This window comes from Homo sapiens, chromosome 1 (genome assembly GCF_000001405.40).
Source record: "Homo sapiens chromosome 1, GRCh38.p14 Primary Assembly".
Lineage (NCBI taxonomy): Eukaryota > Metazoa > Chordata > Mammalia > Primates > Hominidae > Homo > Homo sapiens.
This window is the reverse complement of record NC_000001.11, coordinates 196644035-196749655: the sequence shown is the minus strand read 5'-3', so window position 1 is coordinate 196749655 and position 105621 is coordinate 196644035. Positions and strand designations below refer to the sequence as shown.

At 35.0% G+C, this 105621-nt stretch overlaps 1 protein-coding gene across 2 annotated transcripts, besides 3 other annotated features; it reads right to left on the bottom strand.

Moving 5' to 3' along the window:
- On the bottom strand, window positions 2152-97613 carry CFH (complement factor H). 2 transcript variants are annotated; one of them, NM_000186.4, is made up of 22 exons: window positions 97481-97613; window positions 76493-76678; window positions 75694-75799; window positions 73591-73667; window positions 71989-72180; window positions 69863-70033; window positions 64419-64592; window positions 60042-60236; window positions 59417-59593; window positions 35739-35921; window positions 33887-34063; window positions 24359-24535; window positions 23004-23186; window positions 22716-22895; window positions 21134-21310; window positions 12650-12832; window positions 11996-12181; window positions 8864-9037; window positions 7605-7781; window positions 6028-6204; window positions 3657-3839; window positions 2152-2545 (listed from the first exon to the last, which is right to left on the bottom strand). In NM_000186.4, exons 1-22 carry the CDS (start codon window positions 97536-97538, stop codon window positions 2343-2345), a joined length of 3696 nt encoding a protein of 1231 aa, NP_000177.2. In that variant the 5' UTR covers window positions 97539-97613; the 3' UTR covers window positions 2152-2342. The 2 variants fall into 2 exon arrangements, with proteins under 2 accessions (NP_000177.2, NP_001014975.1); NM_001014975.3 differs by lacking the exons at window positions 2152-2545; window positions 3657-3839; window positions 6028-6204; ... (8 more) ...; window positions 33887-34063; window positions 35739-35921 and adding an exon at window positions 48090-48338.
- Window positions 10690-10890: a silencer, noted in NCBI's record as "peak638 fragment used in MPRA reporter construct". NCBI's record gives its function as "represses an SCP1 promoter by STARR-seq MPRAs in K562 erythroleukemia cells {active_cell/tissue: K562}" and the evidence as "EXISTENCE:reporter gene assay evidence [ECO:0000049][PMID:32103011]".
- Window positions 26007-26056: an enhancer, noted in NCBI's record as "active region_2274". NCBI's record gives its function as "activates an Ori minimal core promoter by ATAC-STARR-seq in GM12878 lymphoblastoid cells {active_cell/tissue: GM12878}" and the evidence as "EXISTENCE:reporter gene assay evidence [ECO:0000049][PMID:35858748]".
- Window positions 63810-64010: a silencer, noted in NCBI's record as "peak637 fragment used in MPRA reporter construct". NCBI's record gives its function as "represses an SCP1 promoter by STARR-seq MPRAs in K562 erythroleukemia cells {active_cell/tissue: K562}" and the evidence as "EXISTENCE:reporter gene assay evidence [ECO:0000049][PMID:32103011]".

Here is a 105621-nt window from a genome sequence, read left to right as displayed (position 1 = left end):
TGAATTTCCTAACATTTCTTCTGCTATTGTTTTCTAGTTTCATATGACAATGTTAAAAAAATTTATGTAATTTCAATCTTTTTAAAATTTTTTAAGACTTGTTTTGTGGCCCCACATATGATCTATATTGGAGATTATACCTTGTGTGCTTGAGAAGAATGTTTATTCTACTGTTGTCAAATGGAATGTTCTATATAGGTCTGATAGGTCCATTTGGTCTAATATAGAGTTCAAGTCCAATGTTTTTATTGATTTCTGTATAGACTGTCTATCCATTGTTGAATGTGGGTTATTGAAGTCCCCTACTATTACTGCATTTTTGTCTATTTCTTCCTTTAGATGTATTAATGCTTGCTTTATAAGTTTCATTGCTCCCATGTTGAGTGCATACATATTTGCAATAGTTATAATCTATTTGTGAATTGACTCCTTTGTATAATGACCTTCCTTGTTTCTTTTTACAGATTTGACTTAAAATTCAATTTTAGTTAATGTTAGTATAGCCCCCCTGCTTTCTTTTGGTTTCCATTTACATGGAACATATTTGTTTATCCCTATGCTGTGCTATGGTGTGCATAGTAGTACCCTTTCAAAATATGTGTGTTACGTCCTCATCACTATGGTGATAGTATCAGGAAGTAAGGACTTTTTAGGTGATTAGGTCATGAGGATTCCACCCTAATACATTGGATTAGTCTTTTTACAAAGAAGAGTCATGGAACTCCCTTGCCCCTTCCACATTGTAAGGACATAGTAGGAAGGCACCATAGTGGGAAGGCACCAAAACAGGGAGCAAGCCCTTACAAGACATCAAATCAGTTGGTATCTTAAGCTGGAAAATCTCAGCCTCTAAAACTGTATGAAATAAATTTCTATTTTTTATAAACTAGCCAGTTTATGGTAATTTCTTATAGTGGCTCAAATGTACTAAAACAATTTAGGAATAAACGTATATTCCCAAATGTTAACATTACTATCAACATAAGTTGCTAATTATAACAAATGTCCTTTAGATTTTTGAAATCTGGCTTTCCTCAACTCAAGCAATTTATCTAAATCAGGATCACTAACAAGGAGACAGCCTGAGTATATAAGCCACCTGATTTTATACAGTAAGAAGTAATAAGGTATCATTAAATAATATTTGTGTTGTATTATTGATATCTTTATTTTTCACATAATGGCTTCACCTCCTTTATGAGTTTAAAATGTTCCTAATCAAAAATGATTTTACCTAACTAGTGCTGATTAAAAAGAATGAATATAAAAATTACATTTCAGAACCTTACTATTGAAATTTCCAAAACTCTTCTACTCCAAAAATACTTAAGAGGCTATTTGATGTTAAGATCATTACTGATGAAATCTTTATCATTCTCAACATGCACCGCCTTGCTTGTTAGACATCATTATTTTAAAATAAATTGTGCTTTTGTTTCCAAAGTGATATATGTTAAAGGTAGAAAAATCAGAGGATACCGATATATACAAAAGAATTAAACCCTAACTTTTACCCCTAGTATCTCTAAATACACACACACACACACGCACACACTCACATACATATACATGTATACACACACACACACACACACACACACATTTATCTATAGTTTTGAATTTCCTGGCAATGTTTTTTCTATAAACATTAAATCAGGGCAAAAGTATCATGTTTCTATGTTTGCAAGTGAGTGCATGCAAGTGAGCATGTTATAACTGATACTGTGTTTTTATTTTTTGTATGTTTATGTTGTAATATTTATATACCCTATTACGTTTTAACTCCTCTTTATGATTAGTTTGCATTATCACGTGTGCTAGATTGACATCTTGTAGAAGTATCTACATTTCATCAGTTTTGGTGCATTTATGTATTGATATCACTTTTGGTGCATTTATGTATTGATAAATAGTAATTACTTATATCTCATTACCAACATGAGTTAAGACTTGACTTGGTTTTTACATCTTTGTAAAGTGATATAATTTTGAAATCAGAGACAATGATATGCTTTCCATTTTCTGTAAAACAGTGAGCCTCAGAAGCTGTGGAGAAAGCTTTGGGAGATTTAAGAGTGATGAACAGAAATAAAGTCTGAAAAATTGCGTCTAATTTCTTGCCACAAACATTTTATGAACTGGACACAACCGTTAGTTTTCCAGGATTTAATATGGTGCTTTTAAGAAGAGAGCCACCGGTCTCAGCTTATAATTACATTTTCACAAATTAATCCAAAATTTTACGTATGAATAAAAAGGAGTAAAACAATACATAAAAAATGAAATTGAGAACTGATTTAATACTAAAGTTCTGAATAAAGGTGTGCACTTTATGATTGATTCTATCTTTTTGCACAAGTTGGATACTCCAGTTTCCCATCCCAACATGTTGTTCGCAATGTGTGAGAACGTGATGAAAGACGATATCCCCGTTTACACACAAATTCAACTGATTCACCTGTTCTCGAATAAAGCTTCTGTTTGGCTGTCCACCTTAATGCTATGTTATAATTTTCCATAATTTCTCGGGATATTACACACGGATCTGAAAATAAAAAACAGTAAACATAAAACATTAAGTAGTATGCAAATCTTCATAGACTTTCAGGTTTTCAAGTAGAATGTTATATGATGGTTCAGGAATTATTTCTCAAAACACTATCCAAACCAACTATGTAGAAACATCATATTGATTTGAATAAACTTAGAATGGTAATCGATGTGAAAATGAGGTTCGATGTTTAATGTATGAGAATTAGGGGTGTATTATCAATGATTCATTACATCAGTTGTCATTTTAGGATCCCTGCGTTTTAGAACTTATCATTGCTGCTTTTGATTAAGATATTGGTCAAAGAGTACAAACTTTCAGCTATAATATGAATAAGAACTTGGAATCAAACATAGAGATCTAGTGATATTTAGAGCTAATAATATTGTATTGTTTATTTGAAAATTGGTAAGAAAGCAGATTTTAAGTGTCCTCACCACAAACACACACACACATACTCACACACCCACCTACACCCAATGCTAAGCATAGGTGATGAAGAATGTGCTAATTAATTTGTGGTAATCTTTGTAGCATAAATATATCAAAACAACATATTGTCAAACATCAAAATATATTTTTATTTGTCAACTAAATGCTTTAAAATAAAATATAAATATAAAGAGAAAAATTACTTTTTTTGTTGTTTTTATTGAGACGGAGTCTCGCTTTGTCACCCAGGCTGGAGTGCAGTGGCGCGAACTCGGCTCACTGCAACCTCCGCCTCCCGGGTTCCCGCCATTTTCCTGCCTCAGACTCCCGACTAGCTGGGACTACAGGTGCCCGTCACCATGCCGGTTATTATTATTATTTTGTATTTTTAGTAGAGACGGGGTTTCACCGTGTTAGCCAGGATGGTCCTCAATCTCCTGACCTCGTGATCTGCCCGCCTCAGCCTCCCAAAGTGCTGGGATTACAGGTGTGAGCCACCGCACCCAGCCCTAAAGAGAAAAATTTCTAAACTTTACTTTCTGACAGAAATATTTGGTAGGCAAGCATTCAGCAGAATGGTTGTTCAATAATCTGTGAGTATTTTGTTACAAACAGTGAAATATCAGACTCATCACAGAGATTTTTCCAGCCACGTGAATATTAAAGTACTTACGTAAGCATTTTGGTGGTTCTGACCATTGTCCATTTCTACATGTTATTCGCTTGTTACCCTCAAGTTGATACAAGTTCTGGCATTGGTACTCAACTGATGAAGCTGGAGCATATACTGACAACGGGAATGAAGTAATGTCCCCATTGTCAATAGGTGGAGGGGGCCCACATTTTCCTGTAGAATCTAAAAAACATCATTTCATCACTTGATTTGTTGTGAGAGCAAATCAAAATACAAGTTCAAATAAGGCAAACGCAAACACAGCACTGTATATAATATCAACAGTTTTGTGATTTCTGGTGAAAGAAATGAGTCCTGGAAGAAATTTTAACCCTTTAAACTGAAAGTAATATATTTAAGTTCTTTTCTCCGTACTGAAAGAACACATAAAACATTAACAAATATTGCTGCTTATGGTAGACCAGGATTAAGAAATGTCTTTCCGAATGAATACATGCTAAACATAGAAAACTATGACAAAGGAAGTTTCTTATTTCATATTCGAAAAATCCCATAGGAATTATAAAATGGAAAAGTATGACAAAAATTTTTTAAAAACACTGAATATACTTAATAATACATGGGGAGCTGACAGACAAATAAATCCATGAACTTGAACATACAGCAATATAAATTACCCACTCTGAAAATAAACTGAAAACAAAAAACTGAACTGAGACATTCAGAAAAATACAACAACAAATAATGCCGATGCAGAAAAAGAAGAGAAAGGATATTGGGCTGGAAAAATGAATAAATAAAATGATGCCTGAAAACTTCCCATTTTGACCATAAGGTATAAACTTATATTTAAGAAGCTGAGTGAACTCCAAAGAGGATAAAAACATTGGAATTTATACCAATATACATTAAAATAAAACTACTTTAAAAAAAGAAAAAAATACCTTGAAAGCAACTAGACAAAAACTATGCTTTTCCTCGAGGGGATCAACAATTCAAATGATGCTGAGTTTTTCATCTATAACCATGTGGCACGGTTTTCAAGTGTTCAAAGAACTGTCAACTCCAAATTTGATATCCAGTGACACGATCTTTTACAAGTAAGGGGATCAATACAGACATTCTCAGAGAAAGGGATACCAAGGGAATTTGTCTCCAGTAGACCTATGCCTAAAGATTAACTAAAGGAATTCTTCAAATTAAAATAAAACAGATAAAAGAAAGAGCTTGAGACTTTAGGATCCTGAAAAAATAGAAAAATAGAATGGATAAACAGAGGAGTCAATATAACAGGATATCTTTTTCCTCATAAGTTTTTTCAATTATGTTCGATATTTGAAGCAAGTGAGTTTAATATGGAGCTCAATGTATGCAGAGAAAATACTAGTGGCATTTATACTTACAACGTGGAGAGTGTAAATGGATCTACATGAAAGTAAGGTTTCCATATTCCAGTTGTAGATTTAAATGTCAGTGCCAGTAGACAGTAATATATTATTACATATATAGTATTAGCTAGAGCAACAACTTTTTAAAAGGAGGAGAAAAGCTATACAAAGAGATAGAATGGAAAACAATACATATGAATCGAAATTAATCTCCTTAATAATTTCCCTACAGGGAATGGAGGAATAGGGAAATAGGACTGAAACCCAGAGGAAACAGGCAGAAACAAATAAACGACAGAGATTTAAGTCCTATATATCAATAATTATTTTAAGTGTAAATGGTCCAAGTGCACCAGTTAACAGGCCATGAAAGGATGAATGGATATGTAAACATGACCCAACTATATGCTGTCTACAAAAACTCACTTCAATAATAAACATAGGTAGAGTCTAAGTAAAATAGTGAAAAAAAAAATACAGAAAAACATTAATTTTAAAACATAAAGGTGAGTAAGATACAATTTCCTTTTTTGGTTTCCCTTATTTCATCTCTTTATATTAGAATGACCCAGGACTATGTGCTCGGACTTCTTTTTATAAATACAGTCAGTCACACACCTTTAAATATAATCCATATACTGAAGATGCCCACATTTATATCACAGTCTATGATCTCTCTTCAACTGCCTATTCCATATCTTAGAATGCACATCACTTATGGCTGTCAAATGCACATAATGTATCTTTTATTACACGTATTCCTGAGAAGGAACTAAGTGTTGTAATGCTTAAAAAGTATTGTTTTTCAGGTTCCAACTCTCAATTTGGTCGAATCTTTCTGGAAAATAATATACCCTATTACTTGTGTTCTGTTCACAGGAAGAATTGAATTTTAAGCACCATCAGTCATTTTATTTGCATTTGAAAAATCTATTAATAAAAATGACTTCATTTTGTTTAAATCAACATATTTTAACCCTGCTATACTCCCCCAAAATGTTAAAAGAAATATAATACTCTACCTTTGCATTGAGGTGGTTCCGTCCAGTTTCCATTTAAACACATCACTTCTTCATCCCCAAACATTTCATAAGGGCTCCTACATTGATAACGTACTCTCTCACCAGATGGATATTTACTCATCTGTCTCGACACTATATAAGCATTTTGTACTGTGGGCGGATTCACACAGGAGGTGTCTGAATAGAAAAAAAAGAAGTGGTTCCACCTAGTGTTCATTTTGAGTAGCAAATCAACTGATAACAGTTACAAATATATTTCAAGACGAATTTAAAATAAGTAGACAATCTCATCAAATATTTTGTTGATTTTAATAAATTTAAATGTAATATTGAGGAAAAGACATGAAACTATTTTTTGTAAGGTACAAGCGTTGATGTTTTAAATTTCTTCTTCATCCTTCGCTAGAACACTGATAGACCTTTATTTTTCCCTTCTGGAAGCCAGTGTAAACGAAAGTTTTCCTGGATATCTCTCTTTGAGTTTGAGTAAACAAATATTACCAGTTCTATTTATTTAACATTAATTTATAAAATGCAAAAAGTCAGCATAAATAGATTATGTGATACCAGATTTTTGTTTGCAATCATCCTGCTTATACATTTTAGCCTCTTAAAAATAAACTCAAATAGGCATTTTCTTAGCGAATAAGCAAAGAATTAAAAACACATTTTGAAAATTACCCAAGTTAAAAGGAGGAAGAATGGTTAATCAAAGGATCCAAATTGGAGATGTGGAAAAATTTTTTTAAAAAGCCTATAATAATAAAAATAACCTCAGATAATTTAATTGCCAATGATTAAGGATATTATGCTGAACAATGCAAAATTCATCAGAGAGTTTCATATCCATGTGTAGTGAATAGACTATAGCAATGCTTCTCACTCGGAAGTGTAAATAGAATTCCCTGGAGGTGTTGGTAAAACAGTTTCAGGGTTTTACTTTGAGACTTTTGATTCTGGATGTCTAGAATGAGCTTACGGAATTTTATTTTCATTTCAAACAATCTCCAAGAAGATGATGATGCTACCGGTTTAGCGACCACACTTTGAGAACTATTGAGCTAAGATTAATCATCAAATACTCAGTTCCATCTTTTTATTTTTAGGCATACGACTACTTTGTCCTGCCGTAAAAACTTAATTTATGTCCATTTTAATGATGTTAGAGACAATTCTATATTTTATTCCCAAAACACTCTATATAAATAAATTGTACTTATATATTTATTTATTTCAGGTTTATTTATTTTTTTGAGACGGAATCTCACTCTGTCACCCTGGGTGGAGTGCAGTGGCACGATCTTGGCCCACTTCAATCTTCATCTCCCTGGTTCAAGCGATTCTCCTGCCTCAGTCTCCCAAGTAGCTGGGACTTCAGATGCATGTCACCATGCCCCACTATTTTTTTGTATTTTTAGTAGAGACGGGTTTTCACCATGTTGGCCAGGCTGGTCTCGAACTCCTGACCTCAAGTGATCCGCCCACCTCGGCCTCCCAAAGTGCTGGGATTACAGGCGCCAGCCACTGGGCTGGGCCCACACATTATATAAATAAATTTTGAAAATTCACCAAAGTACCTCTGCATGTTGGCCTTCCTGTCCATCTGCTATTAATGCATGTTACATTACTGGCTCCATCCATTTTGTAATATGTTGCACAAGTGTAAGTCACTTGCTCACCCGCCTTATACACATCCTTCTTCTCTCCCATGGGTATGGCATTTTCAAAGCTAGGTAAACTGAGACAATCTGTTTCTGAAATAGGAAAAATATGTATTTGTTCCGCAAATCTTTAAAAATAGGTTACATACAATACATGTAATGGATTCTAAAATAGCGATATATAGAATCAATGAATACTGTACAACATTTTTCTTATAACTTGAGAAAATATATTAGCCATTTTGTCTTAATTACATTAAATTCTTCTAAATCTATTAAAAATACAAGATAGAAATGATATTAGAAGACTGAAGAAATATTGGTAGCCGTAGCAATTGAGATTACACATTTTTTTGTTCACATTATTTTTGTCCATACTTGCCACCTGATATGGTTAGGCTTTGTGTCCTCACCCAAATCTCATCTTGAATAATAATCTCCAGGTGTTGAGAGAGAGACCTGGTGGGAAGTGATTGGATCATGGTGGCAGTTTCCCACATGCTGTTCTCACGATGGTGAGTGAGTTCTCACAAGATATGATGATTTAATAACTGTTTAGAAGTTCCTCCTTCACTCACTCCTCTCTCTCCTGCCACCTTGTGAAGAAGGTGCCTGCTTCCCCTTCAGCGGTAATGGTAAGTTTCATGACACCTCCTCAGTCATGAGGAACTGTGATCAATTAAAATTTTTTCTTTTATAAATTACCCAGTCTCAGGAAGGTCTTTACAGCAGTGTGAAAACGGAATAATACACCACCTATATTGTGTGTGCATTTCCAAATTTTTTGCTTCTATCAAATGTGAAATACTTATAATGATTTTTTAAAATATTTCAGAAAATGTACTTATAGGCAGATTGTTGATAAACTGACAGAAGATTGAATAATGTGGAGATTGATGAGTAGAGGCAGCTGTGCCCTAAGAACAGAGATGAGAAGTCTGAGAATATACATCAGAGGATGCTTAAAGTTCACACAAGATGATGTGAAAATGAACTAATTTGGCTTATAATGTCAAATGTTTTAATTACTACAGCTATAATTTCCCACAGCAGTCCAGAATATTCAAGAAAACCTTATGAATTTCTAGAGTCCCTGTTTACTTTCTTATTGGTACCACTTACACTTTGAATGAAGAATATTTATCATACATATAATAAAATTCAATGCACCATACTTATGCATGATGGAGGGTGAGACCATTTTTCTCCTAAGCATTTTGCAATTGCAGGCCCATCAATTCCAAAACCTTCAAAACATTTGTACGTAACTTCTTCTCCATACTGATAACTGTCTGACATGTGAGCTACAACACCATGAGAAATCTCAGGTGGAGATTTACAAGGAAGGCCTAAAAAAAAAAGAATGAATTCAGGTTTCACTAACTCATAAATTTAATTTTATATGCCTGTTTTAATATTAAGTAGTTTTATTTGAAAATAAACAATACAGGAGCTACTATGACATCACAGAGAAGTAACACAAATGTTTCCTAAAACTAGCCTTCTGGTGTCTGTCTGTCTATCGGACTGTCACCAACTGAAGAAGGACTTGAAACTAAAAATAGCAATACATTTCAGAAAGAGATCATCTATGCCTGGTAAACAATGCCTCTGTAAACTTACTAGTGATAATAAGATACACATTGAGAGTTAACGATTCCAGGTAAAACATAATATATTGTAGGAAATAAGAAGGGGCATTGTGGGAAGAATGTAAAAGAAGTTTTAAAACATAGTGGCAAAGCAAACATGACAACTTGCAGAACAGGTTTAGCTGTGTCCCCACCCAAATCTCATCGTGAATTGCAATTGCCATAATCCTCACGTGTTGTGGATGGGACCTGGTGGGAGAAAATTGAATCATGAGGGCGATTTTTCCTCTGCTGCTGTTCTCATGATACTGCGTGAGTTCTCCTGAGATCTGATGGTTTTATAAGGAGCTTTTCTGTCTTTGCTTTGCACTTCTCCTTCCTGTCATCATGTGAAGAAGGACATGTTTGCTTACCCTTCCACCAGGGTTGTAAGTTTCCTGAGGCCTCCCAGCCATGTGGAATTGTGAGTCAATTACACCTCTTTCCTTTATAAATTATGCAGTCTTGGGTAGTTCTTTATAGCAGCATGATAACAGACTAATACAGTAAATTGGTACTGCAGAGAGTAGGGTGCTGCTGTAAAGATAACCAAAAATGTGGAAGCAGCTTTGGAACTGGATAACAGGCAGGGGTTAGAACCATTTGGAGGGGTCAGAAGAAGACAGGAGAATGTTAAAATGTTTGGAACTTCCTAGGGAGTTGGACGGCTCAGAAGACAAGATGTGGGAAAGTTTGGCACTTCCTAGAGGCTTGTTGAATGGCTTTGACCAAAATACTCACAGTGATATGGACAATGAAGTCCAGGATGGGGTGGTCACAGATGAAGATGAGGTGAGGAACTTGTTTGAAACTGGAGTAAAGGTCACTCCTGCTATGCAAAGAGACTGGTGGCATATTGCCCTGCCTTAGAGATCTGTGGAACTTTGAACTTGAGAGAGATGATTTAGGGTATCTGGCAGAATAAACTTCTAAGTGGCAAAGAGCTCAAGAGGAAGCAGAGCATAAAAGTTTGGAAAATGTGCAGCTTGTAAATGCAATAGAAAATAAAACTTCATTTTTCTGGGGAGAAATTCAAGCCTGCTGCAGAAATTTGCAAAAATAATAAGGAGCCAAAGTTAATCACCAAGACAATGGGGAATATATCTCCGGGGCATGTCAGAGGCCTTCATGACACCCCCACCCATCACAGGCCCAGAAGCCCAGGAGGGAAAAATGGTTTGATGGACCTGGATCAGGTCCCTGCTGCTCTATGCAGCCTCAGGACTGTATCCCAGCTGCTTCAGCTCCAGCTGTGGCTAAAAGGGGCCAACAAACAGCTTGGTCCATTGCCTCAAAGGGTGAAACCCCAAGCCTTGGTGGATTACATGTAGTCTTGGGCCTGTGGGTGCACACAAGTCAAGAATTGAGGTTTGGGAACCTACAACTAGGTTGCAGAGGATATATGAAAATACCTGGATGTCCAGGCAGAAGTTTGCTGCAGGGGGGAGCCCACATGGAGAACCTCTGCTAGGCCATTGAGGAAAGGAAATGTGGGGTCAGAGCCCTCACATAGAGTCCCCACTGAGGCACTGCCTTGTGGAGCTGTGAGAACAGGACCACAATCATTGAAGCCCCAGAATGGTAGATCCATCAATAGCTTGCACTATGTTCCTGGAAAAGCCACAGACACTCAATGCCAGCCCATGAAAGCAACCAGGAGGGGGACAAAGCCACATCTGCACAAGGCTGTGGGAGCCCATCTCTTGCATCAGCATGACCTGAATGTGAGACATGGAGTCAAAGGAGATAATCTTGGAAATTTAAGGTTTAATGACTGCCCTATTAAATTTCAGACTTCCATCAAGCATATAGCCACTTTGTTTCAGCCATTTCCTCCCTTTTGGAATGGAAGCATTTACCCAATCCCTGTACCCCCATTGTGTCTAGGAAATAACCAACTTGCTTTTGATTTTACAGGCTCATAAGCAGAGAGGACTTGCCTTGTCTCAGATGAGACTTTGGATATGAACTTTTGAGTTAATGCTGGAATAAGTTAAGATTTGGAGGACTGTTGGGAAGGCATGATTGTGTTTTGAATTGTGAGGACATAGACTTGGGATAGGCCATGGTGGAATGATAGGATTTGACTGTATCTCCAACCAAATAACAATTTGAATTGTACTTCCCATAATCTCCATGTTTTGTGGGAGGGACTCAGTAGGAAGTAGTTGAATAATGGGGGCAGTTATCCCCATGCTTCTGTTCTCAGGATAGTGAGTGTGTTTTCATGAGATCTAATGGTTTTATAAGGGCCTTTTCCCTTTGGTCAGAACTTCTCCTTCCTGTCTTCATGCGTTTGCTTCTCCCTCCACCATGATTGTAAGTTTCCTAAGACCTCCTCAGCCATGCAGAACAGTGAGCCAATTAAACCTTTTTTTGTATGTATAAATTATCCAGTATTGGGCAGTTCTTTATGGCAGCATGAGAATAATACAGATAGGTTTAATTTCACTAGATATTATTTTTTAATGCCAGAATACAAAGTGACTCTATCATGAACAAATAAAATTAACATAAATAGAATAGATTCAATCATGCAAAAAGTATTTTAATGGTATAATATATAAATTATTTTATATATGCAGTAATCTCAATTATTCCCCTCACTTTGATAACAAGAGATTATTTTTATGAATTCTACTATAAACAGAAATTGAGTATTCATATTGGCCTAACCTTCACACTGAGGTGGAGAACTCCATTTTCCCATGTAGCATGTTGTTTCATTTTCTTCAGATATCCTGAAACCACCCTCACAAGTATAACTCAATTTAGTCCCATGTGCATAACTTTCTTGTGAAGACCTGGATGAATTAATGGTTCCGTGTTCTATCTGAGGTGGTTGTGAACATGGAATTTTTTCTAAATGAAGAATGAAAATCAAAGGGTTAAAAACAAATAAAATACTTAAATTGAAATATAAAACTAAATACTATTTCGGATTTTAAAGTGAGTATAATTTGAACAAATAAAATTATTTAAAAACAAAAACATATTAGAAACTCGCAAAGATATATTCCTCCACCATATCTATGTTACCATCCTCTTGTTCAATAATCATCTTCATTCATGTCTTGTTCATCACAAGGATTAAAATATGCATGAATGGAAATGTTATCTGACATTTACATAATATTCCAAAGATTTTGGCTGTATTTTGTTCAAAAAACTGAAAGAGTGGTGATTGATTAATGTGCCTAGGTCCTAATTTATTTTGTCAGGATAAAGTAATAGACACAGAGAAAGAACTTCTCTCTTGTTTACACGAAGCACAAGAGAATATTAACCTCATTTGAAAGAATTATGTAAAACAAATTATACACTACTGACCAACACAGAGTGGTATTGACTGCCATCTTCCATCTTTGCATGTAATTTCTTCTCCTTCCTGAATTAGATAATTTTCTTGGCAAAGAACAGATACTTTTTCTCCATCCCGATAATTCAGTGTGGTTGTCATATTGTGAGAATTGGGAATCTGAGGTGGAGGTGGGCATAATTGTATTTGTGCCACTAAAAAATATTAAAAATATAATTAATGTTATAATAAAAAATAAAAAATAAAAATATTAAAATTAGAATTTTTGATGAAAAATAATTTATATGATTAAAATAGAATAAATAGAAAGATCAATAACTGTTTCATAAATTATCACATATTAATTATGATGTTTTTGTATGCAAATATTATACTTTTCAGCTGTGTAACAGTTACATTAAACAATAGAACTTTTGGCTTGTATTCTCATAGACTTTCTTGTAGTTTTTTCATATATTCTTTGTTTAATAAATTTGCATAATTTATGTAATATTGATTTTAATTATTTTGAGCCTTTAGAATGTTTTAATGGAATTACACACTCTTAATTACATGCATTAAATAAAAATTGATATCTATAATCAAATGTATCAGGATTGGATTAAAACACTCACAAATTTTCTGCCAATGGAATCTGATTAGCCAGAAGTAGAATTATATGTAGTTAATAATCAATTTGGTACTGACACTTGACCAATATAAGCATTAAATATAATCACTAGTGATTTATAGTGTGCTATTTAAAACTTGAAACTCCCCTAGAGCTTTTATTTACTAGCTTACCTGTACTGTTTAGGGATATTTAAATGGATGTTATGCACCCAGTTTAATGCATTGCACAGCCTGGCTTTAGTTGTATAATCACATATAAAGACACCTTTGTAAACTCACAGCTAAGCTCCTGTTAAACTGCGATACATCAGAAATATCTCATTTTTTCATAATATGAAAATGAAGCATGTCCTGTTTGACTGACGGGGGAGTTTAGAAGCATCTGGGAGCATTCTATAATCCCTTGATTTTCCTTTCTCCTATCATAGTGTATGCTCTACTTCACCTAAAGCTTTATGTAATCGTACTATAGGAAATCATGGCAATGATTTTAAGTGTCTGACATTTTGTTATCAATTCAGGGAGACGTTTGGATGAACAAAACTTCATTAAAGGTTATTGATAATGTCGAGTTTTCTTTTTTCGCTTATGATAAAGTATTTCATATTTATCAAAAGTATTTTGCTTATTTCTGTTTTTCAATATTTTGACATGTTTTTAACATTCTCATCAATTTATTTTTCTTAAGATTAATGGTCAACTATTTATGCTTGAATGATTCTTTCCTTCTATTTTTGTTGGGTGTACATTCCTGTCTACCTTCTAGATTGTAGTACCTGTTGCTTTTATTTTTTTATTTGTTTTTTCTGATGCATGTTATAATGCTAAATACATCTCTGTTTCAGCTGTATCCCATTGATTTTAATGTGTACCACAATCATTATTATTTAATTTAAAGTATTTGCTGATAGTAAACAATTAAGAAAGAGATTATTTAACATTTTGTGACATGGCAAATAAATTTGAAGAACATTGTGACCCAGTATAGCCTAATTCTACATTTAGTGTGTATGCATATTTTTATTTGTAAATAGAACCGTTAGCAAGGTAGACTATGTGCTGAGCAATTAAAAAACTGAGTGTTTCAAAATATTGAAATTTTCCCAGTATTCTTTCACAAGAGAATTAAATTAGAAACCAGCAAAAATCACTTATCTAGAAAAAAACAAATATTTTGAAATTAAACAATAAACTTCCATATAATTAATCATCAACAGACAAACCACAAGACAAATGAGAAAATATTTCAAATCAAATAAAAATGAACTCTCTCTCTCTGTCTCCCGACACATAGAACATACACACACACACGTGTGTAACATTCTGGGACACAGCTAAAGCAGTGCTTAAAAGAATAGAGCTTTAAAGTTTTATATTTTCAAAGTATGATAGTTTATGACCATGTTTTCATTTTTCACCCTAAGATTGAGAAAAGTGAAATTAAAACTGAAGTCATCAGAAGGAAGAAAACAGTAAAATCAGTGAAGAAGAGAAAACGGACAAAGAAACACAGAGAAGGGAGAAAATTAGCAAAGCTAAAATCAGTAAAACATAATAAAACTAAAAAATACAGAGCAAATGGAGAAAATTTAAAGGCATTACAATTGGTTTTTGAAAATATTAATAAAATTGAGGACAAAGTAAAAACAATGATCAAGATTTAAAAAATGATCAATATTGAGGATGAAAGAGGGCAGTGACATCAGCACGATGCCAGTATAGGAAGCCACCACTCTCCCTTCCCCCCACAGGCACACTGATTCAATGACGATACTGGAAACAATTCCCTTTATGAGAAATCAAGAAACCAGTTCAAAGCCTCCTGCAACCCCCTAAAGTAAACAGAGACCAATATATTTTGACTGCTTCTCCCTCAGAGAGGAAAGATAAGAGTGAACTAAGCATCTATCATCCTAGCTTTTGGGGGAGCATCCTAAAGTACAGGTTTCTCTCTTGCTTGTGTAGGAGCACTTAACGATACCTGCAATACTCTAGTTTCCTGGGGGTAAAATAAAGAGCTAGGCAGGGAGTGATGTCAGCAAAATGGCAGAAGTGGAAGCTCCTGACTCTTCTTCCACCCAAGAATGTCCTAAAAAAACATCTATTCATAAATGAACTCCTCCTGAAAGAAAATGAAAGACCAGTAAAGGGACTCCTACTTAACAGGCAACAAAGACAACATTCACATTGAACAAGTAAGAAAAGTTGCAACACAATGGAGCATGGACCCCAGCCTTGTTCACTGCACCACACAATTAGAAAAGGAATCTCAAAAACCCAGTTTCTCCTTGTGGAGAAGTTTTTGGATCTCACATAAAGCATCCTGTGTTTTGGCCTTTAATTCACTAATTTTGGAAGCAGAGGAGATTAAACACATGAGAGTCTCTCTAGATCACAGGAAAAATGGTGGTATGATACAAGTGCTGAAGAGCTTCCAGAAACTTCATTCCTTAATAGCAGTTCAGAGAAGGGGCTGAAAAAACAGTCCCCTGTTTCTCCCGAGAAGTTTTATGATATATTCTTCCTGTGGCTACTTAGAGGTCTGAATTCTAAAAAACTTGCAGTCTGGATTCTAATGAACTTGCATCAGGCACTTCTCTAGCCGGTTCCCGTGGCTCACCCCAGTGATACATCCAGGTACATTAATCACTCTTAGAACAAGTTTGTCCACACAAACTTGAGTGCCCTAACTTTTACAACTTTCATTCAGGGACTGTATTCTAAAGCTCTTAGTTCTGGGAGTAGAGGGCACAAAATATATCCAGAGTCTATCTAGACCACTGAAAAAAGAAATGGCGTTTTATATGGGTGTGTAAGCACTTCCAGGAGCTTCATTGCCCAAGAGCAGTGCAGAGAAAAGGTTTTTAAAATGCAGCTCCCCTGTTTATCCTCAAAAAGGTTTGTGTCATCCATCAAGTGCTACAACCTTTACAGTTACCTCCAAAAGGACTCCTCTTAAAACTCTTAACTGTCACAGCAGATATTAGAAAAATACCAGTCTCCATAGATCGTAAAGCAAATAGATGGTCTTAAAATGCTATGTAAAAACTCCAGGCGCTATGCCAAATTGGAGCAGTGCAGAAAAGGAAAGAGAAAGTTCAATTTCCATTTCTCTGTCGAAAGGGCTTAGGGCACATACTTCCACTGGCTACTTAATGAACTGGCCTCTATCGAGCTTGCACAGGGTATCTAATGACGCAAACAAAAAATAATCTTCCCGCAGCCAAAGCCAAAGTTTGGCACTTCATGAGTCTCGCCCCAATGATAAATTCAGATTTATCCATTCTTCCTGGACCAAGTTTAGCCATGCATTCAAAGGTCATCACTTCTATAGCTCCAACTCAAGAGATCGTCTCCTTAACAAACTCACACTGGGAGATGATAGAGATCTGCATTCCTGAAAGGCCCTACATCACAGAATACAAAAAGCTGGTAATACAATGGACTCATTTCAAGCAGATACCTCTTCAGGATCAGAGCATGCAGCCTGAATATTAGTACAGGTATTAGCCACAGATTCTTTACTTGGTGTAATACAGAGAGAGAGTGGGAGATAAACACGCACATTCACTTTCACTATGAAAATAGAAGTAAGTAAATACACAGCCAAGTCTTCAATATTTTCAGCTACATCTAGACCTCCTGGCTCCTAACTTGTTGGTCCCAGGTCCTGAAAAGATGTGGCACATTCTAACCTCCAGGGGGCCACAAAAAATAAGAGACAGCAGTCCGCACAAAGACTTGAGAGGCACATGAAAATCTCTGGCTGGAAAAATTAGTGAGGTCTTTCTCCTATATGAAGCCAGTCTGATAAGACTGAGAAAGGCCATTGTCTTATCTATTGCATAGAAACACTGTGAGTTAAAGAAAATAAAGAAACAAGATATCATAACTCCAAACAAAAGAACAAGATGAGTCTCCAGAAATTGACCTGAGGGAAGTGGATATAGGTGTTTTACTCAAGAAAGAATTCAAAATAATGGTCATAAAGATACTCACTGAGACCAAGAGAGCAATGCAAAAACAAATTAACTACTTCAACAAAGAGGTAGAAAGTATTTTTAAAATACCAAACAAAAATCACAAATTTGAGAATACTATAACTGAACGGAAAAGTTTTAAAGAGGTATTCATCAGCAGACTAGATGAAGGAGAAGAAGGAATTAGTGAACTTGAAGTCAAATTACTGAAAATCACCAAATCTGAGAACCAAAATAAACACATAAATAAATAAAAGTGAAGATAGCTTAAGATCCAGATGGAATACTACCATGTGGAATAACGTATGCATTATCACCATGTTAAAAACAGAAAGAAACACAACGATACAGAAAATATATTCAAAAAAATAATGACAGAAAACTTTCAACAACTGGGAAAGAAATAGAAACCCACACCCAGAAATCTCAAAGGAAATCAAATAAGTTTAATGAAAGATAGTCACTTTAAGACATAACACAATCAAATTATCAAAAGTTATAGACCAAGTATTGAAAAAAGCCAATGAAAAGTGAATGGTTACATAAAATGGAATTTCCACAAGACTATCAGTGGATTACTCAACAGAAACCTTGCAGGCCATAAGGAAGTGGAATGATATACTCAAAATTCTGAAAGAAAACAACTGCCAAGGAATAATTCTAGATTCCACTATTCTGTCTTAAAAACAAAGGAGTGATAAAGGCTTTCTGAGATTGAAAAAAAGCTGAGAGAGCATAAGGACACTTTCCTGCCTTACAAGAAATGTTAAAGGGAGTTCTTGAAGGTGAAAGAAGAGGATGCTAATTAGTAACATGAAGATGTTAAAGTATAAAACTTACTAGTAAAAGTAAGCACAATATGAAATTCAAACACTCTAATACTGTAATAGTGATGGGTAAATACAGCTAGCATAAAGGTTAAAAGGCAAAAGTGGTAAGAACAGCTGAAGCTACAAACTTTGTTAAGAGATACGAATTATTGAAAGATGCAAAGCATGTGATCAAATAGAAAACATGGGAGGAGCAGAGTAAAATTTAGATATTTTATATGTAATCAAAATTCAGTTCCTATCAGCTTAAAATACCTGTTATAAGATATGTTATGCAAGCCTAAGGATAACTACAACTTCAAATAGCCTTTTATAAGGTATGCTATGCAAGCCTAAGGATAGCCAAAAGCAAAACATCTAATAGATACACAAAAGATTAAAAGAAAAAATCCTAAGCATATGGCTACAGAAAGTCATCAAACCATGAATAAAGCAAGCAAGAAAGAAACAAAGAATTTTAAAAACAACCAGAACACAATTAACAAATTACCACTATAAATCCTTACCTATCTAAAATTACTTTAAATGGAAATGGAATATATTCTATAATCAAAAGGCATAGAATGACTAAATAAATCAAAAATTAATATCCAATTATAAACTGCTTACAATTGACTTACTTCACTGTAACGTAAATTCACAGATTGCAGTGAAGGCATGGAAAAAAACCTATAAAAATAAAAACTAAAAGAGAACAGGGGTAGTTATACTCATTTCAGACAAAATAGACAAGGGAAAAATTGTATAAAGGTACAAAGAAAGTTATTATATAATGATAGTGGGGTCAATTTGTCAAGATAATACAACTATTATAAACCTATATATGCACCCAACATCAAAGCAACTAAATATATAAAGGAAACATTTAGGAATCTGAATGGAGATGTGGACTGCAACACAGTAATAGTAGGGGATATCAATATTTTACTTTCAACGTTGAGACAGATCATCCAGACAGAATATCAATAAGGAAACATTAAACTTAAACAATAATTTATACCAAATAGATTGGACAGACATATAAAGAACATTCCACATAACAAAAAAACACATATTCTTCTCAAATGCGCACAGAATATTCCCCAGAATATGTTATATGTTAGGCCACAAAACAAGTCTTATCAAATTCAAGAAGACTGAAATCATATCAAGTCACTTTTCTGACAACAAAGGTATGAAATGAGAAATCAATAATAGGAGGAACTATGGAAAATTTTAAATTAGGTGAAAATTAGACAATATGCTCTGAAACAATCATAGGGTCAAACCATTTTAAATAAATTTAAAAATATTTTCAGTAAAGGAGAATGGAAACAAAACGTAGCAAAACTTATGGGATGCAGCAAAAGTAGTTCTAAGATGGATGTTTTTAGGAATAATTGCCTATATCAAGAAAGTGGAAAGAACTCAAATAAACAGTCTAGTAGTACACCTCAAAGAAGCAGAAAAACATGAACAAACTAGTCAATTCCAAAATTAGTAGAAGGATGGAAATCATAAAGATCAGAGTAAAAGTAAGTAAAATAGAGCCCCCAAAGCAGTACAAAATATCAATGAAAATAGTTTTTTTTTAGATAATCAAAAATTGACAAAGCTTTAACCAGAATAACTAAAAAAGAGAGATACGGCTTAAAGAAACACAAGATCGGAGATGAAAAGGGTGATATTACAACTGATATCAAAAAAATACAAAGTATAATGAGAGACCGTTATTAGCAATTATATGCCAACAAATTGGATAACCTAGAAGAAATGGATAAATTTCTAGACACACAGCCTACGACGATTAATTCAGAGGAAATAGAAAATCTGAACAGAGTAATCATGAGGCAACAGATTAAGTCAGTAATAAAATGTTTCCCATCAAAGAAAATCCAAGACCTGATGGCTTCATTGCTGAATTATAACAACATTTTAGAAAGGACTAATACCAATTCTTCTAAAACGACTCCAAAAATTTGATGAGGAGATCATTTTTCTAACTCATTCTAGTGGCCCAACATTACTCTGGAACCAAAACCAGACAAGGACACAACGCAAAAAGAAAACTACAGGCAAAATCCCCTGATGAACATAGGTACAAAACCCCTCAACACTATACTAGGAAAACAAATCCTACAGCACATTAAAAAGATCATTCACTATGATCAAATGGGTTTAATCCAAGAAATGTAAAGGTCGTTTAACATAGGCAAATTAGTAAAGGTGATGCATCCCATTAACAGAAAGGACGATAACTATACGATCATTTTAATAAATCTATATAGAATGGCTAAAACTATAAAACTTCAAGAAAAAACTGTAGAACATGTACACTTCACTGCATATATATATTATTTGCTTCTTTAAGGACTCTAAACATATTGAAATGTTGATAGCAGATTAGTTTTTGTATTGGTTGTCAATGCTTTCTGTATATCCTAGACTGGCAGACATTGGTAAAAATATTGAAGTTAGTGAGGCAAGGAAACCCACAATTGGATAGCAAAATACAGATATAAAATATGAGAAGACTGGAATAAAACCTACACTATTCAAGTGAAACTGTATGTGTCAATATGACTAACTTTTCAAGATAGATGAACAATAAATTAATAGATAAATAGATGATTAGGTAGATGAACAGGTAGATGAATAGACAGAGAGATAGATTAAATAAATGAATCAACAGAAATAGATATAGATACATACATACATGCATACAGACATATACAAACAGATACATAGTAGTTATTGGCATAGACAGAGGTATAGGCACAGGAACATTTGTTGACAAGAAAAGGAATGAGAAGCACTGGTCCTCCAACAGTAATGATGACATGTAGTGCCTGGTTTATGTGTGTGTGTGTGTGTGTGTGTGTGCGTGTGTGTGTGTGTGTGTTTATACTAAAGGTAACTAATTCACAGGGCACAGTTAATATTAGGAACAGTGTTTTCATTAGTTTCTAGTTTACCTGCCTTATTCAGTAGCATTTGTAATAATAAATAGCTAAAGTTTTTAAAAGACACACATACCTATTACTTTTCCAAATGAGAAATAGAATACATTTCTGAAAACAAAATAAGAGCTTACTTGAGCAGTTCACTTCTGGATCCCATCTTCCATTTATGCAGACTGTGTGTATCCATCCTTCTTTTCCTCTACATCTGTACCTTATGTTAGAATTATGATCGAATTCCTTCTTGTTTTTTAAATGTTCCTCAAGTATAATTAAATTTGATGATTTGCACTTCTTAAGTTTATCTATTGCTATAAAATAAATATATTTTTATGAAAATTCAAATGATAGGAATCAAACCAACTATTACATAAAAATAGTTATAAAGTAAATAGTATTAGCATGGTAAAATTATGACTTAATCATTATAAATTTCACCAACCAAGTTATTCCTGATCACATTGCATCAAAATGCTATTATGTCAAAATATAAGCCCTGTATTCTGTCGCTGAAATGTTAGAGATACCTATCAGAAGACATTTTATTCTTTGGGAAATACAAAATATCATTGGATATTTCATTGGATAAATAAGTATGATTGGACATTAGGACTCTTAGAATTCAGGACCCAGGAAAACTTTAGGAAAAATCTCAGTTTAGAGAAAAGTGAATGAGGGTCCCCAAGATCCTCCCGGTTAGTCATCAAAGAGGCAAAATGATTTTAAAGATTGTACATCTCAAGTCACACTGTAAGTGAATCACCTTGCCTTCTTGCTGATCAAGACATGAGATTTACAGTGTGAAGTCCGTCAATGAGATTTACGTCCTGACTCAGTCCCTGACTACCTCATGCCACTCAGCTATACCACTGATGTAGAGGGCCTGTGGCCCACCAACCCTGCAGCACATTCACTTATTTTGGCTGATATGGAACAAACTGAAAAATTATCACTTTTGGAAGCTTTAAGAGAGAAAAGAATCCTATGGGAGAGTAGTAAGTAGGTATTTTGTCAACTTTGTTTCTTTGCTTCTCAGTGCCTAAAAAGGAATACCATACAATAACAATAATATTTATATTTTATATAAAACTGTTATAATTTCTCAGTAATTAGTACTCATATTTAATCATATGATAATTTTTTAATATTTTTGTTTTTTAAAGAAAGAGTCTTACTCTGTTGCCCAGGCTGGAATGCACAATAGAGCTCACTGCAATCTCGAATTCCTGGCCTTAAGCAATCATTCCTCCTCAGCCTCCCAAGTAGCTGGATTACAGGCATGCACCACCACACCTTAACTAATTACAAAATTTTTTTTATAGAGATGGGCTTTTGCTATATTGCCCACACTAGTGTCTACCTCCTGGCCTCAAGCAATCTTCTTGCCTTGGCCTCCTGAAGTGTTGAGGTTATAGGCGTGAGCAACCACCCTGGCCTCACATGACAATTTTTGTAAGTAAAATGTTGCTTCACACTTTTAAATATAAACAATACTGTTATCAGACGCAGAAAGATTCATAAAATTATATTACTAGCTTTATTTTTTCTTTCTAGACACATATTGAATTATAAGCAATATGCAAAAGATTGGTCTCATATTGAAGACTGGAAATGTTGAGGCATATCTGTAAATTTCAAAAATATAGTTGCAATTATTGTTGTTACAATAAAAATATTAAACTTTGTTAAATGTTGATTTAAGAAGGGTATTCTCACCCACACACTGGGGAAGTTGGGTCCATACTCCATGAATACACGTAATTGATCTGTGTCCAATCATTGTAAATGATTCTGAGCAATTGAATTCCACTGAATCTCCATAGTAATAAGGAGGGGAAGAAAGCTGGGCCCAGCCATGTTCAAGTTCAGGTATATCTCCACAGGTACTCTCCTCCACTATGTAAATTTTACAAAAAAAGTTTATTGTGAAAACATGATGTATGTGTTTTAGATACAAAATACAAAAGTTTTGACAAGTTTAAATATTAATATTTTATACATTACCAATACACACTGGTAAAGTTGTCCACTCTCCATCAACACATTGAATTTTATTAGGTCCCTTCATTAGAAATCTAGGATTGCAATAATATTCCACCACTTCACTGTGTCCATATTCTTCTTTCGTTTTTTCCTTAACATTCCCATTGAGGAGTTCAGGAGGTGGACCACATGATTGTACTTGCTCTATAGTAGAAATACTATGTAAATAATGGTTAAATTGTCTGTTTTACAATATAAAAATTCAGTAAAATGGAAAGATTTTCTTCTTTTATTCATGTATTCTTCATTATGTAACTTATTATAGCATCCTAAACAATCAAGAATGGTGTTCATATTGTATTACTTATACTAAATTGTCATATTGAAGGTATATTAAAATGTTAAAATATGCTCAGACTTCTAGATATCTTAAAGATGCAAGAAAACCAATTAGCAAATGTGGTTATGAAAATCATGTTAATTTTTACATTTCATGGAAACATTTTATCATAACATTTTGGAAAAATATCATAACTGAGGCAAGCATTTGATCAACATAAAGTTTGACTAATCAATACAAGCAACTGAATTGAATATAAGCTGCTTAAATATTGTTTAGACACACCCGGTGAAACTTAAGTTGCAGCCCACACTATATAAAATGTCCAGAATGGATGTTGACATTTCAAGCAAAATGAAAATTAACAAAGAAATCCCTCCATTGTCAGCCACTAGTATGGTTTAAATGTTTGTCACCTCCAACCCCATGTTGAAACTTCATCCCCAGTGTTTCAGGTGGGGTCTAATGGGAGATGTTTGGATCATGGGTATGGATCTCTCATGAACAGATGAATGCCCCCTCTCAGGGTGAGTTCTCACTCTATTAGCTCCTGGAAGAGCTGGTTCTTAAAAAGAGCCTGTCACTGCCCTGCTCTCTCTCTTGCTTCCTCTCTCATCATGTGTTCTCTGGACACAGTGGCTCCTCTTCCCTTTCTACCAGCATTCTGTGGCTCTCACTGAATGCAGATGCCCGATCTTGAATTTTATAGTCATGAGTATAGTGAGCCAAATAAAACATTTTTACAAATCATCCAGACTCAGTTATTCCTTTATAGAAACATAAACCTAAAGTAGACTAAGACCGACAACACCTGTGTGTCTGGGAATACTTCCAGCACATCGTTCAAGAAACAGTGGAGATTAACTTAAGTGACTGAATCTCAGGTATTCAGTACTCAATACATGTCCTTCACAGGCAAATATTTGACTTAATTCATTAGATTACAGGCAATGGGAGCCCAAACAAAATTAATAAGAAAAAAGTTGGTATTCAAAGTTCTAATTCTTATTTCAGCAATTGTAAGATAAGCATTCACCTTTACATATTGGGAGGTCAGGAGACAATCCAAAGTGGTAGCACTGAACGGAATTAGGTCCAACTATTGTAAATCCTGGTTTGCAGGAGAATTTCAACACCTCTCCAACTTTATACTGGTCTTTCTTGCGATCAGGAACTAAGTGTACATCTATTTTAGGAAGTTCGCATTCTCTTTCTTGAAAAAGGTAAAATAATTTCATGAGAATATATAATTAATCATTGCCAAAGTTAATTTTACATATGCCACAATAAAGTGAGGTTGATATTGGGTCATACAGAGGGGCATCAGATAAATCCTTTTCCCTGTAAAGAATGCTACATATTATGTTTTATATGCTGTCTAAATTGAAATGGAACTTTATTATAAATGTTATGGTATTGAAATATATCTGTTCTAAAAATTAATTTGTAAATTCAACTTATTTACAATGAATCTAGTTTTAATCACTGACATTAATGAAATTTAATATTACTTTTTTTACTCAAAACATGAAATTACTCTCTCATATTAAAAAAGAAAAGTGCATATAGACCAGAATTGGGGCTTTTTGAAAACAAGATGACTGACTAAGGAGTTTGGACACAAGTTCTCCTCAGAAAGAAGAACCAAAGTTACAGGTAAATGATCATAACTTGAAAAATATTTAAGAGAGGGTGCAGGAGCGTCATAGAGAAACCATGGAGAGAAGCCAAAGCATGGAAAAAGACAGAAGCAAGAGCCTGACAAAGGTTGACTAGGACCCTGTGGGACCTCATAGAAAGTGTAGGTAGGAGTCTTCTGGGCTCCCTGCAGCTCACCGTGTGGATCCAAGCCATCAGAGAGCTCTTCTGTCTTCGTGAACACACACACTGGTGTGAGTGGAGATTTGGGAACTTCTTGAGGGCATTACACCAAACTACTAGTTGAATAGGGTCATCTGCCTTCCCCTTGGGCCTGAGCTGCAGTGGTAGGTTTCATGCCTGCAGTGCACTCATGTGGGGACTGTTTCCTACCCAGGAACCTCAGCCCTCTGTCCCCATAACACCAGAGCCGCACAAATATTCCCTGTCACCTGCTTGGATGTGGCAGTCACCCATAGCTGGCTGGACCCAAAGGAGTTACAGCATTCCCAATAGTTTAACCACCAGGGAGGCTATTCCTAATGGAAAGTGCAACAAAGGAACACCCCTTGTGGCAAAGAAGACTGTAGCATTCACTTTCCTGTGTGCAAGAGCAACCTGCTTGTGGGCTGAAAATGACTACGCCACTTCCAGCAGACACGCAGACGCGGTGTTTGGCTCTGCAAGGGAGGAGTATAGATCCATCCCAGGAGCCCAATGGTCCCAGCGCTTGGGCACGGATGTAGAGAGGGGAACATGTCCCGTGGATCCAATTCTGTGTTCATAGCTGTGGTCACTCGCAAAGGAGACTGGTGTAGACACACCAGAGGACGGACATTGTAGGGGTATTAGGGGGTGGCTACAACTCCACTGGTCATGTGCCCAATGAAGCCAGGCTTGCAAGAAAGACAAGCTACGGGTATCTCCCCAGGGTCTTCCCCTGACACCCCTGTCAGGGCTGGTGCTTGTGCTCATCCTTGGAGCATCCAAGGGTGAGCTTAGTGGTACAGATCTATCCCGCTTTGTCCCCAGCTCCTCAGACCACTGTACCTTTCACAGATCAGTCCATTCCTTGGGGCAACAGAGAGTCTCCCATAAACAGTGACAAGCATAGGCTCATCTGCCTCTGCTGCAGCTGGCTCTTACCTGTCCGTGCCACCTACTGTCCTGAATGTTGAACTGCACAGCCCAGTGCAAAATGCTGACACTAGGGCATGATGCAGAACAAGGTTAGTTTTCTGCGTAGTCCTCCATACCAGCCCTTCAGGAGGCAGTAAGCCTCGTCATACACCCAGTACATAACTACTACAACCAGCAATTAAGAAAGCCATCATACAAAAGTTATCTCTAACCAAGGTACTCAAACAGAGTCTTTACCACTGAAAGAACCCAGAACCTAAACCAAATAGCCCTATACAACATACATCGTAGTCATATTCTCAAAGGGAAAAAAAAAATCCTGTCTGTTGGAAACTGGACTTAAAAATAAGAAGGGATAGTTCATCTGGATGAGAAGAAACCACTGAAACATTTCTGGAAGTATGATTTAAAACAGCGTATTACAACACTCGCAAAGGATCACACTAACTCTTCAGCAATAAGTCCTAACCAAAATAAAATCTTTGAAATACCAAAGAATTTAAAATATTTATTTTAAAGTAGCTAAATGGAGTCCAAGAGAAAGTTGAAAAGCAACACAAAGAAATTAGAAAAAAAACTCAGGATATGAATGAAAAATGTACTAAAAATATTTTTTAAAAAACAAATAGAACTTATGGAAATTAAAAATTCATTGAAGAATTACAAAATATAGTTGAAAGATTTAATTACAGATTACATCAAGCAGAAAAACTTGCTCTCAGAGCTTGAAGACAGGTCTTTCCAATTAACCCTGTCAGACAAAAATAAAGAGCAAATAACATTTTTTAATGAGCAAAGGTTTTGAGAAAAATGACGTTCTAAAAAATGAGAAAACTTAAGAGTTATAGATATTCTTGAGGGAGAAGAAAAAGCTAAAAAAACCTTTTTGAGGAAAATTTATCTCCTCTTGCCCTCTTGCTAGAGACATAGAAATCCTTATACAAGAGGCTCAGATAACACCAGGAAGATGCATTGCGAGATGAACTTCTACAAACATATAGTCATCAGGCTATCTAAAGTCAATGTGAACGGGAAAAATTATAAAATCAGCAAGAGAAAAGCATCTAATCAACTATAACGGAAATCTCGTAAGACTAACAGTGGACTTCTCAGCAGAAACTGTACAAGCCAGAAGATATTGGTGTCCTATTTTCAGGGTTCTTAAAGAAAGATTAGTTCATATTTATTGAAAAAACATATATTAGAGATATATTTTGTATTTTGCTAAACTAAACTTCATAAATGAAGAATATATAAAGTCTTTCCCAAACAAGCTAATACTAAGGAAGTTCATCACCACTAGAAATCCACTTTAGGAATTCACCCCACAAGAAATGATCCAGGGAGTCCTGAACATGGAAATAGATGGTCAATACTCACTATCATAAAGACATGCAAAAGTACAAAACTCACAGGTCTTATTAAAAAATTACACAGTTGGGACTACAAACCAGCTAGGTAACAACTAACATAATGACAAGAACAAAACCTCACATGACAATATTAACTTTTAACATAAATAGATTAAATGTTCCACTTAAAAGATATAGATTTGTGGACCAAATTTGGAAAACAGAAACCAACCACATGCTGCTCAAAAGAAACCCACCTAACTTAGAGAAACCTATACAAACTCATGGTAAAGGTATGGAGACAGATATTTTGAACAACAGAAACAAAAAGCATTTGGTATAGTTATATTTATATATAAAAAAAGATTTCAAATCAACAAGAAAAAAAAGACAAGAAGTTCATTACACAATGATAAAGGAAGCAAGAAGATATAACAATTCTAAATATATATGCACTCAAAACCTCAGCACTCAGATTCATAAATGAAATGCTACTAGAGCTAAGTAGAAAGATAAACAGCAATATAATGAGGGCAAGCAACCTCCACACCCCCAATGACTATACTAGACAGATTGCAGGGACAAAAAAATAAACAAAGAAACCTCATACTTAAATTGGACTGTAGAACAAATGGACCTAACAGACATTTTAACGACATTCCACCCAACAACCTCAGAATATATGTTTTTCTCACCTGTGCATGGAACATTCTCCAAAATAGACCATATGCTAGGCTACAGCTACAAAGCAAGTTCCCAAAATTTTAAAGGTTAGAAATAATATCAAGTATCTTATCAGAACTTGGTGAAATATAACTATAAATCAATATCATAAAGAATTTTCAAAACTATCCATATACATGAAAATTAAATGACCTGCTTCTGGGTGATTGTGAATTAAACTAAAAATTTTCTTCACAGCAAAGGAAATAATAAACAGAGTAAACAGACAACCTCAGAATGGAAGAAAATATTTGCAAACTATGAATCTGAAAAAGGGCTAATATCCAGAATCTGCAAAGAACTGAAACAACACAACAAGAAAAAAAAATAATAATCCCATGAAAAAGTGGACAAAGGATATGAAGAGATATTTTGCAAAAGAAGACATGAAAATGACCAAGAAATATGAAATAAAAACTCAATATCAGTAATCATCAGAGAAATGCGAATTAAAAAAATGAGTTATCATCTTACATTAGACACAGTGGCCACTGTCAAATAGTCAAAAAATAATAAATGTTGGTGACAGTGAGGAGAAAGAAGAATGCTTATACGCTGTTGGTGGGAATGTAAATTAGTACAACCTCTATGGAAAACAGAATGGACATTTCCCAAAGAACTAAAAACAGAACTACCATTTCACCCAGCAATCCCACTACTGTGTATCTACCCAAAGGAAATCAATTATCATATCAAAATGATACCCAGACTCATATGTTTATAGCCTCACTACTCACAGTAGCAATAATATGGAATCAAACTAATTGTCCACCAACAGATGATTGGATAAAGAATATGTGGTATAGATATATGCCATAGAATACTACTCAGCCAAAACAAAAAATAAAAAGAAAAAAAAAGAATAAAATCATGCCTTCAGAAGCAACATGTATAAAACTAAAGGCCATTATTTTAGGTAAAATAATTCAGATTCAGAAAGTAAAATCCCACATATTGTCACTTATAAGTGAGAGCTAAATAATGCGTACATATGGACAGAGAGTGCTGAGTAACAGACATTGGAGACTCAGAAATGTGGCAGGATAGCAGGAGGGTGAGGAATAAGAAATTACCTAATGGGTGCAATGTTCAGTATTTGGGTGATGAATACACTAAAAGTACAGACTTCACCACTATGCAATATATCCATGCAACAAAACTGCATTTGGACCATCTAAACATATAAAACATAGAAATTAAAATTTTAAAAATAAAAGAACACATCATAAAACACCATGGAAATATCTTAAGAAGTTAAATTTATAATAGAACTGGGGAGGATCCCGAGAATAATGATGGTATAATATCTGTCATTGCAGAGTCAATGATAACTTTATTTAACTGAAACTAAACAACCTCAAATGATTTCTGGTCTCATCATGTTTATAATTCTTGATGACTGACATATACATCACAAAAAGGTAAATTCTCATCAAAGATTTATTAGTGAAGATATATGCACTAAGAAATTAATTAAAATTGGTATTTTTGTTTAATGTAATCAAGGAAAAAGAACCCAAAATAGCATTTCTAATATATTTTAAGTTAAAAAAAATATAAAAAACACATAATTAATATATTACAAATAAAGAAAACAAACCAAGATAAATTTTCAAGTTCACATGGAAAGGCAAATTCTAGGTATCCTGAATATTTATGTTAACATATAACAATTTTTGTTATATGTACTATTTATATCAATGTTTAATAAATTTGATAATTATTCTGATTCAGATAAGAAATGTGTAAAATTATCTCTTACATGTTTATAATTTTTAAAAATCAGCAACATTACTAAATATTATCCAAAATATTATTTTTCTTATTCAGAATCCTCCTTTCTTGCTAACTTAGAAAAGTACAAGCTAGAATTCATAAATTAGAATCATACTAAAAAGAAAATTAATTACATCATAACCTCAATTATTAAAATACAATTACAAAATTAGATTTAAAACTATTCTTAAAAGTAATGTCACAAAATAATAACTACAAAAATTTGCTTTTGTGTTTGTTTTAATGAGTTTTGCAGATTATTTGAGAAAATCACACTTGAATGAGAATCACTGGGATTTCTCTCCTAAAAGTCTATACCAATCTTCTACATAGCAATTCTTTTTTTTGTATGTGTGTTTGTTCACGTATTTTGTGCTAATTTTATATAAATTCTGTCTGTTGTAATATTGTGAAAAGCATTATCTTAAAAAGGAAAGTTAAGATCTTGATTATTGGGTATTATTCAAATGCTGTATTTATATAGAGGTAATAACTTACAAAACGTGATTTAGAGAAGAATGTGAATGGACACTCCATGAATTAGAAATATTTTTCTTCATCTAAAACTCAAAACCCTAAGTCCTAGTACTAGATATGTGAAATGTTAATATGAATTTTTAACTCTGAGATACATACTCCTTATTTAGCTTAAGTGCTCCATAATAACAATTCTGTGGAAACCTTTCCACAAAGAAGAGACCTCCTAGGACACTTGAAATATACTCAGATGTCTGTCAATCCACATGCAGTTTTCTGTTACATGGCTGAGAGAAGAATATTTGAAAAGAATACTAAGCTGGTATTTCTTCGTTTAATGTTTGGAGGCCTGTACTATACTAGCAAATTCCTAGTTATGTGTTCAAATGATCCTAAGTCTTTGTACAATTTGCAATAGAAAGACATTTTCTACATCAGCTTCTACTGCTATGTCCGCCACTCCAACTTTCTCTCCTTTAGGTTTTCATTTCATGTCTGGTGATTGGAAAGACTACTGAAGCAATATATTCACAATTTTGTGTTCTTTTTTGAAGAAGACCCCTCAAAATTGTAAAAGCTTCTGGCTTCATAAAACCTAAATTTACCTATCATCACAGAAAAGAAATTTATGAGTCTCTTAAATTAAGCCTCCCCCTCTCAATTAGAGCAAAACTCAACCTCTTTATGATCCATGCCTACTCTTCCAATGTTATCAAATGTCTCTCTCCTCCACTAAATCCAGGATTCAGATTTTATGATCTTTGAATTTTATTAAAAAGGTCAAGTTCTTCGCTGCCTCAGCTGTTGCACATACCCTTCTCACTATAACAAATGGCTTTCAACCATTCTTTGCATCGATGACTTCCTATGTAAAACAGATCTCCAGTTCCTTCCCTCCTATTTTCTATCTCAATTATTGGATTTTCTATTTCTCTGTACACAGTGATACATAAAATATATTTTAAATATTTTTATTACTTGGATATTTGGCTTATCTCTTTTTAGTTTTCCACTGTCTTATATTAGAATAAAATCTCTGGATAAGTAGACCTGTGCTTGTGTTTTCACCATTTTCTCCTGTCCTATGATAGGTGTTTACAACAGCAGGAATGAGTCAAATTTAACTGGACCTTTGACACTGCCTTTCATCTACAATGTACTCATTCTCTTTCTCAGCTGTGACTATTTCAAAACTTTTCTATTCTACCTAGTACTCTTCCTCCTCCTTCGCCCACACACTATTCAATCTCAGATGACCATGTCTCATACTTCAAAACAGAATCCATCAGCTTCTACCATTTTCCAACGTTACTGCTCATTTTCCTTCCCATCTCCTGTCACAAAGTTGTAAGCAGTCCTGTTGCCACCTGTCACAAGGTTGTAAGCAGTCCTGTTGCCACCAAAGCACAATACCTCCACAGTAGCTGTGAGTCCTTTCCCCTCGCATTTTCTCAGGGCAACTATGTAAGTCATGTGTTCAGCCTTTGCAGCTCCCCTTTTGCTGTATCTGCTCTGGTGTCTTCCATCTTTTTTCTTTTAATTATCCCTTCAGTGCACAACTTTCCTCAAGCAATATTCTGATCTTCCTATTAGATTCAAAGCCAGAATCTTGAAAGAGTTATGTCTACAGTCTGTATTGAATGTCTAGCTCATTATTTTTATTGGCAGATTCTATGTAGGGTCTGTCTCTTCTACTCTATTAAAATCCATTTTTGTTACACTTGTCATTGGCCTGTACCTTACCTAATCCATCACAATTTCTGAACAGAATATAATAACTAAATTAGAAATATTTATCACTTTGATAATGATATTAAGGTAATTAAATTACAACTTCTTTGACTTTATTATATAAGGCACTATGGCAATAAATATTTATAAATATTTTAGTCTGCTAACTAACACAATCCTTTGAAATATTAGAACTGTTTGTAAATATGTGACATTTTACCAACAAGAAAGAGTCAACAAAGCTTCAAATAGACTTGCTGTGTTGGCCAAAGATACATGCCCAGCAAGCAGTGGAATTAGAATTCAGACAGGATGACTTATTAAGCAATCTGTTACACTACCTTTTCATTAATAATTTCCTTATTTTTATGTCTATGGCAACATTCTAGATTTTTTCTCCTGTTTCTCTGGGTCCTCCTTTTTTCCCCATTTTCTTTACTATCTATTGCTCTTCTGTCTTATATATAAATGTGGTAATGTTTCAGGGCTTCATCTTGAGCTCTTTGCTCTTTTCATTCTGTATTCTTATCCAATTTAGCGTCATCATTTATATGATGATATTCCGAAATGCATATCTCCTCTCTAGATGCATATCCAACTCCACACTTCACATATCCAGTTTTGATTTTCCATTGGCGACTCAATCATAATGTGTCCAAGTCAAAAGTTGCAAAGCCCTCTCAAAATGCATTCTATCCAGTCAGTACCATTTTACAAAATGGTTATTGCCATTTACCTACATACTTGTGAGAAAACAATTGAAAACAAACATGTGAGTCCCTTAATCTCACTCTTTTTCACACCCAACATTTAGTAACATCACCTGTACTTTTCATCACCTAAATGTTTTCCAAATCAGCCTTCTGCTCTGCACCTCCCCTATCATCACTCTCTCTCAGTCCCCACACTTTCTCACCCTACCTGGACTCATGGTGTCGCCTCTTGCCTACAAAAAGTACAGCATCCAGGAAAACAATCCAACAAAACTAGAAATCAAATTATACCATTCCTTTTCTTAAAACTCTTTTATGGGTTTTCATTAGTCATAAAATGAATCCAAATGATATGATGCCTTGAGCTGATCTGGATAATTGTTTCCTTGCCTCCCATCTAGCCTCAGCAGGATAGACTCTGCTTTACCACCTTGAAATATATTGTTTTGTTTTTACAGCTTTGCACATATTTTTCTTTGCCTTGGAACACTCTGCATATACTTGTTTTCCCACAGAGCCAATCCTTCTTCTAACCCTGAAAAATAGATGGCTGATTGAGAAACGTAAATGAGATTCATGTAATGGTCTTCAGAACTTTTCAAATTTAGAAAATAAAGAACTACACTCAGAAAGTACAGAAATTAACACACAAGATAGAAGATGTAAAGTAGAAATTAAAAAAACAAATTAGCTGAGGAAGTTGTAACCAACTATAATTTTGGTAATAAGTGCTAGGTTCTAAATAATTTGAAAGCTTTTATTTAGGGTAACAAAAGCAATTATATTATAATCACAAATCTGGAAGGTAGGTGGCCCATAGGAAGTATTAATTTAATGCACTACTTTAGAGATATTTTCAAAACTCCCTTCTTTTCCCAGTTTATGTCAAATCAGGAGATATCTTGATTTTAATCAACATTCCTTAACAATTCCTCTATATAATTCAAATTTTTAAAATTGGAAAACAGATTTATTTTCATTTTGAAAATGAATTTCTGAAAAACCAGTACTTACCATAACATATGGGTAAATCAGACCAACCATTGTAACCACACACTATGGAACCAGTGGTGCTTCCAGTATTGCTTTCATAACCATCATGGCATTCATAGTCCAATGTGTCATTCAGCTTAAACCATGTGAAGTCATTTTTAGTTCTGGCATTCATAAATACTGGGATATCACAAGATTCTAGTGCATAAAAAATTTAGAATGTCATTTCTAATGTCATCTAATAAACAATCTGAGTATTTCCCATTCTAAGAAGAAAAAGCTTTATTGATTAGATCTACTAATAAATAGGTACCGTACAAAAATAATCTATGACTGGTGAGAATTTGTTGTCGTAAAATAGTTGTCAAAAGTGAAAGTATATCTTTCTACACAACATTTTTTTTCATTGCTTAAGCCCCAAAATATATTTTAAAAACATTTTTCTTAATTCATTTATACTAAAGCATTTATGACAATGCTAGTAATAAAACAGGCCATTACAGGTATACATTATTTTTTAAAGAAAATCATAACAGAATTTTGTAAATTAAGAGTCCAAACTAATTCGTAGTTGAGACATATGTAAAAAGGAGAAAAAGACTGAAAATATAAATTCCTATGTTATACAAGACATTTTCTCTTTAATAATAAGAAAATCTTAAAAGAATAATTAATAAAAATTTAGTATAAAATTAGCTTTTTTATGAGGACTAACATTTTTTGTAAACTAGACCTCATATTAAGCACAGACATTAAAAAATGAAAACAGTATACATGAATACCTTATTCACTTCACTTAACATGAGTATATTAAATATTACTTCAAATATATTACTGAGAGGCAGGAGGATCATTTGAGATTAAGAGTTCGAGACCAGCCTGGCTAACATGGCAAAACCCTGTCTCTATTAAAAATACGAAAATTAGGCAGGCATGATGGAGGGTGCCTGTAATCCCAGCTATTCAGGAGGCTGAGGTAGGAGAATTGCTTGAAAACGGAAAATGGAGGTTGCAGTGAGCCAAGATCATGCCACTGCACTCCAGCCTGGCCGACGACAGAGCAAGACTCCATCTCTCTCTCTCTCTCTCTCTCTCTCTCTCTCTCTCTCTCTCTCTCTCTCTATATATATATATATATATATATATATATATATACATATATACGTATACACACACACACACACACACACACATATTACTGAGTGGTTTTGCAAAAAATAAGACAAATTGAACCAATTGTTCCCAGAAAATTTTCATAAATATCTAGATAGTGTGGTAGGGAAATCTTCATAAATATCTAGATAGTGTGGTAGGGAAATCATACAACAGAGCAGAAATTGGTACCATCTAGGAATATTTTGTCTCTCTACTACCTAAATATTTATGAAAAATTTCTAAGAGGGAAGATATTCAGTATTAGACATATCCTACAGTGTCAAATCTACAAATTATAGAGTTTAAATTATTTTGATGTTATGCACTAGGCATCCATATCTTCAATAAAAACATTGCTTTTGTATCTAGGAGTAAAGAATTTGATGTAAAAGTCTAATCTTATAAAACAGATATATATTAACAGTCATAAAGGTCTCAGCTAAAGCAAAATCAGTTTAAACCAGAATACACATAAAGCTCCCTAACTTGTTTCTGTAACACAGAATGCTTTAGAGTAGGAAAAGCCTGAATGGAAAGACAGACTAATATCTGAGTAATTAATGTGAAAAGGAAAAAAAATTGATGTCTGCTTTGTTCCTGCAGGTTTTTTTTTCTTATCTTTTCAAATGAAATTATATCAGCCCCCACAAAAAGACTAAAGTTAGTAAACTTTTGTGTATCATCTGGATAATCAATACAAACATAATAAATTACTTACTAATGCACGTGGGTTGAGCTGACCATCCATCTTTCCCACATGTAATTGATCCTGATGTTTCACCATCTGCTGTTACATATCCTAGTTTGCATTGATATTTCGCTTTTTCTTTTAAGGCATATGTATACTGAGATTCAGAAATAAACCCATTCTCAATATCTATACTTGATTTGGAACATGTTTCTAAAAGGGAAGAGAATAAGAAAAAGACAAGCATATGATCAATAACATTTTATAAGAATTTAAGTAATATGTAAATATAAAAAATAATGAGTCATTTGTAACTGAAAACCTGGATAACCATAAGCATTCAAATACTTAAGTCAAGGAAAATAAGCTCAGAGTTGCCAAAGACATTACATCAAGACTCTTCATCACTTTTTAAAACAAGGCTCTATTTAAGACACTTACAATTATTTCTAAGAAATTATTGGAAATCTGTTTGTCTAATGGATTTGGAATTCTACAGCATGTCAGAACTCAATAGACAATGAGTATTATTTCTTAGGACTTTTTAATCTTGCCTATTGTAGATCTTCTGGCAATTCCAAATCTCATTTAGCCAATTGGAGTATCTGAGATCCTGTGATGATCTTAGAAAATCTGCCAAAATAATTTTCATAGCCTTTGGCTCCAAGAATTTGAAATGTCATTCTTATTGTGTGCTTCAAAGTAAATGGACATGTGGAGTTCAAAGAAGACGAGGAACAGTAACAGATTTATTTATCTTGAAAGGCCAAAATGATGATTCCTCAAATTATGTAGAACTTAACTTGAAAGAGTGGAAGTTACTGTTTCTGTTAACTGATGATAGAAATTACTGTCGGTTACATGCACATGTATGTTTATTGCGGCATTATTCACAATAGCAAAGACTTGGAACCAACCCAAATGTTCAACAATGATAGACTGGATTAAGAAAATGTGGCACATATACACCATGGAATACTATGCAGCCATAAAAAATGAGGAGTTCATGTCCTTTGTAGGGACATGGATGAAATTGGAAATCATCATTCTCAGTAAACTATCGCAAGGACAAAAAACCAAACACCACATGTTCTCACTCATAGATGGGAACTGAACAATGAGAACACGTGGACACAGGAAGGGGAACATCACACTGTGGGGACTGCTGTGGGGTGGGGGGAGGGGGGAGGGATAGCATTAGGAGATATACGTAATGCTAAATGACGAGTTAATGGGTGCAGCACACCAGCATGGCACATGTATACATATGTAACTAACCTGCACATTGTGCACATGTACCCTAAAACTTAAAGTATAATAATAATAATAATAATAATAACCCAAAAAAAGAAATTACTGTCGTTTACTAGGTTGCTTCCCAGAACTCAGCTTCATTTTTAAATAACTCATGGATAAGGAGAAAATCAGAAGAGGAAACATTAAATATTTTGAATTGAATGATAATAAAAACATATTAAATTAAACTTGGTGAGATGACACTCGAACAATCCTCAGAGGGAAATTTATCATTATATAGCTATAAAAGAAAAGAATAAAAACTGAAAATAAATTATTATTTATAATAAATTATAACAAAGAAACCAGACAAAATCCAGCATGAGTATAAATTTTGAAACAAATCCAAATATGAGAAGAAACCAAATAGAAAACAATCAGTACAGACAATTTAAAAAGGTAAAAGACCAGGCAAGAATAATCAAGTAAAACAGAGTTCTTGCCACAAATAAGGAAATGGAACAAAATAGATGAAAATAACATTTTCAGACATTGGAAAGCAGGAAGCACCTAATTCCAGAGAAAAAGTGACAATGAGATGAGTTCCATCATCAAAGTGACTTTATGCTGGGAGAAATTTTCCAAACAGCAGCATGGAGAAGGAGAATTCAGCAGAAAGTGCCACACTTGCTGAGTAGAAGAAACAAAACTCAGTGTTCCCAAAGAAGATGAGTTCACTAGAATCTGCAGGAAACAGAGTGAGAAAAGAAGAAACTATGGAGTGAAAGGGCTCTACAAATTTCCACAGCAACTCCCTAGATTATTTGGCTGAATATTGACACTCTGGAGAGTAGAGCAAAACTCCCCAAGAATGGACAAAGGATACCTATCAGATGAAGAACACTACCAGAGAACAAAAAGGTAAAGGATTCCCAGAGCACACACACAACACAGGGAGACATTTAAATGGAATCAATCAGAGTAGAAAGACTCGTTTGAACATCTAGGTCACGTAGTAGAGACATCAGAAGCAGCTTAATATTCTGAACAAACTATCTCTGGGGTTTTTTAAGCTTTTTAAAAGCTTAAAAATAAGCCTTGAAAGAACTAAGTTGACCCAAAACAAACCTAAACTTAAAAAAAAATTAAAACAAGTAATCCTTGGGGTCTCACAGATGTACAGACTTGAGAAGTTCCAAAGCTGCTTCTCTTAGCCAAAATACAGAATGGAGTTAAAAAAAAATCCACATTTTGGTAATAATACCCTCTTCACACCTCCCTCCAAAAATCACAGTAAATCTTTTATGGAATACTCACCCTACTCCAGCCAAACACTGATTGATATACTATATATCAAAAGTTGTGGAATGGCACTAGAGCAGTATGAAATAAATTGGTGTCACTAAATACCTGGGATAGAAAATGACGGTGTTCCACTTCAATAACCTTAGCCTCTACCATTAGATATTAGTAAAAGTAGAAAAAATTAATCTCAAAGTAAGCAGAAGAAATACTACAATAAAGATCAGAGATGAAATAATAAAGAAGTAAATATGTATATAAACAAGGAAACCAAAAGCTTGTTATTTTAGATCTCTATAATTGAGAAACCTTTAGACAGACTAAATCAGAAAAAATAACACAAATTGCTTATAACAGCAATGACAGAAATGACATCATTATGGTTTTTACATATATTAAAAGAAAAATAAAAAATATTCTGAATAATGCCATGTCAATAAATTCAAGAACTTGAATGAATTAAAAAATTACTGAAGCCACAAACTATCATGGCTCTCTCAAGAAGGATTAGGTAGCATTAATAAATTCTGTCTATTAAACAAATTGAATTTTTCGTTGATGGATGAAATACAAAATATTTAGTTATAAATCTAGTAAAATACAGGATCTGTATGCTTAAAATAAAAAAAACTAGGGTAAGACTGTATGATCTTACTAAATCAAAGGATATATAATATTCATGGATTGAAAAATTTAATACTATTACATATCAGTTCTCCCCAGATTCATCTGTGAATGTGTCCCAGTTCTAGTGAATAACCAAGCACAATGTTTTGCACATACGAACATGCTGATTCTAAAGTCATATGGAAAGGTAAAGGGGCTAAAACAGCTAAACAATTCTTCAAAAGATAAGAGAAGTTGAAAAACTCACATTACCAAATTTTAAGACTTAAAAAAAGCTACAGTGAGTAAAGGATCTCATGATACTGGTTAAAGGACAAACACGTGGAAGAATAGAAGAGAAAACGGTGTCCAGAAATAGACTCACATGCATGGATCGATCCTATAAATAGCTTCTATTCTATTTTGTTATAAGACTATCAGGTTCACATGCCCACTGTTTAGCAATAGACCAATACGCTGAGACAGTAGGGTTTGCAGCAAAGAAAGGCTTTAATCAACACAAGGGCACCAAACAAGGAATTGGGAGGATTCTCAAGCCCCAGATCTGTTCTGAGAAGGGGCTATGTGCAAGAGACCTTAAGGGGATCATGGAGGGTGACGGGCTAGAAAATTTGGGTTGTCAATTGGTCAGGGTAAGGGGGATGAAGTCACCAGGATGTGGAACCTGCATTATTTCCTGAGTCAGCTTTTTGCTGGGCTCTTTAGACCAGCTGATGTGTGTGTCTGTGTGTCTGTGTGTGTATGTTTGTGTGTGTGTGTGTGTTTTGTTTTTGAGCAAGATGATCTTGCTCTGTTGCCCATCTGGATTTCAGTAGCGTGATCACAGCTCACTGCAACTTCTGCCTCCCAGGCTCAAGTGGTCCTCCCACCTCAGATCTCCTGAGCAGCTGGTACTACAGACCTGTGCCATAATGCCCGGCTAATTTTTTAATTTTTTGTGAAAATGAGGTTTTGCCTTGTTGACCAGTATGTTGCTAGGTTTTTTTTTCATATGCAGAACCTAAAGGAGAAACTCATGCAGAAAGATTATCATCTCACAATGTCTTAGATTTTATCTATAGAAAGGAAAAGGACCAAAATGTCTTGTGACAAGGGCTTCTTTATCCTAGGGTAGTAATCAATGACCAGCTACAGAGAAGTTGGACAAATGGAAAGCTGATTTAGTGATTACTGCTGATTTTCCTGAAATCATAGTTGAATTTTTCCCCCTTAATCAATTTTATATAACTTTCCTAGGGACAGTTTCAGTTCCTTCCGGGCTTGATCCCTTCTCAATTCTGAGGTGTAAAAGCTAATATGGTATGAATCGGGCAATGGCCATTCTAGCTTCTTTTTGCTGACACGGGGCACAGAGAGAGAGTCAGGATTAGAGGAATGAAACCGTCTTGTAACAACCTGCAAGCTGTTATACCCAGCTTAGGGTGCTGGATGAACATGTTAGTACTTCAGTCTATGGTTTTATTGTAATATTTAATTGAATCATGTAAATTATAATCCCTATAAACAGAATTGTGAGCTTGAACTTCAAGAGTCCTTGAAAAATGGACTGGAAAACATGGAGTATGCAGGCGGAAAGCTCAAAAAACTATTCAGACATAGGGTCTGTGGTAGAGACATATGGTCTCCAGCGAGACTGCTGAAATATTTTCTTTAGTTTGGTTTTTATTTTACCAGAAGCATTGATATAAGTACAACAGGTGGTATTGATCACTGTACAGACTCCTCTCTGTAAAGCCAAGAGAAAATCAAGTGTAGTTCCGTTGTCAAGAACTATCTGGGCAAGTAAATTTGAAGAGTTTTCTCAGCCTCAATGTTCTTAGCAGCCTCTTTTGCAATTATTTCTGTGGTTGCCAATAAGTTTCTGATCATGTCCCAGTGAGTGTATACTCCATAGCTAGGACTCGTGATGCCTAGAAGGCTCTGCCACCAGATATATTGATATATGCCTGGCAGTCCCTTTTGGAGTCGGTGGGAAAATGGGCAGAATATTTTGTCATTAGGATGGACTGAGAAGTATCTCAGTAAGTGAGAGCCCTTAATATACAGGTTATTGAGACACCAGTGGGCTTGCCCTAACAGAGGAGGGTCTGATCCTATGCCACAAATAAACATGTACCAAGGGGGCACACAGGTAAAGCCCTCAAGGGTGCATTTATTGATGGATTTTTTCATGGGGAATATAGACAAATGGAATTGAACTAGGGATCTTTTTTTACAGGCTCCCCAGAATTTGTGTGATATTCCCCACTGTAAATATTTTTGGCATAGTAAGGAGAAACTTTTAGTTTTATTTCCCTTCTCCTAGCTGCGTTTGTCTGCCCAGTATGCCATGGGCCATGGAGGGCCTATGTAATGGAATGACTTTCCATTTATGATAGGCAGAGAGAGATTGACACATGGGGTGGTGATTTCTTGGTGTACTATTACTTGGACCTGGAAAGTAGCCATGGAAAGAAGCTGGTGCAGATAGGTAGTCATATTTGGAACATCCAGAAAGTCAGTGACAAGTATGACTAACAGAAAATGCTTATTTTGAATAGTTTGGGGGAGTTACTGACAGATCCATCATTCTGGTAAGTTTCTTCCAGTGGCAATACCTTGAAACAGTTGAACTACAGTGTTGCTATGCCTGTCTAGGCACTGTAGTAACAGGAGAGGTATAATTAGAAGTTTTAAAACAAGAGTGACCATTTCTAAATTTTAGAATGTCCACATAATGAGTGGCATGAGACTATGTTAGCATGGCATAGAATGTCTAGAAAATCTATAAGTCTAACAATTGTATTGACCAAGGCAATTATGAAGTAATGTCTATAAGGGTAGCAATTGTAATTATCTAGGCAATTATAATGACCAAGTAAATATATGGCTTAAGCATTCAGTAAGGCAGGGAATAGACAGGAAGGTATCTCACCTTTTTATATAAAATAATTATAATAACAAACATTCCTGTTATGCTCAAAGTAACTATTGTAGTTGTCAAGAAGACATATGTTTTGTCTAATTTCATTAAAGTTACTTATCTGATATTTTTCCTCAAAAGATATTTGAGGCCCATCAAAGATTTACTTATCCATTCAGATAGGGTTGAGACAGTCTCTGAAGTTGAAGTGGCCTCTCTACATTTCTTGATAGGACAAGAATCTGGCGGGGCGGGTTTTATATGGCTGTGGTGAATCCAGGGTCTAAGTCCTTCAAGCTGAACAGAGGAATGGGTCACCAGTCATGCTTTGCATGGCCTCTTTCACTGTGTTTTAAGTGGTCCCCAGGATGTCGACTTTTCCTGGTCTTGAGCAGAACCCAGTCTCTGGGTTGGATGGGATGAAAGAGAATGTCAGTTGGATACCACAATCTGCTGGAACCACAAACTCGTGAATAGTAGTTAAAGTACAACCTAAAGATTGTGTATATTTGATAATATCTAATTTATTTATGTGTATGTTATTGGCATTCCTTAGTCTGAGAAGGTAACGGAAGAATGATCTCCCATGTAAAATTTTTAAAGGGCTTAATTTAAGCCCACTTTTAGGGACCACCCTTACTCTGAGCAGGGCAATGGACAGAATGTTATTCCAGGTTGTTAGTTTCTTGGCAAATCTTAGCTAAAATTTGTTTTGTTTTATATAGTATGATTTATCTTTTGAGTTTTTTCAGTAGACTTCAGTCTGCAGGCTGTATGAAGATTCCAGATTATGCTGAGGGCCTGGAATATATGGTGTCCTAGGCTACAGAAATTGCACTATGGTCACACTGGATGGAGACAGGCCACCTAAACCTGAGGGTAATCTTCTCTACCAAGGCTCTCATTAGCTCAGACATTCTCTTGGTCTTGCAGCGGAATGATTTTGTTTATCTTGAAAATGTATCTAAAAATACAAGCAAGTATTTAAAATTTCCTGCTACCCTTGGCATCACGGTAAAATCAATTTGCCAGTCCTCTAATAGCCCTGCACCTCTTGCTTGAATCCTTGGTACTGGGGGTGGAGGACCAGTCTTAAGATTGTTCTGGGCACCAAGTAGGTATTTTTAAATTATTTTTTGGATAGTCTTCTTTAAGTGTGTCCCAAAGACATAGTCCTGGATCAATTGAAGGGTGGCATGCCTGCCATACTGTGTGGTATCATGTATGTGTTTGATGATATCTGTCACAAGATACTTGGGCACCAGAACCTTTTCTTCCGTGTCACATATCCACTCATTTTGAGTTCTTTGATTGGAGTCAAAGTCTCAATCGAATTCTCTCTTTACATCTTCTTCCATTAGGTAGGGATTTTAGGCTGAAGTTTATTTCAGGGATTAATGGCATTAGGAAGGCTTTGGGCATTTTTTTCTCTGTTCACCTCTTTAGTGGCCTGCTCTGCCTAGTGATTTTTTTTTTCTTGCTACCAAATTGTCCATCCACTGATGTCCATGGTAGTGTATTATAGCTACTTTCTTGGGTACCAAGACTGCCTTTAGTCAGGCTAAGATTTCTTTAGCATGCTTAATTGTTTTTCTTTTTTAATCATCAAAGGTTAAGAGCCCGCTTTCTTTCCAAACGGCCCCATGAGCATGGACAACAATAAAAACATACCTGGAATCAGAGTAATCGGTGACTCAGGAGTCTTTACCTAGTTGGGATGCCCTGATTAGGACTCTAAGTTCTGCCTTCTGTGCCGATGAACCCAGAGGGAGTGTCTCTGCATCTAGGATCTGTCACAGGGTTACAATAGCATACTCAGCCTTCTGTTGTCCGTGGTGCATAAAGCTGCTTTCCTCAGTGAATATTTTTAAGTCCAGGTTTTTAAAGGGAATTTTGGTCATGTCTGGTTGAATAGAACACACTTGCTCAGTAATTTATATGCAATCATGTATAGGTTTATTTAGCAGGATTTAAAGCAGAAACAGCTCTCAAAGTAACACTAGGATTATCCAGGAGGATGACCTGATACCTATTCAGTCTTCTAGAGGTAAGTCAGTAGCTCCACTTCTGTTCCAACAAATAGCATACACAGTATGGGGTGTGTACAGTGCTAGGTTAACCCAAAGTGAACTCTTCTGCCTCCTGGAGAAGATCACAAGTGGTGCCAGTGGCTCAGAGATAAGAAGTCCAACCCATCATAACAATGTCCAGCTGTTTTGAAAAGTAGGCTACAGGCCTCATGATATTCCCCAAGTCTTGGGTTACTACTCCTAAACCCATCCCTTCTCTCTCATGTATGAACAAATCAAATGGCTTTCTTAGTTCAGGGGGTCTCAGTAGCCAGATCCATTAGTAATTTTTACTTAATGGTTAGAAAGGCCTTTTGACATTCCTTGTCCATTCTAGAAGTCAAGTGTCTGGTCTTAGGGCTTCATAGAGACATTTTGCTATAAGCCCAAAATAAGAAAATGAAATATGGCAACATTCAGCCATACCTAAAAACCCCTCACAGCTGCTGCCATGTCCTGAGTCTGGCCACCCTGACAAGAGCTTCTCTCCAGTCCGAAAGCAGATTACTCTGCTCCTGAGAAAATTCAAACCTAAAATATATAATTGAGTTTTTCAATATTTGTGATTTTTTTCTTGGATACTTTGGATCCCCATCCAGACAAAAAAAAAATGTAAAGCCAGTATAATATTCTGGTCAATTTGCCATAGTTGTGCTGGCTTCTAATATGCCGTCAACATATATAAGCAAAGTCTCATTTTTCAATTGGAGGTCCCAAAACTCCTTAGCATGTATTTCCCCCGGACGGTTAGTGAGTTTTTGAAGCCTTGATGGAGCATCATCCAGCAATACTATCATTTAGCTTTAGTGTCAGAGTCTTCCTATTCAAAGGCAAACACTTCATGGGACTCTGGACTCAGGGGAATACAGATGAAGGCATCCTTCAGATTCAAGACTGAACACCAGTACAACTCACTGGTTAAAGTCATGAATAATGTATAAGCATCAGTTATCACCAGATAAATGGCTTTGAAAATTTGCCTAGTAGCCCTCAAATCCTGTACAAACCAATAATCCTCAGTTCCATGTTTTTGTCCTGGCAAGACAGGTATGTTACATGAGAAACAAGGAATTCTTCCTGTATTGCAGGAAGGCCATTAGCAGAGGCTAAATGCATTGCTGTGCCTTTTCTCTCAAAGGGCGCTGCTTTAGATTTGGCAGCGCCACTCCTGCACAAAACTTGACTTGTACTGGAGATGCAGTTTTTGTTTTCCCTGGCCTCCCATCTGCCCATGTTTCCGGACTAACCTTTTGGAGTATCTCTTCAGGGGTGCAGGCACTTTCAAGGATCTCCAGTTGTAATAATATGGCCTGCAGAGCACATGCTTGGTCTGAAGGCACCTGGATGTCCAATCATCTCAGAGAAAAAGTAATCTTAGCATTTAGTTTGGTTAAGAGTACTGCCCTAACAGGACGGGAGCAGTGGCTCACACCTGTAATCCCAGCTCCCAGCACTTTGGGAGGCCAAGGAGGGCAGATTACCTCATGTCAGGAGTTTAAGACGAGCCAGGCAAACATGGTGAAACCCTGTCTCTACTAAAAATATAAAAATTAGCTGGCTGTGGTGGCACACGCCTGTAATCCCAGCTACTCGGGAGGCTGAGACAGGAAAATTGCTTTAGCTCGTGAGGTGGAGGTTTCAGTGAGCCAGAGGTTGCAGTGAGCCACAATCGTGCCACCACAGTCCAGCCTGGGCGATAGGGCAAGACTCTGTCTCAAAACAAAACAAAACAAAACAACAACAAAAAAGGAAGACTTTCCCCAACAAAGGGATAGGACATTCAAGGATGTATAGAAAAACTCTGTCTTTTTTTTTTTTTTTTTTTTTTTGACAGAGTCTTGCTCTGTCCCCCAGGCTGGAGTGCAGTGGCATGATCTTGGCTCACTTGCAAGCTCTGCCTCCCCGATTCACGCCGTTCTTCTGCCTCAGCCTCCCGAGTAGCTGGGACTACAGGTGCCCACCACCATGCCCGACTAATTTTTTGTATTTTTAGCAGAGACGGGGTTTCACTGTGTTAGCCAGGATGGTCTCGATCTCCTGACCTTGTGATCTGCCCATCTCAGCCTCCCAAGGTGCTGGCATTACAGGAGTGAGCCACCGCGCCCAGCAAAAAACTGTGCTTTAAATGATCTTACTCTAGCTGACAATCCAAAATTTGGAGGAATGATCTCATCAGCATTTTTTCTGAGATTTCAGTCACCTTCATTATTTCTGAGGAAAGTTTAGACCACCAGATATTTAACACCAAATAGATGGCACCATGTCTACTAGAAAGTCCAGAAGCTGATTTCTCACCATCATCAGGATCTCAAGCCCCATGTGGGAAATATGGAGGGTGTTGTCTGGGTCAGGAGAAGCCCCTGGGTGCTACCATTTCTGGTCTTTTTCTTTAGTATCTCTCTCAAGCTCCCCAGCTATCCCAGGCATTTGGTGGGCAGAAGGCTGACTGTTTAACATCAGGCTTTGTAGGGCATGAGAAATTTTCCACTCAGTGTCCCCCCTGTTGCAGTAAGCACACTGGTTGGGACCTGCAATGGGATGTCCGTTTTTATTGGCCTTTGGGGGCCCAGGTGGTTCTACCATAGATGGAGTGTCTGATGACGGCCCTTGTTGTGGTCCAGGGACTACTAGGGTCAGAGCCACAGATAACAAGTCAGCTTGCCATTTTCATTATTCCTTGTGTTTTATTTTCCACTCTTTAAACTTGTGATCAGTAAATACATTAAAAACAATCTTCACTAATTGAGACAAAAACATGTCCAATGCCTCAGCTACGTTTTGTAACTTTCTCTGAATATCTGGGGCACTTTGTTGGATAAACATCATGTTAGCTATCATCAAATTTTCTGGGGCTTCTGGGTCAATATCCATTTATTCTCTGAAAGCTTCAAAGACTTGTTCTAAGAATTCCAAAGCAACCCTCATTAGGCTTCTGCTTGACCATCCTGGACCTTACTGAGACTCCTTTGCTTGGGCACTCCCTTGCAGAGGCTGATCAAAATGCAGTTTTGATAGTGTTCAAGGTTAGATCTATCTCCAGTGTTTATATTCCATCCCAGGTCAGAGGTGGGAACTGCAATCTGAGCAGCTGCCCTTACTGGATTACTGGGAGAGTCAGTGTGAATAAGATCAGCCTTTTCCTTAGCTTTTTCTAAAACCATTCTTTGTTTCTCTGAAGTCAACAAAATATTGAGCAAATTGGGGGTGCCTGCTCAGGTAGGGTTCTGTGTGGCAAATACAGAGGAGAATAGATTCTTCATATGCTTTGGATGTTTTTTTTTTTTTTTTCAATCCTGTTCCTTCCATAAACTTTAGATCTTCTCAATAAATAGGCATATTATTTTTCTAATTAAGTAGGTTGGAAGTGGAGAACAGAGAATAAACCAAGATAAATCCTATAGGCTGGCCTGTGGCAGCAACACCTCCTGTAAGCAGTTGTTATGGGGAAACTGCCTCTCAGAACCAGAGTGACTCCCCGGCTAAATGGAGTTCCCTGTTGGGTATAAGAAGTGACACCCTGCCTAAATGGAGTCCCCTGTTGGGTTATAAGAAGTAGAGATCATACCTGTTGCCCCGGATTTGTGACTTTTTGGTGGTGGGGACTCTGGAGAGGCGCCAGTAGTGCTGCTGCAGCTCCCCCATAAAGTGGAGGGGGGTGAGTCATAGGTTCCTTTAACTGAACCATCATAGCATCATCTTTTTCTTGTAAATCAGTCCAAACAGTCTTTAATTTCTTACTTTATCATGATTTTACCTTTTTCTACATTGTTGTACTTTTCCAAAGCAACATAAAACATTATACATAGGGTATTTCATCTCATTCCTCTTCCTTCTTACAAAACAAATCTAGCTACAGGATCGTACTGTAAGCATGAGAACCATGCAGTGGCCACTGTTCTCCGAAATCCAGTGGGTATTAAGGTTAAGCCATGTTAAAAAGTAAGATAATCTTTTTTTGTTTCATGGAATGATAGACAAAGGCCTTTCAATTTTGGAAGATGCAGCCCATCAGGGTTGCATTGTGGGTTACTTTGGGAGAACTAAGGGACAGCCCTTAGTTCATGAGAGCTAAGTAAGCTGCTAGGGTTTGTCTCTGGGTCTGTCCCAGTGGAAAGGGGGCACTAGGCAGTGAGTAAATGCCCTCAAAGAGAGTGACCTCGACCTGGCTTGCCACAAATAGTTACGAGATTGTCAGATTTGTATGCCTGCTGCACAGCAACAGAACAATACACTGAGACAGTGGGGTTTGCAGCAGAGAAAGAGTTTAATAATCTCAAAGCCACCAGCCCCATTGGGCTGCCTGGAGGAGCTGAATTAGCATTTCCCATTCTGGCTGGAATAATACACACATAACAAAACAGATACTAGTCACCATACTCAGGACCCAAGTATTGACCTGGCAAGACTCAAACTTGGTTCCATTGGCCCTTGTCATCTTTGATCCACTCAAGCTGGAGAGGGATGACCTTCGATCAGAAGTTCAGAGGGTAAAGCCTGGGAAAGATTGAAGAGCAGATGATTACCCTGAGTTAGGCTTGCTGAGATTCCACTAGCAACTCCTTCAGGACTAACTGAATGTGACTGACCAAACAAGAAGAGTTCCCTGAGTTAGTAATTTCTTCCACTAGTAATTTCTTCAGGGATCCCCTCCACAAACATAAATACATATAACAAGACAAAGACAAACAAAAGACCTTTCCATATAAAGTTTCAGATTCCAAAATCCAAGACCATTTCTCCCAAGCAATGCCCTCTAGTCTTTTTCCATCTGAAGGGAGATCTCCTCAAATAAGTTCCTACCTAGACTTAGGGAGTGTCAACAAGACCTCAAAGAGGCCACAAGACCTCTAAGACGAAAACAGGCACACACACACAGAAGGAAATGGGGTGCCAGCTGCTCTGAGAAAACTCACCTGAGACTTCTTCTGAGACCAGAAATGGTTTCTCTGCTGCAGACAAGGTTGTGTGCTGAAAGTCAGCACTGCCCTGCCAACACAGAAGGCCCCAGCTAAGGCCCTTAGTTCATCATAACTAAGCAGCTTCTTGAGCTTCTCTCTGGGTCAGCCCCAGTGGCATGGGGGCACTGGACTGTAGGTAAATGACTGCAAGGAGAGTGGCTTGCCATGAATTTTTTTTTCTTTTCTTTTTTTTTTTTTTTGAGACGGAATCTCAATCTGTCTCCCAGGATGGAGTGCAGTGGCACGATCTTGGCTCACTGCAACCTCTGCCTCCCAGGTTCAAGTGATTCTCCAGCCTCAGCCTCCCAAGTAACTGGGATTACAGGCATGTGCCACCATGCCTGGGCAACTTTTGTATTTCTAGTAGAGACAGGGTTTCACCATGTTGGCCAGCCTGGTCTCGAGCTCCTGACCTCAAGTAATCTGCCCTCCTTTGCCTCCTAAAGTGCTGGGATTACAGGTGTGAGCCATCATGTCTGGGTGCTTGCCATGAATTTTTATAAGATTGTAAGGTTTGTATGCCTGCTGTGCAGCAACAGAATATACCAAGACAGTGGAGTTTGCAACAGAGAGTTTACCAATTGCAAGGTCACCAAACAAGGACATGAGAAGAATTCTCAAGACTCAAACCCATTTCACTGAAGCTTTCTGGGCAAGAATCTTTGAAGGGGGAGTGGCTGGAAAATTGAGGTCATCAATTGATTCGGGTAAGGGGGCTGAAATCATCAGGATATGGAAAGTACATTCTTCCCTAAGTTGAGTTTCTTGTCAAGCCTTTCAGAATGGCTGGCATCAGTAGTTTTGTTAGTATGCAGAACCTAAAGGAGAAACTCAAATGGAAAGTTTGTCATCTCATATTGTCTTAAATTTTAACTAAAGAACAGAAAAAGAACAAAGATTCTAGTGACAAAGATTATGTTATCCTGGACTAGTAATCAGTGACCAGCTATAAGGAAGTGGGTCAATGGAAAGCTAGCCTAATGATTACCATTGATTGTCCTACAAGCCTAGTTGAATTTTACTTTTTCCTCCTTAACTGTTTTTAAAAATTTTTTGAGGATGTTTTCAATTTAAAAAAGGAGCAAAGGCAATTCAATAAAGAAAACATAGTCTTTTAAACAAGTGATACTGGAACAGTAACGCATCCAAATGCAAAATAATAACCCTCTACATATTCCTCATACCTCATACAAAAATTAACTCATATAACTAAGTGTAAAATGTTAACTTCTAGAACTGTATATGGCCTTGGTTTAGGCAAGGAAATTTTAGATGACACAAAGAGCGTAATCTATAAATGAAAAATGTGATAACATCAAAATTACATACTTTTGCTCATGAAAAGAGACTATTAGAGAGAAAAGTAAAGCTACAGATGCAAGAAAAATATTTGCAAAATATTTACTCAGTGAAGGGCTTGTAGCCACAATATATCATGTAGTCTCAAAATTCCGTAATGGAAGAAACAACTCAATGGAAAGTGGGCAAAATTTAGACAGTGTTCACCAAAGGAGGTACATAGATGGTAAATAAGTACAAAGAAGATGCTAAGCAGCATTAGTCACTAGGGAATGCAATACCATCACACACATATTAGAATGGATAATTTAATGGAAAAAAAAACACATTATCTCAAAGGCTGGCAAGGTTGCGAAACAACTGGATCTCACATACACTGAGTATGTGAAGGTACAATGTATGATCGCTCAGGAAAACAGTTTGTCTATTTCTTATAAAAATGAACACATATTTAGTATGATATTTGCTATGGGTTTTTAAAAAATAGCTCTTATAATTTTGAGATATGTTCCATCAATACCTAGTTTATTGAGTGTTTTTACCATGAAGGGGTGTTGAATTTTATTGAAGGCCTTTTCTGCATCTATTGAGTTAATTATGTGTTTTTTGTCATTACATTTATTGATTTGTATATGTTGAAACAGCCTTGCATCACAGAGATAATGGCGACTTGCTCATGGTGAATAAGCTTTTAGATATGCTGCTGGATTTGCTTTGCCAGTATTTTATTGAGGATTTTCGCATTGATGTTCATCAGGGATATTAGACTGAAATTTTCTTTTTCTGTTGTGTCTCTGCCAGGTTTTGGTATCAGGATGATGCTGGCTCCATAAAATGAGTTAAGGAGGAGACCTTCTTTTTCTATTGTTTGAAATAGTTTCCAAAGGAATGGTACCAACTCCTCTTAGTACCTCTGGTAGAATTTGGCTGTAAATCCATCTGGTCCTGGGCTATTTTTGGTTGGCAGGCTATTAATTACTACCACAATTTCAGAACTTGTGTTTGGCCTATTCAGGGTTTTGACTTCTTTCTTCTGCTTTAGTGTTGGGAGCGTGTATGTGTCCAGGAATTTATCCATTTCTTCCAGATTTTCTACTTTATTTGTGTAGAGGTGTTTATAGTATTCTCTGATGGTAGTTTGTATTTCTCTGGGATCAGTGGTGATACCCTCTTTATCATTTTTATTGTGTCTATTTGATTCTTCTGTCCTTTCTTCTTTATTAGTATGGCTAGTAGTGTACTTTGTTAATCTTTTCTAAAAACCAGCTCCTGGGTGCATTGATTTTTTGAAGGGTTTTCATGTCTCTATCTCCAGGTCTGCTCTGATCTTAGTTATTTCTTGTCTTCTGCTAGCTTTTGAATTTGTTTGCTCTTGCTTCTCTAATTCTTTTTTTATTATTATTATACTTTAAGTTTTAGGGTACATGTGCACTACGTGCAGGTTAGTTACATATGTATACATGTGCCATGGTGGTGTGCTGCACCCATTAACTCTTCATTTAACATTAGGTATATCTCCTAATGCTATCCCTCCCCCCTCCCCCCACCCCACAACAGGCCCCGGTGTGTGATGTTCCCCTTCCTGTGTCCATGTGTTCTCATTGTTCAATTCCCACCTATGAGTGAGAGCATGCGATGCTTGGTTTTTTGTCATTGCCATAGTTTGCTGAGAATGATGGTTTCCAGCTTCATCCATGTCCCTACAAAGGACATGAACTCTTCTTTTTTATGGCTGCATAGTATTCTATGGTGTATATGTGCCACATTTTCTTAATCCAGTCTATCATTGTTGGACATTTGGGTTGGTTCCAAGTCTTTGCTATTGTGAATAGTGCCGCAATAAACATACGTGTACATGTGTCTTTATAGCAGCATGATTTATAATCCTTTGTGTATATACCCAGTAATGGGATGGCTAGGTCAAATGGTATTTCTAGTTATAGATCCCTGAGGATCTAGACAATGACTTCCACAATGGTTGAACTAGTTTACAGTTCCACCAACAGTGTAAAAGTGTTCCTATTTCTCCACATCCTCTCCGGCACCTGTTGTTTCCTGACTTTTTAATGATCGCCATTCTAACTGGTGTGAGATGGTATCTCATTGTGGTTTTGATTTGCATTTCTCTAATGACCAGTGATGCTGAGCATTTTTTCATGTGTCTTTTGGCTGCATAAATGTCTTCTTTTGAGAAGTGTCTGTTCATATCCTTCACCCACTTTTTGATGGGGTTGTTTGTTTTTTTCTTGTAAATTTGTTTGAGTTCATTGTAGATTCTGGATATTAGCCCTTTGTCAGATGAGTAGATTGCAAAAATTTTCTCCCATTCTGTAGGTTGCCTGTTCACTCTGATGGTAGTTTCTTTTGCTGTGCAGAAGCTCTTTAGTTTAATTAGATCCCATTTGTCAGTTTTGGCTTGTGTTGCCATTGCTTTTGGTATTTTAGACATGAAGTCCTTGCCCATGCCTATGTCCTGAATGGTATTGCCTAGGTTTTCTTCTAGGGTTTTTATGGTTTTAGATCTAACATTTAAGTCTTTAATCCATCTTGAATTAATTTTAGTATAAGGTGTAACGAAGGGATCCAGTTTCAGCTTTCTACATATGGCTAGCCTGTTTTCCCAGCACCATTTATTAAATAAGGAATCCTTTTCCCATTTCTTGTTTTTCTCAGGTTTGTCAAAGATCAGATGGTTGTGGATATGTAGCATTATTTCTGAAGGCTCTGTTCTGTTCCATTGGTCTGCATCTCTGTTTTGGTACCAGTACCATGCTATTTTGGTTACTGTGGGCTTGTAGTATAGTTTGAAGTCAGGTAGCATGATGCCTCCAGCTTTGTTCTTTTGTCTTAGGATTGACTTGGCAATGCGGGCTCTTTCTTGGTTCCATATAAACTTTAAAGTAGTTTTTTCCAATTCTGTAAAGAAAGTCATTGGTAGCTTGATGGGGATGGCATGCTGCCAAAGGTAATTTATAGATTCAATGCCATCCCCATCAAGCTCTATTTCTTTTAATTGAGGTGTTAGGGTGTCAAGTTTAGATCTTTCCCACTTTCTGATGTGGGCATTTAGTGCGATAAATTTTCCTCTAAAGACTGCTTTAACTGTGTCCCAGATATTCTGGTACATTGTGTCTGTCTTCTCATTGGTTTCAAGGAACTTATTTACTTCTGCCTTACTTTCAATATTTACTCAGTAGTCATTCAGTAGCAGGTTGTTCAGTTTCCATGTAGTTGTGTAGTTTTGAATGAGTTTCTTAATCCTGATTTCTAATTTGATTTCACTGTGGTCTGAGAGACTGTTTGTTGTGGTTTTTGTTCTTTTGCGTTTGCTGGGGAGTGTTTTACTTCCAATTATATGGTCGATCTTAGAATAAGTGCTATGTAGTGCCAAGAAGAACACTTGACTTCTGGTGGAGAGTTCTGTAGATGTCTATTAGGTCCAGTTGGTCCAGAGTTGAGTTCAAATTGGGAATATCTTTGTTAATTTTCTGTCTCGTTGATCTGTCTAGGATGGACATAGTATTGGGAGTTTTGGACCAGACAATCAGGCAAGAGAAAGAAATAAGGAGTATTCAAATAGGAAGAGAGGAAGTCAAATTGTCTCTTTTTGCAGATGACATGATGGTATATTTAGAAAACCCCACTGTCTCAACCCAGAAACTCCTTAAGCTGATAAGTAACTTCAGGAAAGTCTCAGGATGCAAAATCAATATGCAAAAATCACAAGCATTCCTATACATCAGTAATAGACAGAAAGCCAAATCATGAGTGAACTCCCATTCACAATTGCCACAAAGAAAATAAAATACGTAGAAATACAACTTACAAGGGATGCGAAGGAACTCTTCAAGGAGAACTACAAACCACTGCTCAGGGAAATAAGAGAGGGCCAAAATAAATAGAAAAATATTCCATCCTCATGGATAGGAAGAATCAATATCATGAAAATGGCCATATTGCCCAAAGTAGTTGATACATACAATGCTATTCCCATCTAGCTATCATTATCTTTCTTCACAGAACTAAGAAAACTGCTTTAAATTTCATATGAAACCAAAAAAAGGTCCCATCTAGCCAAGACAATCCTAATCAAAAAGCACAAAGCTGATGCATCACGCTACCTGATTTCAAACTATACTACAAGACTACAGTAACCAAAACAACATGGTACTTGTACCAGAACAGATATATAGGCCAATGGAGCAGAACAGAGGCCTCAGAAATAACACCACACATCTACAACCATTTGATCTTCAACAAACCTGACAAAAACAAGCAATAGGGAAAAGATTCCCTATTGAATAAATGGTGCAGGGAAAATTGGCTAGCCATATGCAGAAAACTGAAACTGGACCCTTCCCTTACACCTAATATAAAAATTAACTCATGATGTATTAAAGGCTTAAATGTAAGACCTAAAACCATAAAAACCATAGAAAAAAACCTAGGCAGTAGGTTATTCAGGACATAGGCATGGGCAAAGACTTCATGACTAAAACACCAAAAGCAATGGCAACAAAGGCCAAAATTGACAAATGGGATCTAATTAAACTAAAGAGCTTCTGCACAGCAAAAGAAACTATCATCAGAGTGAATAGGCAATCTACAGAATGGGAGAAAATTTTTGCAATCTATCCATCTGACAGAGGTCTAATATCAAGAATCTACAAGGAACTTAAACAAATTTATAAGAAAGAAACAAACAACCCCATCAAAAAGTAGGTGAAGGATATGAACAGACACTTCTCAAAAGAAGACATTTATGCAGTCAGCAAATACATGAAAACAAGCTTATTGTCACTGGTCATTAGAGAAATGCAAATCAAAACCACAATGAGAAACCAATTCACGCCAGTTAGAATGCCGATCATTAAAACATCTGGAAACCACAGGTGCTGGCGAGGATGCGGAGAAATAGGAAAGTTTTACTCTGTTGGTGGGAGTGTAAATTAGTTCAACCATAGTGGAAGACAGTGTGGCAACTCCTCAAAGATCAAGAACCAGAGATACCATTTGACCCAGCAATCCCATTACTGGGTATATACCCAAAGGAATATAAATCATTCTACTATAAAGGCACATGCACACATATGTTTATCACAGCACCATTTGCAGTAGCAAAGATTTGGAACCAACCCAAATGCCCATCAATGATAGACTGGATAAAGAAAATGTGGCACATATACACCATGGAATACTATGCAGCCATAAATTGAATGAGTTCGTGTCCTTTGCAGGGACATGGACGAAGCTGGAAACCATCATCTTCAGCAAACTAACACAGGAACAGAAAACAAAACACCACATATTCTCACTCATAAGTGAGAGTTGATCAATGAGAACACATGGACATAGGGAGGGGAACATCACACACCGGGGCTTGTTGGGGTGTGCGGGGAAAGGGGAGAGAGAGCATCAGGACAAAGAGCTAATTCATGCAAGGCTTACAACCTAGATGACGGGTTGATGGGTGCAGCAAACCACCATGGCACACGTATACTTATGTAACAAACCTGCACGTTCTGCACATATATCCCAGAACTTAAAGTATAATAATAATAAAACACACACACACACACACACACACACACACACACACCATTTATCTAACAAACCCAGTCTTAGATATGTATCCATGAGGAATAAATTTGTGTTTATATAAAAACTGCAGATGAATATTTTTCTTAACAGCATGATTCACAAATGCCAAAAACAATGCAAATGCCCTTCAACACATGAATGGATTAACAGACCGTGATACATGATATAATGGAATAATACTTAGCAATAAAAAAAGGTGTTCTGGGTAGTGTGATGAAATCCTATGCCATTCAGCCCCATTCTCCCCAGAGCCTGAATACTTTCTTGTCTAGTGCATCCACAGTTTATACTACCTGCCTGTTAGTCACTTAGTAGTCTTTGATGAAATCCTATGCCATTCAGCTCCATCCCGCCCAGAGCATGAATCCTCCCTTCGTCTAGTGTATGCACCAGCCTGTTAGTCACTTAGTAGTATTCCAAGTTATCAGGTGGAAAAACATAGTCTACTTGGGTTTTATACTATTAATCATTTCGGGCATTTACTGGGGAGCCTGGAACATATCCCACATGAATAAGAGGGACTAGTGCAGCTTTTTTCTCTCACAGGTAAGTAGAGACTACTCTGTCTATCTTCAGAAGAATCATTCAGATGGCACTAGTAATTCAAGTTTTACAAGTCAAGAGAAATTGATATTCTGTGATTTATCTGGCAAATTTTTTATTTAAATGACTATTTTAAAGGAAACTACAGCCAGTTTGCATTCATAAAGGATACACTCCAATATATATCTACTGTACTCACTCAAGTATGTTTAATTTTTTCTGCATATTCTCACAACATGGTTATGAGGAATTTAGATTTTATTAAATTGAAAAACAATGTGATTCACTGACAATTGACTGTACATGAAAATATAACGTTGATATCTCAATCTGAAGATGAAGCTAAGACTTGTTAATTATATGACAACCGTAAAGTAGCTAAATAACCTGACTAAAGTACAGGGTCTAGCATGAAGAGTAAAATAGTAACATTCTTAAGAATAACTTGAGCCAGACAAACTTGGGACAAAAGGAAAGAAGGAAGGAAGGAAGGAAGGAAGGAAGGAAGGGAGGGAGGGAGGGAGGGAGGGAGGTGACAGAGGGAGGGAGGGAAGGGAGGGAGGGAAGGAAGAAAGAAAGAAGGAAAGAGAAAGAAAGAAAGAAAGAAAGAAAGAAAGAAAGAAAGAAAGAAAGAAAGAAAGAAAGAAAGAAAGAAAGAAAGAAAAAGAAAGGAAGGGAAAGAGAAAGAAAGAAAGAAAGAAAAAGAAAGGAAGGGAAAGAGAAAGAAAGAAAGAGAAAAAAGAAAAAGAAGGAGAAACGTAGACAAAGAAAGGAAGAAAGAAAAAAGAATGAAAGAAAGAAAAAGAAAGAAGGAAGAGAAGGAAAGAAAGAAAGAAAAAGAAAGAAAGAAGAAAGAAAGAAAAAGAAAAAGAAAGAAAGAAAAAGGAAGGAAGGAAGGAAAGAAAGAGAAAAAATAAGTAGTTGATTCTACAATCAGCTCCAAAATCAAACCAAGAGGCATAAACGTTGATTGAGTTGTTTGATATCAGGAGAAATTGCATATCTAATCAAGGCATATTATTAGCCTCAATTAATCTGTGAAGAAAAAAATAAAAGTAATGGGATCATCTGACACTGAATGATGAGACAAAAAAGAGACTGATGAAGCAAAAAGATTTGGGTGAAAGGTCATGATTAGGGTGAAAAGTCATATCCATACTTATTAAAAACCTATATTAATTAAAATTCAGGGAGTGGAGGTTGCAGCGAGGCGAGATCGCGACATTGCACTCCAGCCTGGGTGACAGAGTGAGATTCTATCTCAAAATAAAATAAATAAATAAAATTCAATAGAGGGTTACTGCAATGCTGGTTAAAAAATTGTTTACTAATAGTGCAGAATACTCAGAGTAATAGTTATTGTGTGTGTGTATACACACACAATGTACAAAATATACAATAAAAAATATACTGTTTGAGAAAGGTACTATAAAAATTGTTAGGGAAATGTTGAGTTTACCATATTTCATTTAAACATGAAATACAGCCATTATCATGAATAAAATCAACACAAAATATTTTTAAAATATGAAAAGAAAAGGTAACTTATAACTTTTTAGAATAAAGAATAGTATAGTGGCTCTATGTTTTTGAAGTATTCCTTTAAATAGAAACAAGAAACATTCATCATGAAAAAAGATTGACTATTATGTAGTAGAATGAGCAACTTATGTTCATAATGCAGAAAAAAGGAAAGAAAAATACTAGCCACAAAGAGAATACATTTGCATTACGTATAATTAAAAGAGATTTTATATTCAGAATTGTTAAGATGATTCCAACTAATAATACCAAAACTCTCAAAAAGGTAAATAAAGAAAATCAAACTGCATTTCCAAAGATTAGAAGCATTAAATACCAATTAAACTGTGAATATATATTCTAAACCCAGTTAGTGGTAAAAGAAATGCAAATTTACACTATAATGTTATAACATTTTATAGCCATTCAATTTGTAAATATTAAAATGTGACATCACCAATCATTAACATGTAAAAAAAGAAGTAACTGTTGATATAAATGTATGTTGGAATAAATACTGTAGGAAACCTTCTAGAGTAGAATATGCACAAGATCTCAGAATACCCATTTGTACTTACATATACTAGAGAAAGTCAAATAGCTTTACTGTAAAAATGTCATATCACTGCTTGAATATATGAATTATTGGGTATCATCGTATTTACTTTCTATTTTAAACTATAATTGTATAATTATTTTGAGTCAAATGATTGATTCCAATGTACATATTAATATTGATATAGGAGTTGAGAAAAAATTGTTTAGGCAGATAATGAGGGTACAGCAGTCCTTGATAAGGTTTTTCCTTTTAATGAAAGGCAGCCCCCAAATCATTTTCTTTTCTAACAAGAGGAGCCTGTAAAATCGAACTGCAAACATAGACAAGCAAGCTGGAAGCTTGCAAGGTGAATGCCAGCAGTTGTGCCAATAGGAAAAGGCTACCTGGGACTAGGCATGTTCATATGGCAGGTGCATCTTCCTTTCTCTTTGCCAGCCACGTGTACAGTAAGGAGAAAGCAACATGGCGCTGGCCAGGCAAAGATCCCATTTGATTAATAAGATTAGGGTGGGGCGGCCAGCTTCCTGGCATATTATGTAAATGTCACACCTAGTTTAACCAATCTTTGGGCCCTATGTAAATCAGACACTGCTTCCTCAAGACCGTTTATAAAATCCAGTGCACTCCACCAGGGGCAGGGATTCACTTTCAGGTGCCGCTCTCTCTCACAAGAGAGGAAGCTGTTCTCCTTTCTCTTTCTTTTGCCTATTAAACCTGTGCTCCTAAACTCACTCCTTGTGTGTGTCCACGTCCTTAATCTTCTTGGTGTGAGATAACGAACCTCAGATATTTACCCAGACAATGATGCCGCTTCAATACGACTTCATTTAACCAACAAGTATTGTGTTCAAATTCTTTTACTGTATTCTTGACTAATGCCCATTAATAGGAGAATTTATTTTACTATGTACTTATCAAGAAATTTGTATATTCATTTATACACAGTTGAAAAACCAAAAACTAAATAGGTCCATTGGTAAAACAAGGTGACATAAACATTTTGCCACAATTAATATAGATGAGTCTTAGAATGTCATCTATGTTACTTAGAAAGACATGAACATGCTAGGATTTCAGAGTAGTGTACTTACTGACACGGATGCATCTGGGAGTAGGAGACCAGCCATTCTCCATACATGTAACTGTGGTCTGCGCTTTTGGAAGAGCGTAGCCAGGATGGCAGGCAACGTCTATAGATTTACCCTGTACAAACTTTCTTCCATGATTTTGATTATATCCATTTTCCAAATAAGGAAAATAACATTTTCCTAAGGACCATAACAATGATAAATAAATAAAGTAAATGAGAAACATAAATTTGCTCAAAATAGTATATTACAATTATTTTTACAATATTTAAATAAGATTGCATAAACATCCAAAAATAATGTATAACTGAAGACGAACTAAAGTTACTAACAAAGGTTTGCACAAAAAGAAATATCAATATTCAATATTACTTATCTTTAGTTTTTATAATTAATAGATGTATAAATTATATAGATATTCTCATAAAGTCCCTATATTTATTTCTCCTGTGATTTTCAAGAAGAAACCCTCATAATAGAAAAGATCTATTTTGGTCACTTTGCTTGAACAACTCTTTTCTTGGCCCTATTTCTGTTACATAAGACAGGTGTAATCACTTATGTGCTCTCCTTTCTTCGATCTTTGAAAGTTTTATACATATATATAGCAGTTCAGAGGTTTACTTACTGAGGCATGGTACTGCTGGCGACCATCCATCTTGTGTGCAATGAATGTGATCCCAGTAACTTCCTGACGGAGTCTCAAAATGTTCATCACAGTAATAGGAGTAATATTTTCCTACAGCTACTGGAAAGTATGGTCTACGCATATTCTCATGATATAGACCTCCATGTTTAATGTCTGGATAATCACAAGGTTTCACTTGCAATAAAAATTTTAAAAAAAGTATAAAGAAATTTTACTGTAATAAACACTCATATTAGAGATAAATTTTTATCACTGAATTATATTCTCTTCTTAGTATAATTACACATTCCATTAGGGTTTCTAGGTCAAAACAAATGATAGAACTCAGATGACTGAGATATGTAACAAGAAGGTCTTTGTTAATGAAGATGAAATTATGTCTTGTGGATCACATGATGCGTAAATTTGTATGAAGGCTCTCCAGAAAGAAAAATGCACAGACCTATTTAATATATTTCCCTTAAATACACATACCCTATCCCTGGTTAATTAAATAAGCTTTTCGGTTGAGAAATATGCCAATTTTACCGCTTAGCTCATGTATTTCTTTCTTTCTTTCTTTCTTTTTTTTCTATTCTCATCAGTAAACAAGAGCCCTGCATTTTCTTCTCAGAACAATTCAATGTAAGGAAGTAGTATTTTGAGGGATTTAAGGTTTTTATTTGTTTTAGATTGAATTCATGGGCTGGGCGCAGTGGCTCACGCCTGTAATCCCAGCACTTTGGAAGGCTGAGACAGGCAGATCACTCGTAAGGAGTTCGAGACCAGCTGGGCCAACATGGTGATACTCCGTCTCTACTAAAAATACAAAAAAAATTAGCCGGGCCTGGTGGTGCGCCCCTGTAATTCCAGCTACTTAGAAAGCAGAGGCAGGAGAATCGCTTGAACCCAGGAGGCAGAGGTTGCAGTGAATTGAGATTGTGTCTTTGCACTCCAGCATGGGTTACAGAGTGAGACTCCATCTCGAAAAATATAAATAAGTAAATAAATAAATTAGGCTCTTTCCTATTTATTGCAGACAACGTAAAAATATAGAGAAACACAAAAATTTTTCTTTGATGATACCGCGCAGAAAAATAACATAGTTAATTCATGCCTCAAACAATTCATTAAGCCAAGTTCTCCAGTCTGTATTTAACCAGAGAAACAGACTAGAAATATTTCTTCATATCCAAATAGTTAAGATTTTGATTAACTTTTTTGTTTATTTCTAATTTTAATTGGAGAGAAAAATAATTTTGATGTCATAAAATATATTTAAGTAAGGTACAATATAATTACATTTTACTGAGTTATTATATATTAATTTTGACAAATACATTTGAGTGCTATCTTGTTTATTATATTAACAGGTTTATATATTTTTCAGAAAATTTGCTCTTTTCATGGGATTATTTGTAGATTATCTAGTACTTTCAATAACAAAATGGTATTAATGTTTTCCATGAAATATGTTTCTATTTCAATAAACCTTATGCAATAGGTTAAAAAGAATTTCAATACACACATACACACACACACATATAAATATTCTTTTACATCTCCATCTTTCTTAAATTCTGTGATTTATTTTCTTTTGTATTTGATTAGAGAAATTTTCATGTAGTTTCTACATTTATTATGTGGATTATAAACTGAATAATTGTATATCTTAAATGTATTTCTCTAATAAAGACTAGTGAATGATACTTCTTTCAGTATAGTTTCTTGGCCTACAATCCATATATCTTATAATTGATAGATTTTTTTCCCTATTTATCTGAAGCTCCCAGTGTTGAAATTAAAACATTTACTTAGTCTTATTTCTTTTAAGTAACATTCTACATTTTTCCTCACCACTTTTTAAAGATTTGGAATATTTTCTATTTACCATTGGATTTTACAAATTTCATCATGATTTGTTGAGACATGTATTATTTAACAATAATTCTGCATTGGGAAAGCTTGAGTCTTGGATTTGTGGGAGCTGTGCCTTAAAGGCCTCAATTGAATTTCACATTAAATGGTAGAGTAGAGATTTCAAAGCTTGTGGTTGATTTCAAAGCAAGTATGAGTATCCATCTTATTATGGTATTTCCCAGAAGGTCATAAAATAAAATTGTCCACCGAGATTTCTTTCCAAAAGGAATAAAAAGGAGGCATAATTAAAAACATATAACATTACCACAGGCTCGAGCTATTTAGCTATTCTCTAATTTGGTCACATTTACATCTGTTTTTATCCCTTTTACAAATTGATTCCTTGAAGCAAATATTAGTACCCACAGAGAGTCTCATCAGCGCTGAGAATAGAAGGACTTCAAATAGCTTCATTCTACTTGTTACACTTCTACAAATGTAGTTTTTGGTTTCACAGCATTTATGGTGTTTCCATCATAAAGTTGGCTCAAACAGATCTTAAAATTGATAAAAATATTCACTAATTTTTATAACTGCTGCTAATATATTCATACTGTAATTTATTTGACCCAAGTCCAGGATCTTAGAGTCAACATTGTTAAATTTCATCTTATTAGATTCAGCTTAGCACATAAGAGTCTCTTTGAATGCTGAACTGCCCTAATGCAGATTCCTTATTATCATCCTCTGTATCATTCCAATTGTGAATTTGTACTGCACTTCCCCTAAATCATTAAACTGTTCAATGACACAAGTGAGTAATGAAGCAGGCCTGAGAATAAAGTCATGCGTCTGATAATTAGATATGGTTATTTAATGAAATTAAAAACTGATAAACCATATAACTCATCAACTCCTCTATCTTGTCCATGAGAACTCCAGATGGTTCATTGTCAAACATTAATAATTGAAATCCAAATATAGTTGGGTCTCAGTTGGTTTAGATACATTTGGGCTGAACTACATTGTCATAAGCCAACCATAAAATCATTAAATATTTTCCTCATAATTCTTATGCACACTGAAATGTTTCATACTGATAATAGCTTCCTCTCTTAGGGATTGGAATTATGCCAGGAATTAAAGTTGAAGTCATTAATCAATCATTTGTATCATATTTTTCTTTCATGGAATATATAGTTTAAGTGTAGTACTTCTTGTCTATGTACTTATAGATAGAAAGAAAAGAAATTTGATTGTAGAGATAGAAAAAACATTAAAAAGGGGTAAAGGAGCATCCCAGAAATAAAATACTCTATTGACTTGAGTGGTATTTTGCTACATGTGATGATTTTTGGAAATTACCTCCAACACTAGGAAATGACTAAGACTTGGAGTCCTTCAACACTCCTCCCTCCAAATAGTGGTGCCTAATTTCTCTCCCCTTGGATATATGCTGGACTTAGTGTCTCACTTCGAAAGAATAGATATGGCTGAAGTTAACAGTGTGTGAGTAGATAATTGATATGGTTTGGCTCTGTGTCCCCACACACATCTCATGTTGAATTGTAATTCCCAATGTTGAGGGAGGTGATTGGATCATAGAGGTGGATCTCCCCCTTGCTGTTTTCATGATAGTGAGTGAGTTCTCATGAGACCTGGTTGTTTAAAAGTGTGTAGCACTTTCCCCTTTGCTCTCTGTCTCTCCTGCTCTGCCATGGTAAGATGTGCTTGCCTCCCCTTCACCTTCCACCATGATTGTAAGTTTCCTAAGGCCTCCCAGCCATGCTTCCTGTACAGGCTGTGGAACTGTGAGTCAATTTAACCTCTTTTCTTCATAAATTATCCAGTCTCAGGTAGTTCTTTCTAGTAGTGTGAGAACACACTAATACATGGTATTGTGGCTTCCTCTATTCTCAGATTAGCAGTGCTGGAGAAAGCTGCCATTTATCAACTCATGGAAAGGCCTATGTGGTAAGGACCTGAGGCCTCCTGACAACAGCCATGTGTGTCAGTAATGTTAGAAGCAGATCCTCCTTCCCAGCCAAGCCTTCTGATCACTGTAGCCTGGGCCATGATCCTGATTGCAACACAAGAAGACAGTCTGATTCACAACTACTTATATAAGCCATTTTGAGATTACTGACCGATAGAAACTGTAAGATAATAAAGGTTAGTTGTTTTAAGTAAATATGTTTTTGGGGTATTTTGTTACAATGCAATAAATAACTAATATAGTATGTGTTAGATGACATTATTTTTATCTAGTGTTTTAATTCAGATATTGGAATAATTTATTAATTAGGGAAACATACATTCATAAACACACATACACATTTAATTTTGAGTAGCAAAAAATATGAGTTTCGGCAACTTCGAAAACTAAAGAATGCTTCCAACAGCCTTACTTTGTATATACAATAAGACAAATATTTGGTTTTATTGAGTCCCTATTTTTTATGTGTTTAAAAGAAATTTCAGAATTAAGAAATGGGTCAAGATATGAATGGAACTTACAGGTACATCTCGGAGCAGGTATCCAGCCAGTACTTGTGCATTTTGCTGTATTTCCCCGGGTTGCAGGATAAAAACCATTTCTACACTGGTACGTGATTTCATCTCCAGTTCTGTGTTTAATCCTTAAAGGTGAGTAGTCACCATTTGGAATATAAGGATTATCACATGATTTTTCTGAAAAGAAAAAGGATATATGGATAATGCAGAAATAAGTATCCGTTAAAATTAATCATTTATATAAACATTTAAAAGTGGGTGTTATTTATTTGTCCTTAGCATAATACAAAATGGCATTAAAATGAACATATCATAGTATCCTTTCTGGTATATCACTTATTTTTCCCTTCACTATATTCTCATCTGACATATTTGTACCTCCTGGGCTCTTAATCCCTTCTTCTCCAAAGTCATCCCATACTTCATGATTTTCCATAACTGGCAATGTTCTCATCACATATAACTTCAATTCTTACTTTCACTTTCCTTCTATTCTTTGGTTTCTGTGGTTCTCATAAGGATTGTTTACAAATATTCAGTGTTTCTTTCTTCTGGACAATTGATAGGACTGCGCAACCCTTCCTCTTTGAAGTAACTGTGGCCATGTGATTGCGTAGGAGACTATAATAAAAGTGGAAGTAATATCTTCCACTTTAGAGAGAAGTTTTAAAAGCCATTGTGTGAATTTTTATGTTCTCTTTCCCAAAGATACCGCGATTAAAGAAGGACATGAAAAAAAATGATGTTTCTGTCACTTGATTCTTACAATTAATACAATGAGTAAAGTCCCTTCTGATCTACATTGACAGTGAACATGAATGAAAATAAACTTCAGTCTTAATATCTTAAACATTGAGATACTGCATTACATTTTTCTTACTATAATAGGATAAAATAGCAGAGGGTTTGGAAAACCTTTTCCGTAAAGGGCCAGATAAAATGTCTCTGCTGCAACAACTCAACTCTGCCATTATAGTACAAAAGTAATGAAAAACAATACATAAACAAATGAACTTGGCTGTGTTTCAATAAAACTTTGTTTACACAAAGGGGGCAAGTTGTATTTTACCTGCAGCCTATAGTTTGCCATCCTTTGGCCCAGTGTATCTTAATCTATAAGGCACCTTCTCACTCCTTTCCATTAACTCTGCTATATCTCAATATTGGATCCATTTGCAAAATTCGTTTTAAGATAAAATACTATGCATTTTAAGTATTGTAGAAAAACTATATGACCACTTCTATTGGAGTCATATTTTATTTTGGACTAAAAAGCTGTGGCAAACATTCAGCATTGCTTGAAATCCATTTATATACCCCCAATTTATTTACTATTTGATTTCCCATGGTAAATGATCCATAGTCTCCTCTCTTTTCTCAAGCCACCTGAAACAATTGCCTCTTCATCAACAGATAATAAGTCTCCATTCACACAAAACAATTGAGACCAGCAGTAGTGAGTTTCCTATACTTCTTTCCAGCACTCCTCAACATTATCTGTATCTATACTGATTTAAGTCTTTAGTTTAGTCTTCAGTGGTAAAGTGTTGCTTTCAAATTCAGGTTAGCTTTAATTCTTTCATTTTCCCCTGTATTTTAAACCATTGTTTATTCCTTCCCTCTTTCTTACCTTATCAACCACACTCTTAAATTGATATGGAAGCTTTTCCAATTTTCAGTCCCTTCACTCAACCCTTTGTTCAAGTTTAGCTAATGTACTACATTTCTCCTCCCCTTCAAAACCAAAATCCTTAAAATACCATTTTATAATTGCTGTCTCCACTTTCCCGTCTCACATTTATTCTTTAACTCACTACTACCTAGTTTCTGACCTCTATTTTGTTGCCATTGCTCTGATAAAAGCTACCAATGAGCCCAATGTCCAAATTCAGAAATGCTTTGCATTTCACATATTCCAGTCACTGGTACATATTATGGACTTCTTAATTATTTATTGAACTGAACAGATAAAACTCTGTAATATTTGACTCTGTTGATTACATACTTTTTGGTGTTCTCCATTACCTTATATATTTATGTTCTCCTGCTTCTCCTTGTCTTTGTCTAAGTGATGCTTTTCTTTTATATCTTATTATTTTCCTTTACTTTATATTTTTTGCTTCTCCTCTTGTACTTTACTTAATTTTTTAATTTTTGGGCCCTGCATACTTGTCACATCTCATCTCCTGCCATTTTTCTACTTCTTCTCTATACTACCACCATTCCTTTCTCATAAGTTGTATATTAGTCAAACATAAAATTTTATAAAGTTTTAATTATTCATTATATATTTCCTCTTCTCAATACCATACTTCCACTGTGTCCATTCAGCTCCTAAGTTTATACTTCGTTCTGACAGAATAAGCTTTAATATATCTCTATAGCTAACAGGATAATATATTTAGATTAGCAATAATTATATGAGAAACAATATGTATGTGACTTAATATACAAGTTTTAAAGCTTTACTATTTTAAAATTTTACTATTTTATGTAAAAATATGTCTTCAGTGTTTGATGTTGACACTAACTTCAAATAAGTCCTAAATGTATTCCTTTTTTCTTTTTTTCTGTCACTTCATTCTTCTCTATCATATTTTCATATACCCATTAAAGTTCAGTTTATGTATCTTCAATTATTTTTCCTTATGATATAGCTCAATTTAATACCAATTTTTGAAGTCAAAAGCTATGAGATGCAAAAAACAAGAGTTTAACTAAGAAATCAATAAAATAATATGGAACAATTTTGTTAATTAAGAATAGAAAGACTTCTGGTGATTATGCTCAAGCAGTAGACATAAATCCTGTGATAAACCTTAATTTCCTACACTCATAATCTTTTTAAAAATACATCATGTTATTAAAACATTGCCCGAACCTGTACCTTTATCCAAAACAATACTTGAGACTATCCATATTTTCCTACTATTGGAAACAACCATTGGTCATTTGAAGTTAGAATACTAATTCAAGGTTAGCACTCTATGCTTTGAACCAATAGAAAATCCAATCTGTACAGGGAAGAGATAGATTCGGATCAAAGATAGCTTTCCTTTAGCAGTTCTTCGTACCTTTGATTGTTTCTATAAATAACTTTCTGTTACAGATTGTCCCTATTGGACACAGAGACCAAAGTTTTGACAATTCACCTTTAAATCAGTCCTCTGACATGTGTGTGCCATAGACCAGATTGAAGAAAATTAAAGTATTTAAAATTTAAGTAGATTATTTCACTTTAATATTATCTTATTATTTAATTCCAAACTTCTTATAGATTTAGAAGCAACAAAGAGAGTTTGAAGTTACCTGATTTCAGAGAAAATGATGTGTATAGATTTTGAATTCATCTTATATCAGCAAGTAGATCCTTGCTTTGTACCAAGAAAATAGTCATATTTATGCTATATTAGTTGGCATACAAAGAGTGGAATTCTTTTATTAAGAAAGACTTCTCTATATCTAATCAGCGTAAAGTATATTTCAATAAAATAAAACGTGGTGAGAGAGTGTATGCTTAACTAATTTGGGATAAATCCTCCTTTATTTATATCGATTATTAGTGAACTGTCTTCTGAAAAGGAGTACCCAATCCCAGTGCCTTCTCTTGGTATCTCTTTTCCTAAAGAAAGCAGGACCTGCAAGCATAGTATTGAATATTCAGGTTTTACTTGTACTTGTGACTGAGAAATGGAAAAAAATTATAAAAGAAAAATGTTTTATAAATGTAGAGTCTTTGAGGGGTGTGTGTGTGTGTGTGTGTGTGTGTGAATCAATTAGTGTTCAAGAGAAGCAAGAATAGAAATGCAGTAATACATTTGGGAAAAACAGATGGATCTCTCATTGTGAAAACAAATATGTGCTAAGGAAGAGTTTTAAGTAGGTATCAAAGTGAAGAAGTAAAAGAGACGAAAAAATCAGATGACTACAATGAGGTAGTAATGCTACAGAGTCACATATTCAAATAAAACTAAATTCCCAGAGTCTTATTTTGAATTCATTGAAAGCTGGAATGATGGTTTATTGCAATGTTTATCTTCAATACACAGCAAGGTCCTGATGTAAAATAAGTGGTTTATAAGTTACATTTTGATTACTGCATGGATAAATTCACTATAGATTTGAGAGGGGCTCTGGAAATAATATACTTCAGGTAGAAGTTAATGCCAAAGGACTTGTGCATGCACTTCCTTTGCTTAGGAACTACGAATGCCATGAAGACAAATAGTTGGACCCCACACACCATTAGCCAAACATGGATCTGATGTGGGTTATTACTGTCTCATGTTCATTAATTTCTTTCTAAAATATTCTCTTAACAGTGCCTAAAAGTAGAGATCACGCAATTGTGAAGAAAAATATGTTTTCCAAGGAGACACTTGTGGGCTCAAACCAAAATTTTTTTAGTGTATAAAATTAACCCAAAATTAACTATTCTTTTGTAAAAGAGGATTACTAAAGCACAGTTTAAACATGTATTTATGAATCATGGGATTTAAAGTTCAGAGGGCTCTTAAGAGTTCAACTCTTCTTTCTCTCACAGTATGGCAGTATCACCCTTTTAGATTTCTGGACCATATGTGGTAACACTGTTCCTTGTTTCACTAATTGCAGCAGACCTCATCAAAAGCAAACCCACTTATTTTATAAATGTTTGAAAATATCTCAAAACTGTTATCACCACACTATAGCTGTAGCTTCTTACTGTACGTCTTATGGCATAATTTCTTAAAAGTCCACAACTGTCCATATTCTCTCTTCTTGGCCATGATAGTTTGAAACTTTCCCGTTTAAAATGAAGTAGGTTAAGTAGAACACTCTATTCCAGATATATTTTTTGGTGGGCAAAGAGCACAGTTGAGATGAACTCTTTGGCTCTGTGTAACATCCCTCCATAATGAAAGTTGAGAGGTTTTTTTTTTTTTTTTTGGTAATTTTCCAGGACCATCATCACCGTTGAGTCATACTGGGCCTGTTGTTAACAAAAATATTCACTTCCTTCAACTTAATTCCATTGTCAGTTGAGAGTTTCCTCACCTGGTATTAATACAAGTTACTTTTAAAGTATTTTAAAATATTCATATAATTTAAATAAATTCTGGGCATTAGTGGAGCAATCTACTTGTTTGAGAATTGTATGTTACTGAGAATTAGGAAGTCTATTATAGTCCTCACTCTGATCCAGACATGGTTTTTGATGATAGACCAATGACTTAATAAGCTACTGAACTTTTCTGGCCCTGTTTATGTCTGTTTTCAGAGTGTGTGTATCGTACGAAGTGTACTCAAAATGAACCTTGAACACAGAAAATGCTATATGTTTTTTATAATAGTTTATTTACATAAATTAGCACTCTACTTTTGATTAAAATAAGTGGATTTATTAAAAGAATTAATTAAAATATGTGATAAATTTATAAAGATCCAGAAAATAAAGGTAACATTACCTTCACATGAAGGCAACGGACGCCATCCAGATTCAGTGCATACAGCATCTCCTCTTTCACTGTATTCATAACCCATGTTACATTTATATTGAAATCGTTCATTCTCCTTATAAATAATCTTCTGAGATATAGGAGATCCATTTATAACATCTGGGGATTTGCATGAAATTTCTAAATAAAAGGGATTAAATTCCAAAATGTTTATTGCAAATTAAAGGACTGTGACCAGGACATAATTATATGAAAACAGAAATGTTGTTTCCATCAGGTAAATCAGTCAACCAAACAAAAGTTCTGTTTTGACTTGACCGCTTAATAAATGATTTATCTGAAGAAAGTTAAAATTCTGATTAAAATTATGCTTCTGATTTTATTTAGTTTCAGGATAAATTAGCCTTCTTGAAATAAATAGTGACCAGTAACATTCATCAACTGTATAAATAAAATTGATCATAAATATAGTTTTATTGTGATGTTTTCACTGAATGACCTGCAAAAAATAACACATCTTCTAGTTATTGATAAGACAGGAATTATCAACAGGACTTTTTGTCAAAGACATTGATTTAACTCATTGTCATTACATCTCTGAAAAGTAACTGACCTGTTTTTGTGTCATCACTATTTAGCCAAGATTTCCTCAGAAAAAAAAAAAATGGCCATCATCTTTTATACCTTTTATACCCACTTCTCTCAAACATTTTTACCTGGGATTGTGCCAATCATAAGTAGTTTCCCAAACTCTGTTCTCCCACTTTCTAATCCATTTTCCTTGTGTATAGCTTAATGACCTCTCAGGTAGACACATCGTAACTCCACTTGAAATCCTTCATTGATTCCCAAATCAATCTGAATAAAAGACGCGTTCTTCAGCATGGTGCATGCAGCACCTCAGCACTATGTATTGGCCCACCTTCTATTTATCACTGACTCGTTCCCTACTTGCATCCTAGACTAAGGTGCCTAGGAACAATGGACAAGAATCAGTGGTGCTTCATGCTCCTTAAAGCCTCACTGCCCTTCCACTTCCCTTTCCCTGAACTCTGGTATGCTTTTGCTCTCATTTTCATCTACAAAATCTCGTTTTTTTTCTTTAAGACTTAATCGTAGGCATCAGCCATTCCAGGAAGTTTTCACTAACCACAGGAATCTAGTTGTAAGGATGTAAATTCCATCCATGTACTTCTAAAGTACATAATATTTGCTATGCTGAATAAAAATATTAGATTTAACATAAAGAACTATTGTTGTTACAAAGTGTTCTTAAGAAGAGAAATTCTTTTATCTGTATCTAAGATATAACAGACTTTAATAGTAAAAATAATTTAGATATTTTAGATAATATTAAAATATAAATATGCCAGAAACTTCTGCCAAACAATTATTGGTAAAATGAACTTGAACTATGGTACTACTAAACAAATCAACCACGATGTTTATCACAGAAGCCAAAATCTTTGATTGGTCATGATGCACAGGTTGGCAGTATTATGACTAAAAAAATCCTGGCTTACAGTTTACTATAAAACTTTTTTTAAGAGGCAACAATTTATTTAGTGGATTCTGTTCAATTCAGCAACATTTATAGTAAACTTGCAGTACAAATATAAAATAGGTCTGCTTCCTAAAAGTGTTATTCAAAAACGAATGTCATTCTAATGTATCTCTGGAAATACATAATGAATCTTTGGCTTTCAAAATAAAAACAAATGTCTATTCCAGAGGTCTTACAGCTTGCAGCAGAAATACTTAGCATTCTCTTTCAACCTAAGAGACAACTACAATGGAGTTATGGTTAAAGCATGGACTCTGGTGTCAGATAACCTACATTTAAATCCTAACTTGACTCTTTATGCCATGATAATCCAGGGCATGTGATTTAACTTCTTTGCACCAGTCTCTTCCATTATAAAATGAAAGTGATGAGTAAGTAAATCATGGAGTTTTTTGAAAGTTAAAATGAAATGATGCATGCAAAGAACTTAGCTCAATTACAGGCAGATAGTAAGTGCTCAATAAACATTAGCTATTGTTAATATTGCTGATATTCCTTAGAATGAACGATGTTTTAAATGTATATTTACATTTAAAAAGCTAAAAATACTAAAACAGTAAGTGTATCTTACCCACACACTTTGGTTTCTCTTTACTCCAAAAACCATCGTCTGAACAATGCATTTCTTCATCTCCTTCAATCTTGTAGCCTGAGTTACATACAAACCGTACTGCTTGTCCAAAATGGTATTCCCGATCTGGTTCCATTGCACTACTGACAATTTTTCCATTCTCTGGTGCTGTCACTGGTAAACACTTCACAACTGAAGAAAATACATGTAATGTTTTCTAATGGAATTTTAAAAGTTTATTGTGAAAAATATGTGTATGTATAAAATCATCCTCAGGATAAGATTGGAGGAAATTACTTAAATTATTTTTAGAAGCATTTGATATACCTGTTTGCTAGAGATACTTTCCTCTAAGAAACAAGCAAATGGAATGTTTATTCCTGATTCTTTTCTATGGGAGTGGACAATGAAAATTACTACTTTCAATGCTAGCTTGTATTTTTGTAGTAACAAACTAGTATTTTTAAATAATTAAGAAATATAAAGCTTGAGATAATTAAATACATTTTCATTTATGCCCTAGAATAATATAACACTGTGTTCCTAAAAGATGTAAAAGCAAACTTTATGACATTAACTTCAATAGAGAAATCATCGTTAATTTTCCATCCTCTTCGACCTAAGTGTTTAAAATAATTTGAGTAGTTCTTTTGATTCTACTTAATATTTTCCAATTTCTCTAAAGTTGTGGTCAAACTTTATTGTACTATAGAATGACTCAGGATGCTTGTTAAAATAAAAATTTTAGGGCTATCTTCCTGCATGCTCACCCCAAAGATACTGATTCAGTAGGTCATTTTTTAGTAACCAAAGATTTTAGTTTTTAACAAGCATCCCAGGTGATTTCAATGTAGATGTTCCCTAGACCATTAATCTTCTTCCTCCAATTTTCATAGATGAAAAAATCTTCCATTATTTTCTGTAGTTGACAGTTTTTGAATGATTATCACGTTTCTTCTGTATCTCTCTCCACTTGCCACTCACTGTGGAATTAGGAAATACTACTCTGGTTGATTTCTTTTATTTCCATAATGACTAGAGATTTGGATTATTAGCTCAAAACATGAAAACAGAATCTACATTTTCTCATTTTCACTGTTTGCTTTACAGACCAGTGAGAAATAACAGAGCTCGCCCTTAGTTTATTCCTCTTTTCAGTAAAGGTAAGTCCACAGGCAACCTCCCTTAGTGGGAGGTCTCAATCACGTTCTCCACTTCAGCTGTTACCATAGATCCCTGCATTTGGGTGGTTACTGGGTGAGTTCTTCTTCATTAATAAAGGCAAAATTCTGGTCTTTATTTAGCTAATGATGCTTATATGCGTTTCTAGTCATTAGAATCCAAAAGGAAATAAAAATCAGTTTTAGATTCCTTAATGTCTAATACTTCAATTATTATATCAGATCAGGCTGCATTCGTTTTTGGCTTTTGAAACACCAAGAATGTAGTAATAAAAAGACTAGATTCCCACTCTACATTGTATGAGAAAAAAAAACATTAAATAAAAATATTTAATAGAGACTTTAAGATATTTTAATGTAAGACTTTTTTTAAATCTTAGATATTTATTTCAATATACTTGTAAATACATTTTATGTCTACCTTCACATATAGGAATATCATTGGTCCATCCATCTGTGTCACATTCACGGTAATTAATCTCACCTAGCAATTGATACCTGAAAACCAAAAAATAACAGAACGTTGACATAATGTGTGTTTACATGCAGTTTTAAACTCGATGCCATTCTGAGTGTCCAGAAACTCCATATTAAGGAAAATGAACAGCATATGCATTTTCTTGTTTCTTGTTTCTTGTTTGTTTTTCCTTCCTCCTTCTCCTCCTCCTTCACTCTGTCTTAGATTTCTTAACGTTCTCTAGAACATTAATCTTCTTCCTCTAATTTTCATAGATGAAAAATCTCTTAACCTCTCTCTCCCTTTATCTTTCTCTCCTTCTTGGTGCATGGACTGAAAATAATCATAATCCTTGGTTCACGACAAAATCATTATTGTTTCATACAAAGTATTCTTATTTTTCATTGAATTATCTAATTAGCTAAATTCAATAATATAGTAAGCTCCATGAACTATCACCAAAACAAAAGCTAAAAATACCATAGTAACCAACGACTAACCTTATGTTTCCCTCTCCTCCAGTCTTAGACCGTATTTCTGTCCTCCATGATTCTGATATTTTCTGAACACCTTAGGGTTTCTACATAATAAAGATAGTGCCAGCCAAAAGTTGTTAGTGTGTGATTTACTTTCAGCACTTGCCTCCATCTCTCCATCTCTATCGTAGAGATTTTTTCCTGAGAATACCCAGTGAGTCAAATCTGCTCATCCAAGCCATCTAATGTTGAACTTAAGTAATTTTAGTAACCCATCAAGCCTGCCCTTTGAATCTAAAAAATGCTCTACTTGAATATGAGTTCCCTGGGACATGTGCAAAATGTGCAATCATTGCTAGAGGCTTCAGATCTATACATTTTTATCTCCTTAGCCAAGTCAAGTGCTGAACTTAAAGAGAGGACACAAGCCTGTGATAAAAGAAATATTTCAGAGGTGAGGAAGGTAGCAAATTAAAAAATTCAGCCCCAGGATATTATAACCTATTTGGTTATGTGTGATAAGATCAGCAGTAATGATTGAAGGGCTAAAAATGTATTTGAAAAACCTCCCTCAGGTAGTGACTAAGGAGAGAATAAATTCATAAGAAATTATACTTATTTGGTATCTACTATATCTCAAGGTCTCTTCTAAGGGCTGCAGATGTGTGTCTTATTTATTTTTCCTGCCAATCCATGATGCACATAAAATGTGTCTGTTTTGTAGGAGAGGAAATGGTAGTGAAGAGATATATTTTTAAATACCCATAAATGTTAAGTGGTAGAGTTTTGAAAGGCAGGCTTACTCCAGTGACTAAGCTTTAAACTATTATATTTTATTGCTTCAAATTAAGGAAAAAATGGGGAAATAATAATGTTATTCCATTTGTAATATTTGGTTACATTTATATTTATGAAGTATACGATTATAGTGATCTAATCCTGGTTTTCCCATACATAAATTTTTCTCCAAAATAATTTTTCATCTAGCAGAGAATAAGGGGGATAAAATAACACTGAGGATATACAGTGATGATTTTGGCAATGAAAACCCAGTAGTTGGTTAGAAGGAACAGAGTCAATGATTCTGAAAGAGTAGTATTTTTAATCCATGTGGTAAGAATAATTTGCAGACCTGGGACATTAAGTAACCTTAGTTGTAAGTAAAACTTATAAGCAGGTGAAAGTCTTGCTTTCCTTAAATTTTATAAAACCTGTCAAAACAGTTACCATACAATATAAATTGGTTACAATTCCTATTGTTCCTGACACATTGAACTCCCATGATACTCTGCACAAAATAGAATGTCGTGAAGACTTGTTGGGTGAATACTTATATATGTGCATACTGTTTTCCCACTCTCCCATAATTATACTCTATCAGAGAAGTTATACTTCATTTAAATTTTTCAATGTTAAGGAGATAATATGGTATCCAGATTTAATTATTTCCATCATAGTTAAACTTTCAGGTACTTGTGTATTACTTTTTTAAATGCTCATAGAAAAATATAATAACCTTAAAAATATATAAAGTAGTAGAGTTCCTATTTACTATCTTAATTATAAACCTCTTTTCGTATGGACTACATACCCCTCATTACATGTATACACAGCTTTTACACCATATTCAAACACATTTCCTCCTGTAAGGGTAAAAGTACCAAAAGGAGTATCTCCAGGATGTCCACAGGGCCTTTCTAAAACGAAAAAAAAAGTTATGAATTAGTATGTAATAGCAAGGAATATATTTTATGTAGGAGTGGGGGAACAAGTATATTTGATATTATATAAGAAGACAGATTGAATGTAAGGAAAATTAAACATAGCAAAGCCATTATTTCATAATTGAACTTAAACTATATGCTTGCTTTTTTAATTTTGGAGGATGACCACCCCTTTTTGAAAATGATGATGTATTGGCTGGGCACGGTGGCTCACGCCTGTAATCCCAGCACTTTGGGAGGCTGAGGTGGGTGGATCACGAGGCCAGGAGTTCGAGACCAGCCTGCCCAGCATTGGTGAAACCCCATCTCTACTAAAAATACAAAAATTAGCCGGGCGTGGTGGCACGTGCCTATAGTCCCAGCTACTCGGGAAGTTGAGGCAGGAGAATTGCTTGAACCAGGGAGGCAGAGGTTGCAGTGAGCCGAAATAGCGCCACTGCACTCCAGCCAGGCGATAGAGGGAGACTCCATCTCAAAATTGCGCCACTGCACTGCAGCCTAGGTGACAGAGCCAGACTCCATCTCAAAACAAAAAAAAAAGATTATGTATTATTTTGTATTTGACTGGCAATAGTGATATAATTCAGGCATAATTGCTACAATATTAAATCTTAAGTATTTTTACACCTAGTTTTCATAAATTTCACAAATGTATTAAGTACTTACTCTGACATTTCCTTAATGGATTAAGAGCAACCCATTCTCCCTTCCTGCATACCATTATTACATTTCCAAGAGATCTATATCCAGGGCGGCATTTATAGATAGCCTGGGTGCCTTCTGGATATGTTTGGTCAGACCAGGAACCTGTCAGAATTTCTGTATTTCTTCTTGGAGGAAGTTCATTGCAATCTACAAACAATAAAAACAAAATAAGTGCATAAAGTGTCTATTTAAATGTACAGTATATTTAGGTAATTGTTGCTTTTAAAAATGCCTAGACAGTCACAGGTCTATCTAAATTTCTCTCTCTCTCTCTCTCTCTCCTAACCCCATATCTATGGAGTAAACATACATTTCATGCATGTAGTGTAACTATACATTTCACCTTATAAAATTTGTATCTACATAATTTTATAAGAATGTTCACTGTGGAAAAACACCTAAAAAACTTTGCAAAGCAATAGATATATTTTGTTATATTACTCTTAATTGCTGGAGAGCATTCTACTATTCTTCCATTAATTTGGGAAATATTTATTGAGCACTATTCTAAGTTATAAAGAAAAAACAATGAAGAAACAAACTATCTGTTCTCAAAGCATTTCCATTCTATTAGGGAAGCCAGTTATTAAGTAATCAAAGAGATGTATAATATGCATTACAGGTAGAAAAATTATATTTACAAAAATTAGCATGATAAGTTAATACAGAATTATACAGGCACTCCAAATAAGATAGAATAGGATGGAAAAGAACAATGTTTCTACTCCAAATTGGAACAACAACAAATTGTGTGTGCATGTGTATGTTCAAAGGTAAGTTGTGGGAGCAAAGAGGATTAAATGAACAAAACACAAGTAGGAAGGACCTGTTTCAAGTAAATATAGGGTCTCTGGCCATTTTTTACCTGGTTATGTTTGTCAGCTCTGGATATGGATTGAAGATCAGGCCTCTATTTAGTCTGAATGGAAGAATGGTAATGAGGTAAGAAAGAACCAAACATAAGGAGGCTATATCTAGCATGAAGAATTCTGAAACTTTGCCAAATCAGGTTGCTTTGCTAGAGTCTAGGTAGCTTCATACGGGAAGACTGACTTTCCCGTTGTCTCATAGAAAAAAAGTCTCAATAAGAAAATGGATCTGACTCAAATACACAACTAGTATTCTCATCAAAACATGCCATATTTGAAAGTCACTCTGGATGATATTTAAGAGCAGATGTCAAAACAGCAGAAAAGCTGTATACATATATATATTATTTATATATAATAAAAGCTCTTATATATATGTTCACTTTTCTGCTGTTTCATTTATATATGAGCATTTAAGATTATATATATATAAGAACAGAGTCAAAACAGCAGAAAAGCAAACATATATATAAATGGCTTTTATTATATATATATCATATGCTCACATACATAATATATATGTGTTGGCTTCTTCTATCTCAAAAGTCTAATATATGTACACACATATATAGTATATATATATACACATATTTATATTTATGTATATATATGTGTATATGTATATACTCTGTGTGTGTGTGTGTGTGTGTGTGTGTGTGTGTGTGTGTATTAGTCTTTTGAGATAGAAGAAACCAACCAGATTCTTGACTTTAAAAACCCAAGAGGGTTTAATCTTTGAGACTAGAAACCAGAAATGGGACTGACTCAAACTAAAAGTGTTACCCAGGTCCCTCTGAGTTAAATTTTTGAGTGGCTCAAGAAAGAGCAAACAATCTTGTTGATGAGAGTAAGTTATATAAACTTTTGTCATTACATGTTTTTGTTTAAAAATACGATTTTGAATAAAAATTAAAAGATACACAAAAAAGCAAAAACAACTGTGAACAAAAAGAGAAAATAAATATTCAGTAGAACTAGACACTCAGATTCAGATGTTAGAATTAGTGTTAGGTCTTTATAACAGCTATTTTAGGAACATTAAAGGAACTATAGAAAATATAGAAATGAAAATTTAAAAAAGATATTCAAAATAAAATTGACTCATAAATCATGTGCTATCTTAAAATTGGATCAAAAATCAGAAATAACAACTTGTCAGATGGTTTTAAGAATCAAATGGACACAGCACAATACAAACTTATTAAACTTAGAGGAAGTTTAATGTAAAAATAACCAAAAGGAAATATAGAAAGACAAAAGTGTATAAACAACAACAAACAAAACAGAGTATAAAAAAATGTGTGGTGTAGAGTCAAGTTATAAAACATGTTTAATTGGAATTCTAACAATAGAGAAGAAAATGAACATAGGCAATATTTGAAGAAACAATAGCTCAAAGGTTTCCAAAATTGATGAAAGAAATCAGCTCACAAAATCAAAATTTCTAAAAACCCCCAAAATGCTGTATACCAAGAAAACCTATACTGATACTCTGCTGAAAACCAAAGATAAAGGCAAAATCTTAAAAGCAGATTGTATTAGTCCATTTTTGCACAGCTATGAAGAAATACTCAAGACTGGGTAATTTATAAAGAAAAGAGATATAATTGACTCACAATTCCACATGGTTGGGGAGGCCTCAGGAAAGTTACAGTCATGGTGGAAGGGGAAGGAAAGACCTCTTCACATGATGGCAAGAGAGAAGTGCAAACAGGGGAAATGCCAGATGCTTATAAAACCATCAAACCTCATGAGAACTCATTCACTATCACGAGAATAGCATAGGAGAAACTGCCCCATGATCCAAGCACGTCCCACTGGGTCCTTCCCTCAACACACAGGGATTATGGTGATTACAATTTAAGATGAGATTTGGGTAGGGACACAGAGCCTAACCATATTATTCTGCCCCTTGCCTTTCCCAAATCTCATGTCCTCACATTTCAAAACATAATCATGCCTTCCCAACAGTCCCCCCAAGTCTTAACTCACTACAGCATTAACCCTAAAGTCCATGTCCAAAGTCTCATCTGAGACAAGGCAAGTCCCTTCCACATATGAGCTTGTAAAATCAAAAGAAAATTAGTCATTTTCAAGATACAATGGGAATACAGGCATTGGGTAAATGCTCCCATCCCAAATGGGATGAATTGGCTAAAACAAAGGGACCAAAGGCTCCATGAAAGTCAGAAATCCAATAGGGAAGTCATTAAAACTCAAAGTTCCAAAACAGTCCCCTTTGATTCCATGTCTCACATTCAGGTCACACTGATGCAAGAGGTGAGCTCCCACAGCCTTGGGCAGACCTGCCCCAATGGTTTTGCAAGGTATGGCCCCCTGCCCTGGCTACTTTCACTGCTGGCATTGAGTCTCTGTGGCTTTTCCAGGCACAAGGTGCAACCTGTCAGTGAATCTACCATTCTGGGATCTGGAGGATCTGTGGCCCTCTTCTCACAGCTCCATTAGGTAGTGCCCCACTGGGACCTCTGTGTGGGGGCTCCAATCCTACATTTCCCTTGCTCATTGCCCTAGTAGAGGTTCTCCATGAGGGTTCCTCCCTTGCAGCACACCTCTGCCTGGACATCTAAGCACTTATATACATTTTCTGAATCTAGGTGGAGGTTTTGTATTCTGTGTACCCACAGGACCAACACCATGTGGAAGCTGCCAAGGCTTAGGGCTTTCATTATCTGAAGCAATGGCCCAAGCTGTATGTTGGCCCCTTTTAGACATGGCTGCAGCTGGTGCAGCTAGGATGCAAGCCACCAACTCCTGAGACTGCATACAGCAGTGGGGCCCAGGCCTGCAAAACCATTTTTCCTTCCGAGGCAACCAGGCCTGTGATGGGAGAGGCTGCCTTAAAGATCACTAACATTCCCTGGAGACATTTTTCCCTTGTCATGGTGATTAACATTTGGCTCCTCATTCCTTACACAGATTTCTCCAGTGGGCTTGCATTTTTCCCAAGAAAATTCGGGTTTTATTTCTATTGCATCATCAGGCTGCAAATTTTCCAAACTTTTATGCTCTGCTTCCCTTTTAAACATAAGTTCCAATTTCAGACCAACTTTCTCAAAGTTCAAAGTTCCACAGATCTCTAGGGAAGGGGCAAAATGTTGCCAATCTCTTTGCTAAAACACAGTTAGAGTGATCTTTGATCCAGCTCCCAATAAGTTCCTTGTCCCCATCTGAGACCACCTCAGCCTGGACTTCATATTCCAGATCACTATCAGCATTTTGGTCTAAAGCATTCAACAAGTCTCTAGGAAGTTCCAAGCTTTCCCACATCTTCCTGTCTTCTTTTGAGACCTCCAAACTGTTCCAACCTCTGCCCATTACCCAGTTCCAAAGTCACTTCCACATTTTGAGGTATCTTTATAATAGTGCCCTACTACCTTGGTACCAATTTACTGTATTAGTCCATTTTGCACTGCTATAAAGAATTACCTGAGACTGGGTAGTTCATAAAAAAAGAAGTTTAAACTGATTCATACTTTCACATGGTTGGGGAGGCTTCAGGAAACTTACAATCATAGTGGAAGGTGAAGAAGAAGAGAGGATCTTCTTCATATGGTAGCAGGAGAGAGAAGTGCAAGTTGGGGAAATGCCAGATGCTTAAACCATTAAATCTCATAAGAACTCACTCACTATCATGAGAACAGCATGGGACAAACAACCCCCATGATCCAGTCACCTCCCACTGAGTTCCTCCCTTGACATGTGATGATTATGGAGATTATAATTTAAGATGAGATTTGGGTGGGGACACAGAGCCAAACCATATCACAGACAGAGGAAACATTTTTTTTCCAGGAGAATAGTAAAAATAACAGCCAAGTCTGTGGAAGTAAATACTGAAGTCTGAATATATATGTCTTAGCATTACTAAAGTGCTGAAAATTAAAAGTCAGCAGAGAACTCTATAAATGGTGAAAATATACTTCAAAAATGAAAGCAAATAGAAACACATTCTTAAGCAAACAAAAGCAGAAAGAATTCAACAAGAGCAGACTCAACTATAGAAAAATACTAAAAAAGTTCTCTGGGCTGAAGGAAACTGATCTAAAATATAAGCAAAGAAGTACAAAAAGGAATAAGCAGAACTGAAGAAAATAAATAGAAGAGTAAATAAAAAAGCTATTGAAACATGATAAACCCTATGCTATGTATATTTTACTCAAATAAAAAAGAGCCTTGACTGTTTAAATCAATAGACCATGTTTAATAGTGTTTTTAATAAATTCAAGAGTATAATATGAAACAATAGTAGCAAAAGTGTCAGGAAAAGGTAAAGAAAATAAAAGTGTTGTGATGTTTTCCCCATAGTCTTGATGTGGTAAAAATATTAATTTAGAATAAATTGTAATAATTTAAGCATGTTTTGTTGTAATTGCTAAGTTAGCCACTAAACCAATAATATTGAGATACATAAAATAACTAGAATACATGATGTAATGAGATAGTCAAGACTATTTGATTAAAATAAGAGAAGGCAGGAAAAGAAGAGAGAAAAATTGAGGCAAAAGTAAGTAGCAATATGCTAGACTTAAACTGAACTGTATCAGTAATTACATTAAATATAAATGGATTCATCACCATACTAAACATACAAAGATTGTCTGACTGGATAAAAGCATAAAAGAAAACTCAAATATATGATGATTACTTTTAATAAAATTGTACATATAAATTGAGAGTAAATGATAAAAACCAATATGCTAGAAAAGTATCAACCAAAGTAAGAATGATATTAATGTATTAATATCAAGCAAATGATAATTTTAGTTAGAAAGTATTATTAGATAAAAAGAGAGTCATTTCATATTAATAAAAAGGCTACTTTAACAGAAAGATGTAATAATTGCAAATGTGTCTGAACAATGTTTGCTGGAGCTGGCTCATACTGACTCATAGGAGCCAATTATACACATCTTTTGCTAATACAATGTCTCCTGATGACACGTTGGTAACTTGAAATTGACCATATTGTGAGAATTTACACCATGAAACTCAGCAAATTTTACAAATCATGGTTGTTCCCTTTCCTTTTAAAAAATAGTTGGTTGTTTTACATTTACCAGCATGCCTCTTTGCATAAAACTATTAATACATCTTCAAAATATAACAGAAATAAAAGAAGTAAGCAATCCACCATCATAGTTTGAGATTTAAGCACACTGTTTCCAATATCCAATAGAAAAGAAATAGAAAAATAAGGATATACAAGATATAAGCAACATTATTAACCAAATTAAGTTTTTTATATTAATAAAACACTGTCTTCAACAATTGCAAGATGCATATTCATTCCAAGCAAATCTCTACCAATCTCAAAAAATTAAAGCCACTCTAAGTATACTCCCTGACCACTAGACATTGCTAACAGAAAATAAGTGGAAAATTCACAAAATTTTTGAAGTTAAGCAACCCTTTTTTTTTTTTTTTTTTTTTGAGACGGAGTCTCGCTCTGTCCCCCATGCTGGAGTGCCCAATCTCAGCTCACCACAACCTCCACTCCTGGGTTCACGCCATTCTCCTGCCTCAGCCATCTGAGTAGCTGGAACTACAGGTGCCCGCCACCATGCCCGGCTATTTTTTGGGTTTTTTTTTCTTGTATTTTTAGTAGAAACGGTGTTTCACCGTGTTAGCCAGGATGGTCTCAATCTCCTGACCTCGGCCTCCCAAAAGTGATCCGCCCACCTCGGCCTCCCAAAGTGCTGAGATTACAGGCGTGAGCCACCGCACTTGGCAAGCAACACTTATAAATAACTCATGAGTTAAAGAAAAATATAATATAAATGAGAATATGATTTGAAATAAACAATAATGGAAATATATGTTAAAATTTGTGGGCTGATGCTGAAGCACTGATTAGAGAGAAAAAAATATAACTCGAATGAATTAGAAATAAAAAACTGTTGGAAATCAATTATCCAAATTTCTAATTCAAGAAACTAGTAAAACATTAAATGAAATCTAAAGAAAATAGAAAACAGCAAATAATAGTGATGATCACATAAATCACCCTCCAAGTTCAAGGTGACAACTAAAGTATTTAAACTAAGGATACCCAATTCTGTTGTTACCGGGCATGGATGTGACCTATACTGGCATCAACTTTCATCCTTCATCAGCAAAATTATCCTGGTGGGGGTTAAGATATTAGAAGCTGAGTTTCAGTGCCTGAAATCTCCATCAAGCTGTTCTTGTGCATACTGCCTTTATCCTTATTCTGTATTTTCCTTCAAGCCAAGTAACCTTGGCAATGGGTAAGTCTATCGTACTGTGTAAACTTGGACTACCTCAAATTGAAACTCACTCTGGCAGGCTTGCAATTAAAATCCACTGGGGCCGGGTGCGGTGGCTCACGCCTATATTCCCAGCACTTTGGGAGGCTGAGATGGGTGGATCACCTGAGGTCAGGAGTTCGAGACTAGCCCGACAAACATGTCGAAACCCCGTCTCTACTAAAAATACAAAATTAGCCAACTGTTGTGGCACATGCCTGTAATCCCAGCTACGTGGGGGCGTGAGGCAGGAGAATCTCTTGAACCTGAGAGGCGGAGATTGCAGTAACCCAAGATCACGCCATTGCACTCCAGCCTGGGCAACAAGAGCAAAGCTCTGTCTCAAAAAAATATAATAATAATAAATAAAAAATAAAACCCACTGGAAATGAAATGGGATAAATTTGAATCCTTACTTTATTTGCACAGACACATGCACACAAATGCCAGGTAGACTAAAGAGTTAGGTTTAAACAAATTTAAAATAAATACATATATGTTTCATTCTTTTATAATTTTTTAATTATCTGCTATATATGATGATATGTCATTTTAACTTACTATTATCTTAGTGCCATCTATCTATAATTATATTTATTTTATAAATATATTTATTAAAAAGTATGAATAAATATCAAAAAAGGAAGGCTTAATGCATAAAGCAATTTGCAAACAGAACATATACACATTAAAACTTTGTTAATTAAAAATTATATTTGTGAAAAAATCATATATACAAAATGTGGAGAAAATTTAACTGAAAAATTATTCTTAACACAAACACTTCTTGCAGTAACAAAAGCACTAAACACTATCTAAAGAAAAATGTTAGAGTAGGATAGATCATTTACTTAAGAACAGGCATTAACGTGACCATTACCAATAATTAAAAGAGATAAAAATTAAAAGAAAATTATTTTTTGACCAATTTTAACACAAAAATGTAAAGGAGATGATAATCAATTTTGCTGGAAAATTAGGTAATATAAATATTATTATTAAATAAAACTGAAATATAAATGACTATTACTTCACTAAAAAGCAACTTAGCAATAAAGAATCTTAAAAGTACTCATACGTAAGTTGACAAATAATTTCAATTTTTTAAAAGTAACAAATAATAATTAAAGATTTTGTGAAATATTTAGGTACAGAGTGTTTATTCCAGCATTTTTAATAATGGATATAATTAGAATATTTATGAAAATTGTCAAATTATGCTACACCCATCTGAATTAAAAATTGTGGTTTGGGTAATATTTAATTATGTGCATAAAATTTATAATAGTAAGAAGGAAAGTCAGTATATATTTTCTGTTATAGTGAGATACATTAGGTCAGGGGCCAGAAAACTAACCTGTGGGCCAAATCCAATCGCTGCTTGTTTTGTAAATAAAATTTTAGTAGAACACAGCTATGCTCATATAGTTATATATTGTCTATGACTCCTTTTATGTTACAATAGAAGAGCTGAGTAGCGAGACATTATGGCTCACGAAGTCTAAAATATTTATTGTCTGGCTATTTCACAAAAAATTTGAGTGCCTTGGGATTCATTATTTCAGATTAATCTTATCACTTAGGACACCTTCACAATAAAACCAGGTGGCCAGCCATGGTGGCTCACACCTGTAATCCCAACATTTTGGGAGGCTGAGGTGGGAGAATCCCCTTGAGCCCAGGAGTCTGAGACCACCCTGGGCAATATAGCAAGATCCCATCTCTACAAAAAATTAAAGAAACAAATTAGTTACCCATGGTGGCACACACTTGTTGTCCCAGCTATGTGAGAGGCTGGGACAGGAGGGTCTCTTGAGCCCAGGAGTTTAAGGATGCAGTGAGCTATGATCATGTCACCGCACTCCAGCCGAGAGACAGGGTGAGACCCTGTCACAAAAGGGGAAAAAAACAGGAAAACATATGTTTTGAAATAAATACTTTCATAGAGGCATTTAGAAAGCTGACGAGACAGTAAAGAATTACCATAACATATCTTGGTATAATCAGAACCCAGAAAGGAAAACAGGCAGCCAATTTTTTTCTGCACTGTGGGCATTCACCATTTGGGGAAGACACAAGCTTGCTTTTTGATAGCCTTATTAGGCTAAAGCAACAAAATTCAAAGTTGGAAACCTAAATGAATTCACCCACAGGATAAGGGAGAACTGGAAGTAAACCACACTCTTCTTACAGGAACCCAGCTTTGAATTGCTTAGAGCACCAAGGAATTTTAAAGCACAAATTTGGCTTAAGGTAGTCTCACACTGAAAGTTCTTCTAGCCACCCAGAAAAGATAAGTTGTAACTTTAATATGAGGAAGATTTTTTTCTTAAGCACCAAATTATTATTACAAATGTCAAAGACATTATACGGGAGAAAAAGCACCTAGTTACCATAAACTTCATAAGGAACAAAATAGATATTTGATATTGGAATAAATATATACAGACTATAATCAACAATACTAATTCTGTTGTTTAAATGTAAGAGAAAAGTTTGACTAATGATATCTGAGGAAAGAAATTATAACAAAGTAGTAGCAGATTTTAAAAAGAACCAAATATAATTTCTAAAAATGAAAAAACCCATTTTAATCATCAATGGACAGCTTAATAGCAGATAACACAGTTGTAAAAAGAATTCGTGGACAGGAGGGCAGGTCAAAAGAAATAATACAGGATGCAACATGGAGACACACATGTGTGGAAAATACACAAGATGAGCTAAGAGTCAATGAGGATAGAAAAGCCAGAGCAATGTTGGAAGAGAATTTTAAAAAATGAATGGAACATACCAATTAATATATCCAAGAATTAAAAAATTCCAAGCAGTAAAAAAACACACCTATATGCATCATAAGGAATATGCAGAAAACCAAAGAGAAAATATCTTAACCTTGTTAGAGAAAAATATTAATTTAAAAGCAGTAATGGTTAGATTTACAAAGACTTCTCAATAGCAATAGCAGACGCCACCAGGTATTAATCACTTCCATTTTCAGGAAGAAATAACTATCTATATAGAATTCTATATACAGAAATAATTTTTTGAGAATAAAGTTTTGATTCATAAAATTTATTTTATTTTATTTTTTGACAAGATCTCTATTGCCCAGGCTGGAGTGCAGTGGTGTGATTTTAGCTCGCTGCGACCCTGACCCCCTGGGCTCAAGTGGTCCCCTGCCTCAGCCCCCCAAGTAGCTGTGACTACAGTCACAAACTACCTCTCTCAGCTAATTTTTGTATTTTTTGTAGAGACGAGGTTTTGCCGTTTTGCCCAGGCTGGTCTCAAACTCCTGGGCTCAAGCAATCCACTCACCTTAGCCTCCCAAAATGCTGGGATTGCAGGAGTGAGCCACCGTGCCCGGGCTGATTAATAAAATTTGAGAGAATTTGCCACTATAAATACACATTAAGGAGAGAAAAAAGATATATTTCAGAAAACTGAAACTGATCCTAAATATAAGGTCTTAGGATGAAAGAAGAAATGAAAAACAAAGAAAATGGTAAATGTTCAAGTAAATATAAATGAATACTGACTATAAAATAATAAAAATATTACCTTACATGGTTTTAAATACAAACATGTATGTGTATACACCCATATACATAAAACACATGACAATAGTAGGTAAACTGTGAGAAGGATTAATAAAATTAATGTCTTTTAAGTTCTTCACAGTGTCCAGAAAAACAGAAAGGTATTAATGAGCTGTGACAGTTTTCTTAATAAGTCATCTTGCTTAAGTCAGCATTCCCAGTTATTGAGTCAAACTAATCTAAATGTTGGTGAGAAAATATGTTGCCAGATACACTCCCAATCAGTTGACTTTAAACAAGCTGATCATTCTAGGTAATCTAGATAGGCCAGATCAAATCATTTGAAAGGTCTGAAACATAGGGCTGAGGCTCCTCTGAAAAAGAGAGGGAATTCTGTGGAAAGCAGCTTCCTTTCCTGTGAGTTCCATCCTGTCTGTAATCTTCCTTTTCTGACTACCTGCCCTGTGGATTTCAGACTTGCTTATCTCATGCTCACAATTCCTTGAGGCAATTTATTTAAAAAACAAAACAAAACAAAACAAACAAAACAAAACCTCTTTTTAAGTAGGTAGATAGGAGATTGGTATGTCAATCAATTAATTGACTGATAGATAGGTAATCTTCTACTTCTACTTAAGCTTCCCGCATTGAATCCTGAGTGATAAATTATTATTAGACTTTAGTAAGTTAAGAAGGCATATGCTATGCTCTGAATACATGCAACCTCCCCACAACCCCCAATTTATATGTTTAAACCTAATTACCAATGTGATAGTATTAGGAGGTGGGGACACTGGGAAGTGATTAGGTCGTGAAGGTGGAGCTGTCATGATTTGGGATGTGTGCCTTTATAGAAGAGGCACCACAGAGCTGCCTTGTCCCTTTCATCATTGGAGGACACAGCCAAAAGGCACTGTCTATGAACCAGAGAGCAGACCTCACCAAACACTGAATCTGCTGGTACTATCTTGCTGTTAGACTTTCTAGCATTCAGAAGTGTAAGAAATACATTCCTGTTGTTTATAAGCTAGGCAGTTAATAATATTTTGTTGTAGCAGCCCAAAGAAAAAAGTTTTAGAAGTGCCCATTAACATGGTGGAACAAATCCATATGAAAACATTTTGCAATATTTCATAAGAAAGAAAACACCATATAAAATTATATTTTACAAAATAATGTGAAAGTTTTTATGGGCACTAATTTTCCCTTGACCTTTTTGCAAATTTGTATTAGTGAACTCATATAATATGTGATTCCACATTGCACTATTTCGATGTTTATAATTTAAGTAAACATATTCTACTCCACTAGATGGTGCTAATACTCTATCATAACAACACAATCCCCGGCCCCTTCCGCACAAAAGGAAAACTGATTAATTACAAGCTGATATGTTTGTTTTTCACTTTCAAAATTTAGATCCATTTGATGATGTTCAGGTTATTGGAAAAAATAAATAAGTAAAGTAATCCATTAACACAAAAAAAGTTTAGCCCGCTCACTTCCTAGTGAGAAGTAAATGCTTTCCCTTCTGGTTATTATTATATTTCCAGGTGATACGTTTGTGCCCCTAATTCTTGATTTCCAAATATAGTTCATTGCTTTTAACAACCAGATGTAGAAAACAAGGATACATCTCTTCCACAAAATCTTCCTACCAACTTCTCACAATATTTACTCTGTGAATATGTTTACTATATATAAAGAATTATCATATTGATTACCTTTTCTCTTCAAATAGTACTTAAAATTCTGGTGCTTTTTCCATCAGTGTTAAATGGCATCTTTTGATTCTGCTTGTAAGAAAAAGATATGACCGCCCCTGTTCTATTTTCCCTTGCTCCTACTACCATCTTCAAAATCTTAGTTCAGATCATCATCTGTCACTTTGGTCATGAAACTTGCCTGCTAACTAGCCTCCAGTCCTCTACTCTCCTGTTACTTCAGTCTATTCACAGAGTGACAAGTGATTCTTGCAAATCTGGTCATGTCATTCCTGTGATTAAAATTCTTCTATGACTTCACTTTTTACTTATCCAGCATTGCTAACTCCTTTCCTTGGTTTGGGAACCCCTTATCTGGCTCTTGCCACTTTCTCGGATCTCATCATGTTAAATCTCCCATGTATTTACTGTGCAAAGTCACGCTGATTTATTTGTTTATATTTTGTTGAGCATTTCAAACTTATTTTTTCCTTAGATCCTTTACACGGGTTATTTCCTCCTCTTAGAATAATTTTACGACAGATTTCTGATGACTGGCTTTGTCTCATCTTTCAGGCCTCTACTCAAATGTTCTGTCCTCAAAGTGATCCACTCATTCTAGTCCCCAAGACCAAGCCCACCTAATGTCTCTACATACTACCATCCCCATCTCTATTTTCTCTTAGGCCCTACTTTACCTCCTTCACAAAATTTTTCACAATGCTATAACTATTTTTGTTCATTAGGTTTTCTATCTATCTCCCCACATCAAAATGTAAGCTCCCCACAATTGAAGAACAATGTTTTTCATAGTTCGTGGAAGAATTTTCATTAATGTCTAGGTCTTCTCACTTCAGATACACTTTCCTGTCTGCTTTTGTTCTAACCATTATTGTATTGAGTATTATTGAGATAGGAGATGGGACTTGGACACTGGACCAAATTGAGGATTATCCAAAACAGGTCTGAGTGGAAGCCCCTCCCTGTAAGACACACAGACCAGTGTGCTATGACAGTTTACCATTACCATGGCAACACCCAGAAGTTACAGGCCCTTTCCACAGCAATGACCCAACAACCGGAAGTTACCATCCTCCTCCTGGCAATTTCAGCATTAACTACCTCTTAATTTCCATATAATTAAAAGTGCATATAAATATGAGTGCAGAACTGCCTCTGAGCTGCTACTGTGGGCACACTGCCTATGGGTAGCCCTGCTTAGCAAGGAGAGGTGCCTCTGAGGCTGCTATACACTGCCACTTCAACAAAAATTGCTGTTTAACACCACAGGCTCACCCTTGAATTCTTTACTGGACAAAACCAAGAACCTTCCCAGGCTAAGACCCAATTTGGGGGCTTGCTGTCCTACATCATTATCAACTCATGCCATAGCAAAAGTATTTAAGGTAATGATTCACTGCACTGAGTTCTAATAATAATTAGGTATATCTTGTGACATAACTTTTATTTGCCTGAATTGACTAACAATCGAATGTTCAAGCTCAGTTGAACCACCTTCAAGTAGACAACAAACGGTTATTTTGGCCCAAGTAGTCAAACTCTCAGCATGTATGTACAACGGGCTTATTAAATAGGATGCATACAAATTGAAAGGCACAGAAACATTTTTTTGAGATGTGATTTATCTTAAAACTAAAAGAAATAGCCATCTCATTTTTCTCATTCTAGATTAATGAGTAGACTAAGCCATCATATCTAAGTATTTGAGTTTAAACAATGAATACTTCATCTTACGTTTACAAGTCATTTAATTGCCAGTTAATTTTGTTTACAAAACACTACATTGGTGAAGCTTTAATTCATTTGGCTTTATTTTACAATTTAAAATTAGTTTTAGTCTGGATGCAGTGGGTCATGCTTATAATCCCAGCACTTTGACATGCCAAGTCAAGAGGATCAATAGACCCCAGGAGTTCAAGACCAGCCTGGGCAACGTGGTGAAACCCTGTCTCTACAAAAAATTTTAAAAATTACCTGAGCAGGCCGGGCGCGGTGGCTCATGCCTGTAATCCCAGCACTTTGGGAGGCCAAGGCCGGCAGATCACCAGATCACGAGGTCAGGAGATCCAGACCATCCTGACTAACACTAACACGGTGAAACTCCGTCTCTACTACAAATACAAAAAAATAGCCGGGCTTGGTGGTGGGTGCCTGTAGTCCCAGCTACTCGGGAGGCTGAGGCAGGAGAATGGCGTGAACCCGGGAGGCGGAGCTTGCAGTGAGCCGAGATAGCGACACTGCACTCCAGCCTGGGCGACAGAGCAAGACTCCATCTCAAAAAAAAAAAAAAAAAAAAAATTACCTGAGCAAGGTGGCTGTAATCCCTGCTACTTGGGATGCTTAGGTGGGAGGACTGCTTGAGCCCAGGAGGTCGAGGCTGCAGTGAGCCATGATTGCACCAGTACGCTGCAGCCTGGGTGACAAAGTGATTCCCTGTCTCAAAAAAGTAAGAATAATACTAAACAAAATCAAGTTTTTTTTTAGCCCATGAATTAAGAGTGTGAATACGTTTAACTACTGGTAAAGAGTAGGAATGTTTTTACTATAATTTGAGGAAAATAGTTATATAATTTTGGTCAAAGCTAAAAATCAATATTACTTAATATTTTAATAATCTTAATTTACCTAATTTTTTCACTTTCAAATTTTAAGGGGGCATTATTGACATACAAACACCAAGCTAATTACTTATTATTGACATACAAACATAGAACTAATTACTTATTTTCAATGTCAATATATCTTTTAACTGTTAGTTGAAAAGTGTTTTTATTCAAATGAAATAAATCATGATAAAATTATATATTTGGGAAATCCTTAATCAAATTTGTGCTAGATTGTTTTGGTAGACTAAAGTTGGTCTCTTTGTTCAATTATTCTATTTTTCTAAAATTATTTTGTGCATAAAAAACAGTAGATATTATTTTTTAAATAGCCTACTTCTAAACTTAGTAGGTATCAGAATATATTATAAAGCAAAGTTACAAAATCAATTTGGAAAAAAATAAAGCAAATGAACAAAACAGAAATAGCAAAAATAGGTATTTTGCATTAAATTTCTTTCTTATCTTCTCACTGATCTATAGTAATACTATTTATTCAATAATCCTTTGGCTTTGGTATACACAGGGGATATATATTCCAGGACTCCCACACAGGCCAAAATCTGCACATACTTAAATTCTACATTTGGCTCTCTGGAAACCGCATGTACGAAAAGTCAGTTTTTCCTATGCTTAAGTTTTGCAACCCACCAATACTGTATTTTTGACCCAGGTTTAGTTGAAACAAATTCACATAGTAAGCAGACCCCTGAAGTTCAAGCACATATTGGTCAAGGGTCAATTCTATATGCATATATACGATATGATCTAATTAGCTTTTCAAAATAAGAAATATTCAAATTATTTTATAAATAACATGAGAATAAAGATCATTTCAGAAGTAACATATATACCTTTGTAAACAGAGTAAAGAATTGTTTAAAGAAACAAACTCTAGAGACAAAGCAGAATAGAGATTATGTCACACTTAATAGGCATTTGAGAAAGAAAAAGAAAAAAGAAAAGAAAAAAATTTAGCTAGGTGTGGGAGGCTGAGGCAGGAGGATTGCTTGAGCCCAGGTGTTGGAAGCTGCAGTGAACTATGATCGCACCACTGCACTCCAGCGTGGGCACTCCAGCCTCAGGCAACAAAGCGAGATCCTGTCTCAAAACAAACAAACAAACAAACAAACAACTTAACAGTGAAAAGAGCAAGAAGAAAATTCCAGAACCATAAAAAGCAGATAGGAGAATAGACGATAGTCACATGAAGTTGGATAGAATAACAAGTATGTCATAATTAGAGATAAAACAAGATACTATCAGAACATGGGTTGAAATTCCACAACTTTCTTGAAATGTGTATTTGAATAGCTAATTTCTAATGCCAGTTATTGTTCCAGTCACAAAAAACGAACTCAGCCACAAAGAGACAGTACAATTAGGACCCTGAAAATAGAGAAAAAAAAAAAAAAACGCAACACACATTGTACCAAGTATTACTAAGTAGTACTTGTGGAAGTTAAAGTGATGGAAAAATGAATGAGCGAAAGAACAGATGAGTAACAATGAAACTATCTGGAAGCCTTTCCATTATATCTGTAGATTATGGACAGCCTGTGGAAAAAGCGTAGTAGACAGTAGTGACTAGAAAATATAAGAGAAGACAAGGTGATAACTGTTTAGTGCACTTAAAACTCTGTTGCAAGAACCCAGGAAACTCTAACATTTGTAATTCCATTGTACATCTGACCTATGTGTCCTAAGCTTAAATTTATGTTACAGTTCAGGAGTTTCTGAAAGAATATTGCTTTTTCCTTTTCTTTCTTTCTTTCTTTCTTTTTTTTTTTTTTCTTTTTGAGATGGAATCTCCCTCTGTCGCCCAAGCTGAAGGGCAATGGCATGATCTCAGCTCACTGCAACCTCCGCCTCCCTGATTCAAGCAATTCTCCTGCCTCAGCCTCCTGAGTAGCTGAGATTACAGGCACGCGCCACCACGCCTGGCTAATTTTTGTATTTTTAGTAGAGATGGGGTTTCACCATTTTGGTCAGGCTGGTCTCGAACTCCTGACATGGTGATCCACCCACCTGGGCCTCCCAAAGTGTTGGGATTACAGGTGTGAGCCACCATGCCCGGCCTGGAAGAATAATCACTTTTCTATCTATTACATTTCCAGTTAACAAGGTTTATGAAAAACTTGGCTAAGTTAAAATGTCAGAAGAAATAAAAGTGTTCTGTCAAATGTTTTTTCTTTCCTTTTTATTGTTTCATTTTTTGATGTTCAGTTACTTTATTTCCTCTGAGCTATCTTTTTATGACTCCTTATAATTTTAAGCTAAAATGCAATACTTTTTTGTCAATTACATCATCCCCTTTCCATGTACTATGGTTTTGTGAAGAAATGGGTAAAGTACACGTTAGTTAACTGAGCACGGGATAGATTGGGTGGCAGAATCTCAAAGGCCTAGGCAGGTGGGGGATGGTGTGTGTGGGGAGGAGGAGAAGGCATAACTGGGAAGAATGAAAAGTGGCAAAAGACTGCAGAATAAACAATCGAGGATTAAGCAAATAAAAGTGGGTCAATGTAGACTGGCTCAGATCTTAGAAACCAAAGGCCACACATGAAGAACATTTACCAATCTGCTTTTGAACTTATATTTGGGAACTTACTTCTACCTAAGAATAATTTTAGTTAGCAATACTTAGATATTTCATTTTTAGTTTAAATTATATGTAGGCAAAAGAGTAGCATATGCATTCCCAGGATATGCCTAAATTTAAAATAAGCAAAGCTTGCCTTGGCAGACGTCTCAGGCTCGTGCCATTTCTGTGGGCATTTTCTCTACCCCTTCTCTTATAGCACTCACTATAGCACTTCAACCAGCAGATCTGTCCTACCTGGGAAAACCCCATCTTCCAGAATCACTTTGTTCTATTCTTATCCTCATCAACATCCATTTCTACCCTCCCCCGCCCACTGAAATTGTTTCAGGGAAGTTGTCAGATGATAATAATTCAAAGTAAATTATGAATAATACTAAATTTAACTATCCTAAAATATGTATTCAGTGTATTTGTCATTCCATGTAAATGACAGATTGGTTGAAATTATAGTAATATTAATATCAACACGTAAAGTATTTTAGGAGGAGATGAGATATTGAAGCCAATTGGGCCATCGCACAATTTAAATCACACCATATAGATAAATACACATACTACTATCTCTGAAAATATGGGGGTTTGGGGGAGCAAAGGGGAATTCTTATTTATCACACTGAAATTCAAACATACAATTTAGGATTTTAGACCACTATTCTCCTTTCTCTGACTGTAATGGAATCCATCAATCTCTGATCTATAAAGTCTTCTGGGACCTGAAATAACGTTTCTGCACTCTAAATCTCCAGGATTAAAAAACATGTCTCCCAAACAACACAGCCAGTATTTACTTGAACATGTTTCAGTAGAGTTTTAATTTATTCACTTTAATCATCTTGGAATTTCTGGGCTGTGGCCTAATTTCATATAGTACACAATTGTTAGACCCTAAATCTAAAAAATCTGCTTGGTCATAATATATTCAAAACCTTGGTCATACTATATTTCAAAAAGGTGAAATTAGGTGGTACGATTGAGAAACTGTTATTTTAAACTTTGTCCTGTAAATCTGACCCAATTCTTAGTAGCCTGCAGTGACCCCCTGAGCCAGACTGTTAAAACAAGGAGGCAATTAACGTTCCTACACAATTGGAAATGTTATTGTAGACAATATATTGCATTAGAAAGGTTCTATGTAGTACCCAATATATTAAAAAAAGAAAACAAATAGAAAGCTGAAATTACAAATTATTCCTGCTGGCTATAATTCTTTCTTAGTAATGAATAGTGTTTTTTTTGAAGAAAGTTCACTCTTAACAGAGCAGAAGTAATGCTAAAATGTTATGCTGTTGAATAAAGCAGATTGTGATAGTATTCAAACTATCTTCTCAATTTGGTATTCAGTATTCAATGTGGAAAATATAAACAGAAGCAAATATTGAAATATATGTGAGTATTTTTCATGATCAAAGCTACTCTGTTAAGTAAAAATTTTTTAGATATGGTAGATTAATAGAACTGATGGACATCTCGAACTAGTTTAGTTTCAGAGAGTATTTGGGAAACAAGGAATAAATTAGGAGTCTGATATCCACTGAAAATTCATGTAGTTTTTCTCCATTGGCTTTTGCATTACATGTGCTTTTATGAAAATTATGAGGCTGGCCTAAGCATTGCTTTAAATACAAAGTTGTGCTTTATCTTTTAGGAAATAATCAGATTTATATCATTTTCACCATAACATATATAGTGCCGATGTTCAATTCACCAGTAGAAACTGATACCACATTTAAACACACATTGATGAAAAATAAAATAAAAGTGAAACAAGTCAGCAATAATCAATTATGTAAATAAGATGTTTAAATCACTATTGTTTAATTATCACATATACTTTGATGTACTCTATTTTAATAATATTTCAAATTCAACTTTTTAATAACTTAAACTGTTTATTAAACTTGCCATTGATTCTTGATTTTAAAGATTAGAAATAAAACAAATCTCCCTTATATGACAAATGGTATCTATGTAAAACTGGAGCAAACAGTATGTAGGTATGAAACGTTAGAAACATTCCCATAAATTTAGTAAGAAAAGACAGAAATATTTACACAAAGAAACAGAAAAAGATGTCTTTTACAATAGGTAATATTGACATTGTTCTGGAACTGTTTGTAAATACAAAAAGGTTTCATTTTAAAATACTAATTATAATATTTATATGTACAAGGAAATAATTGTTTTCTTCATTTAAAAAGTGGCTACATATAAAGTTTACAAGCCAAAGAACAAGCAATAACATTAGAAAATATAACTGAAAATAATTCAACCTTTCAAAAGGTATTAAACATATTTGAATATTTTTTAAATTACCAAAGTGTATAACTATAAGAATATATCTGCTTTTATTTTCTAGATTGGAAGACTGAAACAGAGATTTGTATTATTTGCTAATATTCTTCAGTTCCTAGAGGCTATGTAATGGTCACTCAATCAAAATTTCTTTACTAAGTGAAAAGATTTTAGAAATTATGAATAATATGTAATTCATTCAGTTTAAAAATGTTTACCAAATATCTATCACATAACTGGTTACCTATCAAAAACTAGGAAAGCAAACCTCCTCCAAGAATAAGCTTTTTAATCTATCAAGAAGCAGTGATATAATTAAATTTTATTATGAATCCAGAAATTGTCTTACTGAGGTCAGAAAAAAACTCCTACATTCATATTCACTACTCCAAAAGACTGCTCTTCAAGAATATATGTTATATACAACTACAGGAAAAAAATCTCTATTGAACAACTTAACTGTTACAAATATTGTATATTCAATTGGGTTTCAAATTTATATAATATTTTTATTCTGATAATACAAGTAATACTTGTCTACAAGAATTCTAAGGTCATGACAATATCAGTTGTAAATGATAAATGAATTTTTATTTAGGAAGAGTTAAAATCATATTTGAAATAAATCTAATCATTATGATTTGATGGCTTTTATTGACTATGTATATTCACATCCTTCTTAATGCTTTCACATAATACATTTTGGTTATACTCCTAAGCAAAAAAGTAAATTACATTTTATGATAATTACAAGGGAAATGATTATTCCAGATCATAGTTTTTCAGAAATGTTTATTAAAACATTTTATTCTATTTTATATTAAATATAATTATGATGAATATTTAGATATACCATTCAAATAAGGTTCTTACATTTTTTAAACTCAACAATGTCAAAAGCCACTCAATTGTCAAGTTACAGAATACTTAAGCACATTTTCTAAATCAAATTTTTATTACTCCTGTGAAAAGCATCATTAGCAAATGTTTCATAATACAGTTTTCAGAAAAGAGTCTCTTTTAATCTTACCTTCTGCTACACAAATAGCCCATAACATAAGGCAAATAATCTTTGCTAGAAGTCTCATTTTTTGGATCTTTTAAGAGGACATTTACCAGCTAACTCTGTTCACAACGTCCAGTTCTCCTCTTCCAAGAATTGTGATTAGTGCAGGAAAGAACTTGCTGCAAAAGGAAGTTGAAACTAGATGCTCCGCCTATCAGAAACTTTTGCAAAGTAAATAAAAAATCAACCACAAGCCACAAGCCCAGAAATGCCAGAAGTTAAACCCAATTCTCACTGCACTCCCACTAAATGTTAATGCTGTGACCGGCTCTTGGACTTTTTCTTATTAAGCTAGGGAAATTCTCCGTTGGAAAATGTTCATGTTCTTGGTATGTGCAAATCAGCAGCTGGTGATATCCTCTGGATTTCATAAACCCTTCAATTATTCAAACTCTATTCGGGTCTATTGTGTATAAACCTCAGAACAGGAAATAAGAGAAACTTTAAAAGAAATCACATACAAAACTTTGGTTTAGGCAATGTTTTCACAATCAGCACCCAGACAATGTGTACAAACTTTGCCAAGAATGCAGTGCTTGATGAATTTGGGGGTCTGCTTTTCTAGCAATTTATGAAATTAGTTTTCTAAATACTTTTTGTATATGTGTATGAAGCAACTGGCTCACTCTCATTTGACGTAAATAGGTTTAATAATCCAAAAATCAACAAATTGAAATGCTGATTTTTAAAACTTTGTATTGTAGTGTAATATGTATAAGGAAAACATAAATCATATGCTGGATATTGAGAAGGTAAAGATACCTGTGAAACCACCACCAAGGTCAAAACACTGAACATTATTACATCCCAGAAAACCCCAGTACTCCTTTTCAGTCAATACGCCTCTCAACCCTCTCCCACACCCCCCACACACAGAGACCACGATTCTGATCTTCAAGAACATGGAATATATTTGTCTGGCTTTTGTACTTTGTATAATGAAAAAGAAGCAGTTTATTCTTATGTTTAGAGTTTTTCACCAAAAATTGTGTTTGGACCATTCAAACACATTGTTAGATGTAGTTACAGATAGTTCATTCTTATTGCGATTTAATACTCCACTTTTTGAATAGTTCACATTTTATTTATCTGTGTGCCTGTTAGTGAGCATTTGAGCAGATTTTAGTTTGGAGCTGGTATGAATAGTGCTGCTATGGGCCTTATATTATGAGGTTTTTGGTAAACACAATCCACATTTCTGGTAAGTGCATACTTGGTAGTGAAACACTGGGACATAATTTATGTTTAGGTGTAATGGATAAAATTAGACAATTTTCCAAATGGATTATAACACTTGACATCACTTGACATTTCTATCAGCAGTGTCCAAGTTGCTCCATACCCTCAGAGATACTTGGTAATTTTAATCCTTGTAATTTTAGCTTTTCTGGTAACACAAAGCAATAATTCTCCGTGGTTATAATATGAATTTTCCTGATGACTAATTGAAATGTGAGAGATCCCTGATTCCCCTTGAAGGACATGCAACAGGTGTGCGGCTTGCCAGTTAGGTCGCCCTGCAGCTCAAACCCCTTACGGGGAGGGGGAGCACACAGATGCACCGGTGCGGGAACCGGAGTGAGCGCTTTCGGGCTCTGGCCTCACAGCAGCATCTAGGGGTGGGTGTCTGCGATTTCCGAAGCCCAAGTGGGCGTATGTTACAGTGTGCTCCTTTAGCTTTGCCATCTGCAAATGGTTTATGTGTTAATCAGCTCAACAAACCCTCTTCCTTATCTCATGGGTAGTGGGACAGTGAAATAGCCCTCTATATCCCCAGCTGTTGCCCAGTGTCCCAAAAGAATCGGATCACACGGGGGCTCGAGGGATGAGGGCAACTTTTTATTGAGTGGTGGAGGTGGCTGTCAGCAAGATGGAGTGGGAAGGTGACCTTCGCCCAGTGTCAGGCCTCCCAGTGGCCAGACTCTTCTCCACCCGTCCCTGGCCAAACTCCCCTCGGAGTCCAGATGTCCCTCCTCTCTTTCTCTGCTGTGTCATTCTGCCATCGCAGGCCTGTTTGTCGGCTTGCCTCTCCGTCTCCTCACTTGTAGGTCTCTTCTGGAGCTTGGAGTTTGGGATTTATATGGGGGTACGACAGCGGGGCATGGCGGGCCAAAAGGCAACTTTTTGGGTGTGAAACCTGAAATGCCTGTCCTCATTTAGGGCCACAGGTCTTCAGGCTTGAGGGTGGGGCCTTTGCTTGGGGACCACCCTCTTCTACCCAGTATTTCCCTGTCTCCTGCCCTTAACATGAAGTTGAGAAACTTTCCTGTGGTAACTGGTCATTTAGATACCCTCTTTGGTAAAGGTTCTATTCAAATCCTTTGCATATTTTTTTCTTATTGAGTTGTTTGTCTTTGACTTATTGGAGTGTAGGAACTGTTTATATATAATTACTTATATATTCTAGATATGAAAATAATCTTATTAATATGTATTATAAATACCTTCTTCCAGTCTGTGGGTTTTCTTTCTATTCAGTATTACATGTCTTTTATAATAATAAAAAGAATTCCTTAATTTTAAAATAGAGCAAATTTTCAATTTTTTTCTATGACTAGTGCATTATGTGTCCTATTTAATGAAAGCTTGCCTAGTCCTAGAACACAATGCTTTTCTTCTAAAAGAATTATTTTATCTTTCACATTTAAGACCTTTAGAACAACTGTAATTGTCTTTTGTGTATAGCATAATAAAAAGCTCCAGATGCATTTTTAAAATAGAGATATCCAATTGTTATAGCATTATTCAACGAAAGTATCATTCTTTCCTCTGTACTGACATGCTTTCACCTTTGTCATAAGTCAGGTGCTGGATATGTGTGGGTCTATATCACCAAGCTCTTCTTACTGTAATAGTTTATTTTTAAAACTTTTCTAAAGTGTAAATTTCTGGGAACTTTGGCTTTCTAGTTATCTTTTAAATTGATTTCTTTTTTAATTTCATATTCTAAATAATTACACTGTTTTAAAATTTGATGAGTCTTTCTTTATGGCCCATTATAGTCAAAATTCTACCTATGTCAGTAGGTCAAGTTTGTAATTTGTTAAAATCTTTTGTATTTTTATTATGTTTTTGTCTGATTATTCCATCAGATATTGAAAGGGTGTATTACATCTCCCATTATAAATGTGGATTTGTGTATTTCCCTGTTTAATGCTGTGAATCTTTATATATTTTAGGGCTATGATGATGCTTGCATACGTATTTAGAATTGTGATATCCTTCTTTTGCATTGGTCATTTTCTCATATTAAATGGCCCACCCTAACTCTAATTTTGCTTCCAATGTGAATTTTACATTTTATTTTATTTTTATTTTTATTTTTGTAATAAAAATATAAGGAATAAGAGTTAGACTTAGTCATTTGTTCTGAGAAAAATAAGAAATAAAATAGCATGGATATATGAATAATCAAGCAAATTCGAATTCTGAACTATCATTCTGAAGTTTAATTTGATTTAACTGATAACACATATGTTGACATACTAGATCATTTAAACTTCTTCTTTATTCCTTCCTTAGTTTTATCTGTTTGAGTATGAATCCAAACATTTTACCTGGGGCTTAAATTTCCAATAGTGGTTTCTATTCTAATAGCAATATTATCACTTGGAGAGTATTCCAGAAACTTACTAAGATTAATATTATTGAGTGTTAATTATATACCAGGCACAGATCTAAGCACATTTATTCAATACTTAATGCAACACAATGAAATGGGAGACTATTACTCTTTCAAAGGTATAGATGACTGAACTGAACCACAGAACATTTTAGCAACTCCCTTAAGGTCACAAGACATTGCTGGAGCCAGGTATCAAATCCAGTGGTCTGTGTTTAAAATATGTGTTTAAAAATATAGTAAAATATTCACATATGTACTCTAGTGTATGCTTCACATTTATTTATTTTACAATTATGCATATACTGTAAAAGTATTGAAGGTACACACACACATATATATGTTTGTGGATAATTTAAAGTACATACAGGAATGATTTTGCTATACAAATCTTCACCTAATTTGCAATTGTTGAATGTAAAATGCCACTCTACTATCCAAGTAGAAATAATCCTCTTGAATTAATTTCAACAAATATCTTTCAGATGTATTATTTTTACTATTTTTTCTTTATCCTACCTTTTTTCAAAGACTGATGGCTAACGTCAATTGAGTGTTTTTGTTTCCCTTTTTTCATCAATACTTTTCAAAACTACAAAAGTCTATTATAAAGAAATTCAGAACATAAGAAAATTAGCAACATATTATGCCTTAAACTCATAAAATTATTATGTAGTATTAGATTACCATTAGAAAGACCAGATAGTAAATAGTTAACTATTAATACTAAGATTAAACATGAAATGGATCCAATTTATTTTCAATATTCATGTTGGCACATTCTCAGCAAATACATACTATGTATATTTGGACATTAAAAATTTAGAAGAGTAAGGATATAAATTTGTATTAGAGAAAAATCCATATTTAAAAAATTAGAAATAGTTAATATCTATGCTAAGTAACAAATGACTGTTATGATTAAAATTTTCGAAGGAAGTTTACAAGAAAGAGAAATTACTGAACACTGGTTTTGATCAGGGATGATTTTAAGAACACTTGGATATTACACTGTAGTTTAAGGGAAGAGTACCACTGAGACTGTGAAGAATAGGAAAGTGTGGGGACTAATCTAGAATTAATGAGAAGACTCACATTGGAGCAGTGGTTTTGCACAAGGAAATTGTGGAAGAAGTAAAAGGAGCTTTAAATGAGGAATGGTTTGAATTCCAGATCAAAAACTTGCAAATTATTTTACAGGCAATAAAGAATCTTTGATAGATCTAATTGAGGAAGAAATGTAAGTCATGCATTATTTAAGTAATGGTGCTTTGGCGGTTGTATTAAAATAGATGGAGGAAAAAGGACTCAGAGAAATGACAAATTAAATAAATTACTGAATGAATTCATAATACAACTATTACACAGCATCTCAATGTAAAGAAAAAGGGTAAAAACTAATATTTATAACAGAGCTTGATTTTTCTATGAAGCTAATGAAGTCTAAGCTTCAGGGCTCCTAATTTGAACAGACACCATCAAGGACCTGAGCTGGCCCTTAATAACGTTTCTGCATGGTCATCTATTTTTGTAAAAAATTGAAGAGAATTAATCTCTTAATTGCAAGAGAATGAACGGCTGTCTCTCTTATTCTATGCTGATTTCCCCTTCATTGCATTTCCACTGATTCAGTTGACATTACAGTTTCAGGCATTTGAAGGATGCAAGAAAAAGTTACACATAGAATGCTATTAGTTTGAGATTTATGTGGTATATTTTACAGTCTCAATTAAATATAATTTGATAACTGATGGTCCTCCAAGTGTAAGAATGGCTTCCAGGAATACTCCTACCACCCCTGTGCCAAATCAATTTGCATCATAACACAAAACTTCAGTGTCTGAAGACAGCACATATGAATATGCCCGACACCAGAAGTCTATGTGTAGTGAAGGAGAAACAAGATTAAAAAGTATAAAGACTATGATCAGCTGTGTAAAATTTTAAGTGGATGATTCCATTCTCATTGATTCTTCTCCTAGTAAAAATGAAAACTTGCTCAAGTCATTCACAATATATTGGCATCAATAACAATACCATAAAATTTACAACGCACCTTTGAAATGAAGACATTGAGGTCAAACTAGTTTTCAATGTTTCAATTTAAAGAACATTTAATATTAATTATATCATTAGAACTCTTTTAATGTCCTGAAACCTTGGAGCTTATTATGTCAGGGAAATCTGACAGGATTTTTTCCGAAATTTGATGACAATCTTAAAAATGTTTAGACATAAGTGGTGAACTTGAAATGACTTCAAATATTTCCACATAACAAGAAACAAATTTAAATCAAACATACTAAAAGAAAGACTGAATTATTTTTTCTATTTTATGTACACTGAAAATATTATAAAATGGTGTCATATGAAGGAAAAGTCAAAAAAGTATTCAACAAAAACGTAGAAATTCAAGGTAACAAAGACTTTATCACACAATGACTATACCTACTATATTTTGTGTTTCTATGATATTTCATTGTGGTTTTAATTTGCATTTCCCTAATAGTTATTGATGTTGAGTATTTTTTTCATGAACCTGCTAGTTATTTGTATGTTTTCTTTTGAGAAATGTCTGATCAGTTCCTTTGCCCATTTTTAAATTATGTTATTTGTTTTCTTGCTATTGAGTTGTTTAGAGTTCCTTATATATTTTGGACATTAACTCCTTATCAAGTGTATGGTTTACAAATGTTTTCTCCCATTCCATAGGCTTTCTCTTCATTCTGTTATTTGTTTCCATAGCTGTACAGAAGCTCTTTAGTTTGATGAAATCCCATTTGTCTATTTTCACTTTTGTTGCCTGTGCTTTCAGAGACACTAAAAAAATAAAAATAAAAATAAATTGCAATATTGTGGAGATTTTAACTCATTTCTTCTAGTAATTTTACAGTTTTTTGTCTTTAATCCATTTTGAGTTGATTTTTGTATCTAGTGTAAGATAAAGATCCAATTTAATCCTTCTGCATACAGATACCCAATTTTCCCAATACAATTTGTTGATGAGTCTGTCCTTTCTTCATTGTGTGTTCTTGGCACCTTTATTGAAAATCAATTGGCCGTAAATGCATGGGTTTATTTCTGGGCTTTCTATCTTGTTTCGTTGATAAATATGTTTGTTTCTATGCCAGCACCATGTTGTTTTGATTACAATAGTTTTATAATAAATTTTGAAATCAAGGAGTATGATGCCTCCACCTTTATTTTTTCTATTCAAAATTGTTTTGATTATTTGGGAACTTTTGTGTTTCCATATGAATTACTCTGGGCTTGTCATATATGGTGCTTATTGTGTTGAGGTACATTTCTTCTATACTTAGTCGGTTGGAATTTTTATCATGAAAAGATATTGAATTTTGTCAGATAGTTTTTCTGTATTTATTGAGATGATCATCTGGTTTTTGTCCTTCATTCTGTTATATTGGTATATCAGACGTACTGATTTGCATATGTTGCAACATCCTTGCATCCCAGAGATAAATCCCACTTGATCATGGTGGATGATTCTTTCAATGTGTTGTTGAATTCAGTTTGCTAATATATTGTTGAGGGTTTTCGTGCCTATGTGATGAGAGATACTGGCCTGTAATTTTCATTTCTTGTAGTGTCTTTGGCTGGTTTTGGTATCAAAATAATATTGACTTCATAGAATGATGTTAGAAGTACTTCTTCCACTTCAATTCTTTTAAAAAGTTTAAGAAAGATCGATATTAGTTCTTCTTAAAAGTTTGGTAGAATTTAGCTGTAAAACCATACAGCTTTTGGCTTTTCTTTGACAGGAAACTTTTTTTGATTCAATCATTTTATTTGTTATTGATCTATTCAGATTTCTATTATTTAATGATTCAGGCTTGGTAGATTGTATATGTCTAGGTTGCATGTGGATGTGTCTTGATATGTTGTATGTGTATGCATGTAGAAATTTATACATTTCTTCTAGGTTAACCAAATTATTGGTGTATGATTCTTCATAGTTGTCTCACAACTTTTTATTTCTGTGGTATCAATTGTTAGGTCTCCTCTTTCATTTATGATTTTATTTATTTCATTCTCCTTTTTAAATGTAGCTAAATATTATTATCTTTTCAAAAAATCAACTTTTTCATTGATTTTTTCTGACTATTTTATTTTTCTGCTCTGTTCTTTGTTATTTCCTTCCTTTTGCTAGGTTTGAACTTTGTTCTTCTCTCAGTTCCTTGAATTTTACATAGTTCATTTGAGATCTTTTTTTAATATAGACATTTGTTGTTATATATTTTCTATGAAGAACTTTCCACTTATAACTTTTTTCGCTGCATCCCGTGAGTTTTGCAATGTAGTTTTTTCATTTTTATCCTGTATTTTTTATTTTCATTTTGATTTCTTCTCTGACACATTGTTGAAGAGCATGGTGATTAATTCCCACATATTTGTAAATTTTTCATGATTTCTCTTGTTATTGATTTCTAGTTTCATGTTACTGTGATTGGAAAAGATTGTTATG

What these genes read in the sequence shown, in the direction of transcription:
- CFH (NM_000186.4), bottom strand. Translation starts at nt 97,538, where the DNA reads ATGAGACTTCTAGCAAAGATTATTTGCCTTATGTTATGGGCTATTTGT. An exon ending in AGAGAAACCAAAGTGTGTGG is followed by an intron (nt 70,034 to 71,988) that starts GTAAGATACACT and finishes CCTTTTATTTAG; the next exon opens with AAATTTCATGCAAATCCCCA. An exon ending in TTCTCCACCTCAGTGTGAAG is followed by an intron (nt 9,038 to 11,995) that starts GTTAGGCCAATA and finishes TTTTTTTTTTAG; the next exon opens with GCCTTCCTTGTAAATCTCCA.